Below are 102,982 nucleotides of genomic sequence, written 5' to 3' on the forward strand. Positions count from 1 at the left end.
AAATTAGCCTCAAACTCTCTATACATAGAGATTTGCCTTTGTCTGCCTTCCAACTGTAGGAATTAGAGATGTGTGCCAGCTGGGCATGGTAATGAATACTGTTAATCCCAGCATTCAGGAGGCAGAGATAGGTGGCTCTCTGAATTTAAAGTCTTGCCTGGTCTACATAATGAGTTCCAGGACAGCCAGTGCTATGTAGAGAGACCCTGTTTCAAAACACCAAATTAAATATAAGTAAATAAATTAATTAAGGGTATGTGCCACCATGCCTGTTTCTGCAAATCATTTTTTAAAGTATATTTATTTTTATTTTATGTGCATTGCTGTTTTGCTGCATGTATGTCTATATGAGGGTGTCAGATCCTTTGGAACTGGAGTTAGAGTTGTGAGCTGCCATGTGGGTGCTAGGAATTCTGGAAGAGTAGTCAGTGCTCTTAACCGCTGAGCCATCTCTCCAACCCCTGTTTTTATTTGTTTGTTTTTTGTTTGTTTTATGGTTTGTATGTTTTAGGGTCATAAAAAAATTTTAGGAGCTGGAATTGTGGCTCAGTGGCTAAGAATGTTCCCTGTTCTTGTAGAGGGGCAGGCCATCTGGAGTTGTACCCAACTGCCTTTTACTCTATTAGCCTACTTACCTGTAATGTTTATCATTTGTAGTATTTTATTCAAGGTAGTTTTAATCCCTTTTTATATCCACAAATGTCTGTTAAACAGTGCCTGGCACGTGGCTGGTGTTCAATAGTTTCACTTTTTGAAATATATATTTTTAAAAAAAATGAAGCATTCGCTGTAAGAAATGTGGCTAGCCACTCGGTGCTGGCCCTTGTCAGTCCATTGGAGGGTTAAATGAGGCAAAAGCCCATGGTTCAAATGTTACCTTCTTAATTGAAACCATTCTACGGAACATTATATTTTCTTTGTCTTTACAAAAAGTGATTTAAAAAGAAACTCAGAATCTTCCCTTCGGAAAAAATCAATTGTGGCACACCCATTCTAGATTCCAAGTCCACTCTGTTCCATAGAATCAGCAAGTGCGACCCCGCCCTTCGCGCCGATCCAGCACCCACAAGTCTGTGCGCCAGGAGACTCCGCCCCGGGCGCAGATCGGACCGGACGGCCGCGCCGGGCCCGACGTAAAGCGAAGGGTTTCGCGACAGCTCAGACTCCACCCCTTCGGCCACATGTCGCGCAGGTCTTCCCGTCGGACGCCGCGCCACCCCCTCGCGCTGCTTTACGAACCCAGCGCGGCGGCGGCGCCCCGCCTTCTGCCTCCGTCCTCGGCTCCCCGCCCCCTCCTGGTTTCACGTCTCCAAGCCCGTCGCGCCCGCTATAATCACGTGACTGCCTCATCCGGGTCCTTTGCGTTCTCTCTCCCTCTCCCAACATGGCGGCCTCAGGTGAGTGAGCGGCCGAGCGTGGCCAAAGACCAGGCTCGGAAACAGCCTCCGGGCTTGGTCCGCTCCTTGCTGGAGGTCGGGGGCAGGAGGCACCGGCTCCTTTCGGACCTGGGGGCAGCGGCAGGCTAGCGGCATGGCCGCTTGAGGTTACCGCCTCGGGATGTCTAGGGGGAGGGGAAGGCCTTCCCCTCCCCCTCACACCCTTTTCACCCCGTTGCGCGAGGTTGGAGTAGGCAGAAATGGTGGACCCTGCCTTCAATTGGAGGAGGCAGCACAGAGAGACGTGCGGGAGGCGCGAGGCTCTCAAAGGCGTGAAGCACCGCGCCCGCGCCAAGGCGCGGGTGGAGGAAGGAGGCGGTTGGCGCGCGGACCGGAACACATTGGGCCGGGTCTCCAAGGCGCGAGGCCGTTGCGGACCCTCGTGGGGGCGGGGGGGTGCAGTTAGAACGCGAGCGCGAGGCTGTGGAGGGGCCGATGAAAGCAGCGGTGCGCGTGCGCGGCACGGGCGACGAGGCGAGGTGGTGGAGAAGGCGCGCCTCAGAAACACGCGCTGCTGGACTCCAGATGGGAAGCCTGGATGGACCTGGCTTTTGCTCGTTTATGACCTTGTACTTTAAGCTTTAGTCGGTTTGGGAGCGTGGCACGGCCGCTGTACTCCCAAGCGAACGCATATTAGGTTTGGCCCCACTATAGTTGGGGGTAGGGAACCCAGGGTGCTCCCACGTGTTAGGTGCTGTAGGGATAGACACCTAGATTTCTCCTGTGCCTTTTTCTTTCCACCTCTTGATTCAACCAACAGTTTTTATTGAGTGCACACTATATGCCAGGCAGAGGTGGGGAAGGAAATCGGGGCGTTGCATTATATAGAACTTCCATTTTTTGGGTAGTTTTAGTGTCAGGATTCAGCTTTTGTCATTTTCCCAGATAACTGGGAAACTTCCAGAAGGTGCTATTAAAATAGTGGCTAGAGGTTCTGCGTGCGTTTGTTTGTTTGGTGGAATGTATATTCCCTGCATTGCAAGTGAGGTTTGTGGAGGTCGTTTCGGGTTTTGTTTTTTTGTTTTGTTTTGTTTTCCAAGTTTTTTGCTTTTTGGGTTTTTTTGGCATTTGCAGTGGACCTGTGAATACCAGAGGGCTTTTAGACACCCAGCATTAGTTTTCGTTTTAGTTTATTTTTTATAGCATAATCTGTTAAAAATACCTTTTGGATTGCTGTGCCTAAACTGTGCGACAAGGTCTCTCATTTAGCTCTTGACTATCTGACCAGGCTTGCCTTGGGGTTGTTGGGATTAAAGGTGTTTAGCAACACGCCTGGCAACATTCAGTGTCTTAACCAGAAGTCCATCTTTTCTAATATTACAAGGAAATCGGGTTCTGTCTTTGGAAAACTTTCTCACTGAATCTACTGCCTTCGGCCATGAGAACTTCCTTTCCTCCCCTGCATTGCTGGACATTGAACAGAGTTTTTGGCCGTGCCAGGCAAGCACTCCAAGCTAAATCCCCAACCCTGGGTAACAGCTTTTGTTAGTAGAGCACTTAATTGAACAAGCCTGTGAGAGCATGTAAAGAACTGGTGGTTTCTCCAGCTGAGGAAAAATTGCTCAAAGATTTGTCGAGGGTCACGTTGTTTGCAGGTAGCAGATCAGACAGAGTCACAGTCCTGGAAACACCAGGTTCCTAGCTGGGCTCATTAAGATTGTAAGTACAAGAACGAAGTTGGAATTGATGGCTAAAAGGATCGTCTACAAATTACAAAAACGTATTTTAATCAGTGAAAAATACTCCTTGGCTTAAAGTTTAGTGTCTTAACTAAATGAGAAATCTAGATGAATTTCCTCTTGGGAGATTCTTAGTGGTGAACGACATAGCTGGACTGGGGAGATGGTTTGGGGCACTTGGTGCCAATGCTGTCAACTTGAGTTTGAAGAATCCTTGTAGTAGAGGTGGGAGCAGACTCCTGCAGGTTGTCCTTTAACCTGTGTGCAATCAAAAAATAGTCAAAAGTTAAAAGAGAAAAAGACACCCTGGTAAGTTGTGTATTTGGTTTTATTCTGTTGACTGTGATCCACTGGTTTACAAGATTTCCCTGATGGTGTCTCCTTTCCTTTTTCTTTAATAATCTGCCCTCCTAGGAAGGTCTCCTCTCCAATTCAGTTCAGAGTTGGAAATGGGTCTTGGGTTTTCTCTGTAAAAATGCCAGATACAACTTAATCACTATTTGGTAAGGTGAAAAAATATTTGAGACAATACTAGTTTCCATATGACCTTAGTATCTTTGTCTCAGAGCTGACTGACAAATGAGGATTCTTTTAAGTTTCTAGGAAACCTGAACCTATGTAGGCAATTCTTTAGTTGCTTCTTTAAAAGAAGACTTAAATCTATGAGGGTTTAGCTGAGCAAGCTACCTTGAGTATTGTCCTAGCACTCAGAAGGTTGAGGCTGGAAGATTGCCATAGTTCCAGGCTAGCCTGGACTACAGTGAGATCCTGGCTCAGAAAAAGGGCCTTTACATTTTTATTGTGGCTATATGAGTTGTTAAGTGAGCTGTCTCAGTTTTTTTCATTTGTTAATGAACAGTTTATCTCTAAGGAATCGTGTTTGATACAGGTTACTTTAAAATTGTAGTTAGTGTATAAGCTGTGCCTAGGACTTTAATTGATAAGACAGGCATGCTGTGAGGTGTTTCTTTGGTTTTTTTCAGTGAGAAGATGTATTAAATGGTTTCTTTTTTGTGTTGATCTTCATAGTGAAACAGTTTCAAGAACTAGTTAAATGTATACAAATTATCTTTTTGTACAGAGTATTTGTTGCTCTGTAAGGATACTTAGATCAAGAAGTCAAATACTAAGTATTGTCAATTGAAGGAAAATGGTGTTTCATATTGAAACAGTATGTATGTTTACTTTAATAATAGCTTTGAGCTGCGTGTGGTGGCATCTTTAATCCCAGCACTTGGGAGGCAGTGGGAGGCGAATTTCTGAGTTTGAGGTCAACCTGATCTATAGAGTGAGTTCCAGGACAGCCAGGGCTACACAGAAACCCTGTCTCAAATAACAAAACAAAATAGCTTTGAGATGTAATTTACAAGGGAACTAACTGTTTTAAGGATCAGGAATGGTGTTAGAAGGGAGATGAAAGAATTGAACTGGTTAAATCAATGTGTGGCAAAGACTATTTTTTTAAAAATATTTATTTATTATATGTAAGCACACTGTAGCTGTCTTCAGACACTCCAGAAGAGGGCATCAGATTTTTGTTTTGTTGTGAGCCACCATGTGGTTGCTGGGATTTGAACTCAGGACCTTTGGAAGAGCAGTCGGCACTCTTAACCACTGAGCCATCTCACCAGCCCCCAGCAAAGACTATATTCTTGAAGAACTAAACAAAAGAGTTGATCTTTTTTTTTTTTTTTTGAGATAGGCTCTTTGTAGACCAGGCTGGCCTTAAACAGAGATCCTCCTGCTTCTACCTCCTAAGTGCTGGAAATAAAGGTATATGTAGCCACACCTGGCCTTAAAATTATTCCTTTTATTTTTAATTGTGTATGTGTATCTAAACATGTGCACGTGGATACAGGTACATGGATACTTCCTGTGGCTGTAGTTACATGTTGTTCTGAGCTGGGTACTGGAAACACAGTCTGAACCACAGACCTATCTTTCCAGCCCCCCACAGTTGAAATCTTTTTAAATGTGGAAGGCCCTAATGTTGAAGGATCAAAGGGCATAGAGGATTTTGATAACTTGTCGATGAAATAAGATGGAATAAGACAAATGGTACTATCTTACTTTATTCTCCTTTAGAAACTGCTTATGTGTGACTGGATTACTGTGCAGCCACATTAAATGAGAGATCTTTTAGGGGATTTTAGTCTTTTTTTTTTTTTTTTTTGGTTTTTTTCAAGACAGGGTTTCTCTGTGTAGCCCTGGCTGTCCTGGCACTCACTTTGTAGACCAGGCTGGCCTCGAACTCAGAAATCCGCCTGCCTCTGCCTCCCGGGTGCTGGGATTAAAGGCGTGTGCCACCACGCCTGGCTTGGGATTTTAATCTTGAAGACTTGCCTCAACCAGATTTGGTGGAGGAAGGGGCAGTAAGGATGTTTTTGTTGGTGGTGGTAGGTTGGTTTTATGTATATGATACACTGTAGCTGTACAGGTGGTTGTGATCCATCATGTGGTTGCTGGGAATTGAACTTGGGACCTCCGCTCACTGCGGCCCAAAGATTTATTATATGTAAGTACACTGTCACTGTCTTCAGACACACCAGAAGAGGGCATCAGATCCCATTACAGATGGTTATGAGCCACCATGTAGTTGCTGGGAATTGAACTCAAGACCTCTGGAAGAGCAGTCAGTGCTCTTAACTACTGAGCCATCTCTCCAGCCCAGCAGTAAGGATGTTAAAGGGAGAAATAATGACTTAAAAGGATTTTTTTAAAGTATTAATGTTTTGTTGTAAATGTTTTATTGATGCTTTAGCTTATTTTGAAATAGCAAGTAATGTTAATGATTTTTTTTCCCTAAACTTGAGTTAAAAGGTTAAGAGTTGAGAAAACCTAATCTACAAAGTTGATTTAAGCCAAATCATTTCAAAGGGTAGAGTCATTCTAGATTACGCTGTGGTGGTGGAAGGTAAAGACTAATATAATGTGGCTGGAGAGATGACAGTGGCTAAGAGTGCTTGGTAGTCTTGCAGAGGATCAGGGTTCAATTCCCTGCTCCCAGGTGGTGGTTCACAATTGTCTGTAATGCCAGTTCCAGGGAATTTCATGCTTTTCTCATTGGTTATTTACATCTCAAATGTTACCCCTCCTTCCCAGTTTTCTCATGTTTTTATATTTTTATGTAGGAGTGCTTTGTCTGCATGTACATGCCAAAAGAGGGCATCAGATCCCTTTATAGATTGTCATGAGTCGCCATGGTTGCTGGGATTTTAACTTGGGACCTGGAAGAGCAGCCAGTATTCTTAACTACTAAGCCATCTCACCAGCCCAACTAAATACAAGTAAATATAAACTGTAGGACAGTTTTAGGACTCACATAATAAAAACATCAATCAGCAAATGCTCATACGTGTAGTCTTGTTTTGTTTTGTTTTGTTTTGCTTTGCTTTGTTTTTCGAGACAGGGTTTCTCTGTAAAGCCTTGGCTGTCCTGGAACTCACTCTGTAGACCAGGCTGGCCTCAAACTCAGAAATCCGCCTGCCTCTGCCTCCCGAGTGCTGGGATTAAAGGCATGCGCCACCACACCCTGCTCAACATGTAGTCTTATATAGTCTACCTTGTATTGCACAAGTGATCTTATTGTTGGTTAACTCAGTGGCCTAGAGTGCACAGAGTCCCTGGGTTCAATCTCCAGCACCTACCTTGTCAGCCTGGTTTGGTGGTGCATGCCTGTGATCACAATACTGAGGTGGAAGCAAGAAAATCAGAGTTCAAAGTCATTCTTGGCTGCTTGGGCGTTTAGTGGTCCGCTGGAGATGCATGGGGGTGGGGCACAAAACTTACACATGTCTGCATGTGAATTGGAACAGAGCGAGTGCTTTAGGACCCAGCCTCTGATGAAGTATTTTCAAACACAGTAAGTTAACTGTAGCTCAATCCAGTGGCCAGACCTCGGTAGTCTAACCTTAGAATTTGAAATATGGCATAGTCAACAACTGATTCAGAGAAACTGAACAGACTAAGGATCATGTGATCTGACTGATAGACTATCAATTTTTTAGAGTCACATTAGCATTAAGTCACTTTTTTTTAAAAAAGGACTGACTTATAGTCATCTCTTCATTTGGGTTGAACATTCAACCTCTAACACTTGAGGCTGTTGTTACATACATAATGCTGTCTGTAGCATTCATAGCAAAACAGGGTACCTTTATTTTCTCCCAACAGCTTTTGAATTTGAAAAAGCAACTTTCTTTTTAGTAAGCATTAGTGTATCGAATTAGAATATTCTCTTGAGGGCTGGCGAGATGGCTCAGTGGGTAAGAGCATCGACTGCTCTTCCAAAGGTCCTGAGTTCAAGTCCCAGCAGCCACATGGTGGCTCACAACCACCGGTAATGAGATCTGACGCCCTCTTCTGGTGCATCTGAAGACAGCTATAGTGTACTTGTGTATAATAATAAGTAAATCTTTTAAAATATATATTCTTTCTTGAGTTGAAAGGTGAGAATTGAAAGGACTCGTGATTGTTAAAAAAAACATGAAGCTTGAGTTTCAGGACAGCCAGGGGCTATACAGAGAAACCGTCTCGAAAAACCAAAAAAAAAAAAAGAAGAAGAAGAAGCTGCTGGGTGAACCATCCCTTTAATCCCAGCACTTGAGGAGCAGAGACAGGCGGATCTCAGAGTATGTATCCAGCCAGGACTGCATAGTGACAACTATGAAGCTATTAGGATAATAGCAAAGCTCTTAACTTTTGGAGGAGGGAACAGTCACTGGTTACCAGAGCTGACCTCAAACTTGAAATCATCCAATGGTACTGAGTTAACAGGCCGATTCCTACCCAGCCAGGTAGGATGGTTTTGCTTTGGTTTTGGTTTTAGGGGAAGTTCCCCCCTTAATGGCCTGGTGGTGACTTTGTTCTAGAACTCCTCTTGGTCCCTTGAATTGACTGTGCTGGGTCTGAAGTTCTGAAGGTACAGAGAATTCAGGTTATTTGCATGCCATTTAATCAAATGCTTTCAAATGCCACTGGGGGCAGCAGGCATTTTACCGTGGCTATGATAACCTGCCATAGAAGTTATTTCCTATTCAGTGTCCTGAAGGAAGAGCCCTTCATGTGCTAGGAAAATACCTGAGGTTTCCTTTCCTTCCCTCTGGATAGATTTTTTGAGTCTTCCCTGTGGTTATTTAACAAGTAGACAATACACATAAAGTATTGTATAGCTTTGTGTAGCTAGAGACTGTTACATGTAAGTAGGAACTGGTTTTCTTTGTATTTAAGGAGCAGTGTATATACTAGCATGTTAGAATTTAGATTAGTTTTATCTATATAGTTGTTTTACCTGCATGTTTGAATTCAGAAGGGGCCAGATCCTCTGGAGTTATGGGTGCTGAGAACTGAATTTGGGTCTTCTGTAAGGGCAACAAATGGCTCTTAATGACTGAGCCACCACTCCAGTCTGTTAGTTTTACTTTTTAGAAAGCACTTTATTACAGGAATGGTAAAACAGAAACACTTAGATCCCTGAACTCAATGCTACCTTGGTTTATATAGCAATTTTTTTCCCATTGTAAGTCATTTCTAAATTAAATTATCTTTCTTTGGTTTTTTAAGCTTTCTCTGTAGACCAGGCTGGCCTCCAACTCAGATCCTCCGGCCTCTTCCTCAAGTGCTGGGATTAAAGGTATGTGCCACCACTGCCTGGCTAAAAATTTCCAATGTAACTGGAGAGTGATTTGTTGTAAGGCCTTTGCCTTATTTGTCTATTAGTAATAAATGAAGGATTTCTCCATTGTAGTCATATTTCCCAAAGGGTATTAATGGATAGCTTTCCTTTTCTATACCTAAAGATGTTGTATACTTAAGCATTTATAGTTTTGTGGGACAGGGTCTCGTGTATACCAGGCTGTCCTCAGACTCACCCTATAGCTGAAGATGGCCTTTAACTTCTGATCTTCCTTCCTCTACCTACTTAGTCTAGCATTTCAAGTGTATCCTGCCACACTCAGTTTATATAGTAAGGATTAAACCCAGGACTTCATGCTTCTATGCCAGCAAATGAGCTATTCTCTACCACCACCACCACACACACACACACACACACACACACACACACACACACACACACACACACACAACTGTCCTCTCCTGTCTCAAATATTATGCCTGACTTCTTGAATGTTTTGTGTTTTCTCCACATTTATATCTGCGTAACAATTCTTTTATGATGTGAATTCCACAATCCAGTTATCTGGTAGGTCTTTGTTGATTTCTTTACATGTCTTTAATGGTTCAGGATAAGACTTAAGTACTTACTTGTCTTTGAGTAATCTTTCTCTCTTTCAGCAAAAAAGAAGAATAAGAAGGGGAAGACCATCTCCCTAACGGACTTTCTAGCTGAGGATGGAGGAACTGGTGGAGGAAGCACCTATGTCCCCAAACCAGTCAGCTGGGCTGATGAAACAGACGATCTGGAAGGAGATGGTAATTTCCCTTTGTTGTTGTCCTTGGAGCTATCATTGTGCTTAAAATTAAAAGTTCACTGTTTTCTAAATAAAATGGTATTCCATGATTTGCCTCGTTTGTGATTAGAAAGGATTTTAATTTGTACAGCTTGAAATTTTTTATGTGTTTCAGGGTATTGGGTTTAATCTCTGGTTGACTTTCAAACTAAAGTGAACTTTGAGCATAATCACATGCTGGGCCTGGCTATTTATTAAGACTGAGCAGCTAGGTGTGGTGGTGCGCTCACTCTGTCTGTTACAGGGTACTCTAAATGTGTAAGGCTAGCTCAAGGGATACATCGTGACTGTTCTGTATTTCCCATGTAGTTAATTCCTATTTTGTTCCCTCAGCCTATTTTCACCTCAACTTGATGCCAGCAGCTGAATATACACAACTTTGTCAATTGCGTTGTGATATCACTCATAAGGAAAACCTAAAAGCTTTGTGGTGTTTTGGTTGGGTGGGTGGGTGGGTGGTGTTTGGAGTATGAGCTCACTATGAATCCTTGACTGGCGTAGAATCCATAGAGATCATCTGTCCTGGAATGCTGAAATTGAGGCTTGCGCCACCCAGCCTGGCCTTGGTTTTGGTTAGGGTATATATGTTTCGGCTTTGTGTTTCAGACAAGGTCTCCTGTTGCCCTATGTGACCTAGACTTGATATTTCAGACAAGGCTTATCTCAAGCTATCAGAGATCTGTTCACATCTGCCTCCTTAGTACTTGAATTATAGACATGCATACCACACCTAGGGCTTCATCAGTCTAGCCAGTTTTCTTTCTCCATTCCTACCCCACCCCCCAAAAAACTTATTGCAAATTGACTACTTTGTGTGTGGCCTCTTTTATAATGAAAACAGGAAGTTTTATATAGCTTATATATTCTCTAAATGTTGAAACTAAATACAAATTCAGGGACCAGGACTAGGATAGTTGTTTTTTTGTTTGGGTTTGGGGGGAAGACAAATCTTGAGGAAGCCCTGGTAAGGTGGTATGAGCTGTAATTCCTGGGATTGGGAAGTAGAGACAGGAAGGCCTCGAGCCCCAGGGTAGACACACACTGTCTTCACAAAAGCAAAGGTGGGGAAGGGGCAGAGCACACAAGCCCCGCCCATGTGGGAGTGAGAGCTGTCAAGAGTGCTTAGCGTGTTGAGGTAGAGAGGATCCTGGTCAAATGCTTTACCATCAGATAATTGTCTTCACTGAGTTTTGTTTTCTGTATATAGAACAGTGTCGCAGGCTTCTCAGGCTAAAGTGTTTTATAGTAAACATGTGAAGGATTTGGTTCATAGATTCCTTAAAGAGTGAAATGAGAGAAAGCAGTCAAAGGCCTTAAGATCCACAAAATAGACCTTGAGTACTCCTTACTTTCTGTTTTTTTTTTTTTTTCTTTGTTTATGTGTAATAATTGTGTGCCTGTTGGATCCCAGCCACCATATGGGTGCTTGGAAATTAAACCTGAGACCGGCAGGAGCAACAAGTGCTCTTAACTGCTGAGCCATCTCTTCAGTCCCTCTTTTTTCGATCTTGATTATAACACCTTAGAAGTATTTTCTTGTCTTTTGCTTCAGTGGCACAGCCTTGTTTTGACTTGGCTTGGTGTTGGCATGAATCTCTGGCTCTAATCTTATATGCATGTGGATCTGTGGGAGTTGGTTTGAAGGATTTTGCTTTTTCAAGACAGGATTACTCTGTGTAGCCCTGGCTATGCTAAGACTCACTCTCTAGGCTGGACTAGCCTTGAACTCAGATGTAAAGGTGTGTGCCACCACCTTCCAGCATGTGCTTTTTAATACAGAATCTCTTTTTTATAGTAGTGACTGGTCTGGGGTTCACTGTGAATATTGGGCTGGTCTCAGACTTTGAGCCAGCCTCTACACTATGACTGCTGGATTTTGGGTTGTTTTGAGATGGTCTTAGCCTGTAACCCGGGCTGGATTTGCTCACATTTATCCTACTGTCTCAGTTACTCAGGTGCTCTGCCATGCTTGGCTTCTTAATTTCCTTTTGTCTGCTCTTCTGTCCTAGTGTCAACAACTTGGCATAGTAACGATGATGACGTGTACAGGGCGCCTCCAATTGACCGTTCCATCCTTCCCACTGCTCCACGGGCTGCTCGGGAACCCAATATTGACCGGAGCCGTCTTCCCAAGTCGCCACCCTACACTGCTTTCCTAGGGAATCTGCCCTATGATGTGACAGAAGACTCCATTAAGGATTTCTTTAGAGGATTAAATGTAAGTGTCTTTTTGTGTCAAACTGTGGGATATTGAGGATAAAAGCTAAATAAACCGATTGTGGGATGGGCCACAGAGGAAGGCAACAGAGTCCAAGATGCAAAGAATACCTTAATTAATTTTGTTTTAAGGGTTAAATTACTATGACTTGAACAGTGTGGGCTATAGAGTAATTTGTCTTCTGCCCCTCTACCCATTTTTCTCCCAGGTTCTTATATGTTCTTTGGAGAAATTACTTTTTGTTTGGGTTGGTTTGTTTGTTTTTAACCCTGTTTTTTTGTTTGTTTGTTTGTTTCTTTATTCTCTCAGATCAGCGCTGTACGCTTACCACGGGAACCCAGCAATCCAGACAGGTTGAAAGGTTTCGGCTACGCAGAATTTGAGGACCTGGATTCTCTGCTCAGTGCTCTGAGTCTCAATGAAGAGGTAAAGAAATTAAGAGGTGGGGTGAGGGGGTGGAGAGAAAGCTCAGCCTTTAGGAGTACTGGCTGCTCTTCCAGAGGACCTGGGTTTAATTCCCAGCGACCACATGGCAGCTTATAGCCATCAGGAACTCCAAGATCTGACACCTTCCCCTCAGACAGACAGGCAGGCAAACCAATCACAGAAAGTGCAGGCGAAGGATGGGCAGTCTTTGTTTATCAACCAAACCGAGTCCCTCCTGATACCATTTCAGGTACAGTGATTGCAATGGAATTTTAGGGAAGAAACCCAACATACCAGATTTCTAATGAACCTATTTACTACTTTATGTCAGCTCTAGGGTTTTACTTTTTAAAAATAAACTGCCTTTATAAATGTAGAGAGAAAAGTTAACTAGGTTCTCTAAAGTGTATCTTTTCGGGGCTGGGGTATTTAACTCCAGAATTTCATAGTCTGAATCTACCATTTGGTATAATTGTAAATAAGCAGCTCTTAGAAATATTTTCATTGAATAATGATTTAAATGCCTTAGTCTGTATCAGATAATGTTAAATAAAATTCACTGGTAGAGCCAGATATCCATGTTGGTGCTCAGCAGTTGGTCAGAGTATTTAAAAGGTAATTAGGAAAGGGGAAGTCAGAGGAACTAAGCTCTGAGTTGAGTGAAAAGGCCTGGAGAAAGCAGTCCTCAGTGTGCCGCTGCTGTGTTGTTGGCCTGTTGGATTGAATAACTAGCTGCTTTGGTATTTTAATTGTCCTTGTTCTTTGGACGCTGGGTCTTCCTATAGATCCTAGGCTGGCCTGGAACTTGCTTCCTGAGGGCTATAATTACAAGCATGTTAGCTGATTGAGAATTGCTTTCATTACACTAAATTGAGTTTACTCCGGTATATGAAGTTAGCTTTCGAAAAATAGAGTTAACTTTATATTAATCTAACACCAACTTTGTTAACTCTAAATTTGCTTCAAATTTTTCTTGAAGTTCTTGAGTTTTGTGTTATGTTTGTTTGGTTGGTTTTTCGAGACAGGGTTTCTCTGTATTGCCCTGGCTGTCCTGGAACTTACTCTGTAGACCAGTCTGGCCTTGAACTCAGAAATCCGCCTGCCTCTGCCTCCCAAGCGCTGGGATTAAAGGCGTGCGCCACCATGTCCTGCTTCTTAGAGCTTTTTAAGCTAACAAGGGTCAGTTAATAGGATCCTATGCTCTCAGTCTCTAGGTAACAGGAGAATTCGTGTGGATGTTGCTGATCAAGCACAGGATAAAGGTAAGAAAACTGGTAGAACTTCCCAGTTTGGTGTAGTGGTCCTAGGGAGGTAGTGAGGCTAGAATCAGTTCTCAGCCTGCTTTGTTCCATGGTAACTTTAGGCAGTATTAAAGGAGATTTGCCTCAGTCGAAGGGACTACTACTGATACCTAATGAGTATAATCCAGATTCATCCTATCTCCTTCCGATTTCAAACCACCTACTATCCTTGGGCTGTAAATTTATAATTAGATTTGCTACCTAGGAGCTTGAGCTTTAGTGTGATATAGATAAACATTAATTAAAATACATTTGAGGAAAAGAATAGATCGGTTACCTGGAGAGAGCAACCTCAAGGCCTGGCCTTGGGATGCCAGTGCAATAGAAACCGTAGGTGGGATGTGAGGGACCATGTGAGAAGTAAGTGGTGTCTTGGGTGAGCTAACTTGTTTGGTTTTCTGTCTACAGACAGGGATGACCGTTCTTTTGGTCGAGATAGAAATCGGGATTCTGACAAAACAGACACAGACTGGAGGGCCCGTCCCACCACAGACAGTTTTGATGACTACCCACCTAGAAGAGGCGATGATAGCTTTGGAGACAGTAAGTTCAGGTTTTTTAATTGTTTCTTGGGTCTGTTTGATAATGGAACGTTAGAAGTTGGGGAACAACTTATAAAGTCTGGTTTCTATGGAGTTTTTTGGGGGGAGTTATTTTGATAATAAGAATTGTTGACAAATGCAGATAAGAAATTTGATAAGTTCCTAATTTTAAAAAATATTAACAGAAAGTACAGGCATTTCTCTTTGAACACAATTGTTTATAAAGAATAACTGAGGCAGAAGAGGTAGTAGCTTGGTCTCAAATGTTAAAGTCCTATCAAACAAGCAGTGGGATCCTAAGTTGGATTCCTAGTCTCCCTGGTAAGAAGACAGATGTGGTGCAGTGAGGGTGGTAGCTCTAGAGCCTACTGACTTGTCAGTGGGTCTATCTACTTCAGGTCACAGAGAGACCCTGACGCCAAGCAAGAACAACACAGACCTACATACACACAGACATGAAACCTACAGCAAAAAGCTGATGCTTATTTAAACTCCACCAGTGAGATTCCATGTGGAACACAGCCAGGAACGGCTATGTGACTATAATTGTGCTTAGCTTTTAAAGGTGACTTTCAGAAAACGTAAGATTGATTCACTTAAAAATACAGTGACTAGGGCTGGAGAGATGGCTTACAGTTAAGAGAACTGACTGCTCTTCCGAAGGTTCTGAGTTCAATTCCCAGTAACCACATGGTGGCTCACAACCATCTGTAATGGAATCCGATGCCCTCTTCTGGCATATAAGTGTACAGGCAGACAGCACTTTAAAAAGTTTAAGTAAATAAACCTGTTTTTAAGAAAATATTGACTGTACTTTGTGCTGAAGAAAGTATACAAAGAACCTTTTCACTGAACACTGGCAGCAGCAGGAAAGGCTGGGCAGTGCTGTGAGAGTGAAGGTGAGATGCAGCCTTGTGTTTGCCTGTACTGGGTTGTGTTAATACTAAGTTTGTTTTTGAGGTGGTCTCACTATGTAGTCTTGGGTGGTCTGGGACTCAAGAGATCTGCCTGCATTAACCCTACTGTGTGTTGAGATTAGGGTGTTATTTTTTTGTCAGGTGTGGTGGTGCATCCTTTATTCCCAGCACTCAGGAGGCAGATGCAGCTAGAGTTCAAGGCCAGCCTGGTTTACAAAGCAAGTTCACGTACAGCAAGAAGGGAGGGAGATAACGTGGAGGGAGTGTGTAGTCGAGAACAGGATCCAGAGAGGCCAAAAGAAGGCACTGGATACTTGACCTATGAGCAGTGTGCACTCTTTAAGAGTAGAGCCTTCTCCTTAGCCACTGCCAGATTTTTTAAAAACATTTATTGGTTGCCTAACCAAGCACATGTATGCCTTGGTATAAGTTGTGGAGGTCAGAGGACAACTTTTGAGAGCCTTGTTTTCTTTCCTCCATGTGGGTCCTAGGAATGGAACTCAGGTTGTCAGGCTTGAGAGGCAGGATCTGCTGAGCCGTCTCTGACCCTCATGCCAAACTTTGAAACAGTCTTTGGTTGATTGGTATCAAACATAGAAAATTCTAGCTATAGTCTCTTGTGCTTAAATGTATTTAAACATCATGTTCTAGAATTTGTATAGAATATATAGATATTTATCATTATCCACCCAAGAAAAAGCATATTAAAACCACAAAATTGAATCAGGGAGATATCCTGTACCTGTTATGGGGGTGCCAGGGGTGGCTTTTTGAAAGAAAAATGACTTTGAACTTGATCCTGCTGCGATCCTGCTGCTGCCCAGCATCCCAAGTGGTAGTGTGGTCCTATGAATTAAATCTAGAGCCGCATGTGTGTTAGGCAAGCATTCTGCCGAGTGAGCTCCATTCCTAGCACCCATCAGGGATTGTTTTTTTCTTTTAAAGAAATAAATACTAAAACATTTAAGTTGGTACAAATGGTTTGTGGCTGTAGTCAGAATAGAACTCCAATTGGTCTAGTGAGCTGCCACACTTGTTACCTGTTTTCTTTTCTTTCTAGAGTATCGAGATCGTTACGATTCAGACCGGTATCGGGATGGGTATAGGGACGGATATCGGGACGGCCCACGCAGAGACATGGACCGCTATGGGGGCCGGGATCGCTATGATGACCGAGGCAGCAGAGACTATGACCGAGGTAGTCATGATAATAATACTCAGTTGAAAAACACTTCTCAAGAATTTTCTATTTTGCTCCCCCCCCCCTTTCTGTGTGACCACAATTTGAGATCTGTTATTAGGCTATGACTCCAGGATAGGCAGTGGCAGAAGGGCATTTGGAAGTGGGTACCGGAGAGATGATGACTACAGAGGAGGTGGGGACCGCTATGAAGACCGCTATGACAGACGGGATGATCGGTCGTGGAGCTCCAGGGATGACTACTCTCGGGATGATTATAGGCGTGATGACAGAGGTACTCATCTCTTTCTTCATGGAGCAGAAAACTAGAAAGTTGTTTCTCAGTTGTAAAGGAGGTGGCAGAGCACAGTAGACCTGGGTGTGGATGGCAGCGTGGAGACAGAATGTTTTCATCTTGGATGCTGCTCCATAGCCATCTTCAGTTAACATTTAATGAACTGTAGAAAAGGAGAAGACACAGCCTTCTGTTGCCCTATCAGTGAGGAAAATGAGAGTCCCAGCCAGTCATTATCACTGATTCTATGAATGGTGAGATTAGTTTTCAGAGGTCAACTCTGAGTATTGTGCCCCTAGTTACCGAAACAAAGCACTGTTACAATCAGCTCTAACAAGGGCTAAGAATAAACAGCAGCCACCTAGGCTAAGTGTGGCGACACCATCTGAATGTTAGTTTTTTTCTACCTTTGATCAGGATGAAAATTGGTCTTGTTAGGTAACACTGCTTGATTAAATTTAAGTCTATTTTGAAAGTACTTTGATAATTTGAAAAGTGAAAGAAATTGGACTACTAAGAATTTCATACAAAAGTGTAAGAACTAGATGGAGCCTCCCTTGGCTGTGGAGGTAGTTTAGATTCTAATTGCCTGCCATGCAGAGAGTGAGACTACTCCAGCACTGATGGCTGTGTTCGCCTGTGTCTATAATATACACACCTAAAACTCTTCCATGTCATATTGCTACAAGGTTTTGTTTGTTTGTTTTTAACCTGTTGAAAATGTTCATCTTCAGACCAGATCCTTGAACAAGATTCCTAAGAGTCTCGAGTCTGGCTCTCAGCAGTCACCTCCTGGTGTTTTGGAAACTTTAACTTAGAGTCTCGTTTGCCTTAGGTCCCCCCCAGAGACCCAGACTGAACCTCAAGCCTCGAAGCGCTCCTAAGGAGGATGACGCCTCCGCCAGCACCTCCCAGTCCAGCCGGGCAGCCTCCATCTTTGGAGGGGCGAAGCCTGTTGACACAGCTGCTAGGGAAAGAGAAGTAGAGGAGCGGCTACAGAAGGAGCAGGAGAAGCTGCAGCGTCAGCTGGATGAGCCAAAACTAGACCGCCGGCCCCGGGAGAGGTGAGGCGTCTTCAACAAGGGGCTTCTCCCTACTGCCAAGTCCTAACCCTAGCCCTGAGCACTTGGGAAATGGGAGTGGTTACTGGTTGTCACGCGGATGTGTTTATTGGGTGGGGTGGAGCAGTCTACAGAGTGTAAGAGTGTCACACACTAAAGACTTCTGTGACTTCATGTTTTCAAAAAGACTTGTGCTACACCTGACATAAATAGAAATTGGTAGTGCTTTGGAACAGAAGTAAATAAATGGTTGACCCAATTCTTTTTTTATTGACCTTTGTGAGCATGCATGTAGAGGTCAGAGGACAACTTTGTGCATCTTCAGACTTGGCAGGAAGTGTCCTTGCCTACCAAGTCATCTCACTAGCCTTGATCTTTGAAAACAGGCCACACCAGAAATCACTGAGCCCAGTCAGGCTTCATGCTCTTCATGCTCTTCATGCTCTGCTACCAGGTGGTGCAGGTGCCAGCATGACCTCTAAATTCATTCTCTCTTATTACATAGAGAATGCTTTTTCTTGTTGAATATAGCCAGGAATTATTTCGCTGTTTTTTTCTGTAAGCTTGTATGCTATGGTCATATAGCATACAAACATAAAGAATATAAGAATTGTTAGAAAAATATTTTTGTTTTCTTTGAGACAGGGTCTCTAGTTCTGGCTGTCCGAAAACCAGAATGGCCTCTCAAACTCAGAGGTCTACCTGCTTTTGCCTCCTAGGATTGTTGGGATTAAAAGTATGTGCTACCATACCTGGCACAAATATATATATATATTTTAGGATTTTATTAGGAAAAGCTCAGCACTGTTCTGTCTGAATGACTTTCACATCTGTCTTCAGAGCAGAAGCTAATGTGGAATCCTGAGGTATTCAGAACAGCATATGTAACCTGCTGCCTTGAAATGGTTTAAGATAAAGAAAGCCGTGTGATACAATCTTACACTGATCATGTGGGCCAATGTGACAAAGCTTAAGAATACTTGCTGCTCTTGTAGAATCCCCAGTTTTAATTCCCCTGTTCCCTTAACCACCTGTAACTCCAGTTCCAGAAGATCTCATGATGATGTCTGGCCTCTAGGCACCAGGCACATGCATGGTACACAGACGTACATGTGGGCAGCACATGCATAAAATTAGAATACGGTGGGTAGCTTCTAAGGAACAATGTCCCAAGGTTGTCCTCTGGCCTGCACTCACCAAGACCGTGTATTAATTAATTAATTAATAGATGTTAATTCGTGTAAACCATTTGTATCAGATTCATTGTGGCATTAAGTGTCGTCTTTGTTGATCTCTTGTGTGCAGACACCCAAGCTGGCGAAGTGAAGAAACTCAGGAAAGAGAACGGTCAAGGACAGGAAGTGAGTCATCGCAGACTGGGGCCTCAGCCACATCTGGCAGAAGTAAGTCAGGTGGGGTGGGTATCGGAGTCCTGTCTCCCGCAGATGTGTGGGCGCTGTGCAGTGTTAACTTCTTTTTCCCATGTAGCCTTGGCTGTCCTAAGACTTGTGTGACCAGACTGGCCTTGAGCTCTGCTCAGAAGCTCCTGAGTTAGCAAGGCCTCGAACAGGTGCCAGAATAGACACTTCAGTGATCTGCAGACTGTCTGTCACTAAGGAGAATAGTTGACTGTTAGATGTCTTGTTTTTGTTTTTTACCATTTATTTTGTGGAGGAGTGGGGTCTTGTGTCATGATACAAGGCCAGAGGAAAACTCGGAGCAGTCTGTTTTCCCCAGAGAGAATGTTCCAGTCATTGATTGATCTCAGCAGGTTTTGGTGGCAAGCTACCTGCTATGATATTTTGCCAGCCCTATTTTCTGTCTCACTGGTGTTGGTTTTTTTAGAGCCACCTCACTTTGCACTGGTTTTTGACCTCTTGGGGTGACATTATTTGATGTTGTTTAGGCAACATTAGTGGTGTTCTTGGGGGTAAATGGTCATTTCCTCATTAGCATGTGTGTGTAGTGTCACAGAGTCCTGGGCCACTGATGACTGCACCCCTCCTCCTGTAAAGGAGAAATTGTAGAGTTCCCAGTTTTAATTCCCCTGTTCCCTCAATCACCTGTAACTCCAGTTCCAGAAGATGTCATTATGACGTCTGGCCTCTAGGTACCAGGCACAAAGAAGACACTTAATGCCACGATGAATTTGATACAGATGGTTTACAGGAATTGTAGAGTCCTCCTCTTACTGTGATTCGCTGTTGCTAAAGCTCTCCTTCCTCCCAAGTTTACTTGTACTTGAGTGTTTTAAAACAGCCCAAAGCCAGAGTGATTTGTCAATGGAGCCAAGTGTTGTAAGAGTTTTCTGAAGCTGTTTGACCTTTGTAGTCGCCCTGTAACATGGTGTAGTGCTCCTTCTGGCTAGAGTAAGTGTGATACTGGTTTTGTGTAGCCGCTTTGCTAGAGCTTGTACTTCAGATGTAGGCTGTAACTGTTGGCAAAGCAAGCTCCATGGTTCCAGAGAAGTTTTTGTGCAAATACAAATGTGTCTGGGTTTTTGTCCCCATGTAAAGGCCTCTGCTGAGCTGGAGTTGGGCAGTGGTTCCTGGGCTTTGGTCCTGAGTCCCATTCACCACAAGAGCGTGTTATTCCCAGTTACGGCTGTCCTAATACATAGACAAGTTGTAACACCCCCCCCCCCACCTCCCCGAAAAAAGTGTTCATTCCTTCCAAATAAAGACAAGATTGCTGTTCTTTCAGATAGCTTTTTCCCCTTTTCCAGAAAGCACTTTTCTCCAGGTGGCCTGGAAGCCATTGGTTTATGTGTAACTGTAGCTATCAGGAACCAGTTAGTGTCTGTCTGCTGCTGATGGAAAAGAATGTGATGCCCCTATTCCCCTGCTGCTACAGTCCAGGTGGGCTCTGTACAGCGAGCTCCTCTTCCCCCACAGATACACGAAGGAGAGAGAGTGAGAAGTCTCTAGAAAATGAAACCCTCAATAAAGAAGAAGACTGTCACTCTCCAACCTCTAAGCCTCCTAAACCTGACCAGCCTCTAAAGGTAATGCCAGCCCCTCCACCAAAGGAGAATGCGTGGGTGAAGCGAAGCTCTAACCCTCCTGCCCGATCTCAGAGCTCAGACACAGAGCAGCCGTCCCCTACAAGGTGAGTAGGCCTGTAACAGCAGCTGCTTAGTGGAGGTGCCCTGAGGGAGTGTGTGCTGCAGAGGAGGTTGCCTCCTGTATAATTCATATACTGTTGTCTCAACAGTATCTGTTTTCTTGATTTTTGTTAACCAGTTGACATGAGTTTGGTGGATTAAGATCAGCTATGATGGGAATATTTACCATAGAAATATGTAGACATGCTTTGCCCTGGGACATACTGTCAGTGTAACCTTGCTCACTCAAGTGATTCTTAAATTTTTCCAAGAGAAGACTCCAGCTAAGCATGTTGGATTTCCAAAGCATATGGCCCTTAAGTGTAGAAGACAACAGTCTTTCCTGTATTTTAATATTGTAGTGTGGAATGAAAAGGCAGCCTGGTACATTTGGAAAATGGTGTAAGCTTGTGTTGTCTTTCCTGTAAAAACTGATGGCTGATTGCTTGCTGCTTTATTCCAGTGGTGGAGGGAAAGTAGCTGCAGTCCAGCCCCCTGAGGAAGGACCATCAAGAAAAGGTGAGCCTGCACCATGTGAACAAGTTCAGTTCCTAGCACCCCTGTGGTACTCACAACCATGCATATCTCCAGTTCTTTCCAGGGCATTTGATGTGCACACACGCAGGCAATGCACATAAATAAAATAAATGCCTGTAATGAGAGACTCCAGGATTAAGCATCTTGCCAAAGAATTTTTCTTTTTGTTTTTCTCTAGGCAAGGCTTCTCTGTGTAGCCCTGACTGTCCTGGAACTCTGACCAGGCTGACCTACCTGCCTCTGCCTCCCGAGTGCTGGGATTAAAGATGTGCACCATTACTACCTAGCAAGAAGACATTTTTTAATGGAAGCTGCAGTGTTAGTTCTTGGGTCAAGTGATGTGTTTCAGTCATGGTCATCACTGCTGCCCTGTTAGCCTCCTTTCTGCCAGTCCCCTTCTTCCCAGCCAGCCTCTACTTTCATGGCTTTTGTGAGGGAGTGGCCTACTGTGTTTTATTGAGGATTATAGAAACGCTGACACCTTAGCAGTGGCTCTACTTCCCTACCCCCATCAACGTTCAGCTGTCAATTGTTTTATTGTTGTTGTTGTTTAATGTTCTTTGATGAGCTACCTTTTCTGCCAGAAGAGGGCAGGAATGACTTCTTCAAAGAGTATTTAAAGCTGCCTCTTCCTGGTAAAGCCTGCCTTTGTGGAGAAATTGGACAGGAATAAATGTGTCTGTCCTGTCCAAGTTTGAAATGTCACCATTAGTAAACCAAGGTCACTACAGAACAATCTATCTAGTTCCTATTTCTGTCCTGCTTTCTAGGTGATGGTCACTACAGTAGGACTTTTAATGGGAAAAAAAGGCTTTAGGCTGGTTTGGAGTGGGGATAATTCCCCTTCATACGTGTTTCCTTCAGCTTAAAGGAAAGCAAGGACAGGGAGATGAGTTACTTTCTAACCCTTGAATTTGGTTTTGTGTTTCTGTTTAAACAGATGGAAATAAAGTGGATGTGGTGGGTGCCACACAAGGCCAAGCTGGAAGCTGCAGCCGTGGTCCCGGGGATGGAGGGAGCAGAGACCACTGGAAGGACTTGGATAGGTATCTATATTTTTTTTCCTCACTGTTTATGAATCTTGTAGTGTTAGACGCAGGGAATCTTTATAAAGTAGTTCTTGGCTTTCTCAAGCATTGCCAGGTTTACCACTGTGAATAAACTAGAGTCACGGTTAGATTTGCAGAATCTAAAAATAATGCACTATCCCAGCAACACTATTGAATACCTATTGTGTCTCTGCAGGAAGGATGGCAAAAAAGATCAAGACTCCAGATCTGCGCCTGAGCCAAAGAAACCTGAGGAGAACCCAGCCTCTGTAAGTGCCATGTGCCTTTCCTCTTAGTTTTGCGTCTGACTCCTTTTGTCTCCAGTGAGCACACTTAAGGTGGGGTTACCTTCCTCGGCTCTCGGAAAGAGGATGTGTGCGGCCGTCCACTCGTGCCCCTGACCCTCCCTGCTCTCGCAGAGGAACGGGTGTGGTCTGGGCTCCCATCCATGATCCGTCCTCTCCTGTTACAGAAGTTCAGCTCTGCAAGCAAGTACGCTGCTCTGTCTGTGGATGGCGAGGATGAGGATGAGGGCGACGACTGCACTGAGTAGGACCTCCGCACCCTGTGCTTTCTCCTAGTCTCCACCCCGGAACATTCAAGAGCAAATCAAACCTCTATCCAGACAAGACAAAATAAACTCACCATCTCCTGAAGACCTTTCTAAACTTTTTTTTTAATGAAATGAAATTCTTTTGCATGCTGCTGCAGCCTTTTAAAGTATTGAAGTAACTGGAGAATCACCATTGTAGCCAGAGACGTGGCTACCGCTTTTGAATGGGGAAGTTGTGTCTGACAATACCAAGCAGTTACTGTGTGACTAGTGCCTGGGGCTCCATTCAGCAGAATTGCAGTGACAGAGAGGCAGTCACATCAGTTAGGCAGTAGAAAAAGGTGCAAAGCAGAAGTGAGATTTCTACTTTCTAATTCTTATCCTGAGATGGCACCTGTGAATACCCAAACATTACCTGAATTTACCTGAATAAATTTCCCATCCTTAGAAAGGTAGCTCTAGTCTCAAGCTGTTTTAGTCTCCAGGAGGCTGCCAGCCCCTCTACTTTAGTTCTGACTTCAATGGGGCCAGCCTAAGGGGGAATTGTTTTATTTTTTTACCCCCCAAGGGGGTAGTTGGGAGTGAGTCTACGGGGCACTAACAAGTAGTTCCCGCTTGGGGACCAAGATGAACGGAAACTCAATCGTGGTTTGGAAAGCTTTGGGGAGGTGACTAATTATATTTTATACCCGGTAGTGAGGGAAACAGTGTGACCTCCAGTAAACACATACATAGAATGGTCATTTCTGGATGAGGAAGCACTTAACAGGTAGTGAGAAGGCCTGGCTTTGCCCCTTCTAAACTCTCCTTTCTAGAGGTTGAAATATACCCATATTATTTTGAAAACCTTGTCACTCTGGTCATCTCATGGTCTCCATGACACTTAGCCTCCCAGAGCTGTCTGTGAGTCACACACCTCCCACAGACACTGTATCTTAGCCACAAAAAGCCATGGCCTGAGGACTCGCTGCTTTTCTCAAGCAAGCCAGTGAGTTTTCTCTGTGCTATCTTTGATTTCTGCCTGCTCCTGCAGCTTTCAGCCTCAACTGATGGGCTTGGGTGGTGAATAGGGGTGTGTAAATGGGGTGAGTTGGAGGTCTTCAGCCTTGAATGGGATGTAAGGTTTCTATAAATCTCCCTCACTGGAGCCCCACGCTGGTGCTTGTTTATAATGTATGTGACCCTGACTGGTTTTCTGCTTAGGAGGGTTGGCTTCTTTACTCCCCTCAAGAATAAAGGATAATGCAAAGAACGATTGAGCAAGGTCCTGGTTTCTCTTGCAACACTGTAGCTTGACCTGTCTGCTTTGATGTGCACCTTTGTAGGGGTCAGCTCCAAAGATGGCGAGCCTCCCTGTTGTGGGTAGTCAGGTACCTGCAGACAGAGGATACCTTGGTCCTAGGCCTGCTGTGCAGGAGCACTGATGTCCCGTGCTGCAGCAGTAGGCACAGCAAATCGCTTCTCCGGTGGATTTGATTGGCTAGTAGCTAGGAAGTGGGCTTTTGCAGATACCCACAGTTGAATGGGTTTTTTTAAACCATTGTTGTAGACAATGAGAAGGTAGTTTGCCCTCTTCATGTCTATTTCCCTTCCAGATAGTTGCATCCGAAGACAGCTGTTTTGTCCCACTCTCCTACTTTGCTCCTCTGTTAAAATAAAAACAGGGGTTGACTTATGTCCCGCTCCTGAATACATGTAAAATTTGTACAAAAATATCTTCTATGAAAATGATTTGTAATCTGTAGACATTACTTGGGAGATGTCTTGAGATGTAAAATCCCATCCTTTGGGTTGAGGGTTTTTTTGTTTTTCTCCAAATAAATCCAGTCTTTAAAGTTGATGGTTAATGTTGCAGTTTATCGCTCTTTCCCCCCCCCCCCCCATGCCTCTCCTTTCCCCACCCCTTCCTTCCGTTTCGCACAGCAGTATGTGAGCTGTTGCAGGACAGTGGGTAGGCTCACCAACAGTGGAGATGGACCTCTGTGCATGGAGCCCAGGCAGGGTTCGCCGTCCTGGTTGACTTACTCCAACCCCCAGTGTTTGCCTCCTTGCAGTCCATGAAGCCACGTGGTGGGCTTGCCTAGCAAGCTGTTGGGCACTGATACAGGGAACCACCTCAAGAGATATTTCAGACTTAAGGGAGCTTTTCAAAGCTGGTCATCGCTGAAAACAGGAAAATGAGTTAGGATAGAGACAACCTCTAGAGTCACGAGGAACTGGAACACATTTGAGGGACTTGTATCCAAGATGGGGATGATGCAACTAAAAGCAGCTGCTTGTCTAGGGTTGGGTTTGGTTTGATTGATTGGTTGGGGTGTTTTGTTTTTTATTGAGGAAAGGTTTCTCTGCACCCCTGGCTGTCTTGGAACTGACTCTCCATTGCCTGGCCATTGCTTTTCTATTTCCTAACAAAGCCAAAACTGGCAGAGCTGGTCTGGGATCCATGAATGGCTAGGCATTGGGAGCTTTTCAGTGTGAAAGGTTTCCCAGGCTTTGCTCCAGAAGCTAGTCCCAGGAGACCAATGATCATGGGCTGGGAGCAGCCAACATCTGGGAAAGGGGAAACAAAGACACAAAGAAGAGAAAGATGGTCATGTCTGTTCCAGGAGGATCCTCTAAAAAAGCAAGGCTATATATATAGCATGACCACAACTGCTTAACTGTATGGAGCCTCCTATGTGTAAAGACAAGACTAGTCAGTCCTCACTGCCCATCTCAGCTGACAGAATGCCAACAGGACATTTATATGACACACTTGGTTCTGGGCTGGGTACACTCCAGGCCACAGACTAGTTTCTCCTAACAGAACCAGGCACCATGCTCTGGAATCCAAGGCAGTGAAGTGTTAAGTGTCACCTCAAGTGCCTCACTAGCTCCAAGCATGGACTCTAAGGAAGTGGCTGAGCTCCACATCTGCTTCTGGGAAGCAACAATTGACAAATAAGCTCCGTTTCTCAGCAACCATTAACCCCCGGGGCTACAAGTGAAGGGGACTTGCTTTCCCGCCCCCACTAAACAAAGTTTGGAAGAGAATTCTGTTCCCGCCCAGCTGCAGCAGCAACCTCCTGGTTGGACAATGCTTGCTCTGTCCTCTGCCAAGAGGTCTGCCTCTGAAGCTAGTGCTGCCCCTTACCCCACACTGCTCCTGGTTCCTAGAGCCCAGTGCTCTTCCAGTCGGGAGAGCCCAAGACTCTCAAGATCCACCTCAAGAAATTAAGTTATCAGTTATGGGCATGAGATCTCAGGCTGTGGAAGAGGGAGTTCTTCCTTCAGAACCGAGATGGACTTCTTTCTGCATAGTCAAGGTAAGAACATGCTTGTGGAGGGAAGGCAGTAGGTGTCCACCTTTATCCATAGCGTCTGGTTTTCTCCCTCTCCCCTTTCCCTGCTGCTGAGCCGGCAATCAGTGCCTGGCTCCCAGCACCCACTTTTACCCTATCACCAACAAGCATCCTGCTTTAGATTTCCCTTCCCTCAATCAGTACCTGAAGAGCAGTGATCAAACCTGAGCTGAGGATCCAGCTACACATCTGGTGACTCTCCCCCCCCCCCCCACCCCCCAATTCCTAGGAACCTTTCAAGTTTGTCCTAATGACTGCTTAGGCAGGGGAGGATACCAGCCTGATGTGAAGTTATAGTCCCATCTACCTTTGCGATCCAATCAATCTAGCTCACTCATTGGTGACTTCAGAGATTAAAAGCTACATCCAGAGGTTATATCCTAGCACCCAGCCAAAGCCCAGGATATGCTGGGAAGGGCTGGGTGTTAAAAGAGCTAGCTGCAGGCATTAAACAAACATTTTCATATACCATGCTAATTACATAATCTAATCTTGCCAGAATACACAGCACAACCTTCAGCCTTGCTCTTTCCCATGAGCCTCCTACAATCCCTGCCTCTCTCTCCCTCCAACTCTCACTTCACCGCCAGTGGAGCCATTCCCTCCCTAGTGTCTCTCCAGCTCTTCCTCTAGTCCCCTGAGATGCTGGCTGCTTTAAAAGTGCCCACTGAACAGTAAGATCCACCAGCCATGCTTCCTGGCTGCCAGATTGAAATCGGGTGCTCCGTTCTTCATTAATCAGAACCAGACCGGCCAAGCCTAGCCTTTGCCAGAACAGGATGAAGGATGAGCACAGAACTCTGCTGAGAGATGGGACAGGCAGGCAGGCCCAGAGGGCTTGAGCAGACAGTACTGCTTTGAGCACCTACCCTGGCACTGAACTCTCCGCACTTCCCACTTCTCAGCATTGAGATGCATGGCTCCATCAATTTCCATCATGGAAATTCCAGCGGGGTGGGTAACAGCAGACAGAACAGTTTAGGATCTGCTAAGGAACGCTGGGAACAGGGAATTACAACAGGTTCTAAGATTCTAGGACCACATCCCTACTCTCAACTTCTCCAAGTGACACAACTCAAACTAATACCATGGTCCCTAGCTTAATTCCAGACGTTCCTATCCAATATCAGATTTTAAAAGAATGGAATGAGGTTACACCATCAAAAGAACTTCCACTGAGAAGACCTAAGGACACCGGCGCGATGACTTAAGCAGTTGAGTGTCAGGAATCTTGAATCTGCTGTGGGTTCTCAGCTCTGAGTCATTTGAGAGAAGTGACAGAAAGCTCCAGGAAGCATTAAGACCTGGGACACCAGCAACTTTAGGTGTCTAAATCTGGTGCCCCAACCATGCCAGGCCTAGTTCGGACTTGGATGAGTATAGAGGCCTCTGCATCCACCTTCCTTTAGAAGTCTATGTGGCTCACGCGTTTCTCCCTGCCCTGTCCCTCTGGCCTCTCCTCGGGTGCCTGTGGCCCTCTGCAGACTCTCGGCCTGAGGCTTCCCGGGGCTGTCCTCCCACGTGCGATCCCACTCGGGCTCTGGCTGCCGCTCCGTCTGCGAGTCTCAGCCGGAGCCTGCCTCGGCGCGCACGGAGGACAGTGGGAGGAGAAGAGGGAGAAAGGAGGAGGCGCGGGCGGGGAGCGGGTGGAAGGTGGCGATTGGAGCCCAGGAAGAAGGAGGGAGCCGGAGGGCGGGAGGAGGCAGCCGGCGCAGGGCGCGGCGGGAGGGAGCCAGCTGAGCGCCCGTCCCGCCGCCGCTGCCGCCGCCGCCGCCTCCGCGTATCGCGGCGCGGCTAGGCGGGATGGGCTGGTCCGGGGGCGCCCCCTGCTGCTGCCCCAGTTCGCCGCGCCCCCGGCCCTCTGGGCGCCCCCCACAGGTGAGTGGCTGCGCCACGCTGGACGGGAGCGCGGGCGAGCGTCGGCCCTCTGCGTCACAGCGCGCGGTCCGAGCCAGGGACGGGCACCAGGGGGCGCGGAGCCACTGGGGGTCCGGGAGCATTGGGCGCGGCCCGTGCCCTCCCCTCCGGGTCTCGGTGAGCTAGGGGACAGTTGAAGATACTAGAGGTGACCAGGGGGCGGGGCGCGGCTGTGGACCTAGCTCAGGCCGCCACGCCTTCCTGCGTCCCACTGTGCACTACTGTTGGCTCAGGCCACTCTCTGCGTACCTCTCTAGCTCGAGCCACAAGCGCACTTTGAACACAAGATGCCCGCGGCAGCTGGCATCAATGTTGCGGCCCTGGCCTGGCAGAGTGCATGCAAACTTTTTCCTCTCTGTTTTCTCTATCTGAGACACTGAGGCAGAATGCAGACACAGATGAAGCTGATTTCTCCTTTTAACCCTTTTCTACTTCTGCCCTACCTAGATACCCCCTAGGTCCCTCTAGACACACCCTTGAATCCTACCTCCCTTCCCCTCCCTCCTTTACTGGGCCTCACTCCTCTGTGGCCCGGCTCCGGGCCTCTCATCCAACCACAGCTATTTCCAGGAAGGAGGGGTGTGTGGGTGGGTGGAGGGGTTTCTCCAAACAAACCCAAGGCTTCAGAGTGAGAGGGGGCCCGGCTGGGGAGAATCAAAAGAGCTCTGGAATATTCCAGGCAGGAGGTGGGAGGTGAGGATCTGGTAATGCTGCCATTCCTCAGGCACTGTTTGCCCTCAGCTACTTTCAGAAATACTCCACACTCCCTGCGGTGGGGACGCGCAGAGCCAACTAGACACTTAACTTTCTAGATCTAGGTGGGCAGTGTAAGTTCAGTGAGGGCAGAGGCTGTTTGGGAACCTGTTCCAGAGGAAAAGACTTTCAGTCCCACCAGAGGTTGCAGATGTAGGCCCATGTACCATAGGAGCAGAGGGGAAAAAAAATTGATCAGGGGAGGCGCTGCAGTGATCCATCTTCCCCAGCAGGGCTGGGTGCGGAATCAGGACAGCCCCGGTTGCCCACCTGGCCATCGGCCTGGAATGTCCTGGGACACAGCCAGAACTCAGGTGGGGATTGCAGAGCCAGGGGCCCTCTCCAGTTACAGCACGGTGCCCCACCCCTTGCCACTCACAGGGCCTTCTAGCCAGGGTACACTGGCAACGATGGGCTTCCTAGAGAACAGGCATGCAGCGGGAAGAGGCCTCAGACTCTTCAGTCTGACAGGTCTTCTGAAGGATCCCTGGGGAGGACTAGAGCAGCCCTTCATCTGTCAGATGGGCGTGAGGCAGAAAGAGGAGAGTCCTGTGGGACCCTGCAAGAGGTGCCAGAACTGGAGGAGTTGCACTGGGACATTCAGTAAATACCATGCAAATGAGGGTGACACGGTGTACATTCTTTCAAATGACAGCTAGCTACAGCATTCCAAAGGCTGCTGTCTAGAGCTTGGGCTGGGAACCCCCAGGCTGTTGACCCTTGTTGTAGGAAGGTTGTTCCATCCTTTCCAAGGGCCCCATACACCTCCTTCCCTTGACTCCTGGGACAGGAAGTTGGCCCTATTCCCAGGAGGGAAGCAGGAGGCCCTAGAGAGGGTGGAGTATGTGTTGGGAGGGGGCCTCCTGTCCAGTCCTCGGGTCCAGTGACAGCCACAGAGGAAGGAGAGACAGGCCAGAAGAGCCATGAAGGTAGCGCTCAGATTCTGGTGGGCGGGTGGGGTCCCCAGTAGAACCTCAGGTGCAGGATCTGGGAGCTAAGCCAGGAACTGTGGGTTGTATCTGGAGAGGAGCAGCTGGGGTGTTCAGGAGGAACCTCCAGTGCTTTGGGTTACAGCAAGATGGACCATTCCTGTAAGCCCTTAGCCCTTCCCGCTGGAACTTGGCGTTGAGGAGGGTACTATAAGATCCTTCTCCCGTCTGACAGGGAAGTTAGCCCTCATCCCTAACTTTCTTTCACCCTGAGGATGTGGAGTGCTGGGCTGTCAGGGGTACTGGTTCCCAGCAACACTCCCTTCCCACAGGAAATCCCAAGGGAGCATGAGGGTTCAGGCTAGAGACTGGCCGGGGACACAGTGTTCTCCACTGGCCCTTGAGCCCTGCCCTGAGACCTGAATTCCCACCCTGTGCCACTGGCTGATTCCAGGGCTGGATCTCAGGACTGCAGACCCCCTGCACACAGTGGCCCACTGGGTGGGAGGCAGCTCCAGAGATGGGGAGAGCCAGAGATCTTAGGCTGACACTCCCAGCAGGGTAGATCCTGGGAATCTGATCTCCTGGCCTCCCCCACATCCTCCCCCACCCCACTTCCTGGAGCAGCGACCTGCCCCCTTCCCGCCTGCACTTCCCTCCACTTCCAGGGCCAGGCTTCTCCACACACCAGCCAGACAGCCTCCCCTCCACCCAAGGGAAGCGGCTGCCTCGGCAGGCTGCTTCCAGGAAGCCCCAGGCCAGGCCCCAGCATTGTTCAGGCCCTGCAGCCAAGAGTCCAGCCAGCCAGACACCATGAAGTCCAGCGGCCCTGTGGAAAGGTTGCTCAGAGCCCTGGGGAGGAGGGACAGCAGCCGGGCCACCAGCAGGGTAGGAGTGCCCACCAGCTGGGCAAAGGTGGGGCAGGGTGGAGGTGCGGACAAGGCGGGAGGGCCAGGATTCAGGCCAGACCAGACCCTCTTCCTAGTTTCAGCCTCTTCTCCTGGCTGGCTCAGCATCCCCCTCCTCTTTCTTTCGCCTGACCCCCTGAGGTGGCTAGGGTAGGGTAGCAGTGTGATTCTAGCATCTGTTTTGACTTCTCTGTGTATTTCCTGGCTTGAGCCTGGATAGGCCCCGAGGGTTCAGCTAAGAGCTCAAGCCCTGACCTCCGGGGGAAGCTTGAGGGAAAAGGTATGGGAAGAAGGCAATGAGGGAAGGGAGGGTGCCTTCTACTGACGTCATCTGCACACGACGTCATCATCCACAAGTGCGTCCAAGTGTCCTGGTGGGTCTCGCCCCCAGTCGTTAAGGGACCAACGCTGCTCCCATGTTATTCTCCTCTTCACACTACGGTGGGCAGATCCAGGGAGAGGAGGGGACAGCGGGAGCTTGAACACACAGCGGTGAAGAATGTGCAGTGGAGTGGTGGGAGGAGTGAGGGAGATTGTCCACAGACTCTAGATAGGAGGGATGAACTGGGGTGGGAGGGGTCAGAACTGCAGTGAAAACTTGCAGTGAGTAGGGACTAAGGGGGACCTGGACAACTGGTGGCAGCCCAGCCAGCCACTGACCTCACTACCTCTGGGTGGGGAGGGGGCATCCGGAGAACCTGGCCACCCCTGTCATAACATGCAGAGGCAGCGAGGCAGCTGCCTGTGTGTCCCCACTGCTATTCCTCCTTCCGAGCGAACGTCTTAGACAATTGCTGCCTGCCGCCTCAGTGCACAGAGAGTAAACATGTTGTTCTGACCGTGGGGGAGGGGGTCATATTAGCTGCCTGGAGCTTGGGGACACTGAGAGCCAGGGGCTCAGAACTGGCTGCAGTCAGTCTGGGTATTATGTGATAGTGCTTGTGTGTCCTGGCCGTCAGCTCACAGTATACAAGCCTCTTGTGGGGAGGGCAAGATGGGAGGAGAGTCAGACCCCCCACTCTGCCAAGATTCAGAAAGCCCTCACATTGGAAGTGGGGGTGTGTGTGACAAGGACATCACATAGCTCCGCCACGTGAGAAGTCCTGAGTGAACCCTTAGGGAGGAGTTGACCCAGCCAAGGTGACGCAAGGGGTCACATTCCAAGCCCTGTAGAGGACAGGCCTCATGACTACCCTGAAACAGCTGTGGCCAAGTGTGCCTTAGAGTTCACAGACTTTTGGCTGGAAGAGAGGGAAGCAGCATCGCTCTAAGGAAAGGTCCCTGCCCAGCCTTGGAGATGAGCCCACTAGGAACACATACCCCTATTTGTCTGTCATCCCACCCGCAGCCGAGGAAAGCAGAACCACACAGCTTCCGGGAGAAGGTTTTCCGGAAGAAAACTCCAGTGTGTGCAGTGTGTAAGGTGACCATCGATGGGACCGGTGTCTCCTGCCGAGGTGAGGTGGTGCTCTTGGTGCCTGAGCCCTCCAGGCAGCACTTCTGTGTGGCTCAGGCTCTAGAGACAGGCAAATTCAGAAACAAATGCCCTCACTCTTCTTGACACCCACCTTGCCACAGCCCAGGAGATTTGTGACTCTACCACCTTCCCATCCTTACCTGTGACTAGGGTCTTCCCTTCCTCTTGCTCCTCCTCCTCTTCTTCTTCCTCCTCCTCTTTTTCTTCTTCCTCCTCTTCTTTTTCCTCCTTTTTCCTTTTCCTCCTCCTTTTCCTCTTCTTCCTCTTCCTCTTCCTTCTCTTTTTCCTCTTCTTCCTCCTCTTTTTCCTCTTCTTCCTCCTCCTCTTTTTCCTCTTCTGCCTCCTCCTCTTTTTCCTCTTCCTCCCCTTTCTCTTCCTCCTCATCTTCCTGTTCCTCTTCTTCTTCCTCATCCTTTTCTTCTTCCTCCTCTTCTTCCTCCTACTGTTCTTCCTCCTCTTCCTCTTTCCCCTCCTCACCTCTATTCATCCTAGACCCCAACCCCCGGCCCTCTTCCCTTACTCCAGAGCAGAACCTGTTGATAACCAGCTCTGTTCTTCAACTCCTAGTAACCTAGTGTACCAGGGTCCCAGAGCTGGCTTCTAAGGCCTGTGGGGCTGGAGCACAGTTATTTTGACTATTCCCGTAAGCCTCTGCTAACCTCTACCCTTTCTCTCTCTAGTCTGCAAGGTGGCCACACACAGAAAATGTGAAGCAAAGGTGAGTATGTGGTTCTATCTAATGGGGAGATGGTGTCTTTCCCTGTCCAGACAGGCATCTTCAGCCTCACTGGCATGGGCCACCATGTCACCCTGTCCCCTGTCACTCACTCCTGGACACCCCTTCCTGGGTGGCAGGGGTGTTGTGTTGGGCTCTTTAAGAAACACCCTACTCCACCCCTGGAGGGTTGGCCCAGGAGGGTGGACAGTGAGACAGCGTTTGTCTTGGTGCTGTGCCCAGGCTGCAGCTGGCGAGAGGATGAGGGGGGGTGGCTGCGGGGGGAGGAAGGGCGGGGTGGATAGAGAGGGAGCAAGATTTCAGAGACCAGGCACCCTGATGGGAGGTGCCTTCCCTCTGAGGAAAGGGTCCTCAGGATGCCTGCGTTGGTCTCATCCTGGGTAGTGAAAGCTGAGCCTGTTCAGGTATAATACCCTGTAGCTGGTACCCGCTGTCCACTGAGAACCTAAGGTAGCCCTGCATCTCTGAGGAACGTTCCTGGTGCTCCATCAGTGCAGGGGGTAGTCCCAGGGCCTCAAGCTAGCTTGGGGGAGCTCTGTGCCCATGGGTGGGGTCTCAACGGTGAAAGAGGCTAGTGTCCACCCCTGGCCATTGCCTGGCTGGCTGGCTCTATATATAACTCCTGTCCTGCCGCTGGATGAATGGGGGTCTGTGTGGGCAGGGGGCTGAGAGCCAAGAGCAACAAGCAGGGGGCCCAAGGGGTGGGAGACCGAGAGGCAGAAGCAAGGCTCCCTTAAATAGAGGAACCTCAGCTAGAGGTTGTTCATCAGGTGACAGCCCCTGCACCTTCCTACTGAGGCCTGGCACCCCATTTCACCAGCACAGCCTTTAACTCCCACCTCTTTCCAGGTGACTTCATCCTGTCAGGCCTTGCCCCCTGCGGAGCTGGTGAGTGTGTTCTAGGATGGGGCAGGGAAGGCAAGGAACCTGACTAGTATCCCCGGGGTCTGGTGGTCTCAGAGTGGGTCTCCAGGAGGTTATGTAGAAATGAGTGCTGTGGTTATTGGTCAGTTGTCCTCAACAGATGGCTGTCGGAGCCCTTTCTGGTTACTGTCTTCTAGAGCTTGTTGGGGGCTAGAGTCCTGTCCCTAGGGAATGAACACTGACATGCGCTCCCACCCCGCCCCACCAGGTCCAGACTGGTCCTTGCCCCTGCCCTAACCACTCCCATTTCCTCCCCCACATCCTCCCTCTAGCGGAGAAGCACAGCCCCGGTCCGGCGCATAGAACACCTGGTAAGGGATGCTAGGAGCCTGAGCGGGGAGGGGCGTGTGGGTAGCTCTTGGAGTAGGGACCTATATTTCCAGAAGACCACGGTTTGTAGAACTTTTGACCGGGAAGCCTAGAATCGATGCATCCGAAGTGATGTCGACATACGGTTTCTAATCCACCAGGGGTCCACCAAGTCTCTGAACCACTCAAAGCAACGCAGTACTCTACCCAGGTGAGTGAGGATGCCCGGCGATCCCACGTCACCCCAAGACAGTGCTCCCCCTCGGGACCATCCACCCTAAGGACCTAACAGGTCGCCCAGCGTTCCCCAGGGTCCTTACCATCATACTAGCCCTCTGGGGCGCCACGTTTCTCTGTTCCCTAAATCAGCTTTGTGGCCTCTCCCAGGAGCTTCAGCCTAGATCCGCTCATGGAGCGTCGCTGGGACTTGGACCTCACCTATGTAACGGAGCGGATCTTGGCCGCAGCTTTTCCTGCACGACCGGACGAGCAGCGACACCGAGGCCACTTGCGCGAGCTAGCCCATGTGCTTCAATCCAAGCACAGAGACAAGTACCTGGTGAGGAGCGGGTGGGCCAGATGCAACCAATGAGAGGGCTGGGAGATCAAAATGGGGCGAAGCTACTGTTTCGCTATCAATACCTGAAATGGGGCTGGCAAGGGGGCGGTGCTAGCATGGCGGGGCGGGGCCAGGCGGGGAGGGGCGGGGCCGGAGCTGAGCCAGGCACGCAGCTTGCAGAGGATTCCGCCCCAGCGGATCGCAATCGAACTATTTTAGAGCAAGATGCTCACTGAGGGTCCACCTCCAGCACCTGTGTCTGAAGTCACCCTCATCTAACGCTGCTTTATTTCAGCTCTTCAACCTTTCAGAGAAACGGCATGACCTCACCCGCCTGAACCCCAAGGTAGGAGGGAAATGTGAAAAGGCTCGTTACTGGTAGTAGCAATTGACATCCACCTTTCTCATACCACTTAAGATACCTAAAAACATGGTGCAGGGGATATCACCCCACAGTATGGCGGAAAATTTCCAAGCTATTGTGGACTACTACTAAGTGCCCACCTTTGCCCCAGGTCCCTGTATTGTATCCATATCCATGTTCCTGTCACACACACACACACACACATATATATATATATATATATGCAGAGTTGTACCCTTTTACTTCCCCAGGTGCAAGACTTTGGTTGGCCTGAACTACATGCCCCACCTCTGGACAAGTTGTGTTCCATCTGCAAAGCCATGGAGACGTGGCTCAGTGCCGACCCTCAGCACGTGGTTGTGTTGTACTGCAAGGTGAGCTGGGACCTTGGGGTCACAGCGCTAGGGCAACCTCAGCCTAAATGTCGCAGGTTCCCCAGCTCTGTCTCTTTATCCCGTAGGGGAGCAAAGGCAAGCTTGGGGTCATCGTCTCTGCTTATATGCACTACAGCAAGATCTCTGCAGGGTGAGTTGCCCTGCCTCAGTGGCCTTTCCTCATCTGTCCCTGTCTGAGCTTTTCTCTCTTTAGTCAGACTATAAACTTGGTGCGGTACCACCTCTCTCCACTAGTGGGCCCAGCACTCCACAACAGAGGAGCTGGGCTAGTTTCTTAGGGCTGTCAGCAAACTGCCATCGTAGATTGGCTTAAAATGATATATCTCAGTTGTCTTACAGTTCTAAGGTGTTGAAAGTCAAGTGTCAGTGGGGCCACGCTGTCTCTGGGACTCTAGGCAGACTCCTTCCTTGCCTCTTTCCAGCTTCTGGTGGTGCCTGACAGTTCTTGGCTGGCAGCAGCCTCCCTCCAACCTCTGCCTCCGTCATCACATGGTGTTCTCTTTGTGCGTCTATTTCTGTCTCTCCTCTTCTAAGGACCAATCGCCCTAATTAAGGACCCACCTTGCTCCTGTATGATCTCATCTTAACCTATCTAACCACATCTGCAAAGACCCTATTTCTAAATAAGGTCACATTTGAGGTACATTTCTCCGGGGGAGGGACACAGTTCAATCCATCAGGTTGTCTAACTGCCCCCTTTGACAAGCGAGGAAAGCCAGGTTCAGGGGACAGTTGCCCTAGGCCCAACAACCGGGAAACTGACTATGCTGTAGGGCCTCTGGCTCTCCTCACCACCACTGGGAGTTCCTCTGTACAGAGGATCTCATGATTCCTCCTTCCCTGGGGTTTAGGTATAGAAGGCCAGAATAGGACTGGTTCCTAACCCCCGACCTGCCCTGCTCTCCCCAGGGCAGACCAGGCGCTGGCAACCCTCACCATGAGGAAATTCTGTGAGGACAAGGTGGCCACGGAACTGCAGCCCTCCCAGCGCCGGTGAGCACCCCAGTGGGGAAGGGCTGACTCTCCTGTTCGGGCAGCACACCTGAATCCCACAGTGCACGGGAGCAGAGCCAGGCCCTGTGCCAGATTCTGGGAAATCAGAACAAACAAGATCAGGTTCTCCTGGCATTTATATGTTAGTAGAGTAGAAGGCAAGAAGCCATGCGTAAACAGACTAGATCGTTCTGGCTGGCGATAAGGTCTGTGAAGAGAATAAAGCAGAGGCTTGTAAGAAAGACTCCACAGGATGAGCAGGGCTTGCCCCCTTGAAGCATAAGATTAAAAGAGCAGTCTAGGTCTCCCAAGAGCTGCTGAGTTGGTGTGAGGCGCCCTCTAGAGGAAGACGCTGATGCTTTCTTGGCACTTCCCCCGCCAGCTATGTCAGCTACTTCAGCGGACTGCTGTCTGGCTCCATCAGAATGAACAGCAGCCCACTCTTCCTGCACTATGTGTTTGTTCCTGTGCTGCCAGCCTTTGAGCCCAACACAGGTGAGTCACCCCGGGATGTATTCCGTGAGGATAGCCACCTACTACCCCACACCTCTCATGGCCTCTTCCACCCCTCCAGGCTTCCAGCCCTTCCTCAAGATCTACCAGTCTATGCAGCTGGTCTACACATCTGGAGTCTAGTGAGTGCCCTGCTCCCAGGCCCTGACATCTGCCTGATTGCCCAGCCAGAGAGGCTGACTATGTCTAGCTACCTCTGTGCCCTCCCTGGATGCCTCTGACTATTCTGCCTTTCTCTCTACCCACAGCCGCATAGCAGGTCCAGGGCCTCAGCAACTTTGTATCAGCCTGGAGCCAGCCCTTCTCCTCAAAGGCGACGTCATGGTGAGGGGCGAGGGTTGTAACACTGAGGGGAATCCTGAGGATGCAGACTGCAACGGGGGTGGGGGGCTTCTAGCCAGATAGTCAGCTGACAAGGCCTGTGTCTTAGGGTTTTACGGCTGTGAACAGATGCCATGACCAAGGCAACTCCTTTTTTTTTTTTAAGATGTATTTATTATTTATAAGTAAGTACACTGTAGCTGTCTTCAGACACACCAGTAGAGGGCGTCAGATGTCATTATGGATGGTTGTAAGCGCCATCATGTGGTTGCTGGGATTTGAACTCAGGACCTTCGGAAGAACAGTCAGTGCCCTTAACTGCTGAGCCATCTCTCCAGCCCCCAAGGCAACTCTCATAAGGACATTTAATAGGGGCTGGCTTACAGGTTCAGAGGTTCAGTCCGTTATCATCAAGGTGGGAGCATCTGAAGGCTGCTAGTAGAAGACTCCCTTCCAGGAAGCTAGGAGTAGGGTCTTAAAGCCCATGCCCACAGTGACACACCTACTCCAACAAGACCATACCTTCAAATAGTGTCACTCCCTGGGCCAAAAGGGAACCCTACCCATACTATCCCAAGAGAGTTCATGTTGAGGTTGGGGCATGACAGAAGCAGTGGCCCAGGTGGCCCTTGGAGCAAAGGTGTAGGTAAGACAAAATGGATGTGATGGCCTGACCCCAGCCTCCTGCCCTCCCTCAGGTAACCTGCTACCACAAGGGTGGCCAGGGGACAGACCGGACCCTCGTGTTCCGAGTTCAGTTCCACACATGCACCATTCATGGATCACGGCTCACCTTCCCAAAGGACCAACTAGATGAGGCCTGGGCTGGTAAGTCAGAGGCCAGTGAAGTGGGTAGGGAAGGGGACGCCAGCGGGGCGTGGCTCCTCACCTCCACCACCTCCACAGATGAGCGGTTTCCTTTCCAAGCCTCAGTGGAGTTTGTTTTCTCCTCCAGCCCTGAGAAGGTCAAAGGTAAGAGTGGGAGCTGGTAAGAGTGGACGGAGTGTTGAAGGTGCAGGAGCTGGAGGGGCGAGGTGTTGAAGGCTTGGGGTGGGGGAAGGGCAGTCCCCTACTCAGTGCCCCGGTGGCCTTCCACAGGCAACACCCCACGGAATGATCCCTCTGTCTCCGTGGATTACAACACGACAGAGCCTGCTGTACGCTGGGACTCCTATGAAAACTTCAATCAGCACCATGAGGATAGCGTGGACGGTGTGTGGGGTGGTGGGGCAGGTGGGAGCTGTGCGGCTTGTGGGGAGAGGCACGCTGAGTCAGCACTGTCCCCACTCACAAATTCTTCTCTGCTCAGGCGCCTTGGCCCACACAAGGGGCCCCCTGGATGGCAGTCCTTATGCCCAGGTGCAGCGGGTCCCCCGCCAGACACCACCAGCACCTTCTCCAGAGCTTCCCCCACCCCCGATGCTCTCTGTCAGCAGCGACTCTGGCCACTCATCCACGCTAACCACAGAACACACAGCAGAATCCCCCGGCCGGCCGCCCCCAACTGCTGCTGAAAGACAGGAGCTGGATCGTCTGCTGGGAGGTTGTGGAGTGGCCAGTGCGGGCCGTGGTGCTGGGCGAGAGACCGCCATCCTTGATGATGAAGAGCAGCCCTCTGTGGGTGGAGGCCTGCACCTTGGGATGTATTCAGGCCACAGGCCTGGACTCAGTCGACGCTGCTCCTGCCGTCAGGGCTTCCGGGAGCCTTGTGGGGTCCCTAATGGGAGCTACTACCGGCCTGAGGGAACCCTAGAGAGACGACGACCACCCTATGGGGGCTATGAGGGACACCCCCAGGGCTACGCAGAAGCCTCTGTGGAGAAGAGACGCCTCTGCAGGTCACTGTCAGAAGGGCCGTACCCCTATGCACCCGAGCTGGGGAAACCAGCCAATGGGGACTTTGGCTACCGTCCAGCAGGCTACCGGGAGGTGGTGATCCTGGAGGACCCTGGGGTGCCTGCTTTATGCTCATGCCCTGCCTGTGAAGAGAAGCTGGCACTGCCCACCGCAGCCCTGTATGGACTGCGACTAGAGAGGGAGGCTGCAGAGGGGTGGTCCAGCGAGGTAGGCAAGCCTCTCCTGCACCCAGTGAGGCCTGGACACCCATTGCCTCTGCTGGTGCCTGCCTGTGGGCATCATCATGCCCCAATGCCTGACTATGGCTGCCTGAAGCCACCCAAGGTGGGTGAGGAAGGGCATGAGGGCTGCTCCTATGCCGTGTGCTCTGAAGGCAGGTATGGGCATTCAGGGTACCCTGCCCTGGTAACCTATGGCTATGGAGGAGCGGTTCCCAGCTACTGCCCAGCATATGGCCGGGCACCTCACAGTTGCGGATCTCCAAGTGAAGGCCGAGGGTACCCCAGCCCTGGTGCCCACTCACCACGGGCTGGATCTGTGTCCCCGGGGAGTCCACCCTACCTGCAGCCCAGGAAGCTGGGTTATGAGATTTCTGCGGAGGATGGGAGAGACAAGTACCCACTTTCTGGACACCTGGCCTCAACAGGACCCTTGGCTTCTACAGGTGAGGACCCTCAAGTGGGAATGTCCAGGGTAAAGGAGGGTTCTGAATGCTACTGGGGAGGCCGTGGGTGGGAAGGAGCTGAGCCAGGCAGAAAAGCAGGCTCCTGTTTCCCAGAGCTCTTCCCTCCCGTCTCAGAGTCACCTGAACCATCCTGGAGGGATGGCTCCAGTGGACACAGCACGCTACCTCGGTCTCCCCGAGATCCTCAGTGCAGTGCTTCTTCAGAGCTGTCTGGTCCCTCCACACCCTTACACACCAGCAGCCCAGTTCAGGGCAAGGAAAGGTACACAGAGGGCCAAGGCTACTTGGGCATGTTATATGGGTGTCTGCAGCCCCAACAAGGAGCTGTCTGTTCACCTACTTTTCCTTGCAGCAACCGACGGCAAGACACCACCAGGTCTCCCTCCTTGGCACCCACTCAGAGACTGAGTCCTGGCGAGGCCTTGCCCTCTGTTGTACAGGGAGTTGCTGAAAAGACTCCTGAGCTGTTGACAAGCAGCAGGCCTGAGCAACTGGACCCTAGCCCCTTCTCCCAGACCTCTGCACCCGGCTCACCCAATGGCTGGCCTCAGGAAAGGAGCCCAGGAGGCCACACCAACAGTGCTAGTCCTCGGAGCCCTGTGCCAACCACCCTGCCTGGACTTCGCCATGCCCCGTGGCAGGGCCCTCGGGGCACTTCAGATAGCCCAGATGGCTCCCCTCTTACTCCTGTGCCTACCCAGATGCCCTGGCTTGTGGGCAGCCCAGAACCACCCCAGAGCTCACCCACCCCTGCCTTCCCCCTGGCTACCTCCTATGATGCCAATGGTCCCATTCAGCCTCCACTTCCTGAAAAACGACACCTGCCTGGGTCTGGGCAACAGCCGTCGCCACCAGCCAGAAGCACCAATCAACATGTCACCTTTGCATCTCCTCTCCCAGATGTCACCCAACCCCCAGGTATAAGGGTCTAGGAGGATTGTGTGTCCTTTAAAGAACCTCACCTTCCAGATAGAGACCATGGCGAGCCCTGGAGTCTGAACTCAGTCCCTCCCTCTTCTAGAACACCCTTTACAAGAGAACCAAAGCAATGTCAAGTTTGTCCAGGATACATCAAAGTTCTGGTACAAGCCACATCTTTCCCGAGACCAAGGTAAGAGGCCAGAAAATGCCATGTGCCTGTCCCAGTCCATCTCCCAGGCCTGTCTTGGCTGTAAGCCCATTATCCTGGTAGGGCCTTTGGTTCCCTCTGTCTCTGCTCTTGGCTGAACAAAATAGAGATTCTAAGTTTTGGCCTCAGACTAAATGTTGTTCCAAGTCCTATGACCCAAAGCCCCAGATTCCCACCACCCTCACAGCTGTCAGAGTGAGAGACTTGGGAACCTGCTAGTAGAACTGTGTGGGGCTGACAGCCATCTCTAAACTTCTGCCCTGCAGCCATTGCCCTGCTGAAAGACAAGGATCCTGGGGCCTTCCTGATTAGAGACAGCCATTCATTCCAAGGAGCCTATGGGCTAGCCCTCAAGGTGGCTACACCTCCACCCAGTGCGCAGCCCTGGAAAGGTATAGAGCTCTCAAGCTGAAGGTGCAGATGGGGAGAGGGGAGAACTTGTAGGACCAGGATGGTGGGAGTGAGGTGGTGCACAGGACGTCTCCATGTAGGGGAGGGTTGAGGCAAGCCGCCTGCTGCTTGGGGGAGAGTTCTGTGGGGAGAAACTGAGTTCCTGGGATGCCATAAAGCTTTATTTTCACCCCTCACTCCTCTCAGGGGACCCCTCAGAACAGCTGGTCCGCCATTTCCTCATCGAGACTGGGCCCAAAGGCGTGAAGATCAAGGGTTGTCCCACTGAGCCCTATTTTGGTGAGAAGCAAGAGTCTGAAAGGGTTCTGGGGGTAGGGGGAAGGTTAAAGGAGAGGCCTCAGGAGAATGGAAGAGAAAACCCTGACTATGGCCCCTATGATAGTCACTTCCCCCCAACCCCTCTTAGGAAGCCTGTCTGCCCTGGTCTCCCAGCACTCCATCTCTCCCATCTCCCTGCCCTGCTGTCTGAGAATTCCTAGCAAAGGTGAGTGATCTCTCTCCTAGCTCTCTAGCTACCCCTACACCTAAATAGAGGTCCCATTACCTCCACCCTACCTTAGAGAGGCTAGGAGAGCCCCTCCCTTTTGACGTCCCTTGGTGGCCTTCATCTCCTCAGATCCTCTAGAAGAAACCCCAGAGGCCCCAGTGCCTACCAACATGAGCACAGCAGCAGACCTCCTGCGTCAAGGAGCAGGTAGAGTCTTCGTTCTCCCTTCCTCTCCCTGGTAGTTAGGAGGATACTGTAGACTCCAGATACAAGGAGGGGCACTGCAAGGGCTGTGGGTGGCAGACCCAGCAGGTATATTTAACCTGCAAAGGCAGAGAAGCCCTGTATTTTCAGGAGGTGAGGAAGGGGTTACAGGTCAAGTTCTCAGGGCTTATAATACAGGAATCATAGCCACAGCAGAGGTGAGAACTTAAAATGTGTCTCCTCAGTCTTTGCCCCACTGTTGCTGGCTGTTGCTTCCTTGGAGTCTGGGAGTTGTCTTTCTAACTTGTCAGTGTGTGATTCCAGTGCATTTGGGCAGCACTGGTCAGGGAAGTACACAAGATGGTGGGATAAGCAGCGAATGGGTGACAGATCCGGGTCCTGGCAAAACTATGTAGCTCATCAACCTACCTCCTGTCTCTTTAGCCTGCAGTGTGCTCTACCTGACCTCGGTGGAGACAGAGTCATTGACTGGCCCTCAGGCTGTGGCCAAGGCCAGCTCTGCAGCTCTGAGCTGCAGCCCGGTCCCAGTGCCAGCCATTGTCCATTTCAAGGTCTCAGCTCAAGGCATCACACTGACAGACAACCAGAGAAAGTAAGCCCGGCTCAGACCCCGTCTCGAGTCTCAAGCAATGACCATGGGGATCTCTTGGTTTTTTGTTTTTCCTCTTTTCATGTGTATGTGTGTGGTATGAGTACATACACATTTGCATTTATGTGTGTAGGCTCCAGTTTGATAATTAAAAATCTGGGTTGCTTGTTCACCTTAACTCATAGATACAGCTAGTCTTGCTAGCCTTGCTCCTGCAGTTGTCTCTGTTTTCTGAGACTGGAATTGCAGGTGGGCCGCTTGTACCCAACATTTACACGGGTTCTGGGACTCAAGCTTGTCCTCCTGCTTGTGTGGATGGTGAGCACTGTAAGCTCTGAGCTCCCTCCCCAGCCCAGAGCCTTGGATTTCTGAGTGTGACTTTTCTTCCCCACTTTCCCCTCACAGGCTCTTCTTTCGCCGCCATTACCCAGTGAACAGCATCACCTTCTCTAGCACTGACCCCCAGGACCGCAGGTGAGTCTTCCTCGGAGCTCTTTGCTGGGGTCCTGCCGGCCTCAGCTGCCAGGGTGTTCAGGAGCTGTGCCCTGGGCCGCACTCTCTCACATCCTCTCTCTTTACAGATGGACCAACCCAGATGGAGCCACCTCCAAGTAAGTCTCCCTGCTGAGCTCGGCCCTGGCTCGCCACAAGCCGCCCCCTGTGGCTTACACCATCCTCCTGTCCCTGGCTTTGTCCCTGCAGGATCTTTGGTTTCGTGGCCAAGAAGCCAGGAAGTCCCTGGGAAAATGTGTGTCACCTCTTTGCGGAGCTTGACCCGGACCAACCGGCAAGTGCCATTGTCACCTTCATCACCAAAGTTCTACTGGGCCAGAGGAAATGAAGGAAAGCCACAAGCTCCGAGTGCACACCCACACTGCACCCTCCCAGCATCCACAGCGCTCACTACCCTGGCCTGGCCCCTGTGAAAGAGGGAGTGGCAGCATCTGGGCCACTGCTCTTTCCTGCCCTTGCCTGCTAAGCTGAGTGAGTGGGCCCCTAAGGTGACCTGGCATGTGAGCAGATGGCAGAGACAGGTGTGAGGGGGGTGAGGAGGTGTCAGTAGTGGAGCCCTGGAGGGGAATGACCCTGCCAGCTCCACCCAGCTCCAGGGCCCATCATGGAGGGATGGGAGAAGCTTGAAAGCTTCCTGCCTTCCCTCCACACAGAGACCAGAGTGGGGTCACATAAACAGAGGGAAAAAGAGAGTCTATTTTTGTGTAATAATAAAGAATTTCTATAAACTTTTGAGGAGTTGATACCTTCTTCATAGGAAGAAGAAAAAAAAAGTCTCCCAGAGACGTACCTTTGCTGGCCTGACGGGCCCACAGTTGCCCCCACCTACTCGCCCTGGGAAGGATTCCCCTTCCGTCTGTCCTGATAAATACGGAAACTCCGTCTTTATTGGCTGTATAAACATCTCTGATCTGTACATACATTTCATATATCATAGTGCAGGGCCCGAAACGAGGGGCAAGGGGAGCCCCAGCAGCACGACAACAAACCCCCTCCCCAGCCCTACCCACTGTGCAAACTGAGACCAAGAGCTCCGGCTGCTTCTCTCCCTGTTGATGGGATGGAGGAGCTCAGGAAACGGGAAGAGGGGGGCTGGTTGGGGGGTCTATATAGACACTAGAATCAAACACTGGAGCAGAAACGTCAACTGGCACAAGCAGCAAGCTGGGGCACAGGGTGGGGGGTGGGTAGGTGAAGAGAAAGAAGGGGCCAAGCTGCTGCTCTGGGCAAACAGCCACAATACAACACATGCCCCGGTGCCTTGGCTCCATCCTGGGGAGCCAGGGCTAGAGGTGCTTTGAAGAAGAGTGCAGACAAGGAGATGGCAGCAAAGGCTGAAGTCCCACGCTACCACACAGCCCCTCTCTCTCTCACACACACACACAGTTGCGTGTGAGCAGGCAGGAAGCCAAGTTCAGGCTTTCTGCTGTGGGTTGAGGGTGGGACCATCTCTCAGAAAACAATGGAGACCCTAGATGTGTTTTAGGACAGCAGCCAGTGAAAGGAGAGATGGCCAAGACAGGCCCCCTAGCCCAGCCAGGGGGAGACAGCAGCAACTGGCTTACATGAGGAGAGGGGATGAAGAGAATTCGGGGAGCTGTGGTAGACAGGGACAGACTGCCTCTACTCGACCCTCACCCTCGGCAGAGCACCATACCAATCAGGTCAGCAGGTGGGCTTATACCTCCCAGTTTGCTCAACGCCCAGCGAGGTGAAAGAAGATCCAGGACCGATTAACCCGATCAAGGGGCTCCTCCCATTCATATCAATACTGCCCTCTGGGCCCACCACTGCTCTCAGGCCCAGAGACAGAGAGGTGCAGCCTGAGCTGACAGAAACTGGGGATGCCCTCCCAGGGCCTGCTGTGAGAGAAAATGCAGACGGAGAGGGCAGATGGACTGGTGACCCCACTAGCCACTCAAGGGGTGCAGGTCTACTTTCACTTTCTCCCCACAACTGAGCATGCCAATGGTAGGAAAGAAACCTCCAGACGGCACAACAGCATCCTTCTTCCCGATGATCTTGCCATTCCGAGTGAAGAAGACCTGGAGTGGGGGTGGGGAGAGCGGATGAGGATGGGCCTGGCACCTCCCTAGGATGTGGAGAAGAGGGTGCGCTCTGGCCCCTTCTCTGGGGATACTGGGGTGACTCAGACATGAAGCCCCAAACCCACAACTTCCTAAACATGGGCTTTAGGAGTCACTGCAGTGCTGTGGAAAGCAGCCACCAGAGGGTGTGCTGAGGCTGGAAAATAGACCAGGACTCCAGCCTGGGCTCTCCTGTGAGCTCCTGACCCTGCCTCCCAGTCCCTGCCCCCCCCCTCCCCGCCTCAGCCCCAGGAGCCCAGAGGGAACCCACACCTCCCCACTTACCACCACCTTCTTGCCCTCATGCTCCTGCTCGATCTCTTCCCCATCCTCCTCTTCCTCCTCTTCCTCCTCTTCCTCTTCCCCTTCCTGGTGCAGGTACATGACATTTCGGACGTTCCGGACAGCCCGGGCAGTCGGGGACAAGATCACTGTGTCACAACTGTCATCACTATCCCCTAGGAGACAGGAAACGTGAGCTCCTGTGGTACTGTCTACTGCCCGGAGCAGTCTGGCTGCTGCCCAGCCTCACTCACCCTCGCTGTCCAGAATGTAGTCCCGGGGGAACATGATTCCACAGCCCATAATGTCTCCTTTGTAGCAGCGTGGCCCAAAGGGGTCCCCCACACCACTGCCATGGAAGATCTTCCCGTCATCTGTTGAAGGGAGGGGAAAGGACACACTTGAAAGGCTAATTCTACATCCTCAGAACAAGACAAAGATGAGAGGGAGATGCAGGAAGAACCTTAGGCTTTTAAAAAGAACACAGTGTTCATTTGATTGAGGAGCTGCGAGAAGAAAGGAGAGGGTCCCTAGAGTGGATGATCAGGTGGGGTGAAAGGGTGCTGAGGGGAGGGCCCAGGCACCAAGGCTCAGTATTCAAGAAAGCTCTACAGGAAATCAGACCCAAAACAAAAGCAACCAAGGGCTCTGTAGATCTTCAAGGGGGGTGGAGGGGCAGGGGAGCCAGGTCAGAGGCCTGCAATGGCCGCTCTGGGCTCAGTTCTCCTGCCACAGTCCTGTGCCTCTGGCTCTCAGGGCTGAGAGAAAAAAATAAGATGAAGGGAAAACCTGAGCAGCTTGAAAAGAGGAGAGAGAGTCCACAGGTATGTGAGCAGAACAGGCGACTCTGCACCCTGTCTCCCCAGCCCGTTCCAGCAGCTTCCACTCACCTGCGTGGTAGGCCACAGACCCTCTGCTCCAGCCAGGGTGTCTGTTCTTGGGATAATCCTGCAGCAGGAAGACAAAGGGAATGTGTGACATCACAGATGGCTGGCGACCCACAGCCACAAACTGGGGGCTACAGCAGCAAGGGGGACAGGAAGGGGCTCAGTTTCAAGACCAGGGTGGATGATGCTCAGGACACTGCTACAAGGTCTGTCCACTAAACAGATACTTAGAACTGTGCTCTGCCTCAGCTCAGAACTTCCCTCTACAGGCTCCTTGAGCAGGTTTTCCCAATAGCCCCACACTGAGCAATCCTACAGGGAGAAACACAGCATGCCTACCCACCTTCCGGGCCAGCCCCAAGGCGATATAGCACTTCTCTCCAGGATCCACAATCTCCACCTCAAAGTAATGGCTGCGGGTGCTCAGTGGGTGCCGAGCCTGAGCCAGCCCCACATCCACGATGCTCTTGCCCTTCCCCAAATACTCCAGCAGCTGCAGGGCAAGAGACAAGCATCAGGTGATGACACTGAGTCCAAAGTATCTTGGGTGCCAGTGTTCTGGGTCTGACAATACCCCTGGATAAAAGGGAAAGGGTTCAAAAGGCAAAGTGGACTCCAAGTTCTAGACAGGCAGAGGACAAGGATGTCGGGGAAACAAGGTGGTTGGTGTGAGATGCTTCTTGCTTCCTTCAGAGCCACTGTCAGGGACTCTGGAGAATCGCATGGGGATCCAGAGGTACACTGCCAGGAAGCTCACTGGGGGGTCTAGGCTAGAACATCCATTTCCTGAACAACCCCAAGCCAGCCTTCCCTCTGGAACCCAGCAGCCTTTTCGGGATGCTTACTGAGAACAGGGATGTGTAGAACTCAGGGGAGAGGGGATAGGCTCAGACACTGATTCTGCACAGATGGGACTGACATAGTTTCTCAAGATCTGCTCTACTTGGCTCTGAACAGAGCTATTCATTGCTGGGTCATTCATTGCTCGAGGGAGCCAAGAACCCAGAGATAGCAACTCTACCTTTCATTTCACATGGGCAAAGGCCAAAGTAGAAACAGATGGCAGGCCCTCTGTTCCCAACCTTCATTCAGGCTGGCATGGGGTGTGAATGTCAGAGAAGAGAGACAAGTGACAGGTTGGGCTCTTCGGGTCCCACAAGGTCTTGCCTGCACACAGCAGGGTAGCAACCCCCAATCCAGGTCTTGCCTATAGGATGCCATGGTAACAGTGGAGCTATGCTTCAGTCCATCTCCTCTCATGCACCTACCATCACCTAGGATTCCTTAATTCTCTTTTAATTAATCCAACTGCCCTCAACTTTATCCTCCCAGCCCTGCAGCCATACAAAAAGCACCCTCACTGGGGCCTTCTCCACTAACCCCTAACAAGGCTTAAGATGGTGGCCTCACCCCACTGACAGCTCTACAACTCAACCTGCCTGCCTCAACCAGCCTGCACCAGTATGAGGGCCTGGGGCAGCTCCTGCAGAAGCCAGCACTACTCAACTCCCTTCAGAGAAGATCTCATTCCACTCAGCACCAGAACCGCCAAGTTTACCCTCCCATACTCTACATGCAAGTGAGGACAGATGGGGAAAAGCCAGACCCACCCCTGTACTCTGACTGTAGCGTTTAAAGTGCTCCCCAGCCGCCACAGCCAGGAGAAGTGTGCATTGGTGCTTATTACCCTCATCTATCAAGCAGCCTATGATCTACTCCACCCAGCACCACAGAGGTGGATGAGGAACCCACAGCTGCCCTTGACCCATCCTATCCAACTGGCCTCTCTATGTGGGAAACAGGGTGTTCTCTAGTTCATGGCCAAAAGACGGCCCATCCAAATCCTGAATCTTGGGAAAAACCCGCCCCAGTGTTCCTTCAGCCTCAGCCCACAGAAGGCATCTGCTGCAGTTCTGACAGGGTGGGGATACTTCCTAAGGGCAGGAGGCCATGAGGATGACCTGCCCTGACATGGAACTTCAACCCACGCCCACCAGCTCCAGATGAGCACAGAGGCCCTGTGCTGACACCCTAGCTCTGAGCACCAGGCCCTCTTCAAAAGTAGATCCATCCCAACCCAGGGCAGCTACTCCGAACCATAGGCTGCTCTCCTGCTCTCAGCAAGTCCTCCTGAGCCGTCAGCAGTGGCTGGAGCAGGGAACCACTCCCTGGCAGATCCCTTCTGGGCACCACACTCGGGAACCTGTAGGTCTGGCTTCTAGAGTTTCAAGCTGCCGAGATCTGCAGGCTTGGTCCTTCAGTCTAAGCCTCAGTTGCCTCTTAGTTTGAAAGTTCAAACCCTAATATTGCTTAGTTGCACTAAGCTTGAACAGCGTATGTTCACCTCTGTAAGCCTTAATTGCTTCATCAGTGAAATGGGATTGTCAAAATTAGGTAGAAAGATAAAATGAAGTGAGTGAGTGATCAGGGTGTCGAAGGAGCCTGACACCCCAGTTGATGAGAACACACATTCTGTCAGGAAATGGGGATCGGTTCTATTGCAACCACCAACCACAATGGACATGACCTTGTACCTCCCACTAGGACAATCCTTAGGCCAAGCAGGTTGGATGTTTGTAATGCTGGGTATCAAACCCAGAGCTCTGTGCAGGAGAGCTGAACAGTCTATCACTGAACGAACTACAGCCCCAATGATCCCTCCCTCGTGTGCATCCTAACTGAGGACAAGGGACCCTCCAGCAGCAGCAACACCGTTACTGCTGACCAACTAGTACTTCACTGAAGCTGCAGATCAGAATTTAGTCGGCACTCCGTGATCTCCTGCACTCTTTGGTCTTGCTGATTCCCACTCTTCCACCACTGGCCAGAAGAGACCCTGATTCTTTTCAAAAGGACCAAGCCCAGAAGTCTCAGAAGTAACTGAAAGAGGAATCAAGTACAAGCTCCCAGCTCAGGCCCCAACACAGTCTCCTCTTGAGTTGAGCCTACGGAGGATTCCCTCTTGTTGTGTACCAAAGCTGCCACTTTAGGAGTGCCAAAAACCATGAAGAGTGAACAAAGACGAAATTAATCTAACCCAGATGTACAGACAGACCCACAACCCCCTTCAGGCCCTGCAAATCCTCACTTTGCAGGCCCTGGGAGCAACAGCAATTCTTCACCACCCTCAGTCCTCCCAGGGCAAGGGAACCTGGGGTTTCTTTAAAAGGAGGGAAAATGAGGCCACAGAAGGTAAGGGAAGAATTTACCCAAAAAGAGCTACATCTGGGCTAGAGATGGCCCAGCAATTAAAAGCACTTGCTGCTCTTCCAAACAACACAGGTCCAGTTCCCAGCACCCTCATATTGTTTCACAACCATCTGTAACTCCAGTTCCAGGGATTCATTGCCCTCTCTGACCTCCAAGGGCAGCAGGCACACACATGGTACAAATATATACACAGGCAAAACACCAAGGAAGGAAGAAAGGAAGGCAGGCAGGCAGGCAGTGTAGCTTAGTTGGAAGTATCTGCTAGCACTCAGGAAGTCCTGAGTTTGATCCCCAGCCATCATTACAAAGCAGGTGTGGGGCTGGTGAGATGGCTCAGTGGGTAAGAGCACCCGACTGCTCTTCCGAAGGTCAGGAGTTCAAATTCCAGCAACCACATGGTGGCTCACAACCATCCGTAACGGGATCTGACGCCCTCTTCTGGAGTGTCTGAAGACAGCTACAGTGTACTTACATATAATGAATAAATAAAATTAGAAAAAAATTAAAAAAAAAAACAAAAAACAAAGCAGGTGTGGTCATAGTCCCAGCACTCAGAGGTGGAGGCAGGAGGATTAGGTCAAGGCTAGCCTGAGTTACATGAGACACTGCCTCCAGAAAAGCAAGAAAAAGAGAAAGGAATAAGGAAGAGAGAGAGAGAGCACTGGCTAGGCTATGGGAAGGGGACAACTTTAATCCTAGCGCTCAGGAAGACAGAGGCAGGCAGATCTCTGTCTACACAGTGAGTTCCAGGACAGCCAGGGCTACACAGAGAAACCCTGTCTAGAGAAACCAAAACCAAAACAAAGAACACTGCCTATAGATGACCAACGGAGCACTACATGCGGTGCGTTGCTCAGTGTGCCAGCTGATTCCTCTTGTGTTAGCAGTTGATAGGAAGCTGCAGCTGTAGCCAATGTCCAATACCACTACCTGGGGAAAAGATCAAACTTCCAACCTACTTCTTCTCCCTTTGCAGCACTAGGGATTGAATGGACTGAGGAATTCATGCATGTGAGGCAAGTGCTTGACCACTAAAATGCTCAAGCTTCGAAATCTGAGCTATAGCCTAGCAGGGTGACATCTGCTTTTTTTTTTTTTTTTTTGGTTTTTTGGTTTTTTGGCTGCCCTGGAACTTACTCTGTAGACCAGGCTGGCCTCGAACTCAGAAATCTGCCTGCCTCTACCTCCCAAGTGCTAGGATTAAAGGCGTGCGCCACCACTTTCAATCCCAGCATTCAGGAGACAGAAGCTGGAGGATCCCTGTGAGCCATCCAGGTAGCCATCCTGGTCACATAGAGAGTTCCAGGCCAGCCAGGCTACAAAGTGAGACTATGTCTAAATAATGGGAAACTACAACAGCCTAATCCAAGCAGGATGACAAATGACGCAGACCCATCAGGAATGAAGGTATGGGTCAATCCTCCAGGAAAAGAGCCAAGACCTGCTGAGGTACTGGCTGAAGGAGAAGGAAATACAGAATGGGTAGTAGAGGAAGGTAGTTATAAATACCAATTAAGGCCACGTAACCAGTTGCAGAAACGAGGATTATAAAGTAATATGAATGCCCATTGTCAATTTACTAATGCGTTTGCGATTGTACGAGGAATAGTTATATCATGTTAGGCGTATTTACAACCTTGTTATTGTTTCATGTGAACATGAGATATTATTTGTGTCAAGTTGACAAGGGGTGGATTGTAGTGGCTATTCCTGGTTGTCAACTTGACAATATTTGGAATGAACTACAATCCGGAATTGGAAGGCTCACCAGTGACCCTTATCTGGAGGCTTGGAGATCCTTATCTGGATCTTGGTTTGAAGATCTTGAGCCATAGTGGCTATGGATTCCAGAAGATTGAATCTCCGAGTTTAAGGAACACACCTTTAATCTGGGCTACGATTTTCATCTGGGATTAAAGGTGTGGTGGAACACACCTTTAATCTGGGCTACACCTTCTGCTGGAGACAATATAAGGACATTGGAAGAAGAGAGTCTAGCTCTTGCTCTTGCTCCTTCACCTGCTTGCTGCGTGAGACTGAGTAACTGCTAGATCCTTGGACTTCCATTCACAGCTGCGACTGAATCATTGTTGGGAATTGGGCTGCTGACTGTAAGTCATCAATAAATTCCTTTACTATCTAGAGACTATCCATAAGTTCTGTGACTCTAGAGAACCCTGACTAATACAAGTTGCAAACCCCTTCAGCTCTTTCAGTCCTTTCTTTAACTCCTCCATTGGGGACCCTGTGCTCAGTCCAAGTATGGCTTCTGCTGAAATATGTACAGTTCTCATACAATCAATCACAAATGAAAAACCTTCAGTCAGGGACCATCAGTATTAAACTGTCAAAAAGGGCACAGACAGGCCAAGGGATGACTCCCAGGGCTGCTTTTCCTATCCACTGACTGACTGACAACTGCAGCAAATCCCTTCCCTTCTCTCTGGGACTACTCTACAGAACCAGAAGATGTTTGGAAATATGGGTGCTTATGCTGGGCTGTCATACCAGTCAGAGCTGTGACTGGGACCTAATGATGCTAATTGTCCTGCACATACACAAATTGCCCTGCAAGTCGGGCAGTGGTGGCTCACACCTTTAATCCCAGCATTTGGGACGGAGAGGTAGGGAGATCTGAGTTCGAGGCCAGCCTGGTCTACAGAGTGAGTTCCAGGACAGTCAGGACTACACAGTGAAATCCCATCTTGAAAAACTCAAAAAAGGAAAACAAAACGGAACAAATTGCCCTGCACTGACAAGATGGCTCGCAGGTAGACACTTGCTGGCAAGCCTGATGAGCTGGGTTGGACCCCCAGGACCCACATGGTGGTAGATGGAACCGATTCCTGCAAATTAACCTCTGGCATCCACTCTACATGCATATCGTGATATGTGCACATGTGTGCACACACACACAAATAAATAAATAAACTGTCCCAACTGAAATTCCACTTATGTTCTTTTGAAAAACCTGAGATTAAGTCAGATTTGAGGCCTTCCCACATCTCCAGGTTTCTGGGCACTGTACTGAGACTGTCAACCAGGCTGGAGAAGGCCTTGGATCCAATGGCGGGTCCCCAACAGCAAGAGCAGAAAATGTATGTTAGCCATCTTTAGAGGAATAAACTCTCCTGGGTCCTTCTAGGACAACACAGCTCTGGTTATAAATACAGTGGATGGTACAAAAGAACAGAGGATGGAGGCCAGGCAAGTTATCTTCATTTGAAAGATGGGGCAGTTGGCAAACCTAAAAGGGCATATGTCCTTCAAGAGACTCCTTCCTCAGGCTGTAGAGGTGGCTCTGTGGGTAAAGGCACTTGCTGCCAAGTCTGACCACCAAAATTCCATCCCTGGAACCCATATAATAGAGAGCGAGAACCAGCTCCCACATCTGTCCTGACTTCCACACGTACACGCACACGTGCACGTGTGCACACACACACACACACACATACACACACACACACACTTCAATAAATAAATGTAATAAATGAAAAGATACAGGCCGGGTGTGGTGGCGCACGCCTTTGATCCCAGCACTTGGGAGGCAGAGGCAGGCTGAGTTCAAGGCCAGCCTGGTCTACAAAGTGAGTTCCAGGATAGCCAGGGCTACACAGAGAAACCCTGTCTCGAAAACCAAAAAAAAAAAAAAAAAAGGGGGGCTGGTGAGATGGCTCAGTGGGTAAGAGCACCCAACTGCTCTTCCGAAGGTCCAGAGTTCAAATCCCAGCAACCACATGGTGGCTCACAACCATCCGTAACGAGATCTGACTCCCTCTTCTGGAGTGTCTGAAGACAGCTACAGTGTACTTACATATAATCAATAAATAAATCTTAAAAAAAAAGAAAAGAAAAGAAAAGATACACTAGAGAACTGGGGAGAGAAACAGACAGTTCTTGCTTAGCCAAGCATGGTAGTTCACATCTGTAATCTCAGTACTCAGGAGGCTATGGTAGAACTGCCACAAGTTCAAGGCCAGCCTGGGCTAAATAATGAATTCCAGCACAGACTAACTAAAGTAGGAGACTGCCTGGAAACAAAGAGCTGCCCAAGTGCACTGAAGATGACCCTGTGCTCATGGTGCAGTGGACCTACCCACCAGCCATCTCGAGCTGAGGTGAGGGTTTGAAGACAGCCAGACTCTGCAGCTATGCTTAAGGGGGAAAAAATTCCTATGCAAGTGGACTGAGGACTCTGAGGGGAGGGAAGGAAGGAAGTCTATTTATAATGTCCACAGGATTCCACCTCAGCTAGAAAAGATGCCTGGGAGGAGCTGGGAGTAGAGCGGGGACAGGTCCAGGCAGGGAAAGGATGCCAGGAAAACAGTGAGGAGAGGTCAGAGATGAGAGCTGGAACATGGCCCTGGCTCAGGCCCAAGTTCAACTCTGTGGATGTTGTCAAAAAACGATGATAGAAAGGAGTGAAGAGCCAAGGAGGGGCAACTGAGGTCTTGGCTCCCAACCAGCACAGCCCTGACACCCCAGGGCCAGCAGGGAAGCAGCCATCAACACAGCCCACAGAGGGCTGACTTTCTGCCACCTTGTGTGAACTCATTCTACCCTGAACTTCACAGACCCACTTCCACCCCCCACTGCTTCTGTTTTCCTATCACAGGCTACCTTGAAACTAACTGCCTGCCTTGAGGTGAGGTAGTCAAACTGGAGAGAAAGAGGCCAGGCTGGGAACACAGAGGCAGCAGTGGAGAGTTCTCTGTGAGGACTGAGTATCTCACAAGAGATCAGAGTTAGACTCCTAACTTGCATCCATCCACTCCCAATGCAGCAAGAGGTGCAGAGAGAGAGTGGAGGATTCCCCTCTCAGGCTTCCCAAGACAGCTCAGACCCCAGAGAGACACTACAGCAGGTCTGAAGAGAAGGGGTTGAAAGCAAGCTCGTCAACCATCTGCCTTGTCATCTTCTACAAAACAGCCAGAAGATAGTGACAAGTTTATTCAAGATCCCTAAACCAGGTCCTGGGTGCAGGCCAGCCCTACTGCTTGGAGGCAGAGGCATGTGGATTCAAAATTCAAGACCTGCCTGGGTTTCAAACTGAGTTCAGAACCATCAGGGCAGCTTAGTAAGACCCTGTCACACACACAAAAAGAACCACAGATACAGCTCAGTAGCAGACTCTTTTAGCATGTGAAAAGGTATGTTCAATACCCAGCAACACACACACACACACACACAGAGACACCACAACAACCTCCTAGAATAACCCTGGCCCACCTCTGCTCCTCAGTTCTATAATGAGAAAGCCCAGCTGACTTGAATCAAGGCAAAATGGAAGCATAAGCAGTGGGCGCCCACATCAGTCCTCAGACACTGAAGGAAGAGAAAGCTGCTCATACTGATTCTGGGAATCAACAACCAACCTGAGCTCCCACCCAAGTGAAGGGGAAAGAAGGAATTGTTCTCAGAACACAGCTCTGGTCTCCAAGAACCATGTCAAAGCCCTAACTCCCACTTCCCGAGGCCACACAAAAGCCACTGTACGGGCACAGTGTCACAGGACTGCCAAGAGGCCAAGGTGGGCAGAATGCAAATTCAAGGCCAGACTAAGCAACATTCCTGAGGTATATCAAGATAAAGAGAAGAAAAAGCCAGGCTTGATGGCAAGCCCTTTTTTTGTTTTGTTTTGTTTGTTTTTCGAGACAGGGTAGCCCTGGCTGTCCTGGAACTCACTCTGTAGACCAGGCTGGTCTCGAACTCAGAAATCCGCCTGCCTCTGCCTCTGCCTCCCAAGTGCTGGGATTAAAGGCACCACCACGCCTGGCTGATGACAAGCCTTTAATCCCAATACCCAGGAGGCAGATTTGAGTTCCAGGCCAGCCTGGACTTCGAGACACAATGAGATCCTGTCTCAAAGAAAGAATGGACACATGGGGGCTGGTGAGATGGCTGAGTAGGTAAGAGTACTGACTGCTCTTCCAAAGGTCCTGAGTTCAAATCCCAGCAAACAACATGGTGGCTCACAACCACCTGTAATGAGACCTGATGCCCTCTTCTGGTGTATCTAAAGACAGCTACAGTGTACTTAATTATAATAATAAATCGATCTTTGGCCTGGAGCAAGCGGGGCCGCCCAGAGCAAGTGAGGTTGACTGGAGCAACCTCACTCGCTCTGGGCCAAGTCCTAAAAAGTCAATTCCCAACAACAACATGAAGGCTCACAACCATCTGCCCAGGTACAGTGTACTCATATACATGAAATAAAATAAATAAATCTTAAAAAGAGACAAAGGACGGAAGGAAGGAAGAGGGGGGAGGGGAAAGAAAGAAAGAACGAACGAACACACATGCATACTGCCCTTTCTCCTCACTGTAAGCAATACCAATGTGCTTAGATGCCTAAACCTGTTCTTCCCAGCCCGTTTATCCAGGGCCTTCTACTTACTACTTACCGTCCCACAGACTCTGACGTCATGCAGCCGGCCCCATTCATCCTCGTAACTGTCCACCATCATGACGCTGTCATCCTCACGGCCCAGCTCGGCATTGAGGTGCAGCCTTACCTCCTCGCCCAGGGAATGCATACCAACTGCTGGGAAGAGCCCATCTGGGGACATGGGCATGATGGTGGAGCCCACCTGCCGCAGAGCGAGAGAAAGAGAGAGCTACCGTGAGGTTCACGTTCCTAGAACTCATCCACTCTCAAAAGGGCCTTCCCAAGATGATGCAACCAGTTAATTATCACGTACACACTCACAGACTGAGGTTCAGTAGAGTTTTAGGATTGCTCAGTATTCATTCCCTCCAAGTTCCACGGAGGTTGAAGGCAAGTCTCAACCTCCAGCCTTGCTGCCAAGTGCCCTGAAAACCGCAGCACCATGGCACACCACTCAGGCTGCAAAGGGAGCTGATCTCCTGCCTGGCGTGAGAAGCAACCTTCCCCAACACAGTGGGAGGAGAGAAGGTGAGGCAGAGAGTTTTAAGTCTCTCTTTCTCTCTCTGCTACAATCATCTCTGAAGAGTAAAGGGCTCAAGAGGTAAAAGAAAGAAAACAGCCAAAATATTCAAATCAAACCCCCGGACCCTCCACTTAATACAGCCACACCATAACTTTTCTCTTTTCCCATTTTAAAATGATTTTTGTTTTGTTTTTTTTTTTAGCTTTTCGAGACTGGGTTTCTCTGTGTAGCCCTGGCTGTCCTGGAACTCACTTTGTAGACCAGGCTGGCCTCGAACTCAGAATTTCATGTGCACTGGTGTTTTGCTTGCATGTAAGTCTGTGTGAGGGGTCAGACCCCCTTGGAACTGGAGCTACAGACACTTGTGAGCTGCTTGCTAGGCAACATGAGTGCTAAGAACCAAACCTGGGTCCTCTGGAAGAGCAGTCTAACTGCTGGGCCATCTCTTTTTATATTTTTATTGTTTGAGAATTTCATGCATGCATATAATGTGCTTGGATCAAATCCACCCACATTCCCTCTGTTCCAGTTCCTTTCCTCCAGGATCACCATGTATCCCTCCTAACTTCACATGCTCCTTGTTTAAACCCACTGAGTCGACTTAGTGTTGCCTATGCATGTACAGGAATAGCGTAAGTAGGCAGGCTCTCAGGGGCCACATCCCGAAAGAAAACTCTGTTAAAAATGGTGCCCCATGCCAGGCAGTGGTGGCGCATGCCTTTAATCCCAGCACCTGGGAGGCAGAAGCAGACAGATCTTTGAGTTTGAGGTCAGCCTGGTCTACAGAGTGAGTTCCAGGACAGCCAGGGCTACCCAGAGAAACCCTGTCACAAAAACAAAACAAAACAGAAAACAAAACAAATGTGTCCCATGTAACCCAAACTGTCCTTGAATTCATTAGACCGCAAAAATGACTTTGAACTTCTGATTCTCCTGAGCGCCGCAGCACCCTGTGTATGTACTGCTGGGGACTGAACACAGAGCCCTGAGCATGGCAGCTGAGCTTGCTGGCTATGCCTGAGCTACATCCACAAGCCCTTTCCCGCTCCCTCCAGTCATAGGTCTCTGCTCCTGTTGGATGTAGTCACTGGCTGCTCTGAGCCTATGATCTGGATCAAGTCTCGACTACCCAGGGCATGGAAGTGTCCAGACAGGACTTAAGAACAAACCCATCAGACTCTTCCCTCAGGCAGATTCCAGCCACTTGAACCCTCCCGGGGTTGCCCACTCACCCGTTTCCCATTTTTGGTGAAGAAGATCTGGGCAGTCTGCACATCAAAGGACACAGGCTCAATGCCACAGCCGATCCGGTCCCCAGAGTTGCACTTTGACCCGAACTGGCGCCCCTTGGCTCGGCCGTTGTACAGCCTATAGAGAGAGTGGCACAAGACACAGAAAGAACTATGCATGGTGCCTGCTCTTACTCCTCCCAGCCCGTCTCAGCAGCTCCACTCTAACAGCATCCACCTGTGTCCTGCTATTCATGTCACCCTCTCTTCCGTCCACACCAGCAAGGGTAGCTTATGAAAAAACCCAAGACAGGAAGTAGAGAAGAAGACCACTCAGAGGCAGCTTATTCTTCACAGTCAGACTTCAATCCCACAGCGAAGGACCACTCACTTGCCATCATCAGCATGGTAGGCTACGGAGTCAGGCAACCAGCCAGGCTGGTGATCCAAGCTGTAGTACTGAGGGACCAGCCCCACAGCAATGGTGCCCCGGACGCCACTGTCCACGATAGATACCTGAAGGGATGAGAACAAGACACAGTTCACAGGAAGAGAAAACTGAATGAACTTGTGGAGAAGGACGGGAAAAGGGGGTGACCAAAGTAGGGACGAGAGGGTAGGACCTGACAGGGAGAACAGGGGAGGCAGGGACTTTTACTGTGGTTACTCAGACAATCATCCTTGAGCTTTAGATGGGCATAATGGCTCATGCCTTTAATGCCAGCACTCAGGAGGCAGAGGCAGATGGATCTCTATAAAATCAAGGCCAGCCTGATCAAAAAACAGTAGGGGTAGGGAGCAGTTAATAGTACGTGCTAGCTGGACAGTGGCGGCGCATGCCTTTAATCCCAGCACTCGGGAGGCAGAGGCAGGTGGATTTCTGAGTTCGAGGCCAGCCTGGTCTGCAGAGTGAGTTCCAGGCCAGCCAGGAGTAGGTGCTGATCTAAGTTTGGTTCCCATGACCCGCATCAGGTAGTTCACAACCACCTGTAACCCCAGCTCCTTGGAGATCTGACACTAACTTCTAGTCCCCATGGGAGCTATAATGACATGCACATACCCATACACAGGCATTTATAAATAATAACAATAATAATAAGTTAAGCACAAAATCAATTCTGGGCTTCTGTTAGGACAGCAGTCTTTAGCCTGTGGAGCATGACCCCTTTGGGGGTCAAACAACCCTTCCACAGTGGTTCCCTAAGACCATTGGAAAACATATATGTTTACATTAAAACCATAGAAATTGCAAAATTATACTTATGAAGTGGCAACAATCATAATTTTATGGTTGGGGTCACCACAACATGAGGAACTGTGTTCAGGGTCACAGCGTTAGGAAGGCTGAGAACCAGTATATTAGGGGTTAGGAAAGAGAGACAAGGGTCCAAGTCTACCTGGGCAAGGGGACAGCAGAGCAGGAAGGCAGGACTGAGGAGACTCCAGGGCACCTGTCTCTCAGATAGAGAGTCACGCTGGCCTGCACCTCCTCCCAAGGCCAGGTCTTAGGAGAGGACCTTTATGAACTCACTCTTCACCAACCCCATCACCACACCCCAGCCCCCCAACTCTGCCCACCTACTGCTTGATCACCTCAAAATAATTGCTGTCCTTGGTCAGGGGTCGAGACGCCACGTAGCAGCCAACTTCACCAGAATTTCCATGGTAACTAAAGGAATATAGAAAGGTTCTATTAGCAGGTAAGCCCAGGTGTTGGGAGGATGTCCTAATACTCCAAACCCCAACCTTGTGAGGGCTACCACAGACAGCTAGCTCATCAAGGCACACTTCACGGAAATCTACGCATAGCTAGGCATGGCAGCACTCAGGAGGCAGAGACAGGAGGATCTCTGAGTTTGGGGCCAGCCTGGTCTACAGAGTGAGTTCCAGGATAGCCAGGGTTACAGAGAAACTATGTCTTGAAAAGAAAGAGAGGGAAAAAAATCTGCATGCGTAGACAGACAGACAGATACACACACACAGAGTACTAATGGTACCTTATGTGCCCTTCCCACTGCTTCCAGCCAGGGTCGAACCCACACTAGATCAGTACAGCCTAGTTTCTTCATTTTCAGAAGAAAAAAAAAAGTACAACCTTTCCTAATTGCTTTTTAGGGGCCCCACAGTGTTGTCTAACCTCAATTCCTCCTGCTGCACTCTGGCCCTTGCCTTCAGCCCTGTCCTCAGTGGAGCTAGAAAACAGCTGATCCAAATCCTGCAGACTGAAAGAGTCATTCAGTCTCCTCCCCTCAGGCTAAATGATGCTAGTTCCTTCTCCCTTTGGATGAAAAGTACCTGATGTAGGCAGGAAGGAGTCAGGGAAGGTTCAAGATAGAAAAGATAAAAATACAAACCAAAGGTCTAGAATGATACCGAGTGGGTGGTTACCCCACTCCCTTAGGGTAGTATTTGTGACTATGTAGTACCTATGACACTACAGAACCTCAAAGTGTCACCATCTACAAGGATATTCTTGAACCTCACCTGATATCGGAAGGCCCAGACCTCGGACCTCTAGGATCTCCCTAGACAGGGCCTGCTGCCTTATAGGAGGCCCCTCCCTGCTGTGCCCAGTCTTTGAAATGCAGACTTGAGGGGATGCAGGCCACACAGATTCACTGTCATGACAGAACCTGGCAGCTTCCAATATCTGCCACGGGAACTTCCGAGACAGAACAGGGCCTTTCCGGAACCTTTCCTTGCCAGACGGGAAGAGAGTGAGCCGAGATGGCTGAGGTGGTACTTGCCTGTAATCTTAGCTCTGGGGATGCTGAGGAGAAGGACTGTAAGTCTTAGGACAGCCTGGCTGTCTCAAAAACAAAACAAACCAGTGAGAGGGCCCGGTGTATAAAGGCATTTGCCTAAGGACCAGAGTTGGATCCCTGAGTCCCATGTGACCTAAGGAGAATCAACCTCCTTTGACAGCCATCTCCCCACGAACACACTAAACAAACAAATTAAAACACCAACAATAGTCCCAGTGACCCGGTGACAGAGGGGCAGAAAGGAATGCATGTAGGCACTGGGGTGCCCCTGGCAGTGGAGTGTAAATGGTCCTCACCCTCTAACACACCCCTTTCCCTGTCTGTGACCTGGAAAAGGACTGACAGGGACAGGGTAGAACCAGTTTCCTATGCTCACCTCAAAGTGTCACCATCTACAAGGATATGCTTGAACCTCTCCTGATATCGGAAGGCCCGGACCTCTCGGATCTCCCGAATCCTCCTTCGCCAGTTCAGAAACCGGTAGTGCAAGTTGAGGTCATCCATCTTGTTCATGAGAACAAACCTGTGACAAGACAGATGGCTGAGAAGGAAGCAGGGCTCAGAGCAGAGGACCCCAGCCTGCTCAACCCTGAATGTACAAAGTGCACCAGACTTGACGCCGGATGTCCAAATACATCAAGAGCTCCAGCCTCAGCCACTCAGGCAATACGTATTTATTGGGATTTTTTTTTTTTTTTTTTTTTTTTGGGTTTTTTCGAGACAGGGTTTCTCTCTATAGCCCTGGCTGGCCTGGAACTCACTTTGTAGACCAGGCTGGCCTCGAACTCAGAAATTTGCCTGCCTCTGCCTCCCAAGTGCTGGGATTAAAGGCCTGCGCCACCACCGCTCGACCTTTATTAGGATTTTTATTGTTTATCGTGTGCTCTGTTATCAGAGTTAGGAACAAAGTTATGAGCAAGGTAGAGGAATCTGGATGCTTGTTCTCACAGAGTTTCCACTCAAGTGGGCATAGGGGAGCATGGCAGATAATAAATACAAATGGTCATATTTTTTAAAAAATTTTTTGTCTTATTTATTTATTATATGTAAGTACATTGTCACTCTTCCATTACGGATGGTTGTGAGGCACCATGTTGTTGCTGGGATTTGAACTCAGGACCTCTGGAAGAGCAGTCAGTGCTCTTAACCACTGAGCCATTTCTCCAGCCCACAAATGGTCATTTTAACCAGTGGAAGAAAAAAAAAAAAAAAAAACCCACAGAGATGTAACAAAATAGCGGACAGGGACAGACTCTGAGGTACTGCCTGAAAAACTGAAAGAGAGGCAGGCAGTGTAACAGTGTAACAAAAACCATTCCATACAGAAGAAACAGTTGCTCAGGCCCATGGTTAGAAAAAAGGTGTCATGGCAGAGAAAAACAGCCCACCAGAGCCATTGTATGTAGGGAAAGTGAATGACAATAAGGTAAGGGGGGAGAGGAGGTGTTGGAGAGATGGCTCAGCAGTTAAGAGCACAGACAGAGGTCCTGAGTTCAAATCCCAGCAACCACATGGTGGCTCACATCCATCTGTAATGAGATCTGATGCCCTCTTCTGGTGTGTCTGAAGACAGCTACAGTGTACTTACAAAAAATAAATAAATCTTAAAAAAAAATAAGAAGCCAGGCGGTGGTGGGTGGTGGCGCAGGTCTTTAATCCCAGCATTCAGGAGGCAGAGGCAGGCGGATTTCTGAGTTCAAGGCCAGCCTGGTTACAAAGTGAGTTCCAGGACAGCCAAGGCTATACAGAGAAACCCTGTCTCCAAAAACAAAAACAAAACAACAACAACAAAAAAAAAACCAGAGTAGAATAAGGTGGCAAGATATGGAAGCACAGGCCTTTAATGCCAACACTCCAGAGGTAGTGGCAGGTGGTTATCTATGACTAAGAGGCAGCCAGCCTGGTCTCAAAGCAAATTTCAGAAGACAGCAAGGTTTAGACAGAGAAACCCTGTCTAAAAAAACAAAAAGAACAGGGTAAAGCAAGAGTCTATCCACAGTCAGGACTTTTAAATTTTATTTCAAGGGTAATGAAAAACTTCTAGGGAATTGTAAACAAGAAACGGTATGAATTTTTTGTTTGTTTGTTTTTCTGAGACAGGGTTTCTCTGTGTACCTCTGGCTGTCCTGCAACTTACTAGCCTTGAACTCTGGCCTGCCTCTGCCTCCTGGGTGCTAGGATTAAAGTGTGTACCCCCACCCTGCCTGAAGCCCATGCTGTTCAATTCACTGAGCCTTCTCTTCTGCCAGAACCCCAGCCCTTTTTAGTCCGCAGAGGTAAACGGATTTCTGAATTCTTCAACAGCCTGCTCTACATAGTGTGTGCCAGGGTAGACAGGGCTACACAGTGAGGCCCTGTCTCAAACAAAAGAAAAAACAACTTAGCAGATCTTAACTCCAAGTTGTAACAGAATTCAGAGGGCCGCAGCCCCTAAAGCAGCAGCAGTACCGGAGAAAAACATGGGACTCTCTCGGTATTTAGACAACCAGCAAGGCCAGTAAATGAATGAATGAATAAAATCTTCCAGAGATCCAAAAGCGGGAAAACCATGAAGAAATATTTTCTTCCTGCCTCCCAAACACCTGGCACTGTGCCCTACACACAGTAGGTGCTTAGCAATCCTGGGCTAAGCTGAGTTCGATCCCAATGTGCACATTGGGGCTCTTCTGCAGGAGCTACAGACCAGCACATGCCCCACAAGAGCAGACACCTGCGGCGCAGCACTGGGATCCCCCAGGGCCCTGGGCCAGGACTCGAACCCAGGTAGATGCCGGAGCCCCAGATCTGAAGGCATCGGATCTTCGAGAACCTGACAGCCTCAGCACCAAGCAGCTGCCGCCGCACTGGGTCCGGGCACGGCCTCAGGACCGCGGGGTCTCTCAGGTGACACCCGGGACCACCCGGCCTTAACCTGTCAATGAGGCTACGCCCCGTCGTCACAGGCCCTGGCTGCAATGGGGAGGGTGCGCGGCGAGAGGAACGCCCGTGACCGGAGCCCCTGGCCCCGCCCTGAGGCCGCAGCCGTCGCCCAGGACCCCCGCCTCGAGATCTGCAGAGACCGAGGCCTCCGGGACCCCGCCCCCGATCCCCGCCTACCGGGGCCGCCGCGTCCTCCTCATCCATAGGCCTCTCAGCTCCGCGTTGTAGCTCTTCGGCCGCCGCCACCACACACATCCGGGTCCCCGCCCTTCCTCTGCTCCGTCAGGCCCGCCCCCACCGCTAAATCTGACCAATCCGCAGCGCTTCTTGAAGATGGGCGCCCTCAGCAGCCAATCGCAGGGCACAGGCGGTGCGGAGCGCGGCCCGGTGAGCTGGGTACCTAACACTCGGCGGCGTCTGAGGAACCCTGGTGTCGGGAGGGTGGGGGAGGCGACGTGGCTGCCCGGACGCCACCTCGGACGCCTGGAGCTCAGGGAGGCGGTCAAGGGGCGGCTCCCTTGGGGCGGAGTAGGTCCCTGTGCCCGTGCGCGAGCTTCGTGTTCCCAGAGCCAGAAGTGATGCTAAAAACCTCTCTGGAATGTCCTTTTGAGCCACTTAACGGCATGGGGGGGGGGATTTTTTTTTAATGTTATCTCCTATTTTACGCGTGAGAAGCCAGAGGCTGATCTCCACAGCGGCAGCACTCGGCTGGCACCACATGCTTTCTTCTCTCCGGAGCACCCCTTTGCACCACGTTCGTTCATTCCAGGACAGGCGTTCCAGAACAGGAGAGAACATATGCAAAAGGCACAGTGGGATGAAACCCGGGTGCTCTTTGGGCTTGGGCTTGGTAGGAAAAGTTAGCTCGGGTCAGAATGTACCGGAAAGGATACTAATCTTTATCATGCACCTCCTATAAAGGGTATGATTGTCCTTGGAAGGAATTGGGATTCTTGGACGACTTCAACGTTTTGCTCTTAAGACTGAATATTCTTTCCAGAAAGACTCATCCTGTGTCAGAAACATAAACGAACATATTTGTGTCTTTCCACATCTAAATTTATTGAGTATCAAATACATCAGCAAGCGATGTCAGCTTCATTGGCGGCAATTTGCCAATTAGACCTGATTTACATTGATAATGGGCCCTTACCAAACACATGAACTTTTACTTTAATATTAATTACTAACTCTTGGGTCACAGATTACATATCCTGTGTGTACTTATGTAGGTTAACAACATGGCTAGAAAAGGGTTAAAGAAGCCACAGCATAATTCAAGAGTTCAGAGGCCTTACTAGAGACAAGAGCTGATAGAGTGCAAAGTCACTGCAGCCAGAGAACAAACCTAGCTGGGGAGCTGCTGAAGGTTCCAGCCTGGGATGCAGCCATAGCTGCAGGTCACAGGGCTGAACACCTTCAGAGGCAAAATGTGAGACTGGGTATGGATGAATACGTGGGCAACCCGTAATGCGAGTAGGTTCCATCAGCTGTGGACCCCAGTTGGGCTGAAGCCCCAGAAACAGTCAGCATTTCTCTGTTGTCCTTTGAGGCACACACAAGGTAGTTGGTAGGGACCACTGTCCCCAGAGTGTTAGACACCTTCCTCATGGGGTCCAACTGAGGGTGTTTCTTGGTCTGATTATGTTTAATACATTCTTTTTGTTGTTGTTGTTTTCAAGACAGGGTTTCTCTGTGTAGCACTGGCTGTCCTGGAACTCACTCTGTAGACCAGGCTGGTCTTGAACTCAGAAATCCCACCTGCCTCTGCCTCCCAACTGCTGGGATTAAAGGCGTGCACCATCACTTCCCGCCGTTTTTCTTGAACCTGATGACACTTAAGTGATTTTAACACGCCCACTGACTGTATAGTCTCAATCGTTTGTATTTGGATCCATTTATAGAGTGGTACCTTTCACTTTTAAAAAACAAGATTTATTTATTTATTATGTATACAGAAGAGGGCACCAGATCTCATTACAGATGGTTGTGAGCTACTATGTGGTTGCTGGGAATTGAACTCAAGACCTCTGGAAGAGCAGTTAGTGCTCTTAACCTCTGAGCCATCTCTCCAGCCCTACCTTTCACTTTTTAAATTAACTATTTACTTTAGTGCTTCGCCTGCATATATATGTGTGTGTGTGTGTGTATGTGTCTGTTTTGTATATAGGTAAATAGATAGATAGATCATATATTGATATATATAATCTATGCACCATCTGTGTGAGTTACAGACAGTGAGCTGCCCTATGGATTCATGGGACTTGAATCTGGGTCCTCTAGGAAGAACAGTCAATGTCTTTACCCGCTGAGCCATCTCTCCAGGCCACCTTTTCACTCTTAGTTATCAGTCTAGGATTCATACGTAGTGCTAGTGGTATGTATATGCAGAGTCCCACTCCAAGTAGAGCCAGATACTACTTGTACGAGTCACACAAGGCAAGACAGCCTGAAAGCCACCATTTTACACAATATAGAATAACTTAGAGCAAACACAGCCTAATCACGATTCACTCTTATGCAGTGCCTCGTTTATTTACTGTGCAATGTCAGGTGTGGTGACATGCACCTGTTTTGATAAGTATTTACTTTTTATTTACTGGAGGTAGAATGCATGCCTGACATGGCCTAAGTGGATAAAGATGAGAGAGCAGCTTCAGGAGTTGCTTCTTTCCTTCCACCAGGTGGGTCCCAGGGGTTAAACACAGGTTTGGTAACTCTGAACCATCTCGCCAGACCCAGCACTCATTCATTAAAGCCAACTGTGCATCAATGTGTTTAGACCTCAGACGAGTCCCATGTGATTCTAACTGGATACTTCTCTACAGTGCTGGGCAGGAAGACCAGGGCTGTAACTGAGTTAGTAGAGTACTTACCAGACATGGGCAAGGTCTTAGGTTCATTCCCCACAATGACAAAAAAAAAAAAAAAAAAAAAGAGAGAGAAAAGCTAATTATAGCAGTTAGGGCTGTAGCTTACTAGAATGCTCTTACTTAGCAAGCTCCAACTCAAGGCTCTGGGTTCAATTCCCAACACAGGAAAAAAACAAACAACAACAAAAACAAAACAAAACAAAAACCGAGACTAGTTCTTACCGAGTAGCTCTGGCTGCCTGGAACTCACTATGCAGACCAGGATGACTTCAAACACATAGAGATCTGTCTGCCTTTCCCTCCCAAGAGCTGAAATTAAGGGTGTGCACTATCCTCCTGTTTAAATTTTTCACTACCTCAACGGAGATCCCTACTGAGATAGCTAGGCAATTAATCTTCTGCTTCAGCTGTGTGTAATAAACCAGCCTTGTGATCCAGCTGTAGATGGCAATCGCGCTAAATTTCCAGTTGCTGGTCCACCTTCAAAAGAGCGCATCACCCACATGATCCCAGCTTTTTTGTGGGTGCCTGCTGTTTCTTCCTTCCCCATCTCCCCAGTCAGGTCAACCTCAAAGCCGCAGGATGAGGCAGGTAGGGATGAGAGCGCAGCACTCTTTAAAGGCTATGGAGATGGGTTACTGAATGGAGTAAAGAAGTTTTCCCCAGAGGACATCAAAATCGAGTTCTCAGCCCTCAGGAACGGTTGTAGTCCACATGGGTTAATGACTCCATCCTTGCTCTGTAGAACCCTTTTAATTCATGAGAACAGAGGGTTAAAAGCTGGAGGGTAGGGAGGAGTACTGCAAAAGGCTGTCCTCTGGATGTGGTGTGGCTGTTACAATGTGGTGTGGCTGCTACACTCGTGAACTCACAGTAGCCATGGCCACAGGAACAAGATGAAGCCTAAGATGAAGATGAGATGTCTCCTAAGATGAAGCCAGGAAGGCCAGTCAGTGCCAGGAGACAGCGCTCATTGGACTCAAGGGGTTTCCAAAGAAAAGAAGGAAAAAAAGGGACAGGCCATGAAGGTGGGAGAGGGGATTTCTTGGGTTGTCTAGGAGGAGTAACAGGGAAGTTAGGGGCAGGTGTGATTAATGTATGAATAAAATTGTTAAAAAGTAACTGAAAGGGCTAGAGAGCGCTCAGTGGTTCAGAACACCTGTTGCTCTTGCAGAGCACCTGGGTTATATTCCCAGCACCCACCTGGTGATTGGCAACAACCCATAACTCCAGTTCCAAGGGGATCTGAGATGCCATCTTCTGACCTCTGCAGGCACACAGTACACAGATGTGCATGCAGGCAGAACGCTTACACATAAAATAAAACACATCAATAGCTGGGCAGTGGTGGTGCATGCCTTTAATCCCAGCACTTGGGAGACAGAGGCAGGTGGATTTCTGAGTTTGAGGCCAGCCTGGTCTACAAAGTGAGTTCCAGGACAGCCAGGACCACACAGAGAAACCCTGTCTCAAAAAAAAAAAAAAAAAAAAACAAAACAAAAAACAAAAAAAACAAAACAAAACAAAAAACGAAAAACGAAAAACCCACATCAAAAAATGTTTTACAAAGGATGAAAAAATACCTAGGTTTCCAAAAGGAGTTTGAAGATGGCTTCTGGGTCATTCATCACAAACCCTGACTCCTAAGGACAACGAACATGTTGGGGAGAAGGAGATAGAGGGGCCAGATCCTTGACCCCTTTTGATATGGGCTCATGTTCTTGCTCAGGGCCTCCTGAATGCCCTGACCCCCAGATGCAGCCATGCTCACCTATAGTTCTCCCTGCCCACAGCATGCGTGGGTGCTAATCCTAAACCCTAACCCTATCACACACACACACACACACACACACACACACACACACAGAGAGAGAGAGAGGGGGGGGGGTTTAGCTGCATAAGCAGCATTTTGAGGTAAATCATAAGAATTGAGGAACACAGCATTGGGCTAGTCTAATAAAAAATTTTTATTTATTTATTTTTTGTTCTGCTTTTTAGGATAGGGTTTCTCTGTGTAGCCTTGGCTGTCGTGGAACTTGCTCTGTAGACCAGGCTGGACTCAAAGTCACAGAGATTGGCCTGCCTTTGCCTCCTGAGTGCTGGAATTAAAAGTGTGCCTCACCAGCACCTGGCTAAAAAATATTTTTAATTTTTTAAAAGAAAAGAGAGCCGGACAGTGGTGGCGCACGCCTTTAATACCAGCACTTGGGAGGCAGAGGCAGGCAGATTTCTGAGTTGTAGACCAGCCTGGTCTACAGAGTGAGTTCCGGGACAGCCAGGGCTACACAGAGAAATCCTGTCTCGAAAAAACAAAAAATAAAAAAATAAAATAAAATAAAATAAAACCAGCAAGACGTGGCAGAATTCAGGGGGCTGGAGAGATGGCTCAATGATTAAGAGCACTGGCTGCTCTTCCAGAGGTTCCCATCAACCACATGGTGACTCATAAACATCTGTACTGAGACATGATGCCCTCTTCTGGTGTGTCTGAAGACAGCTACAGTGTACTCACATACAGAAGATAAATGGAAAAAAAAAAAAAAAAAGAGGTGGCAGAATCCAGAAAGGGTTTCGATCTCCAAGAGTCGAGCTCGGAAAGCCTGAGGACCTGGAAAGAAATTACCTCTGAAAAAGCTCTTATGCCTCACCTTCACTTGCCCTTACCTCAGCTCAAGCCCTAAGATGAGAAACTGTCAAAGGTTCTGGGGAAGGTGACCCAACAGCTGGATCCGTGTGTAATAACAGGGCTCTATCCTTAAGAATGCCAAAAGAGAGCTGAGCTCTATGGTGAGAAAGTATGTACAGAGTTCCTTTCAAAGGCTTTTGAGGAAGAGGCCATTACTCAATCCAAGAGGACATCACTTCAGCCCAGTAGGTACGAAGGATGTGAAAGACCAGTGGGCCGAAAATAGGCTGGACATCCATCTGCTAGGGTCATCACCACAGGCCTACTGCAGACCTGCATTTTCTCTCAGGACCTCATCTCTGAGCTGTCCTGGATCAGGTATGCAGCCTTCTTGTGAACCTTAAAGCTGAAAATAACTCAGGCAGCCCTCTCCCTCTACCCCATGAGGACGCCATGGGGACACGTGAGGTTCAAGCCTCAGCAATGAGTGTGGTCTGTGACACAAGGTCAAAACAAGTTTATGGACAAACCTACATCATACCCCGAGGCTAATCTACCAAAGCTTTGGCACCAGCACCTCAGCAAAGGTGCTCATGAAAACTCTCACACCCCAGCCCAAGGGCCTGCCACACTCTGTGCTCCGCGTCTCTTCTCTGGGTACCAAGGCATCTCAAAAGAAAGAAAAGCAGAACGCAAGGATCTCTGTCTGCAAGGAGGCTTGCACCCCGCCAGGGATGGCATGAATCTCTGGGCATTCAGAGTGGAAAGATGGGGAAAGAGAAAGAGTCTGCTGGTTGATAAGTGCAGCCCTGCTTAGCCTGCAGAGAGGGACTGAGAGCTGGGGGTGGGAGGGTTATGGTGGTGGGTAGGGGTGGGCTAGCCTTCAGAGAGGGACAGAGAGAGCACTGGGGGTTGGTATGGGGGGGGGGAGAACCACAGGGAGGGGATCTAGGAAGGAACTAGAGAGTAGTGGATGTTAGATGTTAGCAAAGAGTTAGGATTTCCTCTCAAAGGTGGAGAACCACCGAGACCCCAACAAGGAGTCATCTTCTTTCCATCTTCCCATTGTCTTTTCCATCATTTTCAGAAGCAGCTAACATAATGCTGGGATTCAGATCTGGGACAAGCAGCTGAGGTGCATTTTTCACTTACCAAAGTGGACCTGGCCTCTAGGTTCTTTCTCCCACCATCCCTCAGTCCCTATCTGTTACCGGGACACTGGCATACCCTGCCCTCTACTTTGAATTTTCCAACCCAGGGGCTGTGCTTCCTCTCCCTCAGAAGTTTGTCTGTCTTTCTCTGGTTGTCTGTCTGTCTCTCTGCATCTCTTCTTTCCCTGCTCATGGCTTTCTCTCCTTTTCTTCCCCCTCCTCTCTGTCTCCTTCTGCTGGGTGACTTCACTAACCCCCTCCTCTCCTGTGTGGTCGGTGAACTCTCCCGGGAGCTGCCCCCAATAAACCTGCTTTTATACTTTATTTTGTCTTGAATTGGCAGAATACGTATCACCTGAGTCCATAAAAAAGACTCTAGCTAGATACATGTGCAGTGAAAAAAGTAAATAAATAGTAGGGATAAGGGCTTGGACGGGAACCAAGGCTCCCCACGCTGGGGTCAGAACATGGAGAGGAGGCTCCAGGGCCTTGGTGGACGATAACAGTCACTTTTTCCTGCCTGTTCAATCAGCATCTGTATCTCATGGCAACGGGGAAAACATCGCTTTCTAAACTCTGTTAAAACCTAAAATCTCAGAGAAGCCTCCGGCTTTTTTTTTTTTTTTTTTTTTTTTTGTATCTGCTTAAAAGCTCAGGAAGCCGGTGCTGACATTCTTGCTTGGGGGCCCAGAATTTAAACTTAGTCACTGCCCAAGGCCCTTGTTTTAGGAAAGAATGAGATTGTTGTTGCATAACTCAGAATTGAGCGGGGCGGGGTGGTCCAATGTAGCAATCCCACTTGTTTCTTGAGAGCCGTAGGAGTACTGAGGACCCGCCCACCCTTGCCTTGAGTGGGACTCTGCCTAGCGCTGAGCAGGCACACGCCTTTCTTTCGATGGGCAGAACAGGAGCAGCCAACTAGCAGAGGCAACTGCGCAATCTGGTACTGAAATTCTCCGACCAGTTCCTTCCCAAATCTTGGGCACAGATCAGCCTGAGAAATCCAGAAGACCCAAAGAACGACTATAGAAAGGAGACAGGAAAAAAGCAACGGAGAGACAAGCTAATCTGAAGTGCAGAGATGAGAGTGAGGCCCAGTCTGTGGCCAGACCACTGTCCCTAAATGCATCTAGAATACAGTCCCCTACTTTTACCTCCGTCCCCAGCTCAGCTCCGGGGTCTCCGAGGGTTTCTACATTTACTCAAGGTGTATTCTTCATAAAGCAGTCTTCATTCTACCCCCAGCAGCCCCAGCTTTTCCTATTATTGTCTCTAAGGCTAGGTCTTGCGTTTTTATGGTTTTGTTTTTCACAGACACAGGCCAGGAGTCTTTATTTTACCTTCCCCGTTTGCTTTACCAACTCTCTCTGGGTCTGTTTCTTACCCTCCGTGGGAGCTTCTGCCCATATGCCTGACATCTTTCCTAGCGTTTATACACATCTCTTTCACGATGCACAGTCCCTCCGACCCCCAATCTCCACCCCCATACTATCCCTTCTCGGGTCACCTTTATCACCGTCCCCCACCCCAATATTCTCACACTATCTACAGGTTCCTCATCTTCCTGCACATACACTCATGCTAACTGGATTTCACGGTTCACCTTCTCTGTCCTCCCCTTTACTCCTCCCTACTCCACAATCCCTTTAGCCAGATGTACAGCTCCCAAATTCCGGGCGAGATTCCCAGGAACAAAGCAAGAAAAAAACATCAGAACAATTTGGGAAGTAAACAGCGGCGGAGAAGAAGGGAGGGAAAAGCCGGGTGGACCCAGGTGGGTGGCCCTCCAGTCCACCCAGTTAAGGGACTGCCTTTTTCCCCTCCCCCTTCACCTGGCTTTTAAGGGGCCGGGCCCAGACCTCTGCTTCTTAAAGAGGAGCCCGCAGCAGCAGCTGCACTGGACTCTCTGGAAGGAGTGTACAGGGCAAAAACTCTGACCATGACCTGGGATGGGCTGCCCACGCAGCCGCTGCTCATGCTGCTAATGCTGTTGTTCGCTGCGGGCTCAGGGTCCGCCTTAGCGGGGTGCCCCGGCTGCGGCGCTGGGATGCAGACTGGTTGTCGCGGGGGCTGCGTGGAGGAGGAAGACGCGGGATCGCCTGCAGACGGCTGTACAGAAGCCGGAGGCTGTCTCAGGAGAGAGGGACAACCGTGCGGGGTCTACAGCCCTAAGTGCGCCCCAGGACTGCAGTGCCAACCCCGAGAGAACGAAGAGGCGCCTTTGCGGGCGCTGCTAATCGGCCAGGGCCGCTGTCAACGCGCCAGAGGGCCGTCGGGTGAGTCCATGTCTCCCCCCTCCCTCCCCGCTTCCCACCTGCCTACCTGAGATAGGAGAAGCAAGTCTCTCCTGGTAGGAATCTGGACAGATGCAGGTTGGGCAGCCTCTTCAAGCCTCTGGGACCGGCCCATTGGTTCTTCCTGGGCCTTGAGTGGAACGTGAAGTGGAAACGTCAGGGGACAGCTATAAGGCTGATAGGGGCACCTTAGAATAAGCAAGAGAGATGTCTGAATTCTCCTCTGCTCTCCCTTTCCCTTATCTATTTTCTCCAAAGGGAAAGAGACGTATGTAGGCGGAGGATGGAGGATTTGAGTTTCAGCTTTCCTCTATACCCCGCAGGGTCAACGCCATGGCTCTCCAGGCTCACACTGGAGACAGGACCTAGATTCCTTATGGAGGAGGAGGAAAGGGAATCTCAAACTCTAGTTCCACACACTAAGAAATGTCTCCTGCTCCTCCTTCAGTGCCACTGTGAACGGCAGTGGGCATCGGGAGCATCGGCACCGGGGGAGTAAACACAGTGGGCAGCGGGCACCGGGGGTAGCAGGCACTGCAGACGGTGGGCACGGGGGCAGTGGACACCGGGGCAGTGAGCAGGCCCTAGAGGGCCTGGGGAGGGCTGAAGAAGTGGGAAGAGAAGGAATCTGCCAAATCAGACTTATGATTTAAACCTGGTAGGAATTGGATGCCCTCCAGCCCCACCCTATCCCAGGGATGAACACAGAAGACTGAGTCATTGGGTGGGTGGGACTAGAGTGAGTCAGCACCCCAAAGATGGGGGTGAAGAGCAACGGGAGATGGAAGATAGCAAGTCCCTGGTTTTTCCATAGAAAGGGATGAGAAATGAATTTGGATCATTTGGCAGTGCAGGCCTGCCATTCCAGTGCTTAGGGGTGGAGGCGGGAAGGTCAGTCAGTGTCAGCCTTGGCTACATAATCTCAGGCCAGCCTACACACACACACACACCATACACACAGAGGCACACACATACACACACATGCACACACATGCACACATGAATATATACACAAGAATACATGCATGCATGCACATACACACATACACGCATGCACGCACATGCATACATGAGTCCCCCCACATGTGCATTGGCACATACGCATGCACATACATATATACACACATGAGCACACACAAGCACACACATACACACAGGAACACACACGAGCACACTGGAGTGAGGGGTTGAAGCTCCAGTTTCTAGTGTCAGAGCTCAGGGTTCTAGGGCTCCTCTGAGAAGGTGTGTTTTGGTTGGAGAAGGCAGTTTGAAGCATCATCCCAGTTTGGCATTAAATGGGGGGAGTGAGGGACAAGGTCTGAGGAAGATATGGTACCCAGACAGACAACAGCGTTGACACTGCAGAGGGAACGGAGTAAGAACATGTGTGAGCTTATCTTTTGGCATGTTGCGTCAGCTCAGCCTTTTCCTAGCTATGGCTTACTTGCGTCCTGAGCTTTTCCCAGGACCCCAGAAGCTCTCCAGAGCCAGATGCACCCTGCAGGTTGGAAACCTTTTATTTTCTGCCCCTTCTGCAACCTTCAATTTGTCCTGGTTAAGGGTTGAACCCAAGCGTTCCTAGACCACTAGGGTTGAGCTGAGACAAAAAAGGAAGAGGTCCCCATGTTTTTTGGTTTTTTTGTTTTTTTGTTTTTTTTGTTTTTTTTTTTTTTTTTTTGGAGACAGGGTTTCCCTGTGTAGCCCTGGCTGTCCTGGAACTCACTCTGTAGACCAGGCTGGCCTCGAACTCAGAAATCTGCCTGCCTCTGCCTCCCAAGTGCTGGGATTAAAGGCGTGCGCCACAACTGCCGGGTTGTTGTTTTTTTTTAAGATTTATTTATTTATTATATGTAAGTACGCTGTAGCTGTCTTTAGACACACCAGAAGAGGACGTCAGATCTCGTTACGGATGGTTGTGAGCCACCATGTGGTTGCTGGGACTTGAACACTGGACCTTTGGAAGAGCAGTCGGGTACTCTTACCCACTGAGCCATCACACCAGCAAGAGGTCCCCATGTAAGGCCCTCAAAGTAACATCTCAGGGCTGGGAGGGGTGGACTGACTTACTGAGGGGTCATGTCAGGGACATTCCACTGGATCCTTATTGACACCCTCTTATCTCCCCCCCACACACACACACACCTCACACACACTGTACAAATCCACTGTTCTTTTGCCCATCTTTCTGGGCTGGTGTGCCCTCTTCTGGCCTCTAGTGGAATAGGCAGGTCTTTTCAAAGGAATCCTGAAGGTTGAAAATATCCAACACTACTTTGTACTCATGGGATTTGGGGGAGGGTTGTGGGGGGTGAGACGGGTTCTCCATGTAGCCCTGACTATCCTGGAAATCACTTTGTAGACCAGACTGGCATTAAACTCACAAATCTGCCTGCCTCTGCCTCCTGAGTGCTGGGACAAAGGCATACGCCACTATCAGCTAGGATTTTATTTTTATTTCACATGTGTGGGTGTTTTGCCAGCAAGTATGTCTGTCTGTATGAGTATGTCTGTGTACCACATGGCTACACAGGGGTACCACAGGTTACAAATGGGGTTGGATTCCCAGTAACTAGAGTTACAAACAGCTGTTATGAGACACCGTGAGGGTGCTGAGGAATTGAACTCTGGTCCCCTGGAAGAGTAGCCAGTGCTCTTAACTGCTGAGCCATCTTTTCAGCTCCTGTTGAATAGACTAGACTGGCCATGGACCTGTGACAGTTCTCTTACCTAGGCTTCCCAAGTGCTGGGATTATAGGTACACACCACCATACCCAGCAGTATAGTTTGTTAGAGGGAGAAATTGCAGTTAGGGTAAAGCCAGGAGAGACTGAATCCTTCAGTCCCTCTCACTTTACTGGTAGAAGTGGACCTAGGTTCCGAGGCTGCTGGTCTCTGCTCTGACTGATCTCTGATTTCCCCTCCCACTCTTCCTGTGGCCACAGAGGAGACTACAAAGGAGAGCAAACCCCAAGGAGGTGCCTCCCGCTCTCGTGACACAAACCACAGAGACCGGCAGAAGAATCCACGGACCTCTGCTGCCCCTATACGGCCCAATCCTGTTCAAGATAGTGAGATGGTGCGTGGGGGGGTGGTAGGGAAGGCAGAGGGCTGGAGATTTCCACTGGACTCAAGGAAGTCTGGACCAGGCAGGCTCCTAGAATCCTGAGTACCGCCCTCACCCACCCCTGTCCTTCTCTAGGGCCCCTGCCGCAGACACTTGGATTCAGTACTGCAGCAGCTCCAGACTGAGGTCTTCCGAGGCGGAGCACGTGGGCTCTATGTGCCAAACTGTGACCTCAGAGGCTTCTACCGAAAGCAGCAGGTGAGAAGAAGCTGCCTGTCCTCTGTGCAAGCTCTGTGCGCGGCAGTGAGGAAGGGTACTTGATGCAAAGCTGCAAAAAGGATGCTGGTTCTGCTGGAGCATGTCTCCAAAAACAACAGCCAGGTGGTGGAGAGAGGCAGGTGGATCTCTGTGAGTTCGAGGCCAGCCTGGTCTATGTAGTGAGTTCCAGGACAGCCGGAGCTACACAGAGAAACCCTGTCTGGAAAAACCAAAACCAGCCAAACAGCAACCAAAAAAAGGATGGATACACACACACACACACACACACACACAAAACTATTTCTTCCAATTTTAAGACCCACATAGATATGAAAAACATCAGGAAGATTGTAACTTCAAGACTTGCCTAGGCTACAAGTGAAGGGCTGGTAGGAAGACAGAGGGCTGGAGATTTCCACAGGAGATCTTTCCATGGACTTGAGGAAGCCTGGACCAGGCAGGCTCCTAGAATTCTGAGTGAGTTCAAGTCCAGCCTGGGAAATTTCACGAGCCTCTGTCTCAAAACAAAATGTAAAATGAAAAGAAGTTTATAGCTCGTTGGCAAAGCTCTGCTTAGCAGTACTGTGGGCTCCATCTCTAGCGTGATCTGAAAGAAAAACAAAGGCCAACAATTGCAATGGGAGACTTAAAGTCTCTTCTAGGATAAGGCCTTGTGGTGGCCTCAAATGGGAGCCCTGGGGAATCACCTGGAGGCGTCTGAGCTGGTGCTGGTGGAGCCCCTTCTGCATTTTGTGACTCAGTAGGTCTGGGCTAGCCTGTGAACACAAGTTTCTAACATAAGTGATGTTGGGCTGTTGACAGAAACTGCATTTTGAAAGCTATTGCTCTGGCCTAGCAGAGTGGGCCCTATTCAGTAGGTAAAGCAACTAAGAGCTCTCAGATGCTTTCCTGCTCAAAGCCTGGACCTCACCCTGACCTGCACCTCTCTCCCCAGTGTCGTTCCTCGCAGGGGAATCGCCGTGGCCCCTGCTGGTGTGTGGATCCGATGGGCCAGCCTTTGCCAGTGTCTCCAGATGGTCAAGGAAGCACTCAGTGCTCTGCCAGGAGCAGTGGGTGAAGCCCCGAGGGAGCCTCCAGGACGCCAGCAGGAACAGGGGGCTGTCATTTGAGCTGTATGTGAAGCAATGAATAACTCTGTGCCCCAAGACCCACCTTCACGCCCCACCCCATTGTCCCTGTCACCCTTGGGCCTTTACACAGCTAGTTAGAAAGATTGCTGTTGGCTTGTGTACTAATAAAACAGTATTGGGGGGGTGTCTCTGGCTTACGTCTCTGCGTCTGTCTCATTCAGATCTGGGGCCTCGTGCTCACTGTCTCCCATTGGTCATAGTGTTTCTACCTTCCCTGCAGAGCACAGCCAGCCTCTTCCATTGCCCTTGGAATACAGTAGACTGCCACTGCCACAGGCAGCAAGCCCTTTCTTTATCCTCACCCGGATACCCACCCGGAGCTCCCTTGTGGGACTGACTGAGATCCTGGCCTCAGTCCGAGATCACAGTGATTACAATCTTGCTTCTATCACTGACCTCTGGACTGATGGAGGAGGAGGATTAATAGTTAATCCCCAGCAGGAATTTGCCAAAGTGGAACTCCCAAGGCACTCACCTGCCCTACTGCCTACCAGAAAGAAACAAATGTGCTCAGGCTCTGTATGGTTTATCCAGACTACCTCCAGACTACCTTATTTGTGCTGGCAATCACCTGATGACGTAGGGACATTTTGTCCCATAATTTTTTTTTTTTTTCAGAAGAAGCTTAAAAAGTTTGGTCCACTTTCCTGAAGTTACATAGGTAGGCAAGGCAACCCCTGGCGCTATTTACTGTTGAATAAGTGTGTGTCTGCCCTTTCTGCTTATGTGGTAACCCAAGGTGTAGGGAAGAGCTGACACTGAGGGGCCTCGACCATCACACATGACACAAATAGAGCTCCTGACAAAAATATTGTTGCACACACATGTCACTACAGGCCTCATCCTGTGCCCTCAGAAAAATGACTACAAGGTACACGAAGATGTTTCTGGTCCCTCCCTGACCTTCAGTCTTGGTAGAGAGAGCCAGGAAGAGCCAAGCTATGTGATAAGCCTCGGGGAAGCAAAGTCCCCCTCACAACCTGATGCACAGACTCACTCCCGAAAGTGAAATAGCAATAGCGTGAAGCTGATCATAGTGGTTGTGGTGAGAGAGCTGTGAAAGCCACAGGCAGGGCCAGAGTATGAGAAACACTGCCTGCAGATAACCTATCTAACCCTCAACGGGGCTCCGGAAAGGACTTTAGTCCCTGGAGTTGTCAGATCTCTGAGTGGGACACAAGCTCTGTAGGTAGATTGAGAAAGAAAGAAAGGAAGAAGACAGACAACAGCTGTGTGCTGTCCGCTCTACACTGGCACCATGCAGCCAAAGGTGCCCCAGCTTCGGAGGAGAGAAGGGCTGGGAGAGGAGCAGGAGAAGGGAGCCCGTGGAGGAGAAGGTGAGCCGCCCTCCCATCCCCCACGCTCCAGACACTCAGGCGGGCCTGAGATGGGTGTGTGTAAGAGCTAGCCGCTAAGGCCACTTCCTTTCCTCTGGCTGTTCTGGGAAGCCAGAGAAGGCAGTTTCTGCCCTTTTCCCCCCAGCACGCGGACTGGCAATGGAGAAATGTTCAGAGCGTGGTTTGGCCTTCATTAGGGGTGAATGGAGTACTTCCTTGTTTTGGGTCCCCTGTTTCCAGCAATTGCATCAGGCTCTTTCTCGCCACTGTGTGTGTCACTTCCCTGGCTAGTGGCTCTACCCACGATTCTAAATATTGACTGGGAACGGAGGCTGTGAGCACACAGAACACCTAACTCCTCCCTAGTGAGTCCCCTTTGGTTCTTCCTCCTAGGGAACGCAAGGACACACGGAACCCCAGACTTGGTGCAATGGACTCGACATATGGAGGTGAGGGATCACGGCAGTCATAAAGGACAGGCTGGGGATGTGGCTAAACTTGTAGAGTGCCAATCTACCTGATGCGCAGCACCACATAAAACTGGTGTGATGGCAACTGGTGTGATGGCAACTGGTGTGATGGCATACAGCTGTAATCCTAGCACTTGGGAAGTAGAGACCAGGTGATCCGTAGTTTGAGGTCACCCTTGGCCACACAATAACATCCAAACCAGATTGGGCTACAGAAAACCCTGTCTAAGAAATAAAAAGTAGCCAAGGCAGTTGTGGTACATGCCTTTAATCCTAGCACTTGGGAGACAGAGGCAGGCCTGGTCTACAGAGTGAGTTCCAGGACAGCCAGGGCGACACAGAGAAACCCTGTCTCAACAAACAAACAAACAAACAAACCCCCCCAATCATTATTTATCTAAGATTTATTTATTTATTTATTTATTTATTTATTTATTTATTTAATGTATATGATACACTGTAGCTGTCTTCAGACACACCAGAAGAGGGCATCAGATTCCATTACAGATGGTTGTGAGCCACTGCTGGGAATTGAACTCAGGACCTCTGGAAGAGCAGTCAGTGCTCTTAACCACTGAGCCATCTCTCTAGCCCTATTATTATTATTATTATTATTAGTAGTAGTAGTAGTAGTAGTACTGTGTCTATGTGTGTCTGTCTGTGTGTGTCTGTGCATTCCTCTGTGTGCATCTGTGTATCTCTCTGCGTGTGTGTGTGTGTGTCTGTGTGTATATGTCTGTGTGTGTCTGTATGCGTGTATCTGTCTCTGTGTGTGTCTGTATGTGTGTATCTGTCTGTGTGTGTGTATGTCTGTGTGTATCTGTGTGTCTGTATATGTCTGTGTAATTTTTAGAAGTCAGCTCTCTCCTTCCACTGTGAGTTCATGATCAAAATCAAGTCACAAGGTTTACATAGTAAATTATTTTACCCACTGGAATATCTTAGCAGCCGCAGCTTTTGTATAAATATTCAAAAACCTCACTTAAATTGTCTGGTAACATTGTTTGGATAATGCCAACCTAGATTTCTTTCCCCTATCCACAATTTTTTTTCAATTTTTATTAGATATTTTTTCATTTACATTTCAGATGCTATCCTGAAAGTCCCCTATACCCTCCCCCTGCCCTGCTCCCCCACCCACCCACTCCCACTTCTTGGCCCTGGCGTTCCCCACACACACACACTTAAGATAAATAATCTGTTAGGTTTGCTTACAACTATAAATTAAAAAGAACTGGGCTTGAGCCGGGTGTGGTGGCGCATGCCTTTAATCCCAGCACTTGGGAAGCAGAGGCAGAGGCAGGTGGATTTCTGAGTTCGAGGCCAGCCTGGTCTACAGAGTGAGTTCCAGGACAGCCAGGGCTACACAAAGAAACCCTGTCTTCAAAAACCAAAAACCAAAAAAAAAAAAAAAAAAAAAAAAAGAACTGGGCTAGCTGGGCGGTGGTGACACATGACTTTAAACCCAGGACCTGGGAGGCAGAGGCAGTCGAAAGTCTGTGAGTCTGAGGGCAGGGCTACACGAAGAAAGCCTGTCTCCAAAAACCAAAAAAACAAAAAAACAAACAAAAAAAAAAAAACAAAAAAAAACAGTGGCCTTTGGGCAAGAACCACAGCCAGCTGGTGAGATCTTCCTGCTAGTGAGGTCACAGTTCAGAGGTCAATGATTGAGGACTGGAGGCCACCTGACTAACAGCCTCTCCCCTGCTGTCATTGAGCTGGGCTCAAAATCGCCACTCTCCTGCTCAGCCTCCTGAACAGCTGGACCACAGGTGTTTGCTCCTGCTATGGCTCTTTATTCTCACTGATGCTCTAGGAAGGAGACAGAAGTTGGGGCAGCTCAGGCGCCATGCTTAGCTCCCCAGCACTTAACGTGCAAGGTTCAGAGAGAAGCTCAATAAAGTGTGAAAGAAAGGAACGGCTGACAGGAAGGACAATGGGCTCTTGCCTGGCTTTGTCCCATAGGCTGTGAAGACACAGTTTCTGGAGCAAGCACAGAGAGAGTTGGCAGAGCTGTTGGATCGGGCCCTATGGGAGGCTATGCAAGCTTACCCCAAACAAGACAGACCTCTTCCCTCCGCTGCCCCAGATTCTACAAGCAAGTGAGTGAGGGTCCCAAGACAGTGTTCCTCTAGCTGAATGCAAGGCCCCTTTGCCAGCCTTGACATGACCCTGCCTTCAGCCTCCCTTCTTCTCTCCTGATCACCCTGTCTCTCTAAACACACACAGGCACACACATGCACACACACACATACATGCAATATGTACACACATGTGGAAACACATACACAAATGCCCACAGCCACGTATGCATGCATGCACACACATGCACACGCACACACACACACACACTCGCACACATGCACACACAGGCACTCATTCACACATATGCATATACAGGCACTCATGCACGCACATGCATGCACACACACATATGCACTTTTGCTCGTGCACATGCATACACACACATGCACACATGCACACACATGCAGAAACACACACAAATGCACATACCCACACATGCGTGTATGCCTACACAAGCACACAGATTCACGGGTATGCACATGCATGCACATGTGCACATGTATGTGCTCACATGCATGCACACACACACACACACACACACACACACACACACACTCCTCCATCTTCCAGGCCTCATTCAGCCATCTACCTTCCTCGGCTAGCTTTACTGCTTCTTATTACCTTCCACACGGCACTGCCCTGCAGTCTCTCTTCTTCCTCTGGTGCCTGGCTCTGAAAACTGTCTCAATCTAGGACCCAAGAGTTACACCCTGGAAAACGGAAAGTTTTCATCACCCGCAAGTCACTGATCGAGTAAGTTGGGGGTGAGGACAAAGGATGAGGAGAAAGGCTTTGGCTGGGGGGGTCCCACGGATGTTACAGTTCTCACACATGGGCTTTGGTGGTCTGCTGAGAGGCTCTGGAGAGGGTGCTGCCTTGGCATGTTGAGGAAGACAAATTAGGAGGAGAAGCTCCAGCCACAAGCTTGCCCTGAGCTCCTCTGCAGGCCGCTGAAGATGCTTCCTCCCTGCCCCTCGGGCTCCTTCCTTCCAGTGAGCTAATGGAGGTGCAACATTTCCGAACCATCTACCACATGTTCATAGCGGGCCTATGCGTCCTGATCATCAGCACCCTGGCCATCGACTTCATTGATGAGGGCAGGTAGGCACCCCTGAAACAGTGACCTGGTCAGATATCCTGGCCTATTCTCCACACCTGCCTTCAACCTTCTCTTAACTGAGCTACCTCTCCAGCCCCGTGGCTGAGAACTTTTGATCCTTCTGCCTCTGTCTCCCTCCCAAGCAACTAAAGTTACAGGCCTGAGCCACCAGGTCTGGCTTGTTTATTTGTTATTGTTATTTTGTTTTGAAACAGGGCTTCCCAGGGTAATCCTTGCAATCCTGAAACTCACTCTGTAGACCAGGCTGGTCTCAAACTCACAGAGATACGACTGCCTTTGCCTCCTGAGTGCTGGGATTAAAGGCGTGGGCCACCACTGCCAGGCAGGCCTGGTGGTGGTTTTGTTTGTTTAATAGTTTGAGTTTGCTCTAGAATGTTCCCTGCGCATTCACATACATATGTCCATAAGAACCAACAAGATACGTGCTGTTGGAGGTGTTTATAAGTGAGATATCTGATTTTATAGCCAAGTCTTGTCAGCTTATTGATCTTTAGTGACTACGGAAAGTGGAAGACCCACATTTAGTTCACGCAGTCCTTTATTAACAGCTATTGAGGTGGTTTCCAGTATGAATCTATTTGATTGAGACAGAATCTCATAGCCCAGGATGGGCCTGAAGTTAATATGTAGTTAAGGAAGACTTTGAACTTCTCGTCCTCTTGTGTCCCCCTCTCAAGTGCGGGGATTTCAGGCATACACTGGAGATTGACCCTAGAAGTTTCACGCATCCTGGGGAAGCTCTCTACCAACTAATTTATATCCTCCGCAAAAATCCCGTTTGCATTTTGCACTTTTATTTTATGTACTAGTGCTCTATCTGTATGTACCTTTTTGTACCAGTAGAGGGCATCAGATCCCATTACAAATGGTTGTGAGCCACCATGTGGTTGCTGGGAATTGAACTCAGGACCTCTGGAAGAGCAGTCAGTGCTCTTAACCACTGAGCCATCTCTCCAGCTCCCATTTTTCACCTTTATAAGCCACACGTTCTTTTTTTTTTATTTTAATTTTTAAATTTAGTTTTATGTATATAGATGTTTTCCCTGCATGGCTCTGCATCACTTGTGTCTGGTACCCAAAGAGGGCAGAGAGAAGATTTGTTGCCCTGGAACTGCAGTTAGAGATGTTTGTGAACCAGCAGGTGAGTGCTATGCTGGGAGTTGAGCCTGGAAGAGTCGATGCTCTTCACCACTGATCTATCTCTCTAGTCTCAAACAACACATTTTTTTTAAAAGTTATTTATTTTTTTTTTTTTTGATACAAGGGCTTCCTATGTCCTAGCTAGTCTAGTGTAACTGCTTGGTCTTTTCCATGTCTGCCCCAGTTCCCAAATAATGACATGGAGGCTTATTAATCATGAATTAATATCTAGGCCTTAAACTAGGTTTGTTCCCCAACTAGGTCATAACTTAATTAACCTTTTTATACTATTCTATGTCTGCCACGTAGCTGGTTTCCTCTCCTCAGTTTCAAACACCCAACCTCTTTCATGTCTTGGTGATGAATTCCCTTGAGTCTAACTCTTTCCCCAAGTTCCCTCCCCTTCTCTCTGTCTCTCTGTCTCTGCTCTGTGTTTCTCTGTCGCTGTGTGTCTCTCTGTCGCTCTGTCTCTGACTATCTGTCTCTCTGACTCTGTCTCTGTCTCTCTATCCCTCTCTGTTTCTCTCTGTCTCTCTCTGGGGGTGTCCCACCTTCTACTTCCCACCTTGGCCATCAGATTTTTGTTGCTAGGTGATGCTTTCACACAGTGCACAGCAGATTATACCTAGTCTAGGACTTCTATCCTCCTGCTTCAGCTTCTGAGGTAACTGAGATTTTAAGCAAATTCTAATACCTTCCACCCAGGCGTGCAAAACACTGAGCATGGAGCCTTCCATGAGCCTGGGCCTACAACTATAGACACACCGGAGGGACCAAATTCATAATAATAAAAAATAAAATGAAAGCTCACCTCCACATCCTAATACTTGTCATATTGAGACCTTCTGCAACACTCACACTCACCAGGGGCTCAAAGGTCATTTAGGTCAAGCCTATCCCGTGTCTGAGACAAGGACCTGCACTGGAAGTCCCTTCGGTACCGGAGCTAATCCAAACACTTTAAGAACACAGCCTTTCAAGAACCCTCAGCTGGCTCTGCATCTAGCTGAATCGGTAGAGGGCCTGCTTAGTATCCCGGAAACCCTGGCTGGGTCTGACCCCAGCAGTGCATGCATAGGCTAAGGTGACCTACGCCTGAATCCTGGTACTAAGGAGGTGGAGGCAAGAAGATTAGAAGTTCAAGGTCATCCTCAACTACATAAGTGAGCTCGTGGACAGTCTGGGATACATGAATACATGAGAATTGTCTAGAAAAACAAACAAACAAAACATAACAACCAGCTCAGTTTGCCCCCGTTACTGTCTTCCTTTCCATCTGCCTAGGTTGATGCTGGAGTTTGACTTACTCCTCTTCAGCTTCGGACAGCTGCCCTTGGCGCTGATGACCTGGGTTCCCATGTTCCTGTCTACGCTCCTAGTGCCCTACCAGACCCTGTGGCTGTGGGCCAGGCCGCGCGCTGGGGGTGCCTGGATGCTGGGGGCCAGCCTGGGCTGCGTTCTGCTGGCTGCCCACGCTGTGGTGCTCTGCGTCCTGCCGGTGCACGTGTCAGTGAGGCATGAGCTTCCGCCCGCCTCGCGCTGCGTGCTGGTCTTTGAGCAGGTGAGTCCCCAGGGACTCCAGGAAGGGTCAACAGAGAATGGGCAAGGATAGGCAGCGTTCACAAGGGCCGAGCTAGCTGGGTTTGGTTGCTAGGTAACACTGTGACTCTGGCCGGATGAAGACTCTCTCTCCCTTTATCCTTCGTCCCAGCCCAGTCTTTGTTAAGCTACAAAGTCATAACAAAGAAATAGAAAATGTGAGCTGGAGAGATGGCACTGGCTGCTCTTTGAGAAGTCCAGAGTTCAATCCCCAGCAACTACATGAGATCTGATTGATGCCCTCTTCTGGTGTGTCTGAAGTCAGTGACAGTGTACTCATATACATAAAATAAATAAATCTTAAAATAAAAAACCAAAAACCAAACCAAACCAAACAAACAAACAAACAAACAAACAAACAAAAACAAAACCAGAAACTGTGGGCAAGGCAGGTCTTGAATTGGCTTGCCTCTCAGTGGTAAATCTGAGTACAGAGAGGTTATTTTCTAGAACCACATAGCAACTTGGTCTCCCTTCCACCTCAGGTCAGATTGCTGATGAAAAGCTACTCCTTCCTGAGAGAGACTGTGCCTGGGATCTTTTGTGTCAGAGGAGGTGAGGTCCCCCACCATTGTGGACTGGATCGTGATCTTAGCTGCTGGGGAAACCACAAGATGCAAAGCTCTGCCCTCGAAAGCCGCTTGTCCAGCAGACACAGCTCTGACTTTTAGCTGGGCTAAGTGGCCTTCTACATGAGCATTCTCAGGCCCACTTCTGAGAGAACCACGGTTACCCAGACCTCCTGGTCCCAATCTGGAAAGAGAGGGATGACAGAGAGTGGGCGGTGGCTGCCCAAGGAAGCTCTGGCCACAGCCCATCTAGAATGAGAGCGAGTTCAGCGGCACCGAACACACACCCTGGATCCCCTGCCCAGTCCAGCCCCGCCCCCTGAGTTACCACAGTTCTGCCCTCCCTATCCTGACCCCCACTTTTCATTCCTGCCCAGGAAAGGGCATCAGCCCCCCAAGTTTCTCCAGCTACCTCTACTTCCTCTTCTGCCCTACACTTATCTACAGAGAGACATACCCCAGGTAAGACCCTGCCCACCTCCCCAAATGCTCAAGCCTAGTAAGGGTGGTACTCTTCTCCTGCAGGCACCGGCCTCTTGTTCCTAAGGATGTAACAGGGAAACAGTCTGCGCCTTCCTTTGCCCTGGACATTGCCATGATCCAGCGTCTCAATTGATCAATCCAGTTCTGTCCTCCACACCCCAGAAATTGTTCATGATTGGGCACCTTTAGTGACTTTTAAACTAAACACCCACTTATTGTGTTTGCTCTGGGGAACTCAAAGTATCCTAGGTCCGCCCCCATCACCCCAGGGAATCCATTCAGGCCTGTGCAATGGATGGAGCCTTGGAGAAAGGGCTAAGGAACCAAGCAGAGAATGAAAAGGGTGAACACCATGTTTTTCTCTCACTGCTGCAGGACACCCAGCATCAGGTGGAACTATGTGGCCAAGAACTTTGCCCAGGTCAGGAGATGGGGTAGAAGATGGCCAGCTGTAACTCGTGGAGGCTTAGAAGCAGGGGGGGCTGGGGAGGAGGCAGTGGCTTTGCCAAAGCCATGTGTCCTACTCTGTCTGCAGGTCCTGGGCTGTTTGCTCTATGCCTGCTTCATCCTGGGCCGCCTCTGTGTCCCTGTCTTTGCCAACATGAGCCGGGAACCCTTCAGCACCCGGGCTCTGCTGCTCTCCATCTTGCATGCCACGGGGCCAGGTAAGCATGACGTCATGGTGACGGAAGGCTGTGTCCAACCCTGAGGGGAGGCTTGTCAGGGAAATCATCACTCTGTTTCTGAGTTCCTTACACCTGCCTCTCCTGTCCAGGTTCATTACCAGCATCTTCCTGTAGCTGGTAACATAGCTCCCCCACTCACATTCTCCCTTTCCGGCCTGGGCCTGGCTTTGCCTACCAGATGATTTTCCTCCTGCAGATTAATAATCCATGACCCTGCTTTACAAGGCCTGCCTTCCTTCCTTCTCTTAGTCCACATCCCTTCCTTCTGCACTGGGGAGTAAACCCAAGGCCTCACACATGGCTTTACTGTTGAGCTACACCCCTAATCCCCTTTTCACTCCTTACCCTTTTTTTTTAAATCTTTTTTTTTAGAAGATTTATTTAGTTATTTATTTTATGTATATGAGCATGCTATCCCTGACACACCAGAAGAGGGCATCCGATTATAGATGGTTGTGAGCCACCATGTGGGAATTGAGCTCAGGACCTCTGGAAGAACAGTTGGTGCTCTTTAACTACTGAGCCATCTCTCCAGGCCCTCAGTTCTTACCTTGAGAAAGGTCTGACTAAGTTTCTCAAAAGGGACTTGAACTCTCAATTGTTTTGTTTGCTTTTGGTTTTGTTTGGTTGGGGTTTTTTGTTTTTTGTGTTTGTTTGTTTTTGTTTTTTGAGACAGAGTTCCTCTGTGTGGCTTTGGCTCTCCTGGAACTCACTCTGTAGAGCAGACTGTCTTCAAGCCTGGAGATCCGCCTGCATCTGCTCTGAGTGTTTATAATTATTTATGTTAATGTTTTGCTTGTTTTTGAGACACCTCTACCAAGGTTGGCCTTAAACTCAGTCTTCCTCTCTCATCATCTTTTTCTAACTTTTATTTTATTTATTTTTATTATTATTATTTTTTTTTCTTTTGGCTTTTCGAGACAGGGTTCCTCTGTATAGCCCTGGCTGTCCTGGAACTCACTTTGTAGACCAGGCTGGCCTTGAACTCAGAAATCCGCCTGCCTCTGCCTCCCGAGTGCTGGGACTAAATGCGTGTGCCACCACGCCCGGCTTATTTTTTTATTTTATATTTATTTATTTTATGTATATGAGTACACTGTAGCTGTCTTCAGACACACCAGAAGAGGGCATCAGATCCCATTACAGATGGTTGTGAGCCACCACGTGGTTGCTGGGAATTGAACTCAGGACCTCTGGAAGAGCAGTCAGTGCTCTTAAATGCTGAGCCATCTCTCCAGTCCTCTTTTTCCTTTTTATTGCACATACTTTTTTTTTTAGATAGTGCCATGTTGCGTCATTCAGTCTAGCTACCCTGAGTCTTCTTGGCCTCCCCGTTGTTGGGATTACAGGTGGCCACCTCAAAGTCACACTCCTTTCTCAGCCATATTTTCAGTAATCTCACCCTTGTTCTGTATACACCCCTGGGACACTCCCGATTGTCATATCAATAGTTCCATTATACCTGACCATGATCCATATATGGGTTTCACCGCGTGTGCATCTGTCTCGATATGATGAATTTCCAAGGGTCAGGGGCAGTGTGAGTCTGTATTTCTGATTTTCAGGCCTAGGGCAGGGTCAAGCACACCAGCAAATATGCGTGTTAAGGAACGCGTGAACGGTGAATGCCTGCTTGCTCAGTGTTGGGGGCCTACTGGCTGGGCAAAGGCTCTCTAGAGAGCCCGGTCAGGGCCGCGGGGCTGCACCTCTTGTCCTGCCCGCTAGGCATCTTCATGCTGCTCCTCATCTTCTTCGCCTTCCTGCACTGCTGGCTCAACGCCTTCGCCGAGATGCTGCGGTTTGGAGACAGGATGTTCTACCGGGTGCGGCCTGGACCGGGGCTAGCTGAGAGCTGTAGCTGGGGAGGCTGACCAAGGGCCCGGAGTTGGGGAAGAGGGTGACTGCAGTGGGCGCCACCTTGCAGGGCTGTTCGTCTCCAGCCGTGAGCAATGTGGGCCTCAGGGTGTGGGGATGGTGCCAGTCCTTCACCTCTAGGCGGCAGGGCTGACTGCTTCTGTGTGGATGATGCAGCAAGGTTCTCTTCTCCTTCTGCCGAGAGGCAGGAGAGTGGGGCCGGGTTGGGAGAGGGATCTTAGGGAGCTGGTGGGGGTGGGAGTGGGGGTGGGGAGCGGCAGCCGGGGCCTGAGATCTCCCGTCCATTCCTTCCCAAATCCACACTCCCCGCAGGACTGGTGGAACTCGACTTCCTTCTCCAACTACTACCGCACCTGGAACGTCGTGGTCCATGACTGGCTGTACAGCTATGTGTATCAAGATGGGCTGTGGGTATGAGCTGTACACACTCCTTAGTTCTCTCGGTCCCAACAGGGGACTTTCTCCTCCTTTTATTCTGCCTCACTCACGTACAAGGGCAGATGTCTGGGGTTTGCTGGCCAGCCAGCCTGGCTTACCCGGTGAGTTCCGGACACACAAGACTCTCAGAAAACAACAAAAGGGGCTTAAGTAACATGACAACATCCTCTGGCCTGCACACTCATGCACACAAAATATAAGACTAGGGGGCCAAGTATGGTGGCTCAGGCAGAGGAGGAGAATCTCTATAAGCTCAAGGCTTACATATGGAGCTCTAGGATAGCCTGGACTACACAGAGAGACTCTGTCTCAAAAATACAAAGGTTGGAGCCGAGCGTGGTGGTACACGCCTTTAATCCCAGCACTCGGGAGGCAGAGGCAGGTGGATTTCTGAGTTCAAGGCCAGCCTGGTCTACAGAGTGAGTTCCAGGACAGCCAGGGCTATACAGAGAAACCCTGTCTCAAAACACCAAAAACCAACCAACCAAACAAACAAACAAAAACAAAGGATGTGGTGACAGTGGTGATGATGATGGTGCTGCTGATGGTGGTGATGACGGTGATGATGGAAGTTGATGATGGGGACACTCTTAGTAGCAGAGCACTTGCCTAGCATTCATAAGGCCCTGGTCTCCAACACTGTCAAAATACAAAAGCAGTAAAATCACACAGAGATGGACCGACAGGTCAGAACACTGCTCTTAAATGAGATTAGTATGGGCTGCCACACCCTTCCCATTGAATCCCGTTCCTTCCTGGCTTCACGAAGAGGGAGGGACTCTCTGTGAAGGCGCTGCCCGAGATGTGCTCATTTTCATCTCTGCCCCCCAGCTCTTAGGCAGGCGGGCTCGCGGGGTGGCCATGCTGGGAGTGTTCCTGGTGTCTGCGGTGGTTCATGAGTATATCTTCTGCTTCGTCCTGGGGTTCTTCTACCCGGTCATGCTGATGCTATTCCTTGTTTTCGGGGGTGAGTGCAACCTCTATGGCCCTAGATGGGAGGCAGCCTGTGGGAGGCGGCCAGGTTGCTCCTGAGATGCTAAGGAGAAGGCTGTGTGGGCGACCTTGGCAGGCAATAGGCATCCATATCCTGAGGGACGTGGGGAAAGGTTTCTGACCACAGAAAAGCATTTGATCAGGGGAGGAGGAGGGAAGGGGAAAGAAAGCTTGGTATGGCTGGAAATACAGCATGGTTTAGGAACTGAGGGGTAAACTGAGCAATACGGATTTCTCCCAGTTCCTGAGACCTTTAGGAGTTTCTGCAGCTGGGGTCAAGGTCTTATCTGGGGAGGGAGGGTTTCCTTTGTGTAAATCCCTTCCCAGCCCCTAGCATGGGAGGCAAAAGGAGACAAGGCACTGACAACCTGCCTCACACCTAGGGCTGCTGAATTTCACCATGAACGACAGGCACACAGGTCCAGCCTGGAACATCCTGATGTGGACCTTTCTCTTCATGGGCCAGGGCATCCAGGTCAGCCTATACTGCCAGGAGTGGTATGCTCGTCGACACTGTCCCCTGCCCCAGGTAAGACAAAAAGCTCTCCTCTCCAGGTTCCCCATGCAAGATAGGGCATCCAGCAGCCAGCCATGTTGGGCTCTGATCTATTCAATAGCTATGGTCAGGGACAGGGTATGGCTGGGGGAGGGGACTCACCACGTTTTAGACTCATAATGTGTGTCACCAAGAGTGACCTCACTCATAATTACCCTTTCTTAACACAGACAACATTCTGGGGGATGGTGACACCCCGCTCTTGGTCCTGCCATCCCTAGAAGTCAAGGCTTCATGCTACACAGATGACAGCATCAAGCTCTTCTCTGCCTGCAAAGCCCAGAGCCAGGGTTCCTCACTACCTCATTTGGAGTCAGGGACTTGCACATAGGACCTTCCAGGGGGCCATGGGGACTCAGGTACCCACCTCTGTGGTCAGCTGACCACAGGCTCAGTATGGTGTGACTCGAGCACCTACCCTCTGTGGACTGGGCACAGGTTCCCTTCATGTCTCTCCAAGTGTGCGGAGACTCAGAGGAACAGGGCACACCAAAGTCTGACACGTTTGGTTCTTTCTGCTTCTCCCAATGCAACAATAAAAATCTTAGTCTCGGACTGGAGAGATGGCTCAGTGGTTAAGAGCACTGAGTGCTCTTCCAGAGGTCCTGAGTTCAATTCCCAGCAACCACATGGTGGCTCACAGCCATCTGAAATGGGATCTGATGCCCTCTTCTGGTGTGTCTGAAGACAGCGACAGTGTACTCACATACATTAAATAAATAAATCTTGAACATAAAATAAAATAAAATCTTGTCTCTCTTTTAATTCACTAATGATTTGTTGAAAACACTATTATTGTTTTAATTTTTATTTATTTTTTATTTTTGTTAATTTGACTTTTGGGTTTGTGAGAGTTTTGCTTTATTCCACTTTGGTTTTCTTTCTTTCTTTCTTTCTTTCTTTCTTTTTTTTTCTTCATTTTTTTCTTTGTGTTTTGGTTTTGTTTTATTTGGCTCTAGGACTGGCCTAAAATTTGCTGTGTCAACATGTCGGCTGCAAACTCACAGAGATGCCCCTGTCTCTGCCTTTCAAGTGCTGGGATCAAAGGTGTGTGGCAGGGAAAATACACTTTGTCAACAAGTGGCCTTATAAACAATACATCACAAACAGCCTATAGTATATCTATAATGCACACACACACATACACACACACACACATGCACACACACTTGATTATATATCTCTGTTTCATAGTATACTTCCCAAAGGATATTTTCTAGCAAAAAGAGGTGAAACATTGTTCCAGGAGGGACTGGAGAGAGGTGTCACTGGTTAAAAGTTTGTACTAGCAGCCTTATCCAGAGGCTCACAACCTATAATTGCAGCTCCAAGAGGTCTGACGCCCTCTTATGGCCCCTGTGAGGTAATGCACTCTAGCATACAAGCTCACAGTCACACACAAGCATACACTTAACTAAAATAGGGAGCCAGGTGGTGATGGCACATGCCTTTAATGGAGGCACTCAGGAGGCAGAGGCAGGCAGATCTCTGAGTTCCAGCCTAGCCTGGTCTACAGAGCAAGTTCCAGGTCAGCCAGGGGTACACAGAGAACCCTGTCTCAAAAAAACAGAAACAAACAAAAAACCAAAACAAAAAGGGAAGGTAAGTAGAGTGGTAGGTTTCCATAATTCTGAGGCAGGAGGATTGAATGTTAAGGTCCAGCCAGGGTTAGAGAGCAAGGACAGGTCTCAAAGCTAAGCCAGGCAAGATGGCATGCCTGAATCACTCTCAGCTAAATGCTGGTAAGTTGGCATGCCCTCATACTCTCAAGGTTTCCTGACTCTGGACGCCTGTAACAGCTGCTTCAGGCCACTTTATCTGACTTCCTCACCAACATGGGCTGTACCTTGTTCTGTGGGCCAGAAGAAAATCCTTCCTTCCTTAAGTCGATTCATCAGAGAATTTTACCACAGCAATGGGAAAAGAAAGTAACTTTATATATTCTTTAATATTTTATTTTATTTATTTTGACTATTCTTTTTAAAAATTTATTTATTTCTATTCACATACACTGGCATTTTGCTTGGATGAGTGTGCTGGATTCTCTAGAGCTGGAATTACAGATAGCTGTAAGCTGCCATGTGGGTGCTGAGAATTGAACCTGGGTCCTCTGGAAGAGCAGCCAGTGTTCCCATTGTTCTTAAGTGCTGAGCCATCTCTCCAGGCCTCTCGTCCTCCTCCTCTTCTTCCTCTTCCTCCTCCCTCTCCTCCTCCTCTTCTTCCCCCTTTTCCTCCTCTTCCTCTTAATGTGCAATGTGTGTGTGTGTGTGTGTGTGTGTGTGTGTGTGTGAGACCAGGTATACTTGTGTAGGTCAGAGGGCAACTTGTGAGAGTCTGTTGTCTCTTTCCACCATGGAGTTTCCCCAGGGAATGAATTTAGGACGTCACATTGGCAGCAGCACCTTTACCAGCTAAGGCATCTTGCCAGCACCAAAATAAAATAAATGAATCTAGCTTTTTTTTTTTTTTAATTCATCTGATATCATGCTTGCCTTAGCATAGAAGTACTGGCTTTCTTTTCTTTTCTTTCTTTTTATTTCTATCAGCTTGACAGAAGCTAGAGTCATTTGGGGAGAGGGAGTCTCAAATGAGAAAATACCACTACCAGATTGCCTGTGGAGGTCCCCACTCCCTGTGGTTGGTGGTTCTGGGTGCTGTAAGAAAGCAGGCTGAAGCCTGTCTTACACCTCTAATGCATTTGGGAGGAAGAGGAAGGAGGATTCTTTGAGTTCAAGGCCAGCTTGGTCTGTGCAAAGAATTCTAGGACAGTCAGAGCTACACAGAAAGGCCCTGTCAAAAAAAAAAAAAAAAAAAAAAGTAGGCAAGCAGACAGAGCCAGCCAGTAAAGCCGCCGCATCCCTCCATGGCTTCTGCGGCTTCTGCTCCACTTCCTGCCCTGGCTCCCTCAGTGTCAGGCAGAAACCTGGAGGTGTAAGCAGAAGGAACCCTTTTCTCCCCAGGTTGCTTTTGGTGAGGGTGTTTCATCACAGCAAGGGAAACTTGAGGATGTAACCACAAGCAGAGTGAAGAGTAAGGGAGAGAGAGCCAAAGAGCAACACACCACACATGTAAAATAAATAACTACACACACAACTACATCTAAAATAAAAATTTTAAAAGGAGAGATGGGGGAGGGGAATCTGAGGTCAGGGATACAGCTCAGCGAATAGAGGTCCCAGCATGCATTGCATGTAAGGCTGACAACCCGAGATCAAAAAAAGGTGGCAGCAGAGAACCAACTCTGGAGATGTCTTCTGACCTCTGCACAGCACAGTAATATATACATCATATACATATACGTGTGTGTGTGTGTGTGTGTGTGTGTGTGTGTGTTAAGGATGGGGATGTAGTTCAATGATAGATTCCTTACCTGGCAAGTACTAGGCCCTGGGTTCAATCCCACCATCACAGTCCCCATTTAAAAAAAAAAGTCAGGAGTCAAAGGCTGGTGGGGTTCTATGAGTTCAAAGCCAGCCTGGTCTACAGAGCAAGCTCCAGATTACAAGGGCTGTGTGCATCTGTATGTGCATTCAGATTCGGAAGTGTTTGCAGAAACCACAAGAGAGTTGGGATCACCTGGAGCTGGAGTCACCTGTGGTTGTGAACATGAGTGCCAGGAACTGAACTCAGGTCCTTTGTAAGAGCGCCGGAGTTATGTCTCCAGCTCTATAGCCATTTTTAAAGGATGACCCTGATCTTTTCATTTTCATTCCAGTACAGTAGATGACAGGCTTCTATTTGTGTTTAAGGTTGGTGTTTATGTGTATGTGTGTGTGTGTGTGTAACGGGGTCTTTCACATAGCTAAAGCTGGTCTTATATTCACTGTGTAGCTTAAGATTGCCTCGAAGGGTTTTTATTTTTTTGTTTTGTTTTTTGCTTGGATTTTGAGACAGGGTCTTTCTACATGGACCTGGCTATCCTGGAACTCACTCTGTAGACTAGGCTGGCCTTGACTCACAGAGATTCACCTGTGTGAATTCATCCGCATGCCTGTATCTGTAAGTCAGAGGACAATCTATAAGAATCAAGTCTTTCCTATTTTGTGGATCCCAGGGATTAAACTCAGCTACTCAAGGCTTGGCCTCAGACATGTTTCTTCCACCCTGACAGGTGAATGAATTTGCTGCTGTGTGCAAAGCTACTTTTTGGTTTCTGGCTTGTACTGCTCTCTACCAAGCTAAGACCATTCCCCCTTATCAGTAACTTGTTCTGTCTAGAAACTGGACAGTGAATTCTCTGTGACCTCAAAATCTGGGTGTTTCCTGTCTGGGTTTCTTCTTTTATTTTCTGTGTCCCCCCACTCTGTAAGCTCAAGACTTTGACAGAGCCAGCAAGGTATTTTCCACTCTGTAATGACATAATGATGTCTGCCTTCCCCCATCTGCTCCTTTAAATTCCAGAACAGTTCAGAGTCGGAACTATTGGAACTAGAATTGAAGCATGGTACTTTTCTAATTATTTCCATCTTCCCATATTAGTTGCTCTGTGCTTTGAAGTATTTTTTTCCACTTGTTCATCCAAGCCACTGATTTGAGTCTTACCAGTTCTGTTCCTCAGTACATATACTGGGTTTTTTTTTTTTGTTTTGTTTTGTTTTTTTTGTTATTCAAAATGACCATTTTATTTCCAGAAAGTGATGGAGTTTAGGGTCTTGGATTTGTTTTTGTTCTTGTACATGACTTTGATATATTTAAGTGTTCCTGACTGCTTTCTAAGCTGCTAGACACTTCTTCCCGTGGGTCCCTATGTTTTCTGGTGGATAGGGAGCCAGCCTTAGTAACTGCTGTTTCTATAGGGCCACAGTTCTGAGTCACTTTCTTTCAGCATGCCATGGCCCTGACTTCTGCTCAGAGGCTCTGAAGGTCATCCACTCAATGGCAGTGACAAATGGCTGTCCACGCCAGACTTGCTTTCCACTAACCCTGAGTTCAAGCCCTAGCGTGTACTCCCCAGCAGGGTCTTGACTAAAGACAGGTGTCTGGGAAAGAAGGAGCTGCCTCTGTAATATAGACTGTTGAACTCTCTCTCACCCCAAACTCAACTCGAGTTTCTGACCTTCTGAGTCACTGAGTCTGGAGTGAGGCCAGAGAATTCACTTTTTAAGGAGTGTGCAGAGCTGGCCAAAGCTGCGGATCTAGAGGCTGCACCTATTGCTTTTGAGGCTGGAGGGACGGCTCAGTGGTGAAGAGTACTTGCCACAGAGCCACCTAATTCAGATCCCAGTACACAAATCCAGCCAGGTGTGGTCCATCGTGCATGCCTGAAACCCCATGAGACAGAGAATCACCAGGGCTGGCTTGGCTTAGCGGAGAACAAAAACCTCAGTCCAGATATTTTTATAGTAAGTGGTAGCAGATGTGCATTATAGGATATGGAATTGGTTCTTTTTGCTGTGTCCATCTCAGGGATTAACCTAAGGTTGCCAGGCTTGGCAGCAAGTGCTCCTTAGACCAGAGCAATCCTGCCAGTACCCAGGTTGCTTTTTGTTTCTCTTTGCTGTTTGATAAGGATATTATTTCAATGCCAGGCCTGCATTGCCTCCTGGTTTCATGGTAGGTCCTTCTGTTCTGAGACTCATAGACTATAGAACTGGGTTGCATGGAACAAGGCTTCCTCCAACAGCACACAGACAGCACATGCACACACACACACACACACACACACACACACACTAATCTCCCATCTCTACATCTTTCTCTCCAAACCCTCTTCCCCATCGTGACCAAATTTCTGGAGTTCCTGTGATCCGTCTACTCGATGCTCATTACCATTCAACATAGTGTGGTTTTGAGTCTACAAAGGCCTTATTTCAGCATGAGATACTGACTACAGTCAACCTATTACTGCCCTTCCCATTATAGAGACCTGTTGCAGTAAATCTCCAATGACAATAAGCCCATGCATGCAATGAACACACAACTCAGTAATAATGTTTATAAGTTCCATGCCCAGACTGGGCAAATCTACCACTACACTACTCTATTCCCCAGCTATGAGATCCCTTGCTACCTGCGGCTTCTCCAGGTCATGTGGTTCTACTCCATCTTCTTCCTCCTCTTCCTCTTTCCCCTCTCTAAAACCTCCAGTCCCACCTTTCCCTTCCACTCCCCAATCACAGGCTTTAGCCTTTATTTGACCAGTTAAATTGGGGAGAAGGCTCACGTGAAATCACCCGCATATGTGATCCATTCCTCACTGGGGCAGCCCCTCTTGAGGAAACAGAATTAACATCAAAATACAAACAGCACCAAAGCAATCCACAACAGACCTACTCTGTCTGATATATATATATATATATGGCTGCAGTGCATAGTTTTATGTTAACTTGACACAATCTGGAATCATCTGAGAGGAAGGAACCTCGTCTGAGAAAATCCCTCCATACAATCTGGCTGTAGGGTGTTTTCTTAATTAGTGATAGATGTGGGAAGGCCAAGCTCACTCTGGGCAGTGTCACCCTGAGCTGGAGGCTCTGGGTTCTATTACAAAGCAGGCTGAACAAGCCATGGGTAGCAAGCCAATAGGCAGCTCCTACTTCCTGCCCTGCTTGAGTTCCTGCCCTGACTTAGCAGATAAAATCACCTGCCACACCAGCCTGACCACCTGAGTTTAACTCCCAGACCCATGTGTCTTAGTCAGGGTTTCTAGTCCTGCACAAACATTGTGACTCAAGAAGCAAGTTGGGGAGGAAAGGGTTTATTCGGCACTTCCATACTGCTGTTCATCACCAAGGAAGTCAGGACTGGAACTCAAGCAGGTCAGGAAGCAGGAGCTGATGCAGAGGCCATGGAGGGATGATTTTTTACTGGTTTGCTTCCCCTGGCTTGCTCAGCCTGCTCTCTTATATAACTCAAGACTACCAGCCCAGAGATGGTCCCACCCACAAGGGACCTTTCCCCCTTGATCACTAATTGAGAAAATTCCTTGCAGCTGGATCTCATGGAGGCATTTCCTCAACTGAAGCTCCTTTCTCTGTGATAACTCCAGCTGTGTCAAGTTGACACAAAACTAGCCAGTACACCATGCAAAGGTAGAAGAGAAGTGACTCCAGGAAGTTGTCCTCTGGCCTCACAGGCTTTGTCTCATCCAGTGCACTCTCAGTAATGAAGAGTTTCATCACATTTGACATGTCACTATTTTTTAAAGTATATTAATAACGCTGCTGAGATATTTACCTCGTGTCTGCCAATATGGTGCAGATCTGTCATGTGTGCCACATTTTACTTATATTTCCATATTTAACTTAACAAACAACGGTTGGATCATCTCCGGATGGTAAGCCTGGGGTCTAAGCCTCTACCGGACTGCATCTGCGACAGAATCTGTGGGTCCTGGGGCTGGAGCGAAGGATCAGTTTGTAAAATGTTTGCCATGGAAGCATGAGGACCTGCCTTTGGAACGTTGGTACCCACATAAATGCAGGGTGTGGCAGCCCGCTTCTGCAGCCTCTGGGCTGGGAAGTGGAGATAGGTGGACCCCTGGCGTTCACTGGCTGGGCAGTCTAGCTCAATCAAACTCTAGACTCACTGAAGGTAACTGGCTCACAAAAAAAGATGGGGTGAAATCAAGGTGAACACACCTAGTATCTCTCCTGGCTGCACACACACACAGGCACACATGCACCCGCATAAACACGTACACATACTACACACAAAGGACATTTTAAAATGAATCATATATTGTCCTGGTTAGGTTTGGCCAGGGTGGCACAGGCTAGGGTCATCTGGGAAGAGGGAGAATGTTTCTAAGCCAGACACGGTAGTGCCTGTCATCATTCCTAGCACTTGGAATGTAGAATCATCAACCTGTTGGGTTAGAGACCCAGCTTTATCTACACAGCCGGTACCAGGCCAGTGAGACTCTGTATCAAAATAAATTACAAGCAAATAAACAAAAAGAAAAACAGTCAGATTGGAATGCAGGTAAGCCTGTGAGGCTTTAAAAAGATGTATGTGTATGAGTGTTTTATTTACATGTATGTGTGTGCACCATGAGCATGCCTGGAACATGCAGAATTCAGAAGAGGTATCAGATCCCCTGGGACTGGAGTTACAGGTGGCTGTGAGAAACCATTCAGGCGCTCAGCACCAAACCTGAATCCTCTGCAAGAGCAACAAGTGCTCTTAACTGCTGAGCCGCCACTCCAGACCCTGTCTTCTTGACTCACGATTGATGTAGAAGTGTTGTGAATGACTGTGTTCAGTTTTGTGGGAACGTGTGTTTTTTGTTGCTGAACTCTGCACAGCTCCTGGGACTTGACCTGGCTGGAGTAGGGAGGAAATGAGGAAAGGATGGACACACAGACACACAGATAGAATTGGGAGTGGATGGTTTGGTTCTCTGATGGAGAAGCCACAGCAGCACCCTGGGAACCCAGTGTACCAACTACATACAGTGGAACAGAGACGGGCTTACTACACACAGATAAACAAAGGGGTGGGTTATTATACACCACTGAACAAGGAGGCAGAATCTCAGTAGGAGCTGTTTCTGTAGGGAAGCCTGTAACATCTTGGAGGAGAAAACTCTGTGGACGTTTTCTACAGTCAACGCTGGCACTTGGACCAGGGAAGGCTCTGCCACTCCCGAGGAGGCTGAGGCCATCCATGCCCATGTCAATCAATTACATGTTTACTCACCATGTCATTCACTACCAACCCTTCCTTTCTTTGATTTACAACTCTAGGTGTTGACAGGGTCATGTGACTTTACCTTTAGTCCTTTGAGGAACTGCAGGCTCTTTTCCAAAGCAGTTGTACCAATTATATTCCCATTGGCAGGGCACATGGCTTTGGATTCTCTACATTCTCACAGAACTTTACTATCTTTTATTATAACTGTGTTCCTGAGTATGACTGGTTGCTTTAGTTTTGATTTTGTTTTTTGAGACAGGGTTTCTCTGCATAGCCTTGGCTGTCCTAAACTCGCTCTGTAAACCAGGTCGGCCTGGAAATCACAGAGATCTGCCTACCTCTGCCTCCCAAGGTGTAGGCCATCAGGCAAATGTTTCCCTGACCTGTTGAACTGTTTTGTTTGTTTTGTGGCACTCAGAAAAGTTGCTATACCAGAGCTACAGCCCAAGGCCTTGTTTTGGTTTTGAGACAGTCTTAATCTCTCTCTGGCTGGCCTAGAATTTACCATGTAGATCAAGCTAGCTGTAAACCCTGGTGATTCTTCTATTTCTCAGTGCTGGCACTGCAGGTGCAAACCAGACCTAACCGCCTCAGCGTACTTTTGATTTGCTTTTCCTGACGACTAACGAGGTTGGGAACCTTTAGGCTTGCTTTAAGGCCCTGTCCATCATCTCTGAAGAAATGACGATTCAGACATTTGCCTTGTTTTTCAAATCAGGCTTTGTTGTCATTATTGAGTTTTAAGAGTTCTGAGCTGGGTATAGTAGCACACACTTGGAATTCCGAAATTGGGAGATACGAATAGGAAAACCAGGAATTGAAACTCAACTTTGGGTACAATAATTCAAAGTGTGAGGCCAAATTGGATTACCATAAAACCCTGTTTCAAGCCAGGAGATGGTGACACGGACCTTTAATCCCAGCACTGGGGAGGCAGAGGCAGGCAAATCTCTGTGAGTTCAAGGCTAGCCTGGTCTACAGAGTGAGTTCCACAATAGCTAAGGTTACATAGAGAAACAGTCTTAAAAAAAAAAAAAGCCAGGCGTGGTGGCGCATGCCTTTAATTCCAGCACTTGGGAGGCAGAGGCAGGCCTGGTCTACAGAGTGAGTTCCAGGACAGCCAGGGCTATACAGAGAAACCCTGTCTTGAAAAAACCAAAAAAAAAAAAAAAAAAAACCAAAAAAAACCAAAAAACAAAAAAACAAAAAAAACCTCTGCATTGTTTGTGCTTTACTGAGTGTATACTCTTGTTAATTTCTACACATTTTTCTTTTTTATATTCCTAGAAATGAAATTGTTACAGTTTCAGTTCAGATCACTCATTGTTAATACAAATATGACTCATCTTTGTATATTGACAGGGGAGCATTTGAGACAGGGATCCTCACACAGCTGAGACTGGACTCAAGCTCTTTACAAAGCCAGGGATGACTTTAAACTCCCATCTTCTGCCTGTGACTCTCTATGCCAAGAACATGAGCATGTCCCACCACAGCCCGCTTTACAGACCCTCATCTGTGTCCCAGGAGCTTGCAAACTTCAGTTGTTTTAGGCTGGCACTCTAGCACTGTGCTATGCCCCCAGTGTGTGTGTGTGTGTATGTGTGTGAAATCGAGGACACCACATATACTAGATGAACTCTAGTTATTAGAGTCTGGAATGTCTAAGTTATTCTGGTGGATTTTCTACACATTATGAATGAACAGAAATAGTTTTGATTTTTGATTTTCCCTTTTGAATATACAATGATTTGTTTCATTTCTTTGTCTGTCTTTCTTTCTTTTTTTTTTTTTTTTTTTTTTTTTTTTTGAGACAGGGTTTCTCTGTGTAGCCCTGGCTGTCCTGGAACTCACTTTTGTAGACCAGGCTGGCCTCGAACTCAGAAATCCGCCTGCCTCTTGCCTCCTGAGTGCCCGGCTTTTTATTTCATTTCTTACCTAATTGCCCTGGCTAGAACCTTGAGCTTTCGGCTGAGCAGTGGTGGGAAAAGGAAGTAGGTGTTATTGTGTTCCTAATCTTAAGGCAACAAAGACTAGGAGAACAAGTGCAATTAATGAAAGACACACCAGTTATATATATATATATATATATATACACATATGAGAGAATGAGCAATTGTAAGAGGAAACTTATTTCTTAGATTTATTTATTATATGTAAGTACACTGTAGTTGTCTTCAGATACCCCAGAATAGGGCATCAGATCTCATTACAGATGGTTGTGAGCCACCATGTGGTTGCTGGGATTTGAACTCAGGACCTTTGGAAGAGCAGTCAGTGCTCTTAACCTCTGAGCCATCTCTCCAGCCCAAAAGAAACTTATTATGAGAACCGCCTCACAGTATGAAGGCAAAGAACACCCATGCTATGCTACCTGTGACCTAAAAGACCAGGAAGGCCAACTGTGTAATTCAATCTAGGCTCAAGGGCGTGGAACCTGTGGTAAGACTCCTGGCCTGAGTTCAAAGGCCAGGAACAGGAAATCTAAGGCAGAGAACAGGCGATGAGGATACTAAAGATCAGGAAGTGTCCCCAAGGACTGGATGATGCACACCCACATCAGAGAGTCAAATTCTTTCTTTCTCCCCCCCCCTTTTTTTAAAAAAATGTATCTACCTCTATTTTATGTGCATTGTTGTTTTGCCTGCATGTATGTCCTTGGGAGAATGTAAGATCTTGAAATTACAGATCTTGGAATTACAGTGCTGGGATTTGAACCCAGGTACAGACCTGAGAATCAAAATTCTTTATCCAGTCTCCTGATTTAAATGCCAACTAACTCTTTAGAAACACTGTCAGAAATAGTATTTTACCAGTCATCTAGACATCCCTTAAGCTTAAGCAAGTTGTCACATAAAATTAACTATCATGGGCTGGAGAGATGGCTCAGCAGTTAAGAGCACTGAGTGTTCTTCCAGAGGGTCTGAGTTCAATTTCCAGCAACCACATGGTGGCTCACAACCAACTGTAATGGGATCCAATGCCCTTCTGGTGTGTCGGAAGACAGTGGCAGTACTCACATATATAAAATATTTTTTTAAATTAACTATCACAACAATAACCCTCTAACTACAATGAATAGGAAAAAGAGAGAAAATATAATCATCAACTATCAGAAATAAAGGTGGCAATACTACAGACCCTACAGAAGTGATACTACAGACCCTATAGTAGCAATACTACAGACCCTACAGAAGTGATACTACAGACCCTATAGTAGCAATACTACCGACCCTGCAGACCCTGACAGGACTAAAGAAACAAGTCTATGTCAATAAGCCCTTCAGCCCAGTTGAAGTAGAAAGGTTTAAGTTTTTAAATGTTATATATTTATTTTACATATGTGTCACAGTGTGGGAATGGGGTTTCTCCTTTTACCATGTGGGTCTTGTTGATTGAACTCAGGTCATCAAGCTTGGCAGCAAGTGCCTTCAGCAGCTAAGCCATCTTACTGGCCTGACAAATTTATTTATTTAATTTAATTTAATTTTTTTGAGAAGTTCTCATTATGTGGGCTTGGCTGGCTTAGAGTTAGCTAGCTACGTGGACTAGGCTGGCCAAGAAATCACAGGGATCCACCTGCCTCTGCCTCTTGAGTGCTGGAAATTAAAGGTACATACAATTATGTCCAGCTCCAACAAATTTCTTAAAAACAAACAAACAAAAACTACAAGTTAATAAAAATGAAACAATCTCAATAGCCTTATCAATTAACTAACTGGATTTTTTTTTCTTTTGAGACAAGATCTTATTATGTACCCATGCTAGACTGGATCTCTATATAGACCAGGCTGGCCTTGAACTCAGAGATCTTCTTGCCTCTGCCTCCTGTGTGCTAAGACATGATCCATCATAACTAGATGTAAAAAAAAAAGTGCATGCATGTACAGATGCATATACATACATACATCTTTAAAATTATTTACCGTGTGTGTGTCTGTGTGTGTAAGAACACCCATGCCATAGCATGCATATACAGTTAGTGAACGACCGCCAGGAACCAGTTCTCTCTTCAAACTGTTGGCTCTGAGATTCAAGCTCAGGTTATTTCACTTGGCAAGAACCACCTTTACCTAATGAGACATCTCAACAGCCCCAGGAGCAGACAGACTATTTAATGTATATTGTAAGAAAAAGCCGAAAACAGGCCATAAAGAACTATGTGGACAGGCACAGTGGTGCAGCCTT

The 102,982-nt window shown here is 48.7% G+C and overlaps 5 protein-coding genes across 13 annotated transcripts; 4 read left to right on the top strand and 1 right to left on the bottom strand.

Moving 5' to 3' along the window:
• The first annotated feature begins 1,206 nt into the window (after positions 1 to 1,206).
• On the top strand, positions 1,207 to 24,607 carry Eif4b (eukaryotic translation initiation factor 4B). The gene is made up of 15 exons (NM_145625.3): positions 1,207 to 1,397; positions 9,410 to 9,547; positions 11,595 to 11,803; positions 12,113 to 12,229; positions 13,437 to 13,491; positions 13,939 to 14,073; positions 16,050 to 16,187; positions 16,291 to 16,464; positions 17,300 to 17,528; positions 18,831 to 18,928; positions 20,420 to 20,633; positions 21,092 to 21,147; positions 22,106 to 22,211; positions 22,411 to 22,483; positions 22,687 to 24,607. The coding sequence occupies exons 1-15, from the start codon at positions 1,385 to 1,387 to the stop codon at positions 22,765 to 22,767; spliced, it is 1,836 nt and encodes a 611-aa protein (NP_663600.2). The 5' UTR covers positions 1,207 to 1,384; the 3' UTR covers positions 22,768 to 24,607.
• A 1,301-nt stretch (positions 24,608 to 25,908) lies between these two features.
• Positions 25,909 to 43,835, top strand: Tns2 (tensin 2). 7 transcript variants are annotated; one of them, XM_030248439.1, is made up of 29 exons: positions 25,909 to 26,072; positions 31,964 to 32,072; positions 32,773 to 32,810; positions 33,678 to 33,716; positions 34,025 to 34,063; positions 34,223 to 34,272; positions 34,449 to 34,620; positions 34,916 to 34,966; positions 35,236 to 35,358; positions 35,445 to 35,509; positions 36,289 to 36,372; positions 36,755 to 36,867; positions 36,947 to 37,007; positions 37,134 to 37,209; positions 37,905 to 38,034; positions 38,113 to 38,178; positions 38,305 to 38,418; positions 38,516 to 39,727; positions 39,842 to 40,010; positions 40,101 to 40,666; positions 40,770 to 40,859; positions 41,144 to 41,269; positions 41,475 to 41,567; positions 41,695 to 41,772; positions 41,905 to 41,982; positions 42,424 to 42,592; positions 42,995 to 43,063; positions 43,171 to 43,200; positions 43,292 to 43,835. In XM_030248439.1, the coding sequence occupies exons 1-29, from the start codon at positions 25,995 to 25,997 to the stop codon at positions 43,428 to 43,430; spliced, it is 4,227 nt and encodes a 1,408-aa protein (XP_030104299.1). In that variant the 5' UTR covers positions 25,909 to 25,994; the 3' UTR covers positions 43,431 to 43,835. The 7 variants fall into 7 exon arrangements, with proteins under 7 accessions (XP_030104299.1, XP_006520754.1, XP_006520755.1 ...); XM_006520691.3 differs by lacking the exon at positions 25,909 to 26,072 and adding an exon at positions 27,801 to 27,986; XM_006520692.3 differs by lacking the exon at positions 25,909 to 26,072 and adding an exon at positions 27,801 to 27,986 and having other exon boundaries at positions 39,863 to 40,010.
• A 124-nt stretch (positions 43,836 to 43,959) lies between these two features.
• Positions 43,960 to 63,652, bottom strand: Spryd3 (SPRY domain containing 3). Of its 2 annotated transcripts, XM_006520886.3 has the most exons (12): positions 63,570 to 63,652; positions 60,886 to 60,996; positions 60,152 to 60,187; positions 59,302 to 59,377; positions 58,100 to 58,224; positions 57,712 to 57,847; positions 55,973 to 56,158; positions 46,702 to 46,851; positions 46,362 to 46,419; positions 45,726 to 45,845; positions 45,475 to 45,647; positions 43,960 to 45,147 (listed from the first exon to the last, which is right to left on the bottom strand). In XM_006520886.3, the coding sequence occupies exons 1-12, from the start codon at positions 63,590 to 63,592 to the stop codon at positions 45,013 to 45,015; spliced, it is 1,329 nt and encodes a 442-aa protein (XP_006520949.1). In that variant the 5' UTR covers positions 63,593 to 63,652; the 3' UTR covers positions 43,960 to 45,012. The 2 variants fall into 2 exon arrangements, with proteins under 2 accessions (XP_006520949.1, NP_001028449.2); NM_001033277.3 differs by lacking the exon at positions 60,152 to 60,187 and having other exon boundaries at positions 43,962 to 45,147; positions 60,850 to 60,996; positions 63,570 to 63,649.
• A 7,967-nt stretch (positions 63,653 to 71,619) lies between these two features.
• Igfbp6 (insulin-like growth factor binding protein 6) lies at positions 71,620 to 76,946 on the top strand. Its single transcript, NM_008344.3, has 4 exons — positions 71,620 to 72,318; positions 75,279 to 75,412; positions 75,536 to 75,658; positions 76,614 to 76,946. Exons 1-4 carry the CDS (start codon positions 71,982 to 71,984, stop codon positions 76,734 to 76,736), a joined length of 717 nt encoding a protein of 238 aa, NP_032370.2. The 5' UTR covers positions 71,620 to 71,981; the 3' UTR covers positions 76,737 to 76,946.
• A 902-nt stretch (positions 76,947 to 77,848) lies between these two features.
• Positions 77,849 to 90,903, top strand: Soat2 (sterol O-acyltransferase 2). 2 transcript variants are annotated; one of them, NM_146064.1, is made up of 15 exons: positions 78,009 to 78,146; positions 78,540 to 78,595; positions 80,582 to 80,718; positions 81,395 to 81,454; positions 81,695 to 81,802; positions 84,246 to 84,522; positions 85,046 to 85,115; positions 85,507 to 85,591; positions 85,988 to 86,033; positions 86,148 to 86,277; positions 88,024 to 88,121; positions 88,486 to 88,584; positions 89,443 to 89,578; positions 89,988 to 90,133; positions 90,331 to 90,870. In NM_146064.1, the coding sequence occupies exons 1-15, from the start codon at positions 78,068 to 78,070 to the stop codon at positions 90,379 to 90,381; spliced, it is 1,578 nt and encodes a 525-aa protein (NP_666176.1). In that variant the 5' UTR covers positions 78,009 to 78,067; the 3' UTR covers positions 90,382 to 90,870. The 2 variants fall into 2 exon arrangements, 1 of the variants encoding a protein (NP_666176.1); XR_003951371.1 differs by lacking the exon at positions 88,024 to 88,121 and having other exon boundaries at positions 77,849 to 78,146; positions 90,331 to 90,903.
• Positions 90,904 to 102,982: the final 12,079 nt, after the last annotated feature.

This window comes from Mus musculus, chromosome 15, assembly GCF_000001635.26.
Source record: "Mus musculus strain C57BL/6J chromosome 15, GRCm38.p6 C57BL/6J".
In the NCBI taxonomy this organism is placed as follows: Eukaryota; Metazoa; Chordata; class Mammalia; order Rodentia; family Muridae; genus Mus; species Mus musculus.

Bases quoted from the DNA above. Each gene is read 5' to 3' on its own strand.
- Eif4b (NM_145625.3), top strand. The intron at 14,074-16,049 runs GTAAGTTCAGGT...TTTTCTTTCTAG, and splicing joins CGATGATAGCTTTGGAGACA to AGTATCGAGATCGTTACGAT. The intron at 16,465-17,299 runs GTACTCATCTCT...CGTTTGCCTTAG, and splicing joins TTATAGGCGTGATGACAGAG to GTCCCCCCCAGAGACCCAGA.
- Tns2 (XM_030248439.1), top strand. From the start codon at position 25,995: ATGGGCATGAGATCTCAGGCTGTGGAAGAGGGAGTTCTTCCTTCAGAA. The intron at 38,035-38,112 runs GTAAGTCAGAGG...CCACCTCCACAG, and splicing joins ACTAGATGAGGCCTGGGCTG to ATGAGCGGTTTCCTTTCCAA. The intron at 43,064-43,170 runs GTGAGTCTTCCT...CTCTCTTTACAG, and splicing joins ACTGACCCCCAGGACCGCAG to ATGGACCAACCCAGATGGAG.
- Spryd3 (XM_006520886.3), bottom strand. From the start codon at position 63,592: ATGAGGAGGACGCGGCGGCCCCG. The intron at 57,848-58,099 runs GTGAGTGGTCCT...CTCTCTCTATAG, and splicing joins TACCATGCTGATGATGGCAA to GCTGTACAACGGCCGAGCCA. The intron at 46,852-55,972 runs GTAAGTAGTAAG...CTTGCCCTGCAG, and splicing joins ACGTCAGAGTCTGTGGGACG to CTGCTGGAGTATTTGGGGAA.
- Igfbp6 (NM_008344.3), top strand. From the start codon at position 71,982: ATGACCTGGGATGGGCTGCCCACGCAGCCGCTGCTCATGCTGCTAATG. The intron at 72,319-75,278 runs GTGAGTCCATGT...CTGTGGCCACAG, and splicing joins ACGCGCCAGAGGGCCGTCGG to AGGAGACTACAAAGGAGAGC. The intron at 75,413-75,535 runs GTGCGTGGGGGG...GTCCTTCTCTAG, and splicing joins CTGTTCAAGATAGTGAGATG to GGCCCCTGCCGCAGACACTT.
- Soat2 (NM_146064.1), top strand. From the start codon at position 78,068: ATGCAGCCAAAGGTGCCCCAGCTTCGGAGGAGAGAAGGGCTGGGAGAG. The intron at 84,523-85,045 runs GTGAGTCCCCAG...CTTCCACCTCAG, and splicing joins GCGTGCTGGTCTTTGAGCAG to GTCAGATTGCTGATGAAAAG. The intron at 86,278-88,023 runs GTAAGCATGACG...CCTGCCCGCTAG, and splicing joins CTTGCATGCCACGGGGCCAG to GCATCTTCATGCTGCTCCTC.